General features: G+C 42.3%; 3 protein-coding genes and 1 long non-coding RNA gene across 4 annotated transcripts; 1 reads left to right on the top strand and 3 right to left on the bottom strand.

Moving 5' to 3' along the window:
* Positions 1–3209: 3209 nt before the first annotated feature.
* On the top strand, positions 3210–9575 carry gpr185b (G protein-coupled receptor 185 b). Its single transcript, XM_024374077.2, has 3 exons — positions 3210–3407; positions 3544–3830; positions 4053–9575. Exons 1-3 carry the CDS (start codon positions 3210–3212, stop codon positions 4636–4638), a joined length of 1071 nt encoding a protein of 356 aa, XP_024229845.1. The 3' UTR covers positions 4639–9575.
* A 16452-nt stretch (positions 9576–26027) lies between these two features.
* zgc:109889 (uncharacterized protein LOC553542 homolog) lies at positions 26028–78741 on the bottom strand. Its single transcript, XM_042298182.1, is given in 13 exon segments — positions 26028–26562; positions 28050–28201; positions 28203–28333; positions 28335–28428; positions 28689–28867; positions 28870–28987; positions 34928–35106; positions 35637–35714; positions 39389–39506; positions 40144–40297; positions 52981–53115; positions 54099–54238; positions 78241–78741. Coding segments are annotated over 12 exon segments (1632 nt in total). The 5' UTR covers positions 54232–54238; positions 78241–78741; the 3' UTR covers positions 26028–26401.
* A 5507-nt stretch (positions 78742–84248) lies between these two features.
* On the bottom strand, positions 84249–108001 carry htr2cl1 (5-hydroxytryptamine (serotonin) receptor 2C, G protein-coupled-like 1). The gene is made up of 6 exons (XM_024373279.2): positions 107271–108001; positions 106867–107062; positions 90534–90734; positions 87898–88061; positions 87211–87564; positions 84249–86971 (listed from the first exon to the last, which is right to left on the bottom strand). The coding sequence occupies exons 1-6, from the start codon at positions 107490–107492 to the stop codon at positions 86402–86404; spliced, it is 1707 nt and encodes a 568-aa protein (XP_024229047.1). The 5' UTR covers positions 107493–108001; the 3' UTR covers positions 84249–86401.
* An 11742-nt stretch (positions 108002–119743) lies between these two features.
* Positions 119744–133095, bottom strand: LOC121839356. The gene is made up of 3 exons (XR_006078891.1): positions 133014–133095; positions 131266–131387; positions 119744–120160 (listed from the first exon to the last, which is right to left on the bottom strand). It is a non-coding gene; the product is annotated as an uncharacterized LOC121839356 (long non-coding RNA).
* Positions 133096–144179: the final 11084 nt, after the last annotated feature.

The following is a 144179-nucleotide window of genomic DNA, read 5'->3' as shown; positions in this document are numbered from 1 at the left end:
GCTGTCCGCTCAAGAGAACGTTTCTCAGTGTAATCAGCACCTGTAATCTGGTTCAGGTTATTAATCAACCTACCAGGGTGTTTACAAACACAACAGGAACAAGATCATCCACATGTATTGATCACATTTTGACTAATACGGTAGAGCTTTGTTCTAAAGCTGTACCAATATGCATTGGATGCAGTGATCACAATATAGAGGCTACTCTATATCTAGGAGAACGAAGGTTCCAGAAGCTGGGCCTAAAATAGTATATAAGAGATCATACAAATGTTTTTGCTGTGAATCTTATGTGGGTGATATAAAACATTTTTGCTGGTTTGATGTGATTAATAAGGAGCATCCAACCACTGCACTTGATAATGTCATGAAATTGCTTCTTCCTATTATAGATAAACATGCATCTGTTAATTAAGAAACTGGCTGTTAGAACTCTTAAAGCTCCACCGATTGATGGAATTGAAAAGCTGAATGGTTGAAAGAGATGGGGCAAAATTCGTAGCTAATAATTCTGGCTGCTGATAGCAAATTGAGCAATTATGTGACTAAATTTAAAAATGTATGATGTACTGTATGCTGATGATTCAACCAAATACATGTCAGCAACCACAGCTAATGAATTCACTGAAACCCTTAACAAGGAGTTGTAGTCAGTTTTGGAAAAGGTGGCCAGTAATAAACTGGTCCTAAACATCTCTAAAAGCAAGACCATTGTATTTGGTACAAATTATTCCCCAAGCTCTTGACCTCAGCTAAATCTGGTGATGAATGGTGTGGCTGTTGAACAAGTTGAGGAGACTAAATTACTTGGTGTTATCTTAGATAGTAAACAGTCATGGTCAAAACAAATATTGTGCATTCAGAAAGTATTCAGACACCTTCACTTTTCCACATTTTGCAAGGTTAAAGCCTTATTCTAAAATTGATTAAATGGTTTATTTTTTATTTATTGTCAATCTACACACAATACCCCATAATGACAAAGCCAAAACAGTTTTTTAGAAATGTTTGCACATTTATTAAAAATAAAAAACAGAAATGTCCCATTTACATAAGTTTTCAGACCCTTTCAAATCAAATCAAATCAAATTTTATTTGTCACATACACATGGTTAGCAGATGTTAATGCGAGTGTAGCGAAATTCTTGTACTTCTAGTTCCGACAGTGCAGTAATAACCAACAAGTAATCTAACTAACAATTCCAAAACTACTGTCTTATACACAGTGTAAGGGGATAAATAATATGTACATAAGGATATATGAATGAGTGATGGTACGGAGCAGCATAGGCAAGATACAGTAGATGGTATCGAGTACAGTATATACATATGAGATGAGTATGTAAACAAAGTGGCATAGTTAAAGTGGCTAGTGATACATGTATTACATAAGGATGCAGTCGATGATATAGAGTACAGTATATACGTATGCATATGAGATGAATAATGTAGGGTAAGTAACATTATATAAGGTAGCATTGTTTAAAGTGGCTAGTGATATATTTACATCATTTCCCATCAATTCCCATTATTAAAGTGGCTGGAGTTGAGTCAGTGTCAGTGTCAGTGTGTTGGCAGCAGCCACTCAATGTTAGTGGTGGCTGTTTAACAGTCTGATGGCCTTGAGATAGAAGCTGTTTTTCAGTCTCTCGGTCCCAGCTTTGATGCACCTGTACTGACCTCGCCTTCTGGATGATAGCGGGGTGAACAGGCAGTGGCTCGGGTGGTTGATGTCCTTGATGATCTTTATGGCCCTCCTGTAACATCGGGTGGTGTAGGTGTCCTGGAGGGCAGGTAGTTTGCCCCCGGTGATGTGTTGTGCAGACCTCACTACCCTCTGGAGAGCCTTACGGTTGAGGGCGGAGCAGTTGCCGTACCAGGCGGTGATACAGCCCGCCAGGATGCTCTCGATTGTGCATCTGTAGAAGTTTGTGAGTGCTTTTGGTGACAAGCCGAATTTCTTCAGCCTCCTGAGGTTGAAGAGGCGCTGCTGCGCCTTCTTCACGATGCTGTCTGTGTGAGTGGACCAATTCAGTTTGTCTGTGATGTGTATGCCGAGGAACTTAAAACTTGCTACCCTCTCCACTACTGTTCCATCGATGTGGATAGGGGGGTGTTCCTCGGTATGAGACTCGAAATTGAGCGCAGGTGCATCCTGTTTCCATTAAGATGTTTCTACAACTCGATTGGTGTCTACTTGTGGTAAATTAATTTGATTGGACATGATTTGGAAAGGCACACACCTGTCTCTATAAGGTCCCACAGTTGACAGTGCATGTCAGAGCAAAAACCAAGCCATGAGGTCGAAGGAATTGTCCGAAGAGCTGAGGATTGTGCCGAGGCACAGTTCTGGCGAAGGGTACCAAAAGATCTCTGCAGCATTGAAGAACACAGTGAACACTAAGAACACAGTGGCTTCGATCATTCTTAAATGGAAAAAGTTTGGAACCACCAAGACTCTTCCTAGAGCTGGCCGCCCAGCCAAACTGAGCAATCGGTTCACCTTCCAACAGGACAACAACCTTAAGCACACAACATCTACTCTTTCCAGGACATAGACTGACCAGGTGAAAGCTTTGATCCCTTTTTAAACACCTTTTAAATCCACTTCAAATCAGTGTAGATGAAGGGGAGGACACAGGTTAATAAAATAATACTTGTTAAGCCTTGAGACAATTGAGACATGGATTGTGTCTGTGTGGCAGGACAAAAAGATTGAAGTGCCTTTGAAAGGGGTAAGGTAGTAGGAATACTGTTTGTGGGAGGGGGGGGTCCGAATATTTGTTTTACTTGGTATATATATTATTTGAATCAGGCGCTTTTGTTTCCAATGTTGATTGGATGGATGATCTCTTTGTTTTTATTTGAGAAGTGACTTTATTCCTCTGTAGTAATGGATACCTCTGACTCACTCACTCTCTCCCTCTCCTCCTCAAACTGAATCACTTAATCCTCTTCCCTCATCCATCCTTCCTCTCTGCCCCAACTCTCACCCATCCCGCCACTCTCCCACCTGGACTCCTCTCTCCCTCTCCTCTCCCTCTGTAGAATAATGCACTACAGTAACCATTGTGCTCTGTATTCTCTACCTGGTTTTTATCTTATTAAAGACGTTCCTGAATCTTACACTATGGTGTCCCGTCTCCTTATTAATACAGCCTACTCTCTCCCTTCTTCTTCTTCACCCCCCTTCTTCCCTTCATCCAGTTATGATCCTCTCCCTAGCTGCAGCCATGAGCAGTGGTGGCCTTCCCCAGAACACTACTTCCTCTGCAACCTTTGTTCCCTCATCCCTGGACCCCTGGCTTGACCCTTACCCTGACCTCCCTGGGGTCAACTCCTCCTCCGCAGTCCCCGTCCGCACCTCCACATCTGACCTTGATCTACGACCTCTGACCTCACCCCAGGTTAGTCATGATGTCATCAAGTTCTGTGAACATAAGCGTACTGGTTGACTTTATAGCTTTAAAAAAATGTTGCTGACTATGTTAAGTAACTTTGGGTATTTTTAAAACTTATTACTATTATTGTTGTCACAAACAGGATGTCAGCCCATGGGACGTGGCATTATGTGTCACAGGAACCCTCATCTCCTGTGAGAATGCACTGGTCATTGCTGTCCTGTTCTACACGCCGACCCTTCGAGCTCCTATGTTCATCCTGATTGGTTCGCTGGCGTTCGCCGACCTCCTGGCGGGTCTCGGACTCATCCTAAACTTTGTCTTCATCTATCTGGTCAAGGGAGAGGTCGTGACCTTGGTTTCCACGGGGATACTTATCGTGGCGTTCTCTGCGTCCATTTTGAATATCCTGGCGATCACTGTGGACAGGTATGGTGACATTGTATTTCTCTTTATGTTGTATTTCTGATTGCTATAATTGCAGCGATGCAACTATGTATTGGAATTCTGAGTGCATCAGTTCTCACTAAGATGAAAACATGGACTGGACTAAAGTAATCAGTTATCAGTATGAGTTAAACATGTTTTGAAATAGTGAGTGTGCCAGTGAAAACATGGACTGGACTGACAGTAATGTTCACTCCATTACAGGTACCTGTCGCTGTACAACGCGTTGACCTATCACACCGAACGGACTGTCCTCTTCACGTACCTGGTAATAGGGCTCATCTGGTTGGTGGGTCTGATCCTTGGAGTCCTCCCTGCCCTCGGGTGGAACTGTCTAGACGACGAAACGACTTGTAGCGTATGCCGACCAGTCACGAAATCCAACGCCGTTGCACTCGCCATCTTCTTCCTATTGGTCTTCGCAGTCATGATGCAACTCTACCTGCAGATCTGTAGGATTGCGTTCCGACATGCTCAGCAAATCGCAGTCCAACATCAATTCATCGCCATTTCCACGACCAAAGGAGTCCAGACACTCTCTGTGATTCTCTGCGCTTTCGCTACGTGTTGGTTGCCGTTCGCAATGTATTCTATAGTGGCGGACTCGAGTTATCCTATAATATATACATACGCCACTGTGCTGCCGGCGGCGTGTAATTCAGTTATAAATCCAATTATATACGCTTTCAGGAACCCGGATATACAGAAGGGGTTGTGGTTGGCGTGCTGTGGGTGTGTCCCGTCAAATTTGAGTCTCAGACCGAGGGCGAGGACCTCCAGTGATGTATAGGGAACCTGAACATACAGAAAGTTTGATTAACTGGCCTAGAGCGTGTGGAGGACGTTGCCAGGCCAACGGGGAGATGGGAATGTCGAGCCCCGGAGAAGGGCTTCTGGCTGCGACCCCTCCAATCTCTCCCTCCCACCATACATCCAGTGATGTAGAGGTAGGGGTTTTTGGGTCGTCAGAGGAAGGGGATCCCCCCTCCTCCCCCCTTTCTCTAGTGGTGTGTTGTCGTCAAGGCAAGATGGCACCCCTCCTCGAACCTCTGACGATGTATAGGGTGTGGGGCGTGGTGAGGTCAAGGTTCAAAGGTGACTAACAAGGCAAGGTCGACCTCCTCTTAGGACCTCCAGTCTCCAACAATGTCTAGGTTTGGGGTACGATGACGTCAGAACAGGGTGGCAAGGAGAAATGTGGCCCAGTCCACACCTCACCTGCCTAGGGCTGAGGCCAGTGTTGGGTGGCGGGTGTGGCTCCCCCTAGTCATACGTTGAGGTGGCATGGACTGGACTGAGAAGGTCTGGGATGCATTAGCCTGGGTCTAGCCCTACCCAAGCTCACTGGATAGAGATGGTAGTAGTGGACTGTGACTGTGTGTGGGGCTAAGGTGAAACACTTATAGGCCTCTACAATGCTTCTAGCTCATAAGGTGAGCATGAGTAGTAGAGAGCCTAGTAGGAGTTGGTTGGAAGATGATAAGGAGTCTTCATAAACACAAGATGAGCTAACTCACTTATGATGAGCAAACTAGCCGACCATGGTAATGTGTGTTAGGGGTACTAGAGAAAACCTGAGGTGTCATTTGAGAGATTCTTTAAAGCTAGACTCCTTAGTTGCTACATCCATTTTTGGACTTACAAATGACTGATATATACCCATTGGTTATTGAAAAATATAACTTCTAAATGCCTCATGAGCATGTATCAACTGTCATACATTGTCATTGTTTTATTTAAGGATTCTAGCTTTAAACTATCCTGCTTAAGTTGTCATGCCCCAAGAATCGTGTTGCAAATGATGACTATAACCGGCATTAGAAAACCAATAATAATTGTTATATCCAAGTCACAAAGCTACTCAAACAAACAAACAAACAAACAAAACTAATATGAAGTCTGATTCATGTTTAACCTTAAAGAAAAAACATACATTTGTAGAAAACATTCCCTTGTTTCCCATTGCTATCAACACAAAACAAACCATTAAACAAACCTACATTCAGGAGGTATAAAAATAGAATAAAAGTACTAGAATTCCTAGAATTCTAAATTTTCTATGGTTATCATGATGGCGAGAAATGCATCTAAAACACTCTAAACCTGTTTCAGCACCATGGACTTCGCCTAGCAAATCTAGCCACTATCACCAAGCAACGAGAGCTCATTTCAGCACCATGGATAGCGACCGGGGAGCCAATGCTCATAGTCCCTACTAACCACTGATGTAAGGTCAGTTTTGTGTTTTCCCATTTATTGGTTAAAGTTAGAATTCAGGAAGTGTAATCTGATCCTAAATCCCTGTCTAAGCCAAGGGAAATTCTACCCTTGGAGCCAGCTATTCAGACCGTTGTTTTCACACAGTTCGTATGTTGTAGGGTTTAATAATGTATTATAAAACAGCCGTGGCGTTGAGAGAAAGAGGGAGCACAGGCCCATGATTTTTAGATTAACAGGATCTTCCCAGGCAGACAGAGAGAGAGCGATGACAATATGTGTGTGTCACAGCCGACGACTCGTGTTTGCAGAAGCTTTGGTCGGTGTTCTGTAATGATGTAATGGGTTCTACCTTTCTAAATGTTGCAAAGGGTTCTAAATGATAGCAGATGTAGATGACCGTTGGAGGTATCTGTCATATCTATCAGTTAGCTTATTAGAATAGTGTGACATGCAATCATAACAATTAATATACATCTGAATTAAATGTATTATTTGATATCATTATAATGGAGTTAAATTTGAATTTAAACTAGGCCTATTGAAAACTTAGTATATGTAGGTTTTAAAGCCTTGATTCAGCCAGACAAGTTAAACAATAATGATTGATCAACATCCATCTGTCAACCGACAATGTAAAGAGTATATTGATTATCCATCATGTCAGATGAACAGACATCGATCCAAATAGGGTGTCTATCAATAAGATGGCGATGCATGGACGACACAGCACTAGACAACAACAGAACACCAGAACGTTTCCTGAAACACAAAACCAACATTCCGTTACATAGGCTCTAGGTTCCATATTCATTATGTTATTGGCCTCATTTCCCCTCTTCATATCTAGGTCTCCACACAAGTTTCAAACCACATGCTCCCTCTCGGCTCTGCATCTCTGGATGTCTGCAATAGAGGGAAGCTGACGTGTCATAGCCAGCCTCGGGAAGGCTCAATGGCGCAGCGTGTTAATAACGACCAAGATACACTATACAAGCTGTCACCCGCCTAGCTTCACCCTGATGTGGGTGCTAACAAGCTAGCAAGCATGCTCATTAGTGCTAGGTATCAACAGCCATTGTCACCCAATCCAGTAGGGGCTGGAAGTTACAATGAGCTGGAAGCAGGGTCACTCACGCCGCAATGTGGCGTATAAAGATTAGCTTTGCCCATCTTTAGTCCCACCCTGTGCTCAACAGTCCCCCGTTCACTCTTCTTCTCTTCACTCTCCTTGCATTGAAAATGAATGGGAAGCCGTTGTTGCACCGCACGGTGCTGTCTCTAGTGTATCCAGGTCATAAGGTTTTGATAGGTGAGCCGCCAGGTGCGACGCGGTAGGGTAATGTGACCCGTGTTCACACATTGATAGTTTCACACACATACACACACACATACTGATGAAAGGGTAGATTTTTTTTATCAGCTAACCTGCTGATATACATAGGCCCTTAGTGATGGTGAAAGCGGTGTGGTAAGATTGTAGGATAGTAATACTGTGTCATAATACCTTGAAATGTCTTCCTTTCATTGTCTCCTTTCTTCCACACGCTCGGATAGGTGAAAGTCAATGGATAGGTGGTTAGTAAGGAGAGGAGACGAAGAGAGGAAGCGAATTAAGACTATTAAGATGTAAGCCCAAACTGTAAAGAAAACAGATGTCCTTTTCCCTCCATGACTTCTGATACTGGAGCTTATGTGGAAAGACTTGCTACATTAAGGTGAAGAGACGAGGAGAGGAAGCAAATACTATTAGGATGTAGCCCCTAACTCCAAATTAAACAGAAATTGAGATGACACTTTCTTAAAAAGTCTTTCTGATTAGCAAACATGTTTGTTTGTCATCTCACAACTATGATTTTGCAACTGTATCCACTGTACTGTAAAAACAACAACAATTGTAAAAGACTACTGTGGCCTGTGAGATGTGCCAGCCATTGGGTCTATCTATCGGTCAATGGAGAGCTGGCTGTCTTATGAGGGTAAGAGTTTTGCCTATAGAGCATGGTGTTTAAAAATGACTAAATGAAAGCAAATTGTACAGAAAGATTTGGATATTGTCAATGAGCCATCGTCACTTTTCAAGGTGTATTACACGATTCCACGCTTTTACTGAAGAGAAAACGTATCAAAACAAATAACAAAAAAATATAACAAACAATTCTCAAAATGGCACACATACAGGACTGGAGAACTTCTTTAGAAAATGATAATGGAATTTTTCTAAATTGTAAAGTGGTGTTTTTAAAAAATGGTTTTCTATTCAGCGGGATTGACGACCAAAAACAATCACATGCTTTCGCGGTTAGCCTGTGTCCCAAATGGCACCCGATTCCTTATATAGTGCACTTTTGACCAGAGCTGTATGGGCCCTGCAAAGTAGTGCACTGCTAGCTACAATCGAGAGAGAGTGTTAACTGGACCTAAATGCAGAGAGAATCTATTCAAATCAAACTCTCACTACCTTAAACTTTCAATAATCAAAAACAGACATAAATATTGGTTAGCATATATCAACAAAAAAACATTTTTGACCACCATATGACTGATTATAAATCGAGATATGTATTACCTGCTTGAGTCAGCCTTTAAATGCACAAGACAACATATGTATATTGGGGTCTGCTGTGTACTCCTCTCTCTTGGGGTGTATTAACTAAGACCATTAAACAGAACCAAACGGAAGCAGAAGCAAACGGCAATGGACCAACTTGAATTTGTTTTTGTTGCAAGACATTTTATGTTTGAAGTAAAACATTTCAGTTACAAAGCATTTTGCTACCATTTCTGACTTAATGAATACACCCCTGGTCACTCTCTGATGGAAACGTGCATAACCACTGTGGTGAACACTCAAAACTCTGTGTTCTTATGTGAGGTGCGTCCTCCGATGTCATTGAATCCCATTTGTGAATATACCACTCTGTCATCCCTGTAGAACGGGGGTGGGACTACCTAGCACCGTGTGTGTGTGTGTGTCTGTCACCCCCTGGTTCATATTGCCAATACTGTATTGTTATGTGATGCAACAAAAAACAGACACTGTAAACAGGAGATGGTCAGGCTCCTTTCCTGGAGGGCTGCAGCACACCCGTGGCCTGTTCATTTGGGATTTGGGCACGCAACGGAAGACATTATAAAACCCCTTGCAAAAGTCCAGGTAGTTCCTTCTAGTTTCAGTCCATTTTCTTCCATTTGGTGCCTAATGATCACGACCCAGCTGATCCTCATCATGTCATTATTTACACTTTATAGCTTTGTGAGCACTTTATAGCCAATCATTGACGCTATAATTTGTTAATTGGTCAATTGGTCAATTAACTGAGGAATGAAAACTACAGCAGACACTGTGGCCCTCCAGGATAAAAGCTTCCCTTTCTTATTCATAAACACATCAAGATTGGCCACACATATTGCTGTAGGCATACCTTTATAATCGAATCAAATTGTATTAGTCACATGCGCCCGAATACAACAGGTGTAGACCTTACTGTGAAATTCTTCTTTATGAGTCCCTAACCCCTAACAATGCAGTTTAAAAAAATACAGATACAAATAAGTAAAAGTAAGAAGTAATTAAAGAGCAGCAGTAAAATTACAATAGCGAGACTATATACAGGGGGGTATCGGTACAGAGTCAATGAACTGGGGCACCGGTAGTTAATATAGGTAGAGTTATTAAAATGACTATGCATTGATAGTAACAGAGAACAGCAACAGTGTAAAAGGGGGGGGGGCAATGCAAATAGTCTGGGTAGCCATTTGATTAGATGTTCAGGAGTCTTGGGGGTAGAAGCTGTTTAGTAGCCTCTTGGACCTAGATTTGGCGATCAGAGAGAACAGTCTATGACTAAGGTGGCTGGAGTCTTTGACAATTTTTAGGGCCTTCCTCTGACACCGCCTGGTATAGAGGTCCTGGATGGCAGGAAGCTTGGCCCCATGGATGTACTGGGCCGTTCGCACTACCCTCTGTAGTACCTTTCGGTCGGAGGCCGAGCAGTTGCCATACCAGGCAGTGATGCAACCATTCAGGATACTCTCGATGGTGCAGCTGTAGAACCTGTTGAGGATCTGAGGACCCATGCCAAATCTTTTCAGTCTCCCGAGGGGGAATAGGTTTTGTCGTTCCCTCTTCACGACTGTCTTGGTGTTATTGGACCATGTTAGTTTGTTGTTGATGTGGACACCAAGGAACTTGAATCTCTCAACCTGCTCCACTGCAGCCCCGTCGATGAGAATGGGAGCGTGCTCGGTCCTCTTTTTCCTGTAGTCCATAATCATCTCCTTTTTCTTGATCACGTTGAAGGACAGGTTGTTGTCCTGGCACCACACGGCCAGGTCTCTGACCTCCTCCCTATAGACTGTCTCGTCGTCGTCGGTGATCAGGCCTACCATTGTTGTGTCATCGGCAAACTTAATGGATGGTGTTGGAGTTGTGCCTGGCCGTGCAGACATGAGTGAAATAGATTATATGAATTATCTTTCTATAGGCTCAACACAATCTCTTCAGGAGGGAAAAGGAGTGTGGTTATTTTTCTTATGCACTGTACAGAAACGTATATTTTTTATATTCGTCGTCAGGGCATGAGTTTTAACAAACATGGTTGTTACAGTGTGTGTGACGTGTGTGCGTGTGTGTGTGTGTGTTTGTATTATCAATGGTCAAAATAATTTTCTTGAAACAATGTGTGTTGAATTATGCTAAAAAGTGCCATACTTCTTACCTATTACTGGTGTCTTATTTTGGTTGATGTATTACATGTATTGATCTTGTGTGTGTTTGTCTCATGTATTTCAAGGTAAATGCATTCACGAGCTATGAAAAAAAACACGACAGCCTATCACGAGCTTTGAAATAACATGATAGCCTATCACCAGCCATGAAAAAACGTTACAGCCTATCACGTTTGATCTCGTGTACAGATGATATAAAAAAGACAAGAGCACTAAAACCAAACTGATCTAGGATCAGCTACCCTCCCTGTCTCCCCCCAACAGAAACATAAACCATAGGAGGGAAGAAACAAAACCTGATCTAGGATCTTACCCCACCCCACCCCAATCCCTACCTAACCATAGGATAAGAGAGCACTGAAAAAATACCTTGAAAATATGAGCTAAATATGAGAGTTAAGAAAAACTGCAATCGAGGACCTTTGTGGCAGCAAAAATTGCCAAGAGTATATTTATCGGTGCTCTGTGAACAACAATGTGGAATACAGGAAGTACCTAAACTCATAGGCAATATTCACCAGAGTAGAGCAAACACATTAACTTGCCATTCTGAGAGCACATTGCCAAAAAAGACACATCAATAGGCCTAATTAAGATACAAAATCTTTATTGAGCCATTATACAGAGAACAGAAAAAGCAAGATGGACTTACATAAAAAGAAGAAGGAAGCAGGAATGAACGTCACACTGTCTATCTGGTTACAGGTGACGTCATTGCTGAGAAGAGAAGAGAGGAAAAGGTCATTTCAAAGACACGTTCTGCCTGCATAGGGCTCTAGTCAAAAGTAGTGCACTACATAGGAAATAGGGTGCCAACATAGTGCACTATATAGGGAATAGGGTGCAAAAGTAGTGCAATACATAGGGAATAAGGTGCCATGTCAGACTGTGCTCCTCTCTCTGTAACATTTCACAAATCCTACCCAGAAATAAATCTGTCTCCAAACTATAAATAGCAAGCTGAAAGTGATGTTTACCCCCTGAGCAACTTGAAAATCCTCTCATTGCTCCATTAGACAAGAAGCGTCTCTCTCTCTGTCTCTCTCCCCCCCCCCCTCTCCCCTTCATGCCCAGCCTACCTGCCTTTCTCATCCTCCTCTCTCCTTTCTTTCTCTCTGACAGATCTGAGAATAATGTAAAGCTGGATTCTGTTTCGAATGCTTTTGCTGCTTTACAAAAGAACCCCACTAAACCTAAGCCACCTGCACTCATGAGAAAATGTGTGTGTGTGAAATGCTTTCAGCACTTGGAGAAGCATTATAAGTCCCATTCATGAAAACGTTAGAACATTTTAAAACGTAATGTTGGGCTATTTTCTCTCCCTGTCACCCCTTTCACTAAGATAATGTCTATAGCAGTACCTGAGAGCTAAACTTCACTGGGACCATGTATGGCCTTCACAGATTAAACAGTGATTATGGTGCATTATCATTGTTTCTTGGGGTGAATCCTAACTTCCACAAGTTTTCACTTAGTCATGCATTGCTGTCAACCGGTGACTAAGTGAAAATGCAACATATGTAAATGGAAGTTAGGATTTGTCCCTCATAGACTAAGGAAGTCAGGCCCTGAGCGAAGGATGTGATTGGTTGATGATACTGTGATGTAACAGAGCTAACATCTTGTTGTTGTTCTTACTGGCGATGTCCCAAATGACTCCCTATCTCCAATAGAGAGCAATAGTAAAATGGCGTCTTTTTGTAGGCACTAACTCCGCGAGGGACAAAGCCTATGGGTAAATTAATGGAGTTTTGGATATATGCTGAAAATGTGGTCTGTGGTAAACACAGGCTTATAGATCTTATACCTTTTGTTCTATGAGATAATCATTTTCATCAACTGACGTCACTTTTTGTGAATTTTGAAGCATTAGACTATGTGGGGAATAGGGTGTCATTTGTGACACAGCCCAAATCATGTTTTTATTTTCTTCTTTGTATTGTGAAATATCAATGTGATGCTGACAAAGTACAATGCACTTCATGGTTGTCTTCCAAATGGCACCCTATTCCCTATATACTGCACTACTAATTACCAGAGCCTTATGGGCCCTGGTCAAAAGTAGTGCACTACATAGGTAATAGGGTGCCATTTGGGATGCACTTTATGAGCGAGACAAGTTACACATTGCACTATAAGTGTTGAATGTATAATAATACTAATATTGCCGACAAATGATTTATTTTTCCTATTGCAAATAAATTCAAGAAATCGAACAGAAAATAAAAAAAACAAGTGACAGTAATTTGCCAAATAAACTGATAAAGATGAAAGAAGCAAAATAATTTTGTGTGCTTGTTGCGTCGCTCTCTTGCACGTTTCACTGTCTGTTGGGTCGAGTGCGTGTGTGTGCAGATAGTGTAGAATATCTTGTTTGTGTACGTGTGGGAGAGAGTATGTGTGTGATATGTGCCTCCGTGTCTCTGAGCATGTCCTACGAGTGATGATGATATACATGTGCCTTCAGAAAGTTCACACACCCCTAGAGTTTTTCCACATTTTGTTGTGTTACAGCCTGAATTTAAAATGGATTAAATTTAGATTTTGTGTTACTGGCCTACACACAATAACCCATAATGTCAAAGTGGAATAATGTTTACAAATGAATTAGAAATGAAAAGCTGAAATGTCTTCAGTAAATAAGTATTCAACACCTTTGTTGTGGCAAGCCTAAATACGTTCAGGAGTAAAAAATGTGCTTAACAAGTCACATAATAGGTTGCATGGACTCACTCTGTGTGCAATGATAGTGTTTAACATGATTTTTGAATGACTACATCATCTCTATACCCCACAAATACAATTAATTATCTGTTAGGTCCCTCAGTCGAGCAGTGAATTTCAAACACAGATTCAACCACGAAGACCAGGGAGTTTTCCAATTCCTCGCAAAGGGCACCGATTGGTTGAAAAAAAGCAGACAATAAATATACCTTTGAGCATGGTGAAGTTTTTAATTACACTTTGGATAGTGTATCAATACACCCAGTCACTACAAACATACAGGCGTCCTTCCTAACTCAGTTGCTGGAGAGGAAGGAAACCGCTGAAGGATTTCATCATAAGGCCAATGGTGACTTTAAAGCAGTTACAGAGTTTAATGGCTGTGACAAGAGAAAACTGAGGACGGATCAACAACATTGTAGTTACTCCACAATAATAACCTAAATGACAGAGTGAAATGGAAGCCTGTACAAAATATCCCAAGACATGCATTCCTGTTTGCAATAAGGCACTAAAGTAAAACTTTGAAAAAATGTGTCAAAGAAAGGAACTCTCTGTACTTAGTAGGGCTGTGGCGGTCATGCCATTTTGTCAGCGGGTGATTGTCAAGCAAATAACTACCGGTCTCACGGTAATTAACCGTTTATTAACATAAACACATTTAGCATTTCCTGGCTTGCACGCATTGCCTACAGAGCCATTGACACAGACTTTTGGAACATCTACATATTAAGAAGTTGAATAAATCCATCTAATATAGCCTGCACCATCACAATGAACCCATCATTTATAAACATGAAATTAAGAAAAATGTGTCTATTTAGGAAGAACAGAATACTCGGGGTTGTCCTTATGTTAGGCCCTGACCTGGCTATGCCATATGGCTGCGGGCTACACTTACTCACTTAAGCAGACAAGATTTGCTTAAAATTCAGTGGCACTTTAAAAAATATATATTTTATAGTGTGAAGAATGCAATTGAACATAGATGAATAAAATAGAAAGGATATTTTCTCCAATTGTTTTGAGGGAAAGTCAGAGTGATTAGATGGACAATAGCGTGCGGAGTACCAGGAACTCAGCACGTTTGGCAGACTACTAATGACCATAAGCAGCATCAGAGCTTGGAGAAGCCTAATTACCATGACTAAATGGTCACATGGAATTTGACTGCCATCATGGCTCGTGACCACTGGCGTGGCGATAATATGGTAACCATAACAGCCCTAGTCCTGAATACAAAGAGTTATGTTTGGGGCAAATCCAACACTACACATCACTGAGGACCGTTCTTCATATTTTCAAGCATGGTGCATCATCTTATGGGTATCCTTGTCATCGGCAAGGACTAGGGAGGTTTTTTGGGGTGAAAAGAAACGGAATAGAGCTAAGGACAACAAAATCCTGTGCGTGTATGTGTGTGTGTGTATGTATTGAGTATTAGAAGGTCCGTTGATTAAATAAAACTCTCACTGGTTACATCCCAAATGGCATACTATTCCCTAGTATATAGGGGACCTGGGAAATGTCCCCAAGAGGGAAAATGTTCCTTGTTTTTACTATCCTTGTGGGGAATTTGGGGATTTCCGGTACCCACGCCACAGGAAAAGTTAAATAAGCACACACACATGTTTTGTTTACTATCCTTTTGGGGACCATACAGTTAACCCTAACCCTAACCCTATTCCCATTCAAAATCCTGTTTTACCTAACCCTTAACCCTAACCATAACCCCTAACACTAACCCGAACTGTAACGCTAACACAAAACCTAACCCCTATGCCTAAAATAGCCCTTTTCCTTGTGGGGACTGGCAAAACGACTTGTGGTCCCCACAAAGATAGTAAAACCAAATAAAAACACACACACATACACAAACACTAATGTGTGATAGCAGAGTGGTGCAGCTCTGTCTCACCACAAATTATGACACAGAAGGTTGGGGGAGAGGACCGAGAGAGCACTGTCTGCGAGAACACCTAAAACCAACACACATATACGCACGCACACACACACACACCTCTACCTAGGCGAGGAGCGAGGACATGGGGAGAGAATTCCTATGCTAGCCAGACTCCTTCACTCACATTTGCAGAGGTCTCCTACTGAGAGAAACAGTACACCCCTGTGGCCAGATGAAGGAAATGCAGGTTCAGGCAGGAAGACACGACAGAGCTGGGAAATCCTCAAGCAGGCAGGTCCATCCACCCACAAGGCATAGGCTAAATCCCAAATCACTCCCTTCCCCTCGCCCCTCGCCCCTCCATTTGCACTTTTACTTGCGCCTCCGCCATATTCACAAGTGGCCCAAAACTATAAGGAGTGAAAATGATCGAGGGTGTAGGGGCCAATTAGCAACAAGCTCTCACTGTCTCACTGCAGAATAAGACAATTAATCCATGTTCTCCAAACATAACATTTAGAAGTTGTGCCAAACCTAGAATTTCCAGTGGTGTGTATTCATGGATGCCAAGGGTTGTAGTCATTTTTTATTTTTTAAAACAACTAATAATTTATCTTTCGTCTCTCTATGTTTCATAATTGTCCTTCAATTCACAAGAGGCTGAATGTATCTCACAGGAGAAAGCATCTGAGCAAGCGAAACAGTTCCACCTTGTCTCTTTAGGTGTAGGCCATCTGAAGCTGTCTGGTCCAAACGAATTTGACATTGTTGCCGCCCGTAGCACTCAAGGCAAGAGAAAACAGCGAGCATCTGGCCTCTCTTGACAAAAAAAGTATAAAACATTAACCAATCAGTGTTGAGCTAACTGAGTGAGCTCAACTGTGAATGGTCCTGGCGCACCCCCCCCAAAAAAAGTGTCAAGGGAAGCCAGCTTGGATTTGGCGTCACTCCTATCAAATCCCATTGAGAGCACACATCATTGATAGAAAAACTAGAATTGTTGCATCTCGTTGGGTTGTCCTCAGGTGGATAGCTAGCTAGCTAGCAAAAATGGTCCCTTTCCTAAATTAGCCATGGATAGAGACATCAAATCAAGTAATGTATTTATAAAGCCCTTCTTACATCAGCTGATATCTCAAAGTGCTGTACAGAAACCCAGCCTAAAACCCCAAACGGCAAGCAATACAGGTGTAGAAGGACGGTGGCTAGGAAAAATATGATAGGGATTTGGACGTGGACTTGTGGTTTTACTTAATTCTCCGTACTTTCCAATGTTTATGACAGCGATTCTGATCCAACCATTAATTCATACATTGTTGGGCTGCTGGCTTGAGAGGATGGACGTACAATATGTAGCTACAGTGCCTTGCGAAAGTATTCGGCCCCCTTGAACTTTGCGACCTTTTGCCACATTTCAGGCTTCAAACATAAAGATATAAAACGGTATTTTTTTGTGAAGAATCAACAACAAGTGGGACACAATCATGAAGTGGAATGATATTTATTGGATATTTCAAACTTTTTTAACAAATCAAAAACTGAAAAATTGGGCGTGCAAAATTATTCAGCCCCCTTAAGTTAATACTTTGTAGCGCCACCTTTTGCTGCGATTACAGCTGTAAGTCGCTTGGGGTATGTCTCTATCAGTTTTGCACATCGAGAGACTGACATTTTTTCCCATTCCTCCTTGCAAAACAGCTCGAGCTCAGTGAGGTTGGATGGAGAGCATTTGTGAACAGCAGTTTTAAGTTCTTTCCACAGATTCTCGATTGGATTCAGGTCTGGACTTTGACTTGGCCATTCTAACACCTGGATATGTTTATTTTTGAACCATTCCATTGTAGATTTTGCTTTATGTTTTGGATCATTGTCTTGTTGGAAGACAAATCTCCGTCCCAGTCTCAGGTCTTTTGCAGACTCCATCAGGTTGTTTTCTTCCAGAATGGTCCTGTATTTGGCTCCATCCATCTTCCCATCAATTTTAACCATCTTCCCTGTCCCTGCTGAAGAAAAGCAGGCCCAAACCATGATGCTGCCACCACCATGTTTGACAGTGGGGATGGTGTGTTCAGGGTGATGAGCTGTGTTGCTTGCACAGTGCTCCTTGGGATGTTTAAAGCTTGGGAAATCTTTTTGTATCCAAATCTGGCTTTAAACTTCTTCACAACAGTATCTCGGACCTGCCTGGTGTGTTCCTTGTTCTTTCATGATGCTCTCTGCGCTTTTAACGGACCTCTGAGACTATCACAGTGCAGGTGCATTTAGACTTGATTACACACAGGTGGATTGTATTTATCATCATTAGTCATTTAGGTCAACATTGGATCATTCAGAGATCCTCACTGAACTTCTGGAGAGAGTTTGCTGCACTGAATGTAAAGGGGCTGAATAATTTTGCACGCCCAATTTTTCAGTTTTTGTTAAAAAAGTTTGAAATATCCAATAAATGTCGTTCCACTTCATGGTTGTGTCCCACTTGTTGTTGATTCTTCACAAAAAAATACAGTTTTATATCTTTATGTTTGAAGCCTGAAATGTGGCAAAAGGTCGCAAAGTTCAAGGGGGCCGAATACTTTCGCAAGGCACTGTATATGTAGAAGGCCAATGTTAACTAGCTAACGTTGCCCATGAATGAAAGTTAGGCTAGCGAGCAACCATTTTAGCCAGGAAACCTAGGACAACAAAAAATAAAAGCGTGTACTGTATGACAGAGTGATAGACCGTTTCATCAACATGAAAGAGCGGAGGATGGCATTGGCGTTTCTCTACAAGTAGGTTTAGACAACATGTTTTTTTTACTTGCACAAATGCGCTTGCACACACGCACACACAGAAATCAGAACCATGGACAGCCACATCCTATTTAGCTGACGTTGATTGGACTACATTGTTTTTGGTATCTTTTAGTTGTCACTGTATTAGACGAAGCAGAGGTGATTTGATGATGACGTAATGTTGACGTTGGAATGGTGCTGAAATAGCGGAGGCAGTGTCTGTTTTCGGTAACTCTCTGTGGTTCTAAACCAATATTTATGCAAGACTTTAGTTCTGGGTTAACCGAGATTATTCATAAGGGAAGTGCAGGTACAGGCAGGGAGGCGCCAGAGCTGGGAAATACTGGCTGGGAAATACGCACATCCACTGCCCACAGAATCCGCAAATCCATTCACCTCCACACACTAGCTCTACCTTTGTCAATCTTTCTATGTCCCTCCCTCTTTTTCTCTCTCCCTCTCTCTTGCTCTCTGACAAACCCACAACACATTGGTATTAATTTCAGAGCAACTCAGTAAACTCTCTTTTTCTCTCTTGCAGTCGTCGCCCACACGACCAACACTCTTTCTTTCTTCTCACACTTTCACAGCAGATACCCCGTTCTCTTTCCCTCCTCTCTCCCTGTTCCCCTTTCTCTCACTCCACTTTCTCGAGTGAGTCAGAGAACTAACTCCACCATCTGTAGCAGGGTGCTGTATGTGTTTGAGTATGTGTGCATGTGTGTGGAGCGCCTCTATATGCTAGATAGCACAGGAGGTGATTATATCACTACCTTTGTACCACTGAGTCACGGGCCAAACACACACACACACCTTGTGACCCTTCTGCGATCAACTCAATAACCCTGGAAATGAATAATAAGTGACCCCCCCCTCCTAACCCCTAATCTTAGAATGGACCTGGGTAGACCATCTGAGGCCATCACCTCTCAGACACACCAGCATTTCCTTTAGCGGGTAATTGACAGCTTTTGGACATTTTTTCAATTGATTTATTATTCTCTTTTATGATCCTGGTGGACAGGCTGATGGATAGAGCTATTTTTTATTTGTGCTTGTTGATTCAGTGAGATGTTTGGTTTCCAACTGAGTGAGAACCACCGCGACACAGACGGGGTTAATACAGTGATGCAAGAGACTATTATGACATGACACTAGAGTTAATACAGTGACGCCTGAGTCTTGTCAAAAGTAGTGCACTATGTAAGGGAATAGGGTGCCATTTCGGACACATCCAGTGACATATTTCTCCCTTTTCATGACAAACATAAGGACTATAAAATATAGTGACTCGCTGTTAAAGACGATGTGGACATTTTGGATGAGGAAGCCACTGAACCCTGTTTGAATGAGGGAAGGTATGGTGGAAAACTGCAAGATGATGTTTTAACACTGTATATGCATCAAATAAAACATTTATCTATACTCTCTCGTCTGTGTCTGTGGGACTGAGTTGGGCCTCTGGGGCTTGGCGCTGGCAATTGATTTGTGATGGCTTGGTGATAAAACCAACAGCCTGCATTCCATTGAATGATTTGTGTCTGTGAAATGCTGGCCAATGTCTGCCAGGGCCAGGTGAACCCTCCCTCCAGTTCCTCTCCCACATGCAGATGAACACTGGACTTCAGAAATTGTGATGAGGACCCAGTGTCCCATGTTGCATTAGTATCTGTGTGTTAAGGAGTGCGGAATTGAGAAGATAACCCTGTCTAAACAAGCAGTAAATGACCTAGAGACAGAAACCTGGCGCAATGAAAATATTGCTGTCTGTTGCTCGAAAGCACAAAAAAGGTGGGTTATTGTTTTCACGACAGTGTCATATTTCTCGCTCTTTGTGATGATGAAGATGTGGCCGTGTTTGATGATGAAGCCACTGAATCCTGTCGTAATGTTGGAAAGACATGCCTGCCAAAAAACATCTGGAAATAGGCAGGTTTCCATTTGAACCAGACAAAAGCAATGTCGAAAAAACCCCATTGCTACATGTGTAAAGGCAACGTCAGCTATAAGAGAAATACTCTAAAAGATCAACAAAAATGGTATCTGTTCGACAGAGGTGAATTTATTATCGCGACAAATTATGGAAACAGTGTTTTAAGATTTTTTTAAACGTTTTCACAATTTTGAAGGTAAGTGGAGCATGTGATGTCATCACATAACTATAAATCTCCACTCCACATTCCATTCTAAACGCCTACCGCTGCTGACTAAGTCATCAAGAATATGGTCCTGACCGAGTCCAGAATGCCTGCTTTGCTTTGCCTTGCTTTTCTGGATGCAACTTTCTCCATCCAATTATTTCAGTTCTGCAGGAGTGCAAAAAGTTTCACTATGGCATCGAAAATTGGCTATATCATAAAAATTCGAGAAAACAAAAATGTTGCTTTTTGGTCTTCATTTAAGGTTAATAAAAGTTAGTAGTGTGGTTAAGGTTAGGTTTAAAATCCGATTTTAAGAAGAGAAATGGTAGAAATAGGCGGGTTTATGACTTTGTGGCTGTGGTAGCTAGTTACGACCAGGACCGTGTGGATAGCCTACTTTGGCACATGATAATTATTAAAGTATGGCAAATAGGCCCATCAGTCTGTTATGGCATTCTATCCATGCTGGCTTTTGCGGGCTACCTGAGACATGAAACAGGTGGGAGGGCATACAGTGGTAGCAAGGAAGAAGCCACTGCTCCAAAACTGCCATAAGAAAGCCACACCACGGTTTGCAACTGCACATGGGGATGAAGATCGTACCTTTTTGAGAAATGTCCTCTGGTCTGATGAAACAAAAATAGAACTGTTTGGCCATAATGACCATCGTTGTGTTTGGAGGAAAAAGGGTGAGGCTTGCAAGCTGAAGAACACCGTCCCAACCGTGAAGCACGGGGGTGGCAGCATCATGTTGTGGGGGTGCTTTGCTGCAGGAGGGTCTGGTGCACTTCACAAAATAGATGGCATCATGAGGTAGGAAAAGTATGTGGATATATTGAAGCATCATCTCAAGACACAAGTTAGGAAGTTAAAGCTTGGTCGCAAATGGGTCTTCCAAATGGACAGTGACCCAACCCCAAGCATACTTCCAAAGTTGTGGCAAAATGGCTTAAGGACAACAAAGTCAACGTATTGGAGTGGCCATCACAAAGCACTGACCTCAATCCCATAGAACATTTGTGGGCAGAATTGAAAAAGCGTGTGCGAGCAAGGATGCCTACAAACCTGACTCCTTTACACCAGCTCTGTCAGGAGGAATGGGCAAAAATTCACCCAACTTATTGTGGGGAGCTTGTGGAAGGCTACCCAAAACGTTCGACCCAAGTTAAACAATTTAAAGGCAATGCTACCAAATACTAATTGAGTGTATGTAAACTTCTGACCCACTGGGAATGTGATGAAAGAAATAAAAGCTTAAATAAATCACTCTCTACTATACTTCTGACATTTCACATTCTTATAATAAAGTGGTGATCCTAACTGACCTAAGACAGGGAATTTTTACAAGGATTAAATGTCAGGAATTGTGGAAAAACTGAGTTTAAATGTATTTGGCTAAGGTGTATGTAAACTTCCGACTACAGTTGAAGTCGGTAAGTTTACATACACCTTAGCCAAATACATTTTCCCTCCAAACATAACGATGATCATTATGGCCAAACAGTTCTATTTTTGTTTCATCAGACCAGAGGACATTTCTCCAAAAAGTACAAAAACAAACATAGTCTGGCTTTTTTATGGCGGTTTGGAGTGTGGCTTCTTCCTTGCTGAGCGGCCTTTCAGGTTATGTCGACATCGGACTTGTTTAACTGTGGATATAGATACTTTTGTACCTATTTACTCCAGGATCTACACAAGGTCCTTTGCTGTTGTTCTGGGATTGATTTGCACTTTTTGCACCAATGTACGTTAATCTCTAGGAGACGGAAAGCGTCTCCTTCCTGAGCGGTATGACGGCTGTGTGATCCTATGGTGTTCATACTTGCGTACTATTGTTTGTACAGATCAACGTGGTACCTTCAGGCATTTCGAAATTGCTCCCAAGGATGAACCAGACTTGTGGAGGTCTACAATTCTGAGGTCTTGGCTGATTTGTTCTGATTTTCCCATGATGTCAAACAAAGAGGCACCGAGTTTGAAGGTAGGCCTTGAAATACATCCACAGGTTCACCTCCAATTGACTCAAATGATGTCAATTCGCCTATCAGAAGCTTCTAAAGCCATGACATAATTTTCTGAAATTTCCAAGCTGTTTAAAGGCACATTCAACTTAGTGTATGTAAACTTCTGACTCATTGGAATTGTGATACAGTGAATTTTAAGTGAAATAATCTGTCTGTAAACAATTGTTGGAAAAATTCCTTGTGTCATGCACAAAGTAGATGTCCTAACCGACTTGCCAAAACTAGTTTTTTAACAAGAAATTTGTAGAGTGGTTGAAAAACAAGTTTTAATGACTCCAACATAAGTGTATGTAAACTTCCGACTTACACTGTGTATGTATACATACATTCATATATATATTTATTAATTTCTTCTTTGTCAGAATGCAGGAAGACTTCTTCCCCCACCAAATCCCTCCTCAAATAACTCAATAAGTAGGCTACACAGTCAGAATATTCTTCACATTTATTATTAGCTATTAATACATGCATACTTTGCCTACAGTTTGTTTCGTGTAATACAGAAATTCTCTATCTAGATACCCAAATTCTTTACAAGCAGTTTATTACCAAAATTCTATACAATTTCATTTAAAACACAGAATGTTAGTTATATACAGCTTGAGAGACACTGAGTTAAATTGACTTTGGCTACTAATGACACCCTATTCTCCATATATGCTAGTGCAATACTTTTAGTACAAAGTAGTATTTCATCAAAAGTAGTGCACTCCATGGAGAATATGGTATAATTTGAGGCTGAGCCTTAGAAGTTGTATATTTACCATGTTGGCACTAATAGTTCCAAGACATTCTAGTTTAGAATGCAAATTATAACTTTGTTGTCATGAAACTACAATGTTTGCTGCTATTTGTTTTGTTATCACATTCCAGCTGTTCTTATGTACTGTATATTGAGGATAGAAGTTGTCGATAGTTAAAGATCTAGGATCAGCATAGCCTCCCCAACCCTTACCATTAGGGGTAAACAACAAAACTGACATTAGATCAGTGTTTATGATTCAACTTACTCATACTGTATTTATGTTCAATTGGGATATATTTTGAAGGTGCAATGTCCCTTTTAATTAGCTTCTTATCCTGTGTCACGTTGAAACAACACAAAATAAAGTATTTTCAATGCGTGTCTTTTCTCAATGTCTTTCTTTCTTCATTTTAAAACCTGTACTTATTAAAAGCCTTATGATCAGGGATCATCCCTTTGGTTACAAATTCATTTTGCCCTAGGGTCCACATTAAATCATTTCGGGGGGCACATTTGTCTCGTGGGCCAGGAGTTTGATACCCCTGCACTAAAACCACTGAGCAAATACAGAATTAACAGACAAATAAAGTCTGCAAAGTCTGGTGGTTTGAATGGTTGTTTAAACGTTGTTGAGCCGACGTGAGTAACGTTAGATGAGTTAGCTAGGCAGCTGTACAATGCTACTTCATACAGCAAACACAAAGCGGAGACTTGAGTATAGATATAATGAACCTTGTCTAATATTGAGACTGATTATTACACACAATTCATTACCCACAATTCCACATGCCCTGAAAAAATGTGCTCTTGAAAATACGTCAACTCACTGCATCATACTGAACTAGTATGTCCGTTCACTCCAATACAGAGTAATTGTTGCTGATACAAACCTATATAGTGTTATTATTATCTTAAAACATTCATTTTAAAACTTGTGTGAAAGTGTAAAGCCATATTTAAAAGCACTGCACACTGGTATTTTCTTTTATGAGCTGGGTTTTATTTTATGAGTTTGTTGTTGTTTACAAGTGGAGAAGAGGTGGGTGGTGTTGAGTTGTTAAGAGGGATCCTATGCAGTTTCACACACTATGGTATTCCAGGGTGCATCACACCCACCCCCCTCACGTGTTGCAGTGACAATTCACCAGAACATTGTCTGTCTGTCTTCTAGAATTAGCGTTATCAAGGGCAACTATCTGAACTTTCTGATGCTTAGTATTAGTTGCTGTGGGTACATATTTGCATATTTATGTGCCATATAAAATAAATAACTGAATGAATAACTAAATAAAACATGAACGTGTCACCCACCTTTTATCTCACTTGTGCTCCTCTATGTATTTACAATGAATCCCTTCCCTCCATTTCGGACCATTTCCTTTAGTTGACTTTAAGCAAAGGGAAGTTAAGTTCTAGCTTTTTGTAGTGTTGTACTGTACAGTTATGGCCAAAAGTTTTGAGAATGACAAATAAAAATTTTCACAAAGTCTGCTGCTTCAGTGTCTTTAGATATTTTTGTCAGATGTTACTATTGAATACTGAAGTATAATTACAAGCATTTCATAAGTGTCAAAGGCTTTTATTGACAATTACATGAAGTTGATGCAAAGAGTCAATATTTGCAGGGTTGACCCTCCTTTTTCAAGACCTCTGCAATTCATCCTGGCATGCTGTCAATTAACTTCCGGGCCACATCCTGAATGATGGTAGCCCATTCTTGCATAATCAATGCTTGGAGTTTGTCAGAATTTGTGGGTTTTTGTATGTCCACCCGCCTCTTGAGGATTGACCACAAGTTCTCAAGGGGATTAAGGTCTGGGGATTTTTCTGGCCATGGACCCAAAATATCGATGTTTTGTTCCCTGAGCCACTTAGTTTTCGCTTTTCCCTTATGGCAAGGTGCTCCATCATGCTGGAAAAGGCATTGTTCGTCACCAAACTGTTCCTGGATGGTTGGGAGAAGTTGCTCTCGGAGGATGTGTTGATACCATTCTTTATTCATGGCTGTGTTCTTAGGCAAAATTGTGAGTGAGCCCACTCCTTTGGCTGAGAAGCAACCTCACACATGAATGGTCTCAGGATGCTTTACTGTTGGCATGACACAGGACTGATGGTAGCGCTGATCTTGCCTTCTCTGGACAAGCTTTTTTTCCGGATGCCCCAAACAATCGGAAAGGGGATTCATCAGAGAAAATGACTTTACCCCAGGCCTCAGCAGTCCAATCCCTGTACCTTTTGCAGAATATCAGTCTGTCCCTGATGTTTTTCTAGGAGAGAAGTGGCTTCTTTGCTGCCCTTCTTGACACCAGGCCATCCTCCAAAAGTCCTTGCCCCACTGTGCGTGCAGATGGACTCACACCTGCCTGCTGCCATTCCTGAGCAAGCTCTGTACTGGTGGTGCCCCGATCCTACAGCTGAATCAACTTTAGGAGACGGTCCTGGCGCTTGCTGGACTTTCTTGGGCGCTCTGAAGCCTTCTTCACAACAATTGACCCGCTCTCCTTGAAGTTCCGATAAATGGTTTATTTAGGTGCAATCTTACTGGCAGCAACATCCTTGTCTGTGAAGCCCTTTTTGTGCAAAGCAATGATGACGGCACATGTTTCCTTGCAGGTAACCATGGTTGACAGAGGAAGAACAATGATTCCAAGCACCACCCTCCTTTTGAAGCTTCCAGTCAGTTATTCGAACTCAATCAGCATGACAGGGTGATCTCCAGCCTTGTCCTCATCAACACTCACACCTGTGTTAACGAGAGAGTCACTGACATGATATCAGCTGGTCCTTTTGTGGCAGGGCTGAAATGCAGTGGAAATGTTTTTTGGGGTTTCAGTTCATTTGCATGGCAAAGAGGGACTTTGCAATTAATTGCAAATCATCTGATCACGCTTCATAACATTCTGGAGTATATGCAAATTGCCATCATACAAACTGAGGCAGCAGACTTTGTGAAAATTAATATTTGTGTCATTCCCAAACTTTTGGCCACGACTGCACACGGGTATGTACTGTAGTCCTCTACTATAGCATTGCTTCATTGATTGTGTTATAGTGCTTGAGTAGAAGTAATGTAGTGTGTTTAGCAATACTACTCAAGCACACAACAATGTGCTAGAGTGGGGGAGTTAGGTAGGTTGGTGGTTGGTCTATCCCTTTAAAGTCTATATGTGTGTGGTGGGCAACAGAAATTGAATTCAATAATTTTGAATAAAGTTTTGAAAACCCTTTCCTCACAAGCACCTCGACTTGACCCCTAACACTTGTCCCCTTTAACCTATTGACCCCTGACCCATTTCAGTCGGACCACTCCCCGTTGTCCTCCCCGCCGGAGTCGGAATCTGATTCACTGTACTCAACGGCGATGCGACGTGATAGGATGGTGGCCACGTCGTTTCCAACTGGCTCTCTCTTTGCTTCCTGCTCTCTCTGTTCCTGGACCTTCCTCAACTGGATACCTGGAAGGAGGGAAGGTTTGAAGGAGGGATGGAGGGAGTGAGGGGTTAGATAGATACATACATATGAAGCTCTGTGTGTGTGTGTGTGTGTGTGTGTGTGTGTGTGTGTGTGTGGTGTGTGTGTGTGGAACAGCATTGCTCCCGTCCGTGTCCCTCACTGGGCTTGAACCAGAGATCCTCTGAACACGTCGACAGCGTGTCACCCACAGAAGCAACCTTACCTGTTGCAAAATTCCTGTAACTTTCTGAAAGTTGCCAGGTTCCCCCCTCCCGTCACAATTCTGTGAATCTTTCAACCAGAATTTCTGGAAAACCTGGGAATTTTGCTACCCTACAGTCCACCAAAGCAATGCTTCTAAGGGGAATGATCTCATTCTAGGTCTCATCACAAAAGGGAAGATACAAACACACAGCTAACTAGTGTTGTCACGATACCAGAATTTTGACTTCGATACTGATACCAGGTTAAGTATCACGATACTCAATACCATCATGATACTCGATACAGATAAACAGAAACTCAGCTACTGCTCTGTTCAATTGTTGGTCATCTTTTGAGTTCAATATCATTACATTATACATTTTTTAATGTACACATTAATGCATGTACACATTAATGCACCAATTATACAATTCTGCAATCTATCTTACTACATAACGGTAATTTATTTATTTGAATGGTAAATCTCTATTGATAAAGTGGGTAAATCAAGGGGCTGCAGATGACAAAATCTGTTTCCCATTCATTTGGGACTTATTTTATTGATCAACAACGTTTTCATAGAGGAAGCATTTTCTTATTTCATAAGTGTGCGGTGTCTCTTTAAGACCCAGTGTTGAGGTTATTTAAGAGGCACATGCACTCAAGTCAGTTGGAGGGAGAGAAATGATGCGAGGGAGGCGATGTGAATGAATCAAGTTTTTGGTGACAATCGGCTTTGAAATCAGTATAATTTACATTATGGTTAGCATATTATGACAAACAGAGCTAGCAAGGAAAGTTAGCCTACAACGCTGGAAGCTACCGGTATCTTCTTGCATTGTAAAGTGTTCTTTCCTTTATAGACATTGTTTTGTTCTCTAAATAAGTATACAACGTGACACATTTGACATAAGTACCGAAAGTACCAGAAAATCTAATACTGAACCGGTTTTCATGTTCTAGTATCAACAAAGTACCGAAGTTTCAGTATATCGTGCAACACTACCGAAAACTAGCTAGCCATTTCAAATACGCTAAATGTACTCATTCACAGGTGGATACACATGTATCCATGCACACACGCACACACATACCCTCTATCGGTCTCACCTCTGCGTATGGCTGCCAGCAGTTCACTGCGAGCATTGCTGATCGGAAGCACACCTAAGCACACACACACACACACACACACACACGAAAACAAACTTAAACAAAAAACAAACAAAAACACATTCATAAACACACCCCCACACACACCCCCCCACATCCCCCAAAACTCTCTCACCTCTACGTATGGCAGCCAACAGGTCGCTGCGAGCGTCACTTATCGGAATCATCGGCATCTGGCCCTTCCTGGTGGCAGGAGCTTCTCCACCAATGGCGTGAGCCAGAGGCAGGATATGGGAGGGGGTAGACCAGGTGGGGGAGGAGGGGGGCAGCGGGAGGGGCACCGGAGGGGGTGTGAGAGGGGGAGGGGACATAGTTGGCAGGGGGCGGGGGAGTAGGGGAGGGACTGTAAGGGTGGGACATGACCGCCACGGCCCCGGGGGAGAATGGGGGAGGAGGAGGTGGAGTCGAAGGCAGTCTGGGCGGATGGGATGAGGGGTGGGGGAGGGGGAGGGGCAGGGGGGGTGAAGTACTCGGGGATGGCTGATGGCTGGCCACTAAGGTAGGAGGAAGAGAAAGACAGAAAGAGAGAGAGATAAAAATAACACAATCAATCAGACACGAATTGGCAACAGTGGGCAAATCTGTTGGCTCGAACAAACCTCTTAAAACTAAAATCAAATTAAATGTTATGTCAAATGTCAATGTCAAATATATTATTCTAGAATTACAAAGGCTTCGAGAATTAGAATTCCTAGAATCGACATTCACAGTCAATTTAGTGTTTGGTGATTCTATTTCTATGTGGTGTTCTTACCCATATGCCCTGTAGTCCTTGACAGACTGCTGCCGTGGCCCATTGAGTGCCCCCCCCTCAGAGGAGGCGGGGGGTGCGTGGGGGAGCTGAATGCGCCCCAGAGAGGCGATATGTCTTCCCCCAGCGACTACACCAGAGGGGAGATTAGGTCGGGGGTATCCACCCCTGTCTAAGGACTGGGTCTGTGGTGTCTGGGTGAGGTGGGGGACACCGTCGATGGGGTGGGGGGCGGAGGGGGCTGGGAGGGGTGGTTAGGGCTGGACGGGTAGGAGAGCTCGCCCATGTCTGATGCCACAGACCTAGGAGAGGAGAGAGAGGGTGAGGGAGGGGTCATTTATTTTACCCAGCAGAGGGCAGAAGAGAGCTAGGCTGTGCTTAAGCACACTGAAGACTGGCCAGTCACTGAACAATTCCTGACACATGTACATTGCATTTTGAAATATTCAGACCCATGACATTTTCCACATCTTGTTACGTTACAGCCTTATTAAAAAATGTATTAAATTGTCCCACCCCCCATCAAATCTACCATAATACCCCATAATGACAAAGTAAAAACAGGTTCGGACATTTTTTCTAATTTATTACAAATAATTAAGTGAAATATCATATTTACATAAGTACTCAGACCCTTTACTAAGTAATTTGTTGTAGCACCTTTGGCAGCGATTACAGACTTCAGTCTTCTTGGGGATGACGATACAAGCATGGCACAACTGTGTTTTGGGAGCTTCTCCCATTCTTCTCTGCAGATCTTCTCCAGCTCAATCAGGTTGGATGGGGAGCGTCGCTGCACAGCTATTTTCAGGTCTCTCCAGAGATGTTAATCCGGGTTCAATTCTGGGCCCTGGCTGGGCCTCTAAAGGACATTCCGAGATTTGTCCCGAAGCCACTCCTGCGGTGTATTGGCTGTGTGCTTAGGGTCGTTGTCCTGTTCGAAGATGAGCCTTTGCCCCAGTCAGAGGTCCTGAGTGCTGTGGAGCAGGTTTTCATCAAGAATGTCTCTGTACTTTTCTCTGTTCATCTTTGCCTCAATCCTGACTAGCCTCCCAGTCCCTGCTGCTGAAAAACATCCCCACATCATGATGCTGCCTCCACCTTGCTTCACTGTAGGGATGGTGCCAGGTTTCCTCCAGACGTGATGCTTGGCATTCAGACCAAAGAGTTCAATGTTGGTTTCATCAGACCAGAAAATCTAGTTTCTCATCATCTGATAATCGTTTAGGTGCCTTTTGGCAAACTCTAAGCGGGCTGTCGTGCCTTTTACTGAGGAGTGGCTTCCGTCTGGCCACTCTACCATAAAGGCCTGATTTGGTGATGTGCTGAAGAGATGGTTGTCCTTCTGGAAGGTTCTCCCATCTCTACAGAGGAATTCTGGAGCTCTGCCAGTGACCATCGGGTTCTTGGTCACCTCCCTGACCAAGGCCCTTCTCACCCAATTGCTCAGTTTGGCCGGGCAGCTAGCTCTAGCAAGAGTCTTGGTGGTTTCCACTTATGGAGGCTACTGTGTTCTTGAGGACCTTGAATGCTGCAGACATTTTTGATATACTTCCCCAGATATGTGCCTCGACACAATCCTGTCTCTGAGTTTTATGGACAATTCCTTCAACCTCATGGCTTGGTTTTTGCTCTGACATGCACTGTCAACTGTGGGACCTTATATAGGCAGGTTTGTGCCTTTCCAAATAATGTCCAATCAAATTAATTTACCACTGGTGGACTCCAAGTTGTAGAAACGTCTCAAGGATGATCAATGGAAACAGGATGCACCTGAACACAACGTCAGGTCTGAATACTTATCTAAATAAGGGACATACAGACAGTTTGGGGCCTCTTAGAAATGTCCTTGTTTTTGAAAGAAAAGCTAATTGTACTTATAAATAACATCAAATTGATCAGAAATACAGTGTAGGCATTGTTAATGTTGTAAATGACTATTGTAGCTGGAACCGGCAGTTTTTTATGGACTAGCTACATCGGTGTACAGAGTCCCATTATCAGCAACCATCACTCCTGTGTTCCAGTGGCACGTTGTGTTAGCTAATCCAAGTTTATCATTTTAAAAGGCTCATTGATCATTAGGAAACCCTTTTGTATTTATGTTAGCACAGCTGAAAACTGTTGTTCTGATTAAAGAAGCAATAAAACTGGCCTTCTTTAGACTAGATGAGTATCTGGAGCATCAGCATAGATCTGGTACAACACTGTGTACTACTCCCTTCACAGAACAGCCCAAACTGTCTCTAACCAGAATAGAAAGAGGAGTGGGAGGCCCCGGTGCACAACTGAGCAAGACGCCAAGTACATTAGTGTGTCTACTTTGAGAAACAGTCCTCAACTGGCGGCTTCATTAAATAGGATCTGCAAAACACCATTCTCAACGTCAACAGTGAAGAGGCGACTTCGGGATGCTGGCCTTCTAGACAGAGTTGCAAAGAAAAAGCCATGTTGACTGTCCAATAAACATAAAATATTAAGATGGGCAAAAGAACACAGACACTGGACAGAGGAACAGAGGAACTCTGGACAGAGGAACTCTGCCTAAAAGGCCAGCATCACGGAGTCGCCTCTTCACAAGCAACAAAATCCCCAAGAATCACCGTGAAAGAATTGCAGGCCTTGGTGCGTCTTGGGGTCACCAGGTTTCAAAAAGCACCATCAGACGCCACCTCCACAACCACAGGCACTTTGGAAGGGTTGCCAGAAGAAAGCCCTTTCTGACCTCCAGACACAGAAGCAAGCGCTTGGAGTTTGCCAAATGTAATTTAAATTATGACTGGAAGAAGGCGCTCTGGTCAGATGAGACCAAAATCGAATGTTTTGGTCAGATACAGCATCGGGATGGTTTGGGTCGAAACAGAGATGCATACAAGGAGAGGCACCTCATACACACGGTGAAATATTGAAATATGGTGGTGGGTCAGTGATGTTTTGGGGCTGTTTTAATTCCAGAGGTCCAGGGACTCTGGTCAAGATTGATGGCATAACGAATTATCAGGCAACAACTATCAGGCAATTTTGGCTGACAATCTGGTTGCCTCTCCCAGAAGGCTGGGACTTGACAGTAGGTGGACTTTCCAACAAGACAATGACCCAAAACATAACTCAAAATCCATACACTGGTTCAGTGACAACAAAATTAAATGTTCTGCCATGGCCATCTCAGTCACCGGAACTCAATCCAAAAGAAAACCTGTAGGCTGAGTTGAAGAGGGCAGTTGATAAGCGCAAACCGGAGAATATGAAAAATCTTGAAAGGATCTGCATAGAGGAATGGTCCAAAATCCCTCCAAATGTGTTCCTTAACCTTGTCAAACATGACAGGAAAACCTTGCCGTTATCCTTGCCAGAGGTGGTTGCACTAAGTACTAAGTGATGAGTGCCAATAATTATGAAAACCTTGATTTTGGTGAAATGCATTTTGTACATTATTTCTCACATGTTGGAATTTTGAGTTTCTCTCTATAATTATATTGTTTATATTATTTAAAGTATTGTTTGTGCATTGCCAGTCAGGGGTGCCAGTAATTTTGAAGCCCACAGTATATACAGTACCAGTCAAAAGTTTGGATGATTAGGGTTGGTATACAGAAGATAGCCCTATTTGCTAAAAGACCAAGTCCATATTATGGCAAGAACAGCTCAAAAAAGCAAAAGAGAAACTTGGAAAAATTCAAGCACTTTTGAAAGTTTTTCAAGTGCAGTCGCAAAAACCATCAAGCACTATGATGAAACATGCTCTCACGAGGACCGCCACAGGAAAGGAAGACCCAGAGTTACCTCTGCTGCAGAGGATAAGTTCATTAGAGTTACTAGCCTCAGAAATTGCAGCCCAAACAAATGCTTCAGAGTTCAAACAACGGACACATCTCAACATCACCTGTTCAGAAAAGACTGCATGATTCAGGCCTTCGTGGTAGAATTGCTGCAAAGAAACCACGACTAAAGGAAACCAATAAGAAGAACATACTTTCTTGGGCCAAGAAGCACAAGCAATGGACATTAGACCAATGGCAATCTGTCCTTCGGTCTGATGAGACCAAATTTGAGACTTTTGGTTCCAATTGCCATGTCTTTGTGAGTGACTGGATGATCTCCGCATGTGTGGTTACTACCGTGAAGCATGGAGGAGGAGGTGTGATGGCGTGGGGGTGCTTTGATGGTGACATTGTCAGAAATTTATTTAGAATTCAAGGCACACTTAACCAGCATGGTTACCACAGTATTCTGCAGAAATACGGCATCCCATCTGGTTTGCGCTTAGCGGGACTATCATTTGTTTTTCAACAGGACAATGACCCAACACACCTCCAGGCTGTGTAAGGGCAATTTGGCTAAGAAGTAGAGTGATGGAGTGCTGCATAAGATGACCTGGCCTCCACAATCACCAACCTTCAAACCAATTGAGATGGTTTGGGATGAATTGGACCGCAGAGTGAAGGAGAAGCAGCCAACAAGTGCTCAGCATAATTAGGAACTCCTTAAAGACTGTTGGACAAGCATTCCTTATGAGGCTGGTTGAGAGAATGCCAAGAGTATGCAAAAGCTGTCATCAAGGCAAAGGGTGGCTATTTGAAGAATCTCAAACTTTTTTGGTTACAACATGATTCCATGTGTGTTATATAATAGTTGATGTTTTCACCACTATTCTACAATGTAGAAAATAGTAAAAATAAAGAAAACCCTTGAATGAGTAGGTGTGTCCAAACTTTTGAATGGTACTATACAGTTGAAATCGAAAGTTTACATACACCTCAGCCAAACAGATTTAAACTCAGTATATTACAATTTCTGACATTTAATCCGAGTAAAAATTCCCTTTTTTAGGTCAGTTAGAATCACCACTTAATTTTAAGAATGTGAAATGTCAGAATAATAAGTAGAGAATTATTTATTTAAGCTTTTATTAATTTCATCATATTCCCAGTGGGTCAGAAGTTTGGTAGCATTGCCTTTAAAATGTTTAGCTTGGGTCAAACGTTTTGGGTAGCCTTTCACAAGCTTCCCACAATAAGTTGGGTGCATTTTGGCCCATTCCTCCTGACAGAGCTGGTGTAACCGAGTCAGGTTTGTCGGCCTCCCTGCTCGCATAAGCTTTTTCAGTTCTGCCCACAAATTTTCTATGGGATTGAGGTCAGGGCTTTGTGATGGCCATTCCAATACCTTGACTTTGTTGTCCTGAAGCCATTTTGCCATGACTTTGAAAGTATGCTTGGGGCCATTGTCCATTTGGAAGACCCATTTGCGACCAAGCTTTAACTTCCTGACTGATGTCTTGAGATGTTGCTTCAATATATCCACATAATTTTCCATCCTCATGATGCCATATATTTTGTGAAGTGCACCTGTCCCTCCTGCAGCAAAGCACCCCCACAACATGATGCTTCCATGTGCTTCAGGGTTGGGCTGGTGTTCTTCAGCTTGCAAGCCTCCCCCTTTTTCCTCCAAACATAATGATGGTCATTATGGCCAAACAGTTCTATTTTTGTTTCATCAGACCAGAGGACATTTCTCAAAAAGGTACGATCTTTGTCCCCATGTGCAGTTGCAAACCGTAGTCTGGCTTTTTTATGGCAGTTTTGGAGCGTGGCTTCTTCCTTGCTGAGCGGCCTTTCAGGTTACGTCGATATAGGACTCGTTTTTACTGTGGACAGAAATATATTTCGGGGGTCTTGGCTGATTTCTTTTGATTTTCCCATGATGTCAAACAAAGAGGCACTGAGTTTGAAGGTAGGCCTTGAAATACATCCACAGGTACACCTCCAATTGACTCAAATGATGTCAATTAGCCTTTCATAAGCTTCTTAAGCCATGACAACATTTTCTGGAATTTTCCAAGCTGTTTAAAGGCACAGTCAACTTAGTGTATGTAAACTTCTAACCCACTGGAATTGTGATACAGCGAATTCTATATATATTTATATATATATATATTTTATATCACCCAGTCCCACTATATATATATATATATATATATATATATATATATTATATATTTATATATCACCCAGTCCCATATATATATATATATATATATATATATATATATATATATATATAAATTAAATGTTTGTTATATATATAAATGTGCAAACAATTCCAAAAACCTGGGCTTGATTTGTCATAATGGGGTATTGTCTGTAGATGGACAAGAAAAACACATTATGCTATCCATTTTACAATAAGGCTGTAACGTAACAAAATGTGGAAAAACACAAATTATTTGATTCTGGGCTCACCTGTTATCGGGTGATAGCGACCCCTCGGAGGACATTCCGTGATAGGGTGAGGGGGTTAGTCTGGTTTCGGGGCGGAACTCCTTGTCATAAGCCATCATATTCCACTCCTGTCTGCGATTACGGGCTTTACGAACCTTCTTCACCTCCCTTCCCGGGTCCTCTACCTGTTTGTGCTGCTCCTGATAGAGTGGCGGAGGGGAGTGGAGGAAGGAGAGACAAACAAACAAATACAAAGGGCTACATTTATTATGGATAGTATTCTCTTCACACAGGAACAAACAGAGAGAGCAAGATCCATTCCATCATTTTCACACACCGTCGACCAGCAGAATTCACCCAGTCCCACTATAAGCCAAACTTTTAAGCAATGTTAAGCAATATAAAACATAATCAAAACAACATAAAACATTCCCAAACATAGACGGATGGGTATAAGGGACCAGCTTGGTGGAGGGACAGAGACGGGAGGGGGGACACGCAGACGGAGGGGTCTGGGAGCTGGGAGGAGACCGGAACGTAGAGGTGGCGTCTTACGGAGCAGGATGGAGACATGGACAGGGGACATAGGGAACAGGGATGTAGAAGACATGGAACACACAAGGGACAAGGGACAGTGAGACATAGCAGTGGACAGGGGGAAACCCAGAGGACCCAGGGGGAAACAAGGACTGGGGACAAGGGAACATAGTTGTGGATGTGGTGGTCTTACGGAGCTGGGTAGTGGGCTGCGAGGTGGAGCCTGTCTGCTGTGGGGTCTACCCTGGTCAGAGTGGGTCGGACAGCTGGTCTGGATGGGGAGACGTGGAGATAGAGAGCTCTAACACATTAGATATACTATGGTTATACAAAATGGGAGAGACAGAGTAGGGGAAAAGAGAGGGGGAGAGGAGGAGAGTCTACTGGTGAAAGTCTGGAGGTTTACAGGGGCGATAGTGGCACGGGGGAGTTGAAGCAGAGTGACGGAGAAGATGGGACAGAAGACAGGAGGGGGACAGAAAGGCGGGATATACAGTGCATTTGGAAATTGTTCAGACCACTTGACTTTTTCCACATTTTGTTATGTTACAGTCTTATTCTAAAATGTATTAAATAGATTTTCCCCCTCATGAATCGACATACAATACCTCATAAAGACATCACAAAAATATGTTCAGACATTTTAGCACATTTATTAAAAATACAAAAAATACAAAAACCCTTCACTCAGTACTTTGGCAGCGATTACGGCCAAGAGTCTCTTGGGTATGACGCTACAAGCTTGGCACACCTGTATTTGGGGAGCTTCTCCCACTCTTCTCTGCAGATCCTCTTAAGCTCTGTCAGGTTGGATGGGGAGCGTCTTTGCACAGTTATTTTCAGGTCTCCACAGAGATGTTTGATCGGGTTCAAGTCAGGGCTCTGGCTGGGCCACTTAAAGACATTCAGAGACTTATCCCGAAGCAACTCCTACGTTGTCTTGGCTGTGTGCTTAGGGTTGTTGTCCCTTTGGAAGGTGAACCTTCGCCCCCAGTAAGGGGTCCTGAGCACTCTGGGGCAGATTTTCATCAAGGATCTTGCAATACTCTGCTCCATTCATCTTTCCCTCAATCCTGACTAGTCTCCCAGTCCCTACCGCTGAAAAACATCCCCACAGCGTGATGCTGCCACCACCATGCTTCACTGTAGGGATGGTGCCAGGTTTCCTCCAGACGTGCCGCTTGGCATTCAGGCCAACAAGTTCAAACTTGGTTTCATCAGACCAAAGAGACTTGTTTCTCATGTTGCCTTTTGGTAAAACTCCAAGCGTGCTGTCATGTGCCTTTTACTGAGGAGTGGCTTCCGTCTGGCCACTCTACCATAACAGCCTGATTGTGGCTTGTCCTTCTGGAAGGTTCTCCCATCTCCACAGAGGAACTCTGGAGCTGTGTCAGATTGACCATCGGGTTTTTGGGCACCTCCAGTCAGCTCTTAGGAATAGTCTTGGTGGTTCCAAACTTCTTCCATTTAAGAATGATGGAGGCCAATGTGTTCTTGGGGACCTTAAATGCTGGATAATTTTTGGGGTACCCTTCCCCTGTCTCAGAGCTCTACGAACAATTCCTTCGACCTCACGACTTGGTTTTAGCTCAGACATGTACTGTCAACTGTGGAACCTTATATAGACAGGTGCTGCCTTTCAAAATCATGTCCAATCAATTTAATTTACCACAGGTGGACTCAAATCACGTTGTAGAAACTTCTCAAGGATGATCAGTGGAAAAAGGATGCACCTGAGCTCAATTTCGAGTCTCATAGCATAGTGGTCGTCCAAGACGAAGCTGAGGGTAAAGGCGATGGACTGGCCAAGCATGTCTCCAGACCTAAACCCTATTGAGCATCTGTGGGGCATCCTCAAATGGAAGGTGGAGGAGTGCAAGGTCTCTAACATCCACCAGCTCTGTGATGTCGTCATGGAGGAGTGGAAGAGGACTCCAGTGGCAACCTGTGAAGCTCTGGTGAACTCCATGCCCAAGAGGGTTAAGGCAGTGCTGGAAAATGATGGTGGCCACACAAAATTTTGACACTTTGGGCCCAATTTGGACATTTTCACTTAGGGGTGTACTCACTTTTGTTGCCAGCGGTTTAGACATTAATGGCTGTGTGTTGAGTTATTTTGAGGGGACAGCAAATTTACACTGTTATACAAGCTGTACACTCACTACTTTACATTTTAGCAAAGTGTCATTTCTTCAGTGTTGTCACATGAAAAGATATACTCAAATATTTACAAAAATGTGAGGGGTGTACTCACTTTTGTGATATACTGTACATATACATTTATTAGAGGTCGACCGATTAATCGGAATGGCAAATTAATTAGTGCCGATTTCAAGTTTTCATAACAATCGGTAATGGGCATTTTTGGACACCTTGTGTCACTTCTCTTGCGTTCATTGCACGCAGAGTCAGGGTATATGCAACAGTTTGGGCCGCCTGGCTCGTTGCGAACTAATTTGGCAGAATTTTACATAATTATGATGTAACATTAAAGGTTGTGCAATGTAACAGGAATATTTAGACGTATGGATGCCACCCGTTAGATCAAATACGGAGCGATTACGTATTTCACTGAAAGAATAAACATTTTGTTTTCAAAATTATAGTTTACGGATTTGACCATATTAATGACCTCTAAGGCTCGTATTTCTGTGTGTTATTATATTATAATTAAGTCTATGATTTGATAGAGCAGTCTGACTGAGCGGTGGAAGGCAGCAGCAGGCTCGTAAGCATTCATTCTAACAGCACTTTCCTGCATTTGCCAGCAGCTCTTCGCAATGACTTCAAGCCTATCAACTCCCGAGATTAGGCTGGCAATACTAAAGTACCTAGTAGAACATCCAATAGTCAAAGGTATATGAAATACAAATGGTATAGAGAGAAATAGTCCTATAATAACTACTACCTAAAACTTCTTACCTGGGAATATTGAAGACTCCAACACTTTGTTTTTGCATTATTTAAAACAAATTGAACGTCTCATTATTTATTTGAGACTATATTGATTTTATTGATGTATTATATTAAGTTAAAATAAACATGTTGATTGAGTATTGTTGTAATTGTCATTATTACAAATATATATAAATATAAAAATATATAAATATAAAAATCGTCCGATTAATCGGTTATCGGCATTGAAAAAACATCATAAATTGGTCGAACTCATATATATATATATATCATGACAGTTTACAATCTAAGGTCACACCAAGTAATTTAGTCTCCTAAACTTGTTCAACAGCAACACCATTCATCACCAGATTCAGCTGAGGACAAGAGCTTAGGGAAATGATTTGTACCAAATACAATGCTCTTAGTTTTAGAGATGTTTGACCAGCTTATTAATGGCCACCTTTTTACAAAACTGATTGATGAGGATCTTTTGTTGTTGTTAATGCATTTTACAATAAGGCTGTAACATAACAAAATGTGGAAAAGGTCAAGCGGTCTGAATACTTTCCGAATGCACTTTAGATGTCCGAGAGAGGGGTTATAAACTGAAGTTGTCTTTAGACAGCAAGAGGGGTTGTGTTTCTCAGGGAATGGGAAGTAGAATGGGCGTGAGGGTGTGGTTGAGCTCAACACACACAGTCCGGATTATAACGCAGCAAAGCAAATTGAATGTGAGATAAAGACAGAATGATAAACAGAAGCATGTGGAGATGCAAAGAACATAGCAGTGAAGCAGTAATGGATGACATTCTCTCTTTCCCCATCCAAGCATACAGTATCGTAAAGTTCAGCACACCCTCACACACACTGGAGTGACTCTAGTGACAGAAGTTGACTTGACATGTTTGAACACAATCACTGTCAGCAAGGAGACAACTACCAGAGGCACAGAGCGAAAGAGAGAGAAAGAGGCAGTGACAGAGAGAATGAAGAGACTGAGCACACACGCACCTGCACACTTGCACACACATATATACACACACCCACCTTCTGTCGTCTCTTCTCCTTCCTCTTGTCCTCCGTGGCCTGCAGCATCTTTTCTTTCCACAGCATGAAGAAGTAGGAGGGGTCTGTGTAGAACTTCAACGCATCCTTCTTATCATCCCTGGAGAGAGGGATGGAGAGAGAGAGAGAAGGGAGGAAGAGAGAGATCGAAATGGGTCAGGTGCATTGCACCTTTTGCATTAGTCATTCACAGTGTTGGGTCAGTGACGTGCCTTTCTCAGCATCAGACTGGGATTCACAGCAATGGTGAGGATGATCTTACCTGTATGCTTTCAGCGAGGTGGTGGTTTAACCGACCTACAGGCTGACTATTGGGGCTGAGTATACTGAGGTACTGACCTATAGAGGCTGAGTATGTTGATAGGTGGAGGTTTGTCACAGTGATGGTACATCACCACAGGGTTGGGGACAGAGGTCTAACTAACCAATAGGAGATAAGTTGCCTAAAGTCAAAATGAGGGGCGGTGTACAAAACAAATGAATAAGCCATTGGATAATCCCTAACCAATCAGAGTATCAAAGCCAATGATGTTAGGCCAGGCCGGCTCTGGCCCAACCAATCGGTTTCTGGGACCAATTCAAACGTTCGGAATGTTCTTTGCATTCTACAAGAAGTCAGGGAGGAAAGCAAATCCAGACTCATTGTGGAGAAGAAATGCTGGTGGTTGTGGTGTTCGGCCAGATCGGTGTGGATGGGTAGTCAGGCTAGAAGATGAGTATACTAAAAAGGTACCAACCTATAGGTACTGAGTATGTTGAGCGGTGGAGGTTTGTCACAGCGATGGTACATCTCTACCACAGGGTTGGGGACTGAGGTCCGTGAGACCACCTGTTGGTCTTGGATGGTGCTGCTCTTAAACGCTTTACGCATGTTGATGTCTTGCAGAGAGACTGGAGGAGACAGATAGACACACACAAAACCATCAGCATGTTTATGGTGTATATGAATGAATTACATTTTATTTTCGTGTCATTTGGCATCCCATCCCTTATGGGATTAATTGACACAAACAAACAGAATAATTCACTATGGTAATTAAATGATAATTCTCCTCTCTGGTGTTCTCTGCATTGTGCACCGCATAAACAGTGAAAAAAAGGTAGGGTTAAAAATCAATACATAATAGTTTATTACATCCCTAGAGCAGTAAAATAACATACATACAGTACCAGTCAAAAGTTTGGACACGCCTACTCATTCAAGGGTTTTTCTTTATTTTTACTATTTTCTACATTGTAGAATAATAGTGAAGACATCAAAACTATAAAATAACACATATGGAATCATGTAGTAAGCAAAAAAAAGAGATAAACAGATTATTCAAAGTAGCCACCCTTTGCCTTGATGGCAGCTTTGCACACCTCTTGGCATTCTCTTAACCAGCTTCACCTGGAATGCTACTCCAACAGTCTTTTTTTTGTTGTTGAATTTTACCCCTTTTTTCTCCCCAATTTCGTGGTATCCAATTGTTGTAGTAGCTACTATCTTGTCTCATCGCTACAACTCCCGTACGGGCTCTGGAGAGACGAAGGTTGAAAGTCATGCGTCCTCCGATACACAACCCAACCAGCCGTACTGCTTCTTAACACAGCGCGCATCCAACCCGGAAGCCAGCCGCACCAATGTGTCGGAGGGTACACCGTGCACCTGGCAACCTTGGCTAGCGCTCACTGCGCCCGGCCCGCCACAGGAGGTCCATGTGCGTCGCCCCATGGACCTCCCGGTCACGGCCGGTTACGACAGAGCCTGGGCGCAAACCCAGGGACTCTGATGGCACAGCTGGCGCTGCAGTACAGCGCCCTTAACCACTGCGCCACCTGGGAGGCCTGTACTCCAACGGTCTTGAATGAGTTCCCACATATGCTAAGCACTTGTTGGGTGCTTTTCCTTCACACTGCGTTCCAACTCAACCCAAACCATCTCAATTGGGTTGAGGTCGGGTGATTGTTGAGACCAGGTAATCTGATGCAGCACTCCATCACTCTCCTTCTTGGCAAAATAGCCCTTAGACAGCCTGGAGGTGTGTTGGGTCATTGTCCTGTTGAAAAGCAAATGATAGTCCCACTAAGCACAAACCAGATGGGATGGCATATCTCTGCAGAATGATGTGGCAGCCATGCTGATTAAGTAAATCTTGAATTATTTAAAAAATCACGGACAGTGTCACCAGCAAAGCACACCCACAGCATCACACCATCACCTCATTCATGCTTCACAGTGTGAACCACACATGCGGAGATCATCCGTTCACCTACTCTGAGTCTCAAAGACACGGCAGTTGGAACAAAAAACTCAAATTTGGACAAATCAGACCACAGGACAAATTTCCACTGGTCTAATGTCCATTGGTCATGTTTCTTGGCCCAAGCAAGTCTCTTCTTCTCATTGGTGTCCTTTAGTAGTGGTTTCTTTTCAGCAATTCGACCATGAAGACCTGATTCACACAGTCTCCTCTGAACAGTTGATGTTGAGATGTCTGTTACTTGAACTCTGTGAAGCATTTATTTGGGCTGCAATTTCTGAGGCTGGTAACTCTCAGGGATGCAAACTGGTGAGGGCCCAAAAAGGTGACACTTATTTTCTAATCCCTGCTTGGGAGAAATGCAGGTTTTAACTAATTAAACAAAGAATATGATCTACATGATCAGTCTCAGTGTGTAAAATAAAAAGTGGTTAATGTGAACCTAACTCGCAGCTAAAAAATGTAAAGAAAGCAATTCAATGTTATTTGTTGCCTAGACTTTACTGCAAATGACTCAGGTCTTGAGAAAAAAAACAATACACTAATATTGCAGTTAGCCATGACAGCCTTTGTAATAGAATGCTTGTGACCACACACATAAATATTGCACTTGTTTCCCCCCCCCCCATCTTAACCAGTTAACCAGTAAAAGTCTCATTTTCACTCAATTCTCTCATTCTGAAAATTAACCATATACTGTAGAGGGAAAACATTAGTTAACAGATAGGGGTTAGTTCGTTAGCTAATTAATATTTCACACTGATTGCCAGGGTCCATTAAGCAACTAACGCGTTATAACTTGAACGGCAAGGAGTTGTATACCAGTTAACATCAATACTATAGCGAACTGGTTAGGTTACTAAAGTGTTATCTCATCTGATGTTGTAATGTTAGGTAGCTAAAGTTTGCTGTCTGACTTTTTTAGCAAGCGAATTTTGACACCATAAACTCAATTATTTGATCAGATGAGTTGGCTAATGTTTCTCAACATTTCTCTGGCTAGCTAACGGAGAATTCGATCCAGATAAAAAGACAACTAACAATGCTAATACTTGTTCCACCACACTTTCTCCCTCAGGCCTCACCTCAAACTTTCCAAATGCCTGTTGTTTTTCGGTTACAGCTCATGAAGTACGCTTCATCACCTTCTTACCCCCGTCTCACCTAGATCACCTATTTTGGTTTCAAAACGGCGAATTTCACCAAAAGGTGACTAGTTTGCATCCCTGAACTCTAATGAACTTATCCTCTGCAGAAGAGGTAACTCTGGGTCTTCCTTAACTGTGGGTCCTCATGAGAGCCAGTTTCATCATAGCACTTGATGGTTTTGGAGACTGCACTTGAAGAAACGTTTAGAAGTTCTTGACATTTTCTGCATTGACTGACATTCATGTCTTAAAATAATGATGGACTGTCGTTTCTCTATGCTTATTTGATCTGTCTTCTGTATACCACCCCTACCTTTTCACAACATGACTGATTGGCTCAAACGCATTAAGGAAAGAAATTCCACAAATTAACTTTTAACAAGGCACACCTGTTAATTGAAATGCATTCCAGGTGACTACCTAATGGAGCTGGTTGAGAGAATGCCAAGAGTATTCTGTCATCAAGGCAAAGGGTGGCTATTTGAAGAATCTCAATATAAAATATTTTGATTTGTTTAACACTTTTTTGGTTACCACATGATTCCATATGTGTTATTTCATAGTTCTGATGTCTTCACTATTATTGTACAATGTAGAAAATAGTACAAATAAAGAAACACCCTTGAATTGAGTGTGGTGTGTCCAAACTTTTGACTGGTACTGCATATATTGAGGAGCGGTGTCCTGGACACAGGTTAATTAAGCCTAGTCCTGGACTAAAAAGCTACATCAATGGAGCATGCTCTTAAATCCAGCACCAGGCTTAATCTTTGTCCTGATCGTATCAGCAAAAAAAAACATACTGGTAACTAACATAACGGAAAAGAGGGATACAATACATATACAGAATAATTTCTCCAGTCGTCAAGTTCAGGGCAGTGAACAATACATTACAACATATACAGTAACAAGCCACAGGAACCTTTATTGTCAGCTTAGTGTGGCTTAAATCACCCCTGGCATGACCCTACACCTTTAAACCAACAAAGTCATGCTCAGGGAGGAATGCTCTAAATGGGCTACAGTGTGTGGTGGCCTCCCAGCTCTGAAAGAAGGGATTATGACAATAACAAAAGACCCAAGCCATGGAACCACCCCCAAATCCATCCATCTAATCATGCCCAGGGAGCAGTGCTCTCCTTAGACTACAGTGTGGCCAGTGACACCCCATGCCATGGCAGAACGGATAATGGGGAACAATAGAAGGATCAGCATTAAGATCACAGCACATTAAGGGTTACATATAGCATGTCCTAACATGATCCATATATCTCCAAAAGGTAAAGATGTGTTAGTAGCAGATATTATATTGACACGGCTTTATCTGTAGAACTGGTACAATAGTCTGCCAGGGTGTGTGTGTGTGTGTTACAGCACCATCTGAGAGATCCTGGATCCCTGCACAGTGGTGTGAAATCCCCACAGGGTTTAAGGGATTAACAAAACACACACAGTTGAAGTCGGAAGTTTGAAATACACCTTAGCCAAGTACTTTTATACACAGTTTTTCACAATTCCTGACCTTTAATCCAAGTAAAAAGTCCCTGTCTTAGGTCAGTTAGGATCACCACTTCATTTTAAGAATGTAAAAATGTCAGAATAATAGTAGAGTAATTTATTTAAACTTTTATTTCTTTCATCACATTCCCAGTGGGTGAGAAGTTTACATAAAACGTTAAAATGTTTTGGGTAGCCTTCCACAAGCTTCCCACAATATGTTGGGTGAATTTTGGCCCATTCCTCCTGAGTCAGGTTTGTAGGCCTCCTTGCTCGCACACACTTTTTCACTTCTGCCCACACATTTTCTATAGGATTGCGGTCAGGGCTTTGCGATAGCCACTCCAATACCTTGACTTTGCTGTCCTTAAGCCATTTTGCCATAACTTCGGAAGTATGCTTGTGGTCATTGTCCATTTGGAAGACCCATTTGCGACCAAGCTTTAACTTCCTGACTGATGTCTTTAGATGTTGCTTCAATATATCCACGTAATTTTCTCACGGGGACATTATTTTGTGACGTGCACCAGTCCCTCCTGCAGCAAAGCACCCCCACAACATGATGCTGCCACCCCCGTGCTTCACGGTTGGGATGGTGTTCTTCAGCTTGCTAGCCTCCCCCTTTTTCCTCCAAACATAACGATGGTCATTATGGCCAAACAGTTATATTTTTGTTTCATCAGACCAGAGGACATTTCTCCAAAAAGTATGATCTGTACTGTGCAGTTGCAAACCGTAGTCTGGCTTTTTTATGGAGGTTTTGGAGCAGTAGCTTCTTCCTTGCTGAGCGACCTTTCAGGTTATGTCGATATAGGACTCGTTTTACTGTGGATATCAATACTTCTGTACCTGTTTCCTCCAGCATCTTCACAAGGTCCTTTGCTGTTGTTCTGGGATTGATTTGCACTTTTCGCACCAAAGTATGTTAATCTCTAGGAGACAGAACGCGTCTCCTTCCTGAGTGGTATGAAGGCTGCGTGGTACCATGGAGTTTATACTTGCGTACTATTGTTTGTACAGATGAACGAGGTACCCTCAGGTGTTTGGAAATTGCTCCAAAAGGATGAACCAGACTTGTGGAGGTCTACAATTTTTTTCTGAGGTCTTGGCTGATTTCTTTAGATTTTCCCATGATGTCAAGCAAAGAGGCACTGAGTTTGAAGGTAGGCCTTGAAATACATCCACAGGTACACCTCCAATTGACTCAAATTATGTCAATTAGCCTATCAGAAGCTTCTAAAGCCATGACATTTTCTGGAATTTTCCAAGCTGTTGAAAGGCACAGTCAACTTAGTGTACGTAAACTTCTGACCCACTGGAATTGTGATAATTTACAGATTAAATAATCTGTAAACAATCGATGGAAAAATTACTTGTGTCCTTGCATAAAGTAGATGTCCTAACTGACTTGCAAAAACTATAGTTTGTTAAAAACTTCTTACGGATCATTGGGACGCTAGCATCCCACCTCGACAGCATCCGGTGAAATTGCAGAGCGCCAAATTCAAATTACAGAAATCGTAATATTAAACGTTCATGAAAATACAATTGTCATACATCATTTAAAAACGTAACTTCTTGTTAATCCAGACGCTTTGTCAGATTTCAAAAAGGCTTTACGGCGAAAGCACTCCATGTGATTATCTGAGGACAGCGCCCCGCACACACAAGATTTACATACATTTTCCAACCAAAAAGTCAGAAATAGCGATAAAATAAATCACTTACTTTTGAAGATCTTCATCTGATTGCAAACACAAGGGTCCCAAGCTACATAACAAATGGCCTTTTTGTTTGATAAAGTCCTTCTTTATATCCCAAAAAAGTAAGTTTCGTTGGCGCGCTTGACTCAGTAATTCACCGGTTTCGCTCGTTCAAAATGCATTCAAATGAATCGCTTAAGTTACCAATACACTTCCTCCAAACATATCAAACAACGTTCCTAATCAATCCTCAGGTACCCTAATATGTAAATAAATGATCAAATGTAAGACTGAGAATACCGGAGACCATTACCAATAACAAAGTGCATGCCCTTACCGGAACGCGCAACAAACACTATAGCCAAAATGGGAGCCACTTAGAAAAACTACAAATTCTAGCTCATTTTTCCAAAAACAAGCCTGAAACGCTTTCTAAAGACTGGTGACATCTAGTGGAATCGCTAGGAACTGCAATATGGGAGGTCTTCCTTTTTTATTCCCATTCCCAGCCATTGGAATCAGTGGTGAGCTGAAATAAAAATTCTGGATGGATTGTCCTTGGGTTTTTGCCTGCCATATCAGTTCTGTTATACACACAGACATTATGTTAACAGTTTTGGAAACGTTAGAGTGTTTTGCTACCAATTATATGCATATCAAAGCTACTGGGCCTGAGTAACGGGCAGTTTACTATGGGCACCTCATTCATCCAAACTTCCGAATACTGCCCCCTAGCCCTAAGAAGTTAATATTAGACATTGCGCACCAGCTGTTATTGACAAATAGACACACACCCCCACCCCTCGTCTTACCAGACGTAACTTCTCTGTTCTGCCGGTGTATGGAAAATCCTGCCAGCTCTATATTATCCGTGTCGTTGTTCAGCCACGACTCAGTGAAACATAAGATATTACAGTTTTTAATGTCCCGTTGGTAGGATTATTTTATTTTCCAATGACTGCACGTTGGCCAATAGAACGGCTGGCAGTGGGAGTTTACTCTCTTGCCTACAAATTTTCCAGAAGGTAGCCCGACCTCCACCCCCTTTTTCTCCATCTTTTCTTCAAGCAAATGTCGGGGATTGGGCCTGTTACCGGGAGAGCAGTATATCCTTTCCATCGAAATCGTTAAGGAAGAAAAAAATTATTCTTCTAGTTCAAGGTGAGTAATCGCTATTCTGATGAACAGAAGTTATTTTCAGTCATAAGAGATGGTAGCAGCAACATTATGTACAAAATAAGTAAATAAAGAAGTTACGAACAATGCGAAAAAACAAACAAATGGCACAGTTTGTTAGGAGCACATAAAACATCAGCCATCCCCGCCAGCGCCATTATACATCTTTGTAGTGACTGGGTGTATTGATACACCATCAAAAGTGTAATTAAAAACTTAACCTTGCTCTAAGGGATAGTCAATGTCTGCTTTTTTTATACCCATCTACCAATAGGTGTCTTTCATTGCGATGCATTGGAAAACCTGCCTTGTCTTTGTGGTTGAATCTGTGTTTGAAATTCACTGCTCGACTGAGGGACCTTACAGATAATTGTATATGTGGGGTACAGAGATGAGGAAGTCATTCAAAAATCATGTAAACACTATTATTGTCCATTTGTCTTATTATGTGACTTGAACAGCACATTTTTACATGAGGTTTGCCATAACAAAAGGGTTCAAATAAGTTCAAATATGTATTGACTCCAGACTCCAATTCAGCTTTACATTTTTTTTAATTTGTAAAATGTTATAAACACAATTTCAGTTTGACATTGTGTGTGTGTGTGTGTGTGTGTGTGTCTGTGTGTGTGTAGGCCAGTGACCCAAAATATTAATTGAATTAATCAGTTTAAAATTCAGTTTAACACAAAATGTAACACTTCTTTCTGAAGTGCATGAATTGGACAATATTGCTGTCCTGCCTGAGCATTCAAAATGTAACGAGTACTTTCAGGTGTCTGGGAAAATGTATGGGAGTAAAAAGTATATATTTTCTTTAGGAATGTAGTGGCGTAAAAGTTAACATTGTCAAAAATATAAATAGTAAAGTATATATACAGTTGAAGTTGGAAGTTTACATACACTTATGTTGGAGTCACTGAAACTCGTTTTCAACCACTCCACACATTTATTGTTATTACTGGCAAACTTAAATTGGTTTTACCTCATTTTTACCAGTATGTCACATACATTGCAAGTTGGGGGATTTTTGTTTTGTTACTTATCTAGTGGAAGTAAAAGTCGTAACAAGGTTTCCGTAGGTGAACCTGCGGAAGAATTATTCTATGGCCCCAGCTATTCTTTTGTAAAGGTTGAAGAGTCTATTGTCCTGCTAATAGCCCATCATAGAAAGGTTGTTTGCATGTTTTAGGACTGCAGTAGGTCCTAAAATCCATGCCTTCAGGGAATGTTTAAAAAAGTTTAAAAAAATGATGGGTGGAGTTAGAATTTTGGCTGTCACAAGTTTTAAAATCAACCAATGCTTTATTATCCAAATGTTTAAAATGTGTGTGTGTGGGTGACAAAGAGAACACAGATTGTCAATAAACATTTCTTGACAAAAGTGACCCAAAACTTTTGAACAGCAGTATATACAGTGGGGAGAACAAGTATTTGATACACTGCCGATTTCGCAGGTTTTCCTACTTACAAAGCATGTAGAGGTCTGTAATTTTTATCATAGGTACACTTCAACTGTGAGAGACGGAATCTAAAACAAAAATCCAGAAAATCATATTGTATGATTTTTAAGTAATTCATTTGCATTTTTTTGCATGACATAAGTATTTGATACATCAGAAAAGCAAAACTTAATATTTGGTACAGAAACCTTTGTTTGCAATTACAGAGATCATACCTTTCCTGTAGTTCTTGACCAGGTTTGCACACACTGCAGCAGGGATTTTTGCCCACATCTCTATACAGACCTTTTCCAGATCCTTCAGGTTTCGGGGCTGTCGCTGGGCAATACGGACTTTCAGCTCCCTCCAAAGATTTTCTATTGGGTTCAGGTCTGGAGACTGGCTAGGCCACTCCAGGACCTTGAGATGCTTCTTAGGGAGCCAATCCTTAGTTGCCCTGGCTGTGTGTTTCGGGTCATTGTCATGCTGGAAGACCCAGCCACGACCCATCTTCAATGCTCTTACTGAGGGAAGGAGGTTGTTGGCCAAGATCTCGCGATACATGGCCCCATCCATCCTCCCCTCAATACGGTGCAGTCGTCCTGTCCCCTTTGCAGAAAAGCATCCCCAAAGAATGATGTTTCCACCTCCATGCTTCACGGTTGGGATGGTGTTCTTGGGGTTGTACTTCTCCTTCTTCTTCCTCCTCCAAACACGGCGAGTGGAGTTTAGACCAAAAAGCTCTATTTTTGTCTCATCAGACCACATGACCTTCTCCCATTCCTCCTCTGGATCATCCAGATGGTCATTGGCAAACTTCAGACGGGCCTGGACATACGCTGGCTTGAGCAGGGGGACCTTGCATGCACTGCAGGATTTTAATCCATGACGGCGTAGTGTGTTACTAATGGTTTTCTTTGAGACTGTGGTCCCAGCTCTCTTCAGGTCATTGACCAGGTAGTTCTGGGCTGATCCCTCACCTTCCTCATGATCATTGACGCCGCACGAGGTGAGATCTTGCATGGAGCCCCAGACCGAGGGTGATTGACCGTCACCTTGAACTTCTTCCATTTTCTAATAATTGCCCCAACAGTTGTTGCCTTCTCACCAAGATGCTTGCCTATTGTCCTGTAGCCCATCTCAGCCTTGTGCAGGTCTACAATTGTATCTCTGATGTCCTTACACAGCTCGCTGGTCTTGGCCATTGTGGAGAGGTTGGAGTCTGTTTGATTGAGTGTGTGGACAGGTGTCTTTTATACAGGTAACGAGCTCAAATAGGTGCAGTTAATACAGGTAATGAGTGGAGAACAGGAGGGATTCTTAAAGAAAAACTAACAGGTCTGTGAGAGCCAGAATTCTTACTGGTTGGTAGGTGATCAAATACTTATGTCATGCAGTGCCAACTTTTGAAAGCCAGTCAGCCCCCCTCCCCCACTCATGTAAACAAAACTTTCTCATATTTTCTTCTTGCTAAATTAAAAAGGTACTGTAGTTTCCCAGATACTTTCCACCTTTCCCTTCGCTATACATCCATGGCACTTCCTATAACCTCTGCCTCAATCTAATCCTTGTTAAATGTTACTGAATCAGGCGCTATGTCAGATGTATCATTTTTCATTTCTCAATGAACAAAACAAAAAAAGGACATGGGGAGAGAATTCCTATGTTGCCACAAAGTTGGAAGCACAGAATTGTCTATAATGTCATTGATTTCTGTAGCGGTAAGAATTCCCTTCAGTGGAACTAAGGGAACTAGCCTGAACCATGAAACAGCCAAAGACATTATTCCTCCTCCACCAAACTTTACAGTTGGAACTATGCATTCGGGCAGGTAGCGCTCTCTTGCCATCCGCCAAATCCAGGTTCGTCCTTTGGACTGCCAGATGGTGAAGCGTGATTCATCACTCCAGAGAACGCATTTCCATTGCTCCAGAGTCCAAAGGCGGCGAGCTTTACACCACTCCATTGCACATGGTGATTTTAGGCTTGTGTGCGACTGCTTATCCATGGAAATCCATTTCATGAAGCTCCCGACAAACAGTTCTTGTGCGGATGTTGCTTCCAGAGGCAGTTTGGAACTCGGTAATGAGCTGAGGACAGACGATTTTTACACAGTATGTGCTTCAGGTAGTCCTTTTTCTGTGAGCTTGTGTGGCCTACCACTTTGAGGCTCAGCAGTTGTTGCTCCTAGATGTTTCCACATTACAATAACAGCACTTACAGCTGACCGGGGCAGCTCTAGCAGGGCAGAAATTTGACGAGCTGACTTGTTGGAAAGGTGGAGACCTATGACGGTGCCACGTTGAAAGCCACTGAGCTCTTCAGTAAGGCCATTCTACTGCCAATGTTAGTTTATGGAGATTGCAGAGCAGTGTGCTTGATTTTCTACACCTCTCAGCAACAGGTGTGGCTGAAATGGCAGAATCCACTCATTTTAAGTGGTGTCTACATACTTTTGTATAGTGTATGTAGCGGTGTAATAATGCTGTATGGATGTACCGTTTTATCTTTTTTTAAATGTTTGATGTAAGTGCCTTACTGTGTTTGGACCCCTGCCTTGGTAGCAGATAATGTGGATCCCTAATAAATACAAATACCTCCCTCCCATGTTACCACATGTATCACTGCAGACATCTTTCCCTTTAGCTTCACATCTGTCAGCAGGACTCAGACACACACGATACACAAAGAAACCACACACACAGCACGAGGCTCATCGATTAGTAATCATCTATTAAAGATATACTCAGGCTATTCTGGAGGAGGAAAGCCACTGACACACACACCAAAATATTCAAGCAGACAAACCACAAAGCCAGAGTCAAAAACCAAATATCCACAGGAACAACAACCACAACCCAAATCATGCACCCATGTACGCATAAACAAACATACACACGTGCGCACACTCACACACTTTAAAAAGCAACTCACCCCTATCCGTTGAGTCTGACACCTCTACAGGCTAGAAAAAGGTCAGCAGACACACAACCGCACGTGGCTGGTTCGTTTGAAGGTCAGACAGTCGAGAGTTTATAATGCACGCACACAACACACACACACAAAAAGAGTGCTTAGCCATCACACTGACAATGCAACTCCCTGTGCGTTGCCAATACAGTGCTGCTCTATGTGGCTGAAGAGACAATGCATTCCTATGGGGACTGAAAGAGAGAGATACTACTCTAACAGCACACAGTGTGTAAGGTATGGATGGAATGGCTGAGTAGGAGACAGGAGAGAAGAGGAAAGCAGATTAAAAAACTAGAAGAGAGAAGCGGGAAGAAATATGATATGAAAGGGAAGAAGGACAAAAGAGGAGGGGCCAGAGAGAAGGGGGGAAACGGGGAATAGAAAGGTGGAGAACACGTGTAGGAGAAAAGAGGAGTGGAGGATATGATAGAGGCAAGGTTATTATTAGTCGTGTAATACAGTGCTTCTCTCTCAGGTGGTCAGCTCATCCCTCCTGAATCCAGTGTGTGTGTGTGTGTGTGTCTGTGTTTGTGTTCATCCCTCCTGAATCTCTAATAAAAGCTGGGTCACTTCACTACTCCACTGCAGCTAAGGCACAGTACAGCTCACACCACTGTAGCAGGCCACATGAAATAAAATACTATAGTCCCCTGTAGTATTACTATATTTATATACTATAGTATTCACTATAGTGTTTTGAGGAAAGCTTAGTGATGAGCTTGGAGGGCACTATAGTGATCCTCTTATCCAGGTGGGAGAGGGCATTGTGTAGTATAGTATTCTACAGTATACTAAAATAATACTATAGTAAGCACTACACAATCAAGGGATACTACAGTGTGGAGTATAATATTCTAGAGTATACTACAAAATGATGTAGTAAGCACAACACGATTGAGGAATACTACAGTGTGTAGTATAATATTCCACAGTATACTCCACAATAACAGAACATTTTATACTAAGTAATTTAGTATTTTATATTAAATTGTAGTCTTTTTTTATGTGGGACTGCACAATACACACTCAATCAAGAGTGTATAGATCATATGCTCAGTGGGATCCTGTGGGATCCTTGGGACGACCCTGCCCTAAACCCTAACCTTAACCATAACCCTTACTTTAACATTTTAACTTCAATGGGGTGACGTCAGAGTTGAGTCGTCACAAGCATCCCACTTAGCATTTACCAATGATATGCACATTCCAAATTCCACCAAAGACAGAGTGGCTGCATTCAATCACACCACTGGGGAAAACCTCACTGCTGCAAAACAGATAGAGAGCTGCATTCACTCAGTGAAGCGGCTGTAGGTGAAATGTTGCTGCTGCTATGCTTTATCCCATGTACCAACACACTTTGTCAGGTGACAAACTAAGATGAAAACACACCTTCTTCCACGGTGGAGTCTAGCTGTGTGACTTTGACAGCCAGTATGTCTACTCTCTCCTGTAGGTTGTTCATTCTCATGTAGAAGCTGTTGGCTTCATTGAACAGCTCTCCAAAGATGTCCTCCGCATGACGACCTGCAGGAGGAAGAGACACATTAGTACACAGGATAACACTCACTGCAGGGTGTTGTGCCCCCTCCTCCTGTCTGACATCCAGCAGAGAACAATGCATTATAGTCTGCCTGCTCCACAGTGTGTACACACACCTTATCAAGGGACCCTGCATATCTCTCTCTCAATGTAGATATATAACAATATAAATTAAAACAGCACCTACTGTAACATCGCTGGGTGCCATGTCAGGTTATTGACTAGATATAAGGACTTATCATTGTTATAGCACTGATACATATTGTACCACACATAAATAATGTAGTCTAACACTGAGTGAAGATGGTTTTCAAAGCACACTCAAGTGCACTTCAGTCATTGTCTCTAGGGTGGAGAGGTGGAAGTCGGAGTTGTCTTTTAGTCTAATGAAGCTTCCCTGTCAAAGGAATACCATTAGACCACAATAACAAGGTGTACTTACTTTACTACGCAAGGGATTCTACCCCAAAGTGGACACATTAGCAACCACTGGTGTAGAGGCTACTGGCATGACTAACAGACTATTATTCCAATGTATTAAATAAATAATACACCCTTAGACACAAAGTCCTTAGATATGGCTGCTATTCCATAGAAGCCATAGGGCAAAGCTGGGTGAATGTAGAGCCACAAATACTGGCAATTTGTATTAGCTTCAACAGTCAGCCTACTGGTAAGTGTCCATTATTATTATCTGCAGGTGTCTGGGTCAGAAAGTCAAGCTAATCTATTCCCATCTCAACCTCTACAGCAGACCCGATCAGCATACAGGATAAGTCTATAGGAGATCAGGATAAGCCTAGGAGGCACAGACCAGTGAGGAGATGGATGGATTTCCAATAGGCGCACGGATCATGGCCTCACATGTTTAAACCATGCTCCTATCTCTCTCTCCTGCCCTTCACTGATGTGTTTGTTTCACACAAATAACAACCCCGCCCCCGGTGCGCGTGCACACACACACTTACTGAGGCTACCAAGCTGTTTGATGATGGCAGCGAGGGTGCTATTGGTAACACACTCCAGTTCACTGGTGACTCCATCAGGTACTGCACCTCGACACAGGTGTCTCGGCTCTATACTGCGTTTTACCAATGGCATGGTTTACCTATGGGGAGAGAGATGGAAGAAAGTGCAAGAAAGAGTGAGAAATGGACAAAAAAGTGAGGGAGGGAGAGAGAGAGGTGTCTGGGCTCTATACTGCGCTTTACCAATGGCATGGTGATTCACCTGGGGGAAGAGATGGAGAGAGAGCTGTAGGTAGTGGTAGAGAGAGAGGCAGTAGGAAAGACAGGGTGACAAAAGAGGAAGAGTAGAAGGAGAGTTAGACAAAGGGAAGAAAGAAGTAGGGAGGGAGAAAAGAAGCACAGGAAAAGGATAAATCAAAAGTGAACATCACAGAAGACATTACACAAATCAACTCAGACAGTCAGATCAGATATCCACAGCGATGAACTAAATACAAACTGCCTTCTGATCAGCCTGTAGGCCACAGAGATAACTATCTCCACTGACTTAGAGACAGTGACCTGATCTGGGTGACTGGCTCTGTTAATATTGGGCTGGTGTCAGGCCCCCGGGGACCAGTTGCCTGCTAAGCTGCTTTGTGTCAGTGCGACTGGGATCTGTGCAGGGTCCAATGAGGTGGAATGGTTGGTTCAGTGTTAACTGTTAACTGCCACAGCTTGTGCTGCTCCTGCTGGGCTGTCTTACCACTGGTGAGAGGACAGAATAAGGAGAGCCCCTGAACGCGTAACAAATGGTATCCTGTTCCCTAATATAGTGCACTACTTTTGACCAAATCCACATGGACCCTGGTCAAAGGTAGTGCCCTATAAAAGGGAAGAGTATGCCATTTGTGATGCACACCTATCATGATAGGGGAGCACAATGTCTTTGTAGAAAAAGACGGAAAAACTCTGCTGCGAAGAACGCTCTCTCCCTCTCCAAGGAAGCTACACGTGAGATGGAACTGTAGCTCCTCTCTCTCTCTCTTCTGAATTTGGTCCATGGCCTCTTCTGCCCTTGGATTTTAACTGTGTGATGTGTGTCAGACCAGTGTGTGTGTTTGATATACGCATGCACACACACACACACACACACACACACACACACACACACACACACACACACACACCCACACCCACAGCATGATGCGTGTGTGAAGTATTTATGTCAGTTCTCTATGTGATAGTAATTGTGACGGTGATTATCTTGGAAGTGTGGGAGTGTGTGTGGAATGGCTGACTTCCACAGCACTGACTGGGAAAACACACAGAGACACACACCGCCTTCCAACTGAGATGGAAAAAGGGAACCAGGGCACAAATGAAAAGTGATGATGAGCGCAATTTATGTGTGTGTGTGTGTGTGTTGGTTGTTTGGTTTGTCCCAATTGAGCTCTGCCTGTCATCCTAACAGATAGTGTCTGTCCTCTCTCCATCTCACATAGGGTTGCAAAGGGTCGGAAACTTTCCGGTAAATTTCCGGAATTGTTCCATGGGAAGTTAAGCCAGGGAATTTTGCTTACATTTATCAAAAAAAGTTAGCCTATAAACAGTAAACTTTTTTTTGTGGGATACACATTAGGCAATTCTAGGTCTTGTGGCACATTTTGGTTAAACTGTCCCCAATTCAATGGAATTGCAACCCTCTGCATGCACAGTGCATTCTTCCATCAGATGTACAGCTGATTCTCAAGATCTTGCACACTATTGAGCCAATACTACTACACTGTCTGAGCCAAGGACTACATGCTTTCTGGTAAGTTTTGATTACAATACTGGGTAGGGTGAATATATTTTATACGACATACATATTTTTTTGTTAACTAGTAAATAGTAGCCACCAGCAAAGTGTGTTTAAATAATTTCTAACTTGTTAACAATTTCTGCTTAGTTAGTTTTTGCTACCATGTGGGTTTTAGCTTGCTTGAGCCTGCTAACTGAGGAGTGTTAATTCACCTGTTTCCATACATGTTTCATTTTAAAACATTTATCTTACAAAAAGGAGTTGTTTAATTTAACTGCTTAACTATGTGTACATGGAATTGTATTTTGTTTCCCTAATCTTTACAGGAAAATTCCATGGCACTATCTGATGTGTGGAGACATTTCACTGCAGCTAATGTAGAAGGAAAAGATGTGTACATTTGCAAATACTGTGCCAAAACATATGTGAAGAATGCAACAATGATGCAGAATCATCTGGCCAAGTCCATAAAGTTCCCTCAGACTCACAACAAACAACCTCTGACAAAGGACCCTCTATTTCTATTCGAGGTGAAAATGATGAATCAGACACCTTATCAATAGCAACAGCTCATGGTCCTACCTGAATCAGAATATTTTTTTTTACTCAAAATTTTGACTGAAATTTAATAATGTGTCGGGGTGGTGAAAATCAAAAGTAAGAGTCAGTTTGAGGTTTGTCTGCCTCCTTGCGTGCACACGCCTTTTCAGTTCTGTCCACAATTGATGAAAAACTACTTAGTAGATGTAGATGTCCTAACCGACTTGCCAAAACTATAGTTTGTTCACAAGAAATTTGTGGAGTGGTTGAAAAACGAGTTTTAATGACTCCAACCTAAGTGTATGTAAACTTCCGACTTCAACTGCATGCATGCATGCATGTATGTATGTTTGTAAGCATTAGGCTTTCCCTGTAAACACAATTCCATTACAACTGAATAACCTAACACCCCACTACCACCCCCACCCCATATTGCCCTTGAGTGGGTATATCCCCATTACCTAGAGGGTTGGAGCCTGTGTGTGTGAATAAGATAGAGGGATATCTTTACTCGACATGAGTAATGCCGCAGGTGTGTGTGCCTGGAGTGTGAGTAATGTGTAGAGGCAGTATCGAGGTCACTCAGAAGAGTAGATCACACACACACACACACACCCTCTAGTCTAGTCATCCCTTTAACCTTGAGGCCTGTCTGGCTGTCCGTCCACTTTAGGATCCACCCATCAGTCTATCCGTTACCCTTTATCTCACTTTCTCTCTCTCTCTTTCTCTCTCTATACCTCTCTGTATCCATCTGACAAATTCTCTCCTTATTCTGAGAAAAGGATCGTAAGCATTCTCTTTCTCTCTCCCTTTATTCCCCTGCCTCTTTCTCGGTCTTCCTCCCTCTTCCCTTACCCCATAAGGGAAGAGACAGCCATCACCTTTGTCTTGAGATGTCTCAAGGTGAATTCATCTCCTGGTGTTTGGTGGAAAGCAGACTGTACCAGGTTTTCGACGTCTCTTAGCTCCTATTCCATTTATTTATTTTTCATCCTGAAAAACTCCCATCCCTAACGATTACAGGCATACAAATAACATGATGCAGCCACCACTATGCTTGAACATATGGAGTTATACTCAGTAATGGGTTGTATTGGATTTGCCCCAAACACTTTGTATTCAGGACAAGAAGTTAAATTGCTTTTCCACATTTTTTGCACTAATCATTTGATGCTTTGTTGCAAACAGGATGCATGTTTGGGAATATTTGTATTCTGTACAGACTTCCTTCTTTTCACTCTGTCAATTAGGGTTAGTATTGTGGAGTAACTACAATGTTGTTGATCCATCCTCAGTTTAATGGCTGTGATAGAATACTAACTATTTTAAAGTCACCATTGGCCTCATGGTGAAATCCATGAGTGGTTTTCTTCCTCTCCAGCCACTGAGTTAGGAAGGACACCTCAAATCAAATCAAATGTATTTATATAGCCCTTCGTACATCAGCTGATATCTCAAAGTGCTGTACAGAAACCCAGCCTAAAACCCCAAGGTTTCATCCAGTGTTTTCCCCTTACTGTCACAATAACATGCAGATCATTATGCATGTACTATATATTCATTCCTCCACACTGATCCAGCGAAATCACAAGTAGGCGTTTGTAAATATTAACAAATTAGCCATTCTATGCAGCATTATACACCAAGTATACAAAGCATTAAGGACTCTTGCGCTTTCTATTATACAAATTTCTTGTGAACTGACCAGCTGAAAGCTATGATCCCTTGTCAATGTCACCTGTTAAATCCACTTTAAAATCACGATTTCCCGGTAGGCCGTCATTATAAATAAGAATTTGTTCTTATTTTCAATGACGGCCTAGGAACAGTAGGTTAACTGCCTTGTTCAGGGGCAGAACGACAGCTCGGGGATTTGTCAGCTCAGGGATTTGAACTTGCAACCTAGTCCAACGCTCTAACAACTAGGCTACGCTGCCGCTGCCTTGAAGTTGACTGAGAACCCATTCTCATTTACAGCAACAACCTGGGGAATAGTTACAGGGGAGAGAAAGGGGGATGAATGAGCCAATTGGAAGCTGGGGATGATTAGGTGGCCATGATGGTATGAGGCCAGATTGTGGCTTAAATACCCCTACTTGCAATAAGTGACCTTTAGTGACCACAGAGAGTCAGGTCACCCATTTAATGTTCCATCTGAAAGATAGCACCCTACACAGGACAATTTCCCCAACCACTGTCCTGGGGCATTGGCATATTTTAGACCAGAGAAAAAGAATGCCTCTTACTGGCCCTCTAACACCACTTCCAGCAGCATCTGGTCTCTCATCCAGGGACCAATAAGGACCAATCCTGCTTAGCTTCAGAGGCAAGCCAGCAGTGGGATGCATAGCTTGTGTTGCTACAGTAGTGGTTTTTGTTTAAAACTACATAGCAGGATAGAGCAGCAGGTCAGTAGAGGCTAGTAAAAGGGAGGAGAGTGGTGCCAAGGGGGCTGTTGCTATAGCAACATGCTGAGATACCTGCTCTAGACGTGTGCAGCAGTGGAACCCAATGTGACATTGCAATAGTGATGGAGCGAGAGAAAAGGGAAAGACCGAAAGATTGTCTAAACTACATCTAGATCTAACGCACTAATACAGTACATAATGCCTATGCCGTGTGCCTTGGCTAGGTTTTGTGTGACCCAGTGCGTAATTAACAAACTTAACACTCTTCCTGGAGTCAGCCGTGTGATGATTCTAACCTGGATTACTTTCAGACAGGTGAGTGTGATTGTCATCTGGTCATAATACAGTAACTGCCCTGGAAGGCGGTCCTTAACTAAATTCCATGGCTGCCCTGGATGGCTCGCTGGCCTAACTAAGCACAATTATCCTTATCTCACTTGACCTACAGACACCGCCACTCTCCAGATGGAAGAAGGTGGAAGGGGGAGGGTGAGACGAGAGCAGGGTCAACAGGGATGAAGTCGAGTGAGGAGAGGGAGAAGGGTGAGGCCATGAGGGAAAGCAGGGAGGGGGAGGGATGAACAGAAGGCTGACTAAGTGGTATCTCTGTCCCTGCCTGGCCTCCCTGTAGGAATGCGTGTTAAAGTCCCAGAGCTAATGCTATCAACATAATCATCCTTTAACCACCCACTGTGACACCAGTCTGCTACAGTCTAGAGGTCGCTAGGCTAACATTATGGCTAATTAGTTAGCTGTGACACCAGTCTGCTATAGCTAGGTCTTATGGATATACATGGGCTCCTGAGTGGTGCAGTGGTCTAAGGCACTGCAGCTCAGTGCTAGACGTATCACTACAGACCCTGGTTCGATTCCAGGCTGAATCACAACCGTCCGTGATTGGGAGTCCCATAGGGTTTGGCCGGGGTAGGCCGTCAACGTAAATAAGAATTTGTTCTTAACATTTATTTTAACTAGGAAAGACAGTTATACAAAATAGGAAGTAAGTCTGTTATACCCAGACCTCTGATTGTGAGAGACATTGGCTAGCAGTCTGCTACAGTCTTAGAGGTTGCTGGGCTAACACAAGCTTAGCTTCATGCTAAATAGCTAGCTACCCTATATGTATCCAGCTAGATGCTAATACAGAGAAAGACAGGGCAAAAGTCTGCTAAATATATGCTAACCACCCACTAATACACCAGTCTGCTACAGTCTCGTTGCTAGGCAAACGTTACAGGTTAATTAGCTAGCCTCTGCAAATATAGCTATGAACACATAGAGAGAGAGAGACAGGGCATGAGTCTGTTAGCTATCTACTCCCCACTTTCTGAGAGAGACATGGTCTGGCTAACACAGGGGTTGATTAGTCAGACAGCTTAACAGAAATATTTAGATAGGCAGGGTTAAAACATTGAATGAAATAAATCCAAAGATTGTGTCACTACATAAAATTATATTCATATCGAAAATGTATTTCTATCATTTCAATTGCTACCACAAGAAGAGAGAGAGAGCGTTGACTGCCTTTGAACTGCCCCGATTCCACAGTTTCAAGTAGTCCCAACTCTTTGATGCGTGTGTTTGTTGACGCTCACAGGAGAGTTCCATTGTATGGGTCATTATCCTGAGATGGAATTACGACTGCACTTCAAGCCACTAATACTAAACCAAAATTATGCAAAATACTATCCGTCCCCCCATTGACTCGTGCAAGTTCCATGGTATGAGTCATTACACAGAAATGAAATTACGACTGCACTTCAAGCCGCTAATCCTAAACCCAAATTACTGTATGCACACTACCACCCTCCCTCCCCCTTTTTTGGAAGATGGGTTTGGTGGAGGCGTTGCCATGGTTTCCTTTGAAGTCCTCCAACTTTGGCTTCAAATAAAAAGTGAGGGGCAGCAGAGAGCGAGAGAAAGGGAAAAAGGAGGGTGGGAGAAAGAGGGGGTAGAATGAGATAAAGTACAGAACGAGAGAGAGAGGTAGGTAGAGAAAGAGAGAGCGTGAGAGAGCTTGCACAAGGCAAGGAGAACAAGGCCGTGTCCTGTCGTTGTGTTACGACACAGAGGGAGACACAGGTCAGGTGAGGGATTACCAAACAGTCACTGTAAAAGTACTGTGAATAAAACATGGCCATAGGAACACACTACAGCATCTGATGTCATACTGTAGGTTCATAACATGGAGAGGAGATGCAGAGGGCTGCCCTGGAAGACACACACATACAAAATAGCTTTTGTCCTCATGGGCATATATACAGTTGAAGTCGGAAGGTTACATAGGCCTTAGACAAATACTTTTAAACCAGTGGTTCTTAACCTTGTTGGAGGTACTGAACCCCACCAGTTTCATATTCGCATTCACCGAACCCTTCTTAATTGGAAAAATAAAATATGATTTTTTCAAATTCAAAACATAGGTATATATTTTACTGGTGCACAAAATGAACCGTGCATCAACATCACTGTGTTCAAAGAACAAAATCATCAAAACATGATTTTCACACAAAAACAAAAACATAATAATTCATATTTACTGCAAATCAGTGTGACTTCTGCTGTTGCCTTTCAGAGACCAGTTCAGAAATGCGCGGCTTCACCTTGGCAAGTGCCACTCTCATGTCATTTTCGCAACAAAGTCTGTTCCTTTTCTTGGTTTTTATGTCCAGCATCCTCAAAGGATTGCTCGCAAAGATATGTTGTAACAAATGGTATGAAAATCTCCAGAGCTTTCTTAGCAATAACAGGGTACGTTACCATTTGTTGACACCAAAACGTTGAAAGCGTTGTTGTTCTGAAGAGTTGCTGTTGAACCTGGCTCTGCTGAATTTCAATGATTTCATCGAGGTACTCATCATTGACATCTGTTGTTTCAACACTAAACGTGAACGGCTGTCTCACCCATGCTGGATATGACTCTCTTGTAGGGAAGTATCCGTCGAGAGACTTTGCAAGCTCATCTAAGGGCGTGGCAATTGCTTGCTTCAGTTCCGCGGGTACAGAAATGTCTCCGATTCCAGATACATCTTCGATCTTACTTACACAGTCGTCCAGCAGGGGAAAGTTTCAGAAGTTATCGTTCTCTGTTCATCGTTTCCATAACGGTAGCTTTTTTTGAAAAGCCTTCAGGTTTTCCTCCGCTTCGATGATGTTGACTCCACCGCCCTGCATCTTTTGATTGAGATGATTGAGAGCTTCGAAGATATCAGCCATGTACGCTAAAATGAGAATGAACTCAGAATTTTTGAAGCAATCTGCATGGCAATGTTGGTACTCTTGCAAAAACAGGGCTAATTCCACACACATGGCAAAAACACGATTCAGCACCTGTCCCCGGGATAACCACAGAATGTTAGAATGGTACAGAAGTACCTCGAATTCAGAGCCCATTTCTTTACACAGCTCACTGAAGATGCGGTGCCTCAGAGCACTAGTTCACACATAGTTCACGCATTCCACTACAATTTTTAATACTTCTGCCAGTTTTGAGGCAAGGTTTTTGTTGCCAACGCATGCCTGTGCAGAATACAATGCGTAACAATGATGTGTGGTGCATCGGCTTTCACTAGCGCACCAAAACCAGACTTTCTTCCCAGCATGACTGGAGCTCCATCCGAACAAACTGCAGAAACCATATCCCACGAAAGATTGTTGTCTTTGAAGAAGTCATCCACAAGTTTCTTCACATCGGCTGCCTTAGTTGTTGTTGTAAGAGGCTTACAAAATAAAATAAAATCTTCCTTTATCACGTCGTCTTTCACATAGCGCACGAATACAGCAAGCTGGCTTAGATTGGAAACGTCTGTGGTCTCCTCGAGTTGAAGGCTGAATTTTGCCGGGCTTGAAATCAGATCTGCAACTACTTGAGCCAAGATGTCTTTGCTCATGTCCTCTATTCTGTCGCTGATGGTGTCATTTGAAAGAGGAATTTGGGATAACTTAACTTCAGCCTCTTTTCCCAGCATGATATTCGCCATCTTCAACACACCTGGTTTTATGAGTGTTTCACCAATGGTGTGTGGCTTGCCCTGCTTTGCGATCAGGTAAGCAAGTTTGTACGATGCTGTGAGGATCGGTTTGTTGATGGGTACAAAGCCGAGAACAGGCAGAGTAGCCTTTTAATCGAATCTGGCTCTCTTCACCATGGGTTCAGCGAGCGTTGTGTTCTTGTATTTTCCATCTCCATGCAGCTTAAGGAAGTGTTCTCTTAGTTTTGCCGGTGCTAGACTAGAATTGCTCAACTTGGCATTGCAAATCATGTAGTTAGGACGCTGACTCCCATCACGTTCCGTTATACATGTGAATCCATATTGTACATATTTGTTCGACCACTTTCTTTTTTTGCTCGACATAGTACGTCTGAAGGGATTAAAATATTAAGAAAGAAATCACAAGACGTACCATCACGACAGTCACAAGTCGACTACTGAGTGCACCAAATTCCCTGCAGCACAGATAGGCCAAGCGATGTAGCGTGATCACCTGCAGCCAATGATGGCCAAGCGGGGCGTGTTATCACGAATCATATGAGTCGGATGTGTGTCTTGACCTCCGCCGAACCCCTGAGACTGACTCACCGAACCCCTGGGGTTCGATCGAACCCAGGTTAAGAACGACAGTTTTAAACTCAGTTTTTCACAATTCCTGACATTTAATCCTGGTAAAAATTCCCTGTCTTAGGTCAGTTAGGATCACCACTTTATTTTAAGAATGTGAAATGTCAGAATAATAGCAGAGGAAGATTTATTTCAGCTTTTTATTTCTTTCATCACATTCCCAGTGGGTCAGAAGTTTACATACACCCAATTAGTATTTGGTAGCGTTGCCTTTAAATTGTTTCACTTGGGTCAAACGTTCCGGGCAGCCTTCCACAAGCTTCCACAATAAGTTGGGTGAATTTTGGCCCATTCCTCCTGACAGAGCTGGTGTAACGGAGTCAGGTTTGTAGGCCTCCTTGCTCGCACACTTTTTTTCAGTTCTGCCAAAACTATAGTTTGTTAACAAGAAATTTGTGGAGTGGTCGAAAAACTAGTTTTAATGACCCCAACCTAAGTGTGTAAAGTTCCGACTTCAACTGTATGGAAAATGTCCCCACAAGGGATAATTTTCCTTGTTTTACACTCCTTGTGGGGACTTTAGAGTACACACAAAATCTCTCAATACCAGTATACAAGGGAATAGTGACCACAGTCAATAGGCCTAGTGAGAGAGAGATGAACAGAGAGAGTGTTTGTTAACAAGAAATTTGTGTGTAACATGCTGACCCCAATGGTTGTTGTGTGTGTAGTTCCTTGTTTTACAATCCCTCCCTTTCTGACCCCGGCCCGTCAGAGATGGTTGTGTGTGTGTAGTTCCCCTCCCTTTCTGACCCCGGCCGTCAGAGACTATTAAATGTGTTGCCCTCAACACAATCGCAAAAAGTCATCCATACCCATGTGACACTCTTTCCAATCCACCTAAAAACAGACACTCTCTGGGACCAGGGCAGAAACTCTCCACACACACACACGCACACGATGCAAAGAGTTAAACAATATCAGAGAGAGTTAGGCAAACTGAATTTAAGATGTTGTAATGGGTGCCATGTTGGCACCTGATAGGACATTGAGTTTCTCACCGTAATGATTAAAGTTAAGGCGGGAAAAGGGTCAACTGATCCTAGATCAGCCATATTAGTAATGTGGACTAATGAAGTCATTGTTAGATCATTGTCTAAGGCCAGTTTTTCTCCATAACTGTACAAGTTAAGATTGCCTGTGGATCAGCTTAACAGATGCTAAGCACATATGGATAGAGATAGATGACATGGATCTGCAGTAGATCAATAACTTGATTGCTCATTCCATAATCACTTCATTGACTCCACATTTGAATGCTAACACAGCCCTTAGCAATGATCACCCGGGCAATGCACAGCCTGATCGAGGACGCGAGTGAGAATATCGCTGAGTTAGCGTGACTGCCCCAAGCATCTGTGTGTGTGAGCATGCATGTGTGCATGACAGCAGACTGCATGTGTGTATAAAGTTAACAAAAACCTGTTTATTTCACGACAGATCCAGTAATGCTTTTCCCCTCCCCTCCATAAGGCTTTCTGACCTGTGTGTTGAACTCTGTATAACTCTGACTCTTTTGTTGTGACATTCTTTGTCAGTCGGGGGATGCAAAGTGCAAGCCAGGCCACTCTATTGAATAGTGGCTTTAGTACAGTGGCTGATACATGATACAATAACACAGCAATCAGCCAGCTACATACCAGCCATAGTGAGGTACTAATACAATCACTAAGTTGGCCCGTCTCGTTGTATAGTTGCTGAGTACAGTGGCATCTGGGATGAATGAGTTAATGGATCACTAGTCTGTAGTAGAGGTCGGCCGATTAATCGGAATGGCTGATTAATTAGGGCCGACTTCAAGATTTCATAACAATCGGAAATCGGTATTTTGCGGTGCCGATTTTGCAGATGTATTATTTTTATTTTTTTAACCTTTATTTAACTAGGCAAGTCAGTTAAGAACACATTCTTATCTTCAATGCCGGCCTAGGAATGGTGGGTGAACTGCCTTGTTCAGGGGCAGAACGAAAGATTTTCACATTGTCAGTTCGGGGGATCCAATCTTGCAGCCTAACAGTTAACTAGTCCACCGCTATAACCACCTGCCTCTCGTTGCGCTCCACAAGGAGACTGCCTGTTACGCGAATGCAGTAGAAGCCAAGGTAAGTTGCTAGCTAGCATTAAACTTATCTTATAAAAAACAATCAATCAATCATAATCACTAGTTATAACTACACATGGTTGATGATATTACTAGTTTATCTAGCGTGTCCTGCGTTGCATATAATCGATGCGGTGCGTATTGTTGCTCCAACGTGTACCTAACCATAAACACCAATGCCTTTCTTAAAATCAATACACAGAAGTACAGTGGGGCAAAAAAGTATTTAGTCAGCCACCAATTGTGCAAGTTCCCCCACTTAAAAAGATGAGAGAGGCCTGTAATTTTCATCATAGGTACACTTCAACTATGACAGACAAAATGAGAAAAAAAATCCAGAAAATCACACTGTAGGATTTTTATGAATTTATTTGCAAATTATGGTGGAAAATAAATCACCTACAAACAAGCAAGATTTCTGGCTCTCACAGACCTGTAACTTCTTCTTTAAGAGGCTCCTTGTCATGCCCTGGTCTAAGTATTTTGTGTTTTTCTTCATGTATTGGGTCAGGCCAGGGTGTGGCATGGGGTTTTTGTATTGTGGTGTGTTTTGTCTTGGGGTTTTGGTGTGTATGTATTTGGATTGTAGCTAGTGGGGTTATCTAGCAAAGTCTATGGCTGTCTGGAGTGGTTCTCAATCAGAGGCAGGTGTTTATCGTTGTCTCTGATTGGGAACCATATTTAGGCAGCCATATTCTTTGAGTTTGTCGTGGGTGATTGTCCTTAGTGTCCTTGTTCCTATCTTTGTTAGTTTTCACAAGTATAGGCTGTTTCGGTTTTCGTTTCGTTATTTACATTCTTTGTTTTGTAGAGTTTGTGTTACTTCGTGTTTACGTTATTCATTAAACATGGATCGCAATCTACACGCTGCATTTTGGTCCGACTCTCCTTCACACCTAGAAAACCGTAACACTCCTCTGTCCTCCACTCATTACCTGTATTAATGGCACCTGTTTGAACTTGTTATCAGTACAAAAGACACCTGTCCACAACCTCAAACAGTCACACTCCAAACTCCACTATGGCCAAGACCAAAGAGCTGTCAAAGGACACCAGAAACAAAATTATAGACCTGCACCAGGCTGGAAAGACAATCTGCAATAGGTAAGCAGCTTGGTTTGAAGAAATCAACTGTGGGAGCAATTATTAGGAAATGGAAGACATACAAGACCACAGATAATCTCCCTCGATCTGGGGCTCCACGCAAGATCTCACCCTGTGGAGTCAAAATGATTACAAGAACGGTGAGCAAAAATCCCAGAACCACACGGGGGGACCTAGTGAATGACCTGCAGAGAGCTGGGACCAAAGTAACAAAACCTACCATCAGTAACACACTACGCCGCCAGGGACTCAAATCCTGCAGTGCCAGACGTGTCCCCCTGCTTAAGCCAGTACATGTCCAGGCCAGTCTGAAGTTTGCTAGAGAGCATTTGGATGATCCAGAAGAAGATTGGGAGAATGTCATGAAACGTGGCTGGGTCTTTCAGCATGAAAATGATCCCAAACACACCGCCCGGGCAACGAAGGAGTGGCCTCGTAAGAAGCATTTCAAGGTCCTGGAGTGGCCTAGCCAGTCTCCAGATCTCAACCCCATAGAAAATCTTTGGAGGGAGTTGAATGTCCGTGTTGCCCAGCAACAGCCCCAAAACATCACTGCTCTAGAGGATATCTGCATGGAGGAATGGGCCAAAATACCAGCAACAGTGTGTGAAAACCTTGTGAAGACTATCAAAAAACATTTGACCTCTGTCATTGCCAACAAAGGGTAGATAACAAAGTATTGAGATAAACTTTTGTTATTGACCAAATACTTATTTTCCACCATAATTTGCAAATAAATTCATTCAAAATCCTACAATGTGATTTTCTGGATTTTTTTTCTCATTTTGTCTGTCATAGTTGAAGTGTACCTATGATGAAAATTACAAGCCTCTCTCATCTTTTTAAGTGGGAGAACTTGCACAATTGGTGGCTGACTAAATACTTTTTTGCCCCACTATATATTTTTAAACCTGCATATTCAGCTAAAAGAAATCCAGGTTAGCAGGCAATATTAACCAGGTGAAATTGTGTCTCTTCTCTTGCGTTCACTGCACGCAGAGTCAGGGTATATGCAACATTCTGGGCAGCCTGGCTCATTGTGAACTAATTTGCCAGAATTGTACATAATTATGACATAACATTGAAGGTTGTGCAATACAAGAATATTTAGACTTAGGGACGTCACCCGTTAAAATACCGAACGGTTCCGTATTTCACTGAAATAACTGTTTTGTTTCAAAATGATAGTTTCCAGATTTGACCATATTAATGACCAAAGGTTCGTATTTCTCTGTGTTATGTTATAATTAAGTCTATGATTTGATATTTGATAGAGCAGTCTGACTGAGCGGTGGTAGGCAGCAGCAGGCTCATAAGCATTCATTCAAACTGCACTTTCGTGCGTTTTGCCAGCAGCTCTTCGCAAGCACAGCACTGTTTATGACTTCAAGCCTATCAGCCTAACGGCTGGTGTAACCGATGTGAAATGGCTAGCTAGTTAGCAGGGTGTGCGCTAATAGCGTTTCAAACGTCACTCGCTCTGAGACTTGGAGTAGTTATTCCCCTTGCTCTGCTTTTGTGGAGTGATGGGTAACGCTGCTTCGAGGGTGGCTGTTGTCGATGTGTTACTGGTTCAAGCCCAGGTAGGGGTGAGGAGAGGGACGGAAGCTATACTGTTACACTGGCAATACTATAGTGCCTATAAGAACATCCAATAGTCAAAGGTATATGAAATACAAATGGTATAGAGAAAAATAGTCCTATAAATACTATATTAACTACAACCTAAAACCTCTTACCTTGGAATATTGAAGTCGCATGTTAAAAGGAACCACCAACTTTCATATGTTCTCATGTTCTGAGCAAGGAATTCAAACGTTAGCTTTTATACACGGCAAATATTGCACTTTTACTTCTCCAACACTTTGTTTTTGCATTATTTAAACATGTTTCATTATTTAGTTGAGGCTAAATAGATTTTTATTGATGTATTATATTAAGTTACAATAAGTGTTCATTCAGTATTGTTGTAATTGTCATTATTACAAATGAATAAAAGTACATTTAAAAAATAAATAAAAAATAGGCCGATTAATCTGTATCGTTTTTTTTTGGTCCTCCAATAATCGGCATTGGCGGTGAAAAATCATTATCGATCGACCTCTAGTCCGTCGTGAGATAAAACAGGTTATTATTTCAATTTGCACACTGTTACCTAACATGCACAAATACACTACTGCCTAGCAAAACCGTATCATATCGTACAGTAGCTAATGGATTCAACAGGAGAAGAGTAAAATACTCCTCAAAAGAACTGGCCATGTTTCTTTTCAATTGCCAGGACTCTTGAAAAATAGTTTCAAATCTCAACATACTTCCTGGTTAAACAAAGGTAAAGTACTCCCATTGCCTGTGAGGATACAGTAGCCCACCTATCAGTGTGTCTGGAAAAAACGTTAGCTTTCTAGACCAGAGTTGAGAGTTCTAGGGTGTTCTAGTCAAAAAGTACTAAACTACACAGGATTAGCCCTGGTAAAATGTAGCACACTAAATAGGGAATAATAGGGTACAATTTGTACAACTAAAGAAACAGATCAGTTACGGAACACAATACTACAGAGAGCACTTCTGGAATTCTCATCACAGACATTCTTATTCTAACAGACTGGGCCTAAGACCACAACACACAGGTTAAACATTCTCTCTGCTGCTGCTAAGTTCTGCAGGGGTACAACAGAGTGGTCGGTTCACAAACCAATCTACTCAACAATGCACAACGTTTGGTTAGATACAAGTAGATGATGTAGCCTATGATATTATGCAGTGTATTTACCTGACTCACTGTTGAGAGAAATTAGGGGTGTGTGAAATGCTAAAATGTGGTGTCCTAATACAAGATTACTAGAGTATGCGAAATAGTTACAGATAGAAAGAGCAAGAGGGAGAGTGAGAGAACGAGAGAGCATTAGTAGGCAGTCTGATAGGAACATTGCTGACGGATGAGGGAAAAGGAACAAAAAACTGACTGTCCAACTCTGACCTCACCTGATCTCCATCCCAGAAATATTGGATCACACACACACACGTTTTTCCCTATCCTCGTGGGGACCTAAAATGTATTTCCATTCAAAATCCAATTTTCCCTATCCCCTAAACCTAACAAGTAAACCTAGCCCAAACCTAACTCCTAACCCTTAACCTAACCAACTTTAAAATAGCCTTTGTCCTCATGGGGGCGTGGGAAATGTCCCCACAAGGGAGAATTTTCCATGTTTTACTGTCCTTGTGGAGACTTTTGGGGGATTTTATGCACCCACAAGGATAGAAGAACAAGACCACACACACTCACTCTAATTCCCTCTTTTTCTGCCCGTATCAGTGTGTTGATTGGCCTCTTTAGAACTGTAGTAGGCCTAACAACACTATAAAACACACTAGCTGTCTATATCTGAACTGCCATATTTCCTAAGTCACAGGCTACATTGAGCTTGCATTAGTACTGGCTTGGTATTTTATTCTGCTGCTAAATGAACTTCCATAAAATACCACAAAAAAGACAGAATGGCTACCACCAAACTAGGGTTGCAAAGGGTTAGAAAGTTTCTGGGAAATTTCTGGAAATTTTCCATGGGAGGTTAAGCCCGGGATTTTTGCTCAAAACTCATCAAAGAAAGTTAGCTTATAACAGTGAACCTTGTTTGTGGGATACACATAAGGCAATTCTAGGTCTTGTGGCATATTTTGGTTAAACTATCCCAAATTCAATGGAATTGCAAACCTCTGCATGCACAGTGCATTCTTCCATCACATGTACAGCTGATTTTCAAGATGTTGCACACTAATGTGATTCTATTGAGCCCACACTACTACACTGTCTGAGCCAAGGACTACATGCTTTCTGGTAAGTTTTGATTACAATACTGGGTGGGGTGATTTTATATGACATACAGTGGGGCAAAAAAGTATTTAGTCAGCCACCAATTGTGCAAGTTCTCCCACTTAAAAAGATGAGAGGCCTGTAATTTTCATCATAGGTACACTTCAACTATGACAGACAAAATGAGAAGAAAAAAAATACAGAAAATCACATTGTAGGATTTTTAATTAATTTATTTGCAAATTATGGTGGAAAATAAGTATTTGGTCACCTACAAACAAGCAAGATTTCTGGCTCTCACAGACCTGTAACTTCTTCTTTAAGAGGCTCCTATGTCCTCAACTCGTTACCTGTATTAATGGCACCTGTTTGAACTTGTTATCAGTATAAAAGACACCTGTCCACAACCTCAAACAGTCACACTCCAAACTCCACTATGGCAAAGACCAAAGAGCTGTCAAAGGACACCAGAAACAAAATTGTAGACCTGCACCAGGCTGGGAAGATCTCCCCCCATGCGGTCAAAATGATCACAAGAACTGTGAGCAAAAATCCCAGAACCACACAGGGGGACCTATTGAATGACCTGCAGAGAGCTGGGACCAAAGTAACAAAGCCTACAATCAGTAACACACTACGCTGCCAGGAACTCAAATCCTGCAGTGCCAGACGTGTCCCCCTGCTTAAGCCAGTACATGTCCAGGCCCGTCTGTAGTTTGCTAGAGAGCATTTGGATGATCCAGAAGAAGATTGGGAGAATGACATATGGTCAGATGAAACCAAAATATAACTTTTTGGTAAAAACTCAACTCGTCGTGTCTGGAGGACAAAGAATGCTGAGTTGCATCCAAAGAACACCATACCTACTGTGAAGCATGGGGGTGGAAACATCATGCTTTGGGGCTGTTTTTCTGCAAAGGGACCAGGATGACTGATTTGTGTAAAGGAAAGAATGAATGGGGCCATGTATCGTGAGATTTTGAGTGAAAACCTCCTTCCAGCAGCAAGGGCATTGAAGATGAAACGTGGCTGGGTCTTTCAGCAGGACAATGATCCCAAACACACCGCCCGGGCAACGACGGAGTGGCTTCGTAAGAAGCATTTCAAGGTCCTGGAGTGGCCTAGCCAGTCTCCAGATCTCAACCCCATAGAAAATCTTTGGAGGGAGTTGAAAGTCTGTGTTGCCCAGCAACAGCCCCAAAACATCACTGCTCTAGAGGAGATCTGCATGGAGGAATGGGCCAAAATACCAGCAACAGTGTGTGAAAACCTTGTGAAGACTTACAGAAAACGTTTGACCTCTGTCATTGCCAACAAAGGGTAAATAAAAGTATTGAGATAAACTTTTGTTATTGACCAAATACTTATTTTCCACCATAATTTGCAAATAAATTCATAAAAAATCTTACAAATGTGATTTTCTGGATTTTTTTTCTCATTTTGTCTGTCATAGTTGAAGTGTACCTATGATATAAATTACAGGCCTCTCTCATCTTTTTAAGTGGGAGAACTTGCACAATTGGTGGCTGACTAAATACTTTTTTGCCCCACTGTACATACATTTTTGTTAACTAATAAATAGTAGCCTACAGCAAAGTGTGTTTAAATCATTTCCAACTTGTTAATAATTTCTGCAAGTTAGCAAAAACTAACACGTGGGTTTTAGCTGGCTTGAGCCTGCTAACTGAGGAGTGTTAATTCACCTGTTCCAAATATGTTTAATTTTAAAACATGTATCTTACAAAGGAGTTGTTTAATCTTACTGCTTAACTATTTATCTGTACATGGAATTGTATTTGTTTTTACTCAGTGGTTTTCCTAATCTTTACAGGAAAATGCCACGGGCACTATCTGCTGTGTGGAGACATTTCACTGCAGCTAATGCAGAAGGAAAAGCTGTGTACATTTCTAAATAGTGTGCCAAATCATATGTGAAGAATGCAACAAAGATGTAGAATCCTCTGGCCAAGTGCCTACATTTCCCTCAGGTTGCTTGTTGTGAGCCTCTGACAAAAGTCCCTCTACTTCTATTCGAGGTGAAAAGTATGAATCAGACACCTTATCAGTAGCAACAGCTCATGGTTTTTTGACACAATGGAGGAACATAGTCAGAGAAATGCTGATGAATGACTTGCTCGAGCTGTGTATGCAACTGGTTCACCTCTGATGCTCACAGGCAGTGTATAGGAAGAGATTTCTGAATGTTCTTCCCCCAGCATACACTCCTCCAACCAGACATGCTTTATCTACTCATTTGCTGGATGCATAGTTCAACATAGTTCAAGTGAAGGTCAAGCAAATGATAGAGAAAGCAGACTGTATTACAATCATCTCTGATGGGTGGTTGAATGTGCGTGGGCAAGGAATAATTAACTACATCATCTCCACCCCTCAACCAGTGTTCTACAAGAGCACAGGCACAAGGGACAACAGACACACTTGTCTCTACATTGCAGATGAGCTGAAGGCAGTCATCAATGACCTTAGACCACTGAAGGTATTTGCACTGGTGACAGAGAATGCTGCGAACATGAAGGCTGCTTGGTCTAAAGTAGAGTCCTGCCCTCACATCACACCCATTGGTTGCGCTGCTCATGCACTGAATCTGCTCATCAAATACATCATGGCACTGAAAACATTGGATACACTCTACAAGAGAGCCAAGGAAATGGTATGTGAAGGGTCATCAAGTTATAGCAGCAATCTACCTCACCAAGTAAAGTGAGAAGAATAATAGCACCACATTGAAGCTGCCCAACAGCACCCGTTGGGGTGGTGTTGTCATCATGTTTGACAGTCCTCTGAAGGGGAAGGAGTCTCTCCAAGAAATGGCCATATGACAGTCTGCCGATATGGACAGCTCCATCAAGAGGATCCTCCTAGATGTATTTTGGCCGAGAGTGGTAAGTTGCCTGAAACCTATAGAAGTAGCCATTGCACGGATTGAGGGAGACAATGCCATTCTGTCTGATGTTCAGACTCTGCTTGCAGATGTAAGAGAAGAAATCTGTACTGCCCTTCCCACTTCACTGTTGCTCCAAAGCAGAGGAAACTGCAGTTCTGAAATACATCAAAAAGCATGAAGACCTCTGCCTGAAGCCCATACACACCGCAGCGTACATGCTGGACTCCAAATATGCTGGCAAGAGCATCCGGTCTGCTGCAGAGATCAATGGTGTCATCACTACAGTGTCTCACCACCTTGGCCTGGATGAGGGCAAGGTTCTTGGCAGTCTGGCGAAGTATGCTTCCAAGCAAGGATGTTGGGATGGAGATGCAATATGGCAGTCAACATATCTCATCAGCCATCTGGTAAAAGGGACTTTGTGGATCTGAGGCTCTTTCCCCTGTTGCCTCCATCATCCTCCAAATCCAACCAACATCAGCCGCCTCAGTGCGCTACTGGTCCTTGTTTGGGAACACACACACCAAAGCAAGCAACAGGCTGACCAATACAAGGGTTGAAAAATTGGTGACCATCTGGGCAAATTTGAGGCTTTTTCAACAAGGTTAGAAGGTGAGTGGGGATGAGGCCTCAGAGTCTGATGTTCAATAGGTGGACATTGAGGAAGCCTGAGAGGAAGACAGTCTAGAAACTAAAGCTTTGGTTATCATTTCACAGATGTGTTGAAAACGTTTTGGGGAGATGCGATGGATCACTGGGGATCATTCCATGTTCCCTTTCTTTTGTTGTTCAGTGAAATCATCCCATGTGAAGAGTCACCTCATTTAATTGAAGTTCAATTCATAACTAAATTATTTATGTTTTATGTCTATTGGAAGGATTGAATCATTTGCAATAATGTAGAAGGTTTGTGTCTCCATATGATATGGTAAATATATTAAATGCAAAAAACATCTACATGGCATTATTATTAATTTGCATATGTTTCCATTAATTACAATGTATTCCCATGGAAAGTTTCCACCTCTGAATATTCCCGAAAATGTGAAACCCTACACCCAACACTACTAAGTTGTTTTCAACTTACTGTAGCTGGGAAACCCAGTCCCCAGAAAATGGGCCTCTTGACCATATGTGCACCCTGTGCTAACATGTACCCCCTACTGAAAATGCATCGACCCCCCCATTTTAAATGCATTGACTATGAACTTCAGAGTACAATACCTGAGCTGATCCACATAATACGACATTTTACTATAGAATACTACAGTACTTACTATAGAATTCTGTAGTAAATTAAAGTATATACTATACACTGTAGTATCCCTCGATCATATGTAGTACTTAGTATAGAATGTTATAGTATACTGTAGAACACTGAACGAAATACAGAAATGTCCAAAAAAAAAACCTCTACAGTTCACAAAAAAAATGTTACTTATAGTAAATACTACAGTATTTAATTTGCATATGCCCTGCCCATTCCCCTCCCCCATATACCAATTTGTGGCACTCATAAGAAACCTACATGCCAAGTATAGACCATATATTGTGTTCTATACAGGTTATAGTAAAAAAGCAATTGCTCTAAACTCTCCATTCATAACCTTTAGGTTATGGAAAATGTGCTATTTTTGCATTTCTCTATTAGGTTTCCTCAAAGTAAAAGTCCCCAATTTTATTGTCAAATACAACACACACACACAAAAAAAGAAAAAAACAGAATACTACATTCTGAAAAATCGCTACAGTAATTTATATAATATATACACGAGTCTTTTTTACTACAGTATTAGTACTATAGTAAACTGTAAATACTACAGTATATGTAGTCCACAAAAACATAGTGAATACTACAGTAAAGTCAGCAAAAACAGGGGCAGTTCCTCTTGCTGCTCCGTAGGCGCGTACCATGGTCTTGTAGTGGTTGCGAGCCTCGACTGGAAACCAGTAGAATGTGCAGAGGAGCGCAGTGACATTGCAGAACTTGGGACGGTTGAACAACAGGCTACAGTGTTCTGGAGAAGTTGCAGGGGTTTGATGGCACAAGCGGGGGGCCCAGCCAACAGTGAGTTGCAGTAGTCCAGACGGGAGATGACAAGTGCCTGGGTTAGGAATTGCGCCACTTCCTATGTGAGCGAGACACTGCTTTGATTTTTGCAGAGTGTCATGCCAAGGTTCTTTGCACTCAGGGAAGGGGACACTGGAGTTGTCAACCATGATGGAGAGGTCTTGGAGAGGGCAGGCCTTCCTCGGGAGGAAGAACAGCGCCGTCTTGTTGAGGTCAAGCTTGAGGTGGTGGGCCGACATCCAAGCTGAGATATCTGCCAGGCACGCAGAGATGCGTGTCGCCACCTGGGTGTCAGAAGGGGGGGGGGAGGAGAAATGTAGTTGAGTGTCATCCGCATAGCAATGATAGGAGAGACCATGTGAGGATATGACAGAGCCGAGTGACTTGGTTTATACAGAGAAGAGGACCTCACTAGAACCGAGATCTGGGGGACACCAGTAGTGAGAGTACGTGGTACAGACACAGATCCTCTCCACAACACCTGGTAGGACTCGTTTGCCAGGTAGGATGCAATCAAAAAGTGTGCAGAGCCTGAGAAGCCCAGCCCTGAGAAGGTGCAGAGGAGGATCTGATGGTTCATGGTGTCGAAGGCAGTTGATAGAGCTAGGAGGATAAGAACAGAGGAGAGAGAGTCAGCTTAGGCAGTGTGGAGAGCCTTCGTGACACAGAGGAGAGGAGTCTCGGTTGAGTGACCCGTCTTGAAGCCTGACTGGTTAGGGTCAAGAAGATTGTTCTGAGGGAGATAGCGAGAGTTGTTCAGAGACATCACGTTTTGGAAAACAAAGAAGAGATACTGGTCTGTCATTTTTTATATCAGAGGGGTGCATTGGTTTCTTGAGGATGGGAACGACTCTGGCAATTCTAAAGTCAGAGGGGATGAGTTGATGAGGGAAGTGAGGTCTCCAGAGATGGTCTGGAGAAGGGAGGAGGGGATGGGGTCAAGCGGGAAAGTTGTCGGGCTGCTGGACCTCACTAGTTGCAGAATTTCATCTGGAGAGAGAGGGGAGATATATGTCAAGGCGTAGGGTAGTTCTGAGTGAGTAGGACCAGTGGACTCAATAGGCTGTGTGAATGAGTAGTGGATGTCGTCAACTTGTTTGACAAAGTCGCTGGCAACGAGGAGGTGGAGGATTAACAAGGTGGAAGAGAGATTCCTAGGGTTAGAGGCAGAAGCGTGAAATTTAGAGTGATCGAAAGTTGCTTTAGCAGGGAATACAGAGGAAGATAATGTAGAGGAGGGAGTGAAAGGAAGAGTGTTTCCAATTCACAATCCAACAACAAAAACCCTAGTCATTGCACAGCTGAAAAGGGAAGCTATCTATAATAATAAACTTTTGTCATAGCCTACGAATAGGACCAAGAGTTTCACCTGACCAGGTCATGAGATCTGGGGCCTGGAGTTTTTCCTTGAAAGACATGAACTTTGCCACACCATTTTTGAACCTGTTGTTCCACCTCTGCTGAGGTGTCGGACTAGACGATAGTTGCTATCCCTTTGAGAGCTGCGATTGGTTTCCCGAAATTCTGGGGTAGGGCTTAGCAAAGGGTCAATTGTTTAATAACTGTCTTCAACTGTTACAAGGCTAATACTGTAACCAAAGATAACCTAGTGAGCACCAGACATTGAAAATAAGCCTTTTCAAAATATTTTGAAACAAAAAGGTGTATTTTCAACACCTTGTGCTCATAGTGAAGGATATCCTCTAACAATTCAGATATTTGAGTTCCAGTTCAAGCGTTCTCTCTGCAGGTTTACAAAATGTCTACCAATTTAATGAGATAATATCAAGCCGTTTTGAAGCCCTTTCACTCACACAAATGTCATAATCATGAACCTATAATTACACAAATCAGGCGTCCGTTTACACTAAATAAGCTTTAACTCCCTAATCTCTTGAAAAGGTTATTCAAGCTGTGCTCAGGAGAAGCCGCCGGCAAAACAGTGGTTAAATGTTACAAAGCACTAGTTAGTCTACACAACAATAAAAACATTAATAAAACAAGGTACCCACAAAAACAACATTCTACAACAGAATGTTTGACACATTGTTAAACTTTATTTGGACAGCATGCGATAACAACAGCAGCGGTCGGTCTGGTAAAGGTTGTTGACAGTGAGTCAGGCTCTACCGAGAATAATCTGTTACACTAAACCCTTGAACCAAGCTGGTGATACACTACTAGTGTAGCCTATGCCCCTACTGGCACCTTCTCCCCGAACCAGTACCTGTGCTTGAATACTTATTCAGGGCATACAAGTCTAGTCTGTTCTAGACTTCAACGATGGCCAGTTGTTTTGGACAGGAGTGCGGGCAGGACGGCAGGCTGTCAAATCCACTGTACTACTGTAGTAGCCTAAACTAAAGTCTATATCTTAGGATATCGGCCTGTATAACGTCAATATTTGTTACCACGCACAATAATATATCAATTCAGAAAGAAAGAATCTGAACAGTTCCGTGTCATGAACTGTAACGGTAAAATAACAATCAATGCAATAGGGAAACAGAACATGTCTGCCAATCAAATGATTGTCGGTTTCGGATTCCGATCTTCTTTTTTGAATTCATTGCATGATGAATCGGCCACAAATGTTAACATTTTCTCACGGATAAATACTTGCAGCGCAATACTGTTGCAAGGCAGGCAATCTGAATGACACACCCATGTTACGAATGCATGTCGACAAAACGTGCTATTTCCCTATTGTTGCTAATTTACCGTTAGACCACTGCTACACCGTCTGCTACGACAAGCAAAGCGGATTTTAAATCACCAGGTTTTAGCCTACCTGCCCTGTGCGCAGCTTCAAGTTATTTTCTACTCTGTCTTTTTCAGCCTTGTCTGCATTTCCGCAGGTCCATATCAGTGGTGACACAGCCGCCCAGTTGACTGCTGATGGGAGGAATGGATGGAGGAGAAGAGTGGAGGAAGAAGCCTCTGAAATCTGGGTCCCCAGTTCGTGCTCCGCATGTGTGGCGTTTCCAAGGCAGCGACTCAGCCTGTACTGCGAGCTGCATCAGATTCCAGAGACCTGTTAGTGCGCATGCGTGTCACTGAAAACCAAGATGAGCGGAGACTTGACGGACCTCGAGCGAGTTAACAGAGATGAGCAAGCGCTCCCTGCTTCTCTCGCGGTTACGTTTTACTGTACCGCGAGGTGCAATAAATATATTTGTGTTACTCCCTTCCTCTTTAGGCCTATTTACGAGGAATGTAAAGCAAGCCGAATACTCAAACTATAGCAGGGGAAGGCAACCTTGTTCCTGGAGTACTTCAGGATTTTGTTCAAACTAGGCACCACACCTGACCAACTGAGCTAATTGACCAGTTCAACGATTGCCTAAATTTAACACACCTGGTCTTCCAGGTCGGTTAGATAAAAAAACACGAAGTGCTTGCAGCACTCCACGACCAGGGTTGCCAACCCCTGCACTATTTTGATTTATTCCACCAGGTAGGCTAGTTGAGAACAAGTACTCATTTGCAACTGCGACCTGGCCAAGATAAAGCAAAGCAGTTCGACACATACAACAACACAGAGTTACACATGGAATAAGCAAACATATAATCAATAATACAGTAGGAAAAATATATATACAGCATGTGCAAATGAAGTAGGATAAGAGCGGTAAGGCAATAAATAGGCCATGGTGGTGAAGTAATTACAATATAGCAATTAAACACTGTAATGGTAGAATGTGCAGATGATGAATGTGCAAGTAGAGATACTGGGGTGCAAAGGAGCAGATAAATAAATAAATACAGTATGAGGTAGATTGGATGGGCTATTTACAGATGAGCTATGTACAGGTGTAGTGATCTGTGAGTTGCTCTGACAACTAGCTAGTGAGGGAGGTAAGAGTCTCCAGCTTTGGTGATTTTTGCAGTTTGTTCCAGTCATTGGCAGCAGAGAACTGGAAGGAGAGGTGGCCAAAGGAAGAATTGGCTTTGGGGGTGACCAGTGAGATATACCTGCTGGAGCGCGTGCTATGGGTGGGTGCTGCTAGGGTCACCAGTGAGCTGAGATAAGGCAGGGCTTTAACTAGCAAAGACTTGTAGATGACCTGGAGCCAGTGGGTTTGGCGACGAGTATGAAGCGAGGGCCAGCCAACGAGAGCATACAGGTCGCAGTGGTGGGTAGTATATGGGGCTTTGGTGACAAAACGGATGGCACTGTGATAGACTGCATCCAATTTGTTGAGTATTATCCTACCATTTCTACCGATCTGCTTGCACATTATCAGTTTCATTTAAATAATAATGTTTTAGTTTCTCAAAATAATTGTCATGAAAATCTGAATTAAAATGATAAAATCTAAAAGTACAAATTCAGCTAATGCAAGAGCACCAGCCTCTGCCATATGGACACATTGATACACTGGGATCCATTGGCGGCTAAATAAATGAGTGCGTGGAATTCAGTGATAGCCTATAGGCCAATGCAGCAGTAGGCCTATAACTTCCGTTGTCAACTAAGTAAAATGCATAGGCCTAAAACAGGCAAATAAAAAAAAGAAGGCCTAGAAAATATCCTGCTGAAAATGTAGGTTCTTTCAATGGCATTCATCTCTCTACTCTGCTGGTCTGCCTCCCTTTCTACAGTAGTATCTGGCATGAATTGAGCTATCACTAATGAAGTGCAATACTGTATCAAATCAATCAACTGGGTCTGACCTGAAGCTGTTGCTAGCTAACTTGCAACATTGTGTCAACTAGCCTATTCCAGGCCCTAAGTTTCTGGACAGACAGCTGTTTTTGTGCAAGGGAAAAATGGTAATGTATTTCACAACGTCTCCACAGGACATATGGAACAATCAGATCATGATATTTTGCTCTTTCACACCGAGGCGTGGTGATTATCGAGGCTGGGAGAGTGTTGGAAAGATTTTTTTCAAATATTGTGAGGAACTATTATAATTTGCAATGGATGTTTAAAAAAAATACTTTGTTGACTTACTGTGTGAGGTGAAGAAAAAATGACTGAAAAGCTCAGCTTATTAGTGATGGATGTGGTGAGCCAACACAATCAGAAATAAGACATTACCAAATAGGCACTTTCCTACATTTGCTTGCAGCAGGCCAGGTAGGTAGGCTTACTTCTATTATGCGTGCTCAGGCGTTCATGCACCCTCAACATTATCAGGATAGAGAAACCAGACATGCTCATTGCTCACAGGGAGCACTCCAAACAAAAGACCATGAAACATTTTACACATTTCAAAAATTATGGTTATGAAATATAACAAAACTTGTTTCTCACAAGTGTAGCAGGTTGTGAACTCTGCAAACATCACTTGAATATAATTGCTTTAAATCAGCCTGCACATGAGGGCTCTCTCACGGTCTTTCTCTCTAAATCAATTCCATTCAAATTGCGTCCAAAATTGATTGGCCTACACCTGTTCAAGATTTAAAGTATTTAGGCACCTCGACTTTTTTCACATTTTGTTATGTTACAGCCTTATTCTAAAACATATTTCTTTTAAAATTCCCTTATCAATCTACACACAATACCCCATATTGACAAAGCAAAAAAAAAAATGAATTAATTTTTGCTCATAACAAAACAAAATATAACATTTACTTAAGTACTCAGACCCTTTACTCAGTACTTTGTTGAAGCACATTTGGCAGCGATAACAGCCTTGATTCTTCTTGGGTATGACACTACAAACTTGGCACCCCTGTATTTGGGGAGTTTCTCCCAGTCTTCTCTGCAGATCCTCTCAAGCTCTGTCAGGTTGGATGGGGAAAGTTGCTGCACAGGTATTTTCAGATCTCACCAGAGATGTTCAATCGGGTTCAAGTCCGGGCTCTGGCTGGGCCATTCAAGGACATTCAGAGACTTGTCCCGAGCCCACTCCTGCGTTGTCTTGGCTGTGTGCTCAGGGTGGTTGTCCTGTTGGAAGGTGAACTTTCGCCCCAGTTGGAGGTCCTGAGCGCACTGGAGCAGATTTTCATTAAGAATCTCTCTGTACTTTGCGCCGTTCATCTTTGCCTCTATCCTGACTAGTTTTCCTGCCACTGAAAAACATCCCCACGGCATGATGCTGCCACCACCATGCTTCACCGTAGGGATGGTGCCAGGTTTCTTCCAGATGTGATGCTTGGCATTCAGGCCAAAGAGTTCAATCTTGGTTTCATCAGAACAAAGAATCTTGTTTCTCATGGTCTGAGAGTCTTTAGGTGTCTTTTGGCAAACTCCAAATGGACTGTAATGTGCCTTTTACTGAGGAGTGGCTTCCGTCTGGCAACTCTACCATAACGGCCTGATTGGTGGAGTGCTGCAGAGATGGTTGTCCTTGTTGGAAGGTTCTCCCATCTCCAGAGGATCTCTGGAGCTCTGCCAGAGTAACCATCGGGTTTTGGTCACCTCCCTGACCAATGCCCTTCTTCCCCGATTGCTCAGTTTGGCCGGGCAGCCAGCTCTAGGAAGAGTCTTGGTGGTTCCAAACTTCTTCCATTTAAAAGTGATGGAGGCCCCTGTGTTCTTGGGGACCTTCAATGCTGCATTTTTGTTTTGGTGCCCTTCCCCAGATCTGTGCCTCAACACAATTCTCTCTCAGAGCTCTACACACAAGTCCTTCGGCCTCATGGCTTTGTTTTTGCTCTGACATGCACTATCAACTGTGGGTATTTATGCTGCAGTATTTATGCTGCAGTAGTTTATGTGTGGGGGGATAGGGTCAGTTTGTTATATCTGGAGTACTTCTCCTATCCTATCCGGTGTCCTGTGTGAATTTAAGTATGCTCTCTCTAATTTTCTCTTTCTCTCTTTCTTTCTCTCTCTCGGAGGACCTGAGCCCTCGGACCATGCCTCAGGACTACCTGACATGATGACTCCTTGCTGTCCCCAGTCCACCTGGCCGTGCTGCTGCTCCAGTTTCAACTGTTCTGCCTGTGATTATTATTATTTGACCATGCTGGTCATTTATGAACATTTTAACATCTTGGCCATGTTCTGTTATAATCTCCACCCGGCACAGCCAGAAGAGGACTGGCCACCCCACATAGCCTGGTTCCTCTAGGTTTCTTCCTAGATTTTGGCCTTTCTAGGGAGTTTTTCTTAGCCACCGTGCTTCTACACCTGCATTGCTTGCTGTTTGGAGTTTTAGGCTGGGTTTCTGTACAGCACTTTGAGATATCAGCTGATGTACGAAGGCCTATATAAATACATTTGATTTGATTTGATATAGACAGGTGTGTGCCTTTCCAAATCATGTCCAATCAATTGAACTTACCACAGGTGGACACCAATCAAGTTACAAGATACATCTCAAGGGTGATCAATGGAAACAGGATGCACCTAAGCTCAATTTCGATTCTCATAGCAAAGGGTCTGAATACTTCTGTAAAGGTATTTCAGTTTTTTTTTTTTTTTAATAAATGTGAAAATATTTCTAAAAACCTATTTTTGCTGTGTCATTTTGGGGTAGATTGCTGAGGATTAAAAAAATAATGTAATCCATTTTAGAATAAGGCTGTAACGTAACAACATGAGGAAAAGGTCAAGGGGTCTGAATAATTTCTGAAGGCACTGTATATCATAGGCTATGTAGGCCTGTTGGATAACAGCACCATCATTTTGGATTTTGGGGGTTTGGGATCATAAAATGTCTTTAATGTAGGGCTCATCAGGCTCATGTAGCATCAGGCTTGAATTTTCACGCTGATCAAAGCTCTAATCAAATCCAGACATATTTATATGCTTTATATGCTTCAGAATGACAATCTGATTTTGGCGGGAATTAGAGGGTTACCTGGGAGAAAAGTGATTTATTCTGGGGATGGAGGGTTCTAAAATACTGGGAAAATATTGAACCCTATTAGTCACACCCCCTTCCCTACTTCTAGTCTCATCTTGTTAAATTCACTGACAGATGCAACTCAATAATCACTATGCCTATTGCCACATGCACTCTCCAAATTGTGGGCTTCCCGAATAGGGAAAAAAAATAAAGAAGCTAATGATCCTCGGTGGCTAAGACATTCTCTCTGGTGAATTATTTTGAACAATTTTATTTAGACATGAGTAATTAGTATGACAATCCATACTCTATTTTTTCAGACAGCATCAGACACATTGTCTAAACATACTGAGAAATAGTGTTTCGCTCACTTCTTTCTGTCGGGGCGCTTCTTTGTCAAGTAAATCAATATTTAAATATTTTATTTGGAGGGGCAAGGAGGTAAAGTAGGGCGGGCCAGGCCCCCTAAGTCCCGCCCATAAATGCCTGCCCTTGCTTTAGTATGCCGTTGTTCCTTTACATCGCCACAAAGTGGAGCTAATGCTTCATATTTGGAACATAGGGCTGGACTGTAAAGGATTGGAATTGGAACAATGCTGCTCTCTTCGGGCTCTTCAAGCGAAGTTCAGAGGCCTCCTCTGTTCCTAGCCCATTGTCACATCGATAATGAATCATTGCATGAACATTTTTCTCCTATATGAAAACACGCACTGCCTATATTGTGGGACCCACATACAATAAACACACTGTAACTAACTTTCAAAGGCACTAACAAGTTTAGTCTGGCGTCAATCAAACAAACAATAATTCAAAAGGGAGACTTCACTCAATGACACTACACATTTTATAATGGCATTCACATGGTCTATAATTATCCTTTAACTAATGTTCAAAGCCACAAACAGTTGTTTAAGCTTAGATTTATCTGAAATATGTCTGTTGCTGTCCTTGATGCTGACATAAGGAAAGCTTAACAGTAGGCTCCATCCATCCTTCATCTATCCATCCATCCACCCATCCATCAAGCAGAAGGGAGACTGTGCACAGATTAGAATTACGTTTTAATAATAAATAAATAGCAGCATCACACAGAAAAAAACAACACTGTCTTGTGGATGATTGAAATAGTCAAAACATGAGAAGTGTCATTGAGAAATATTCACAAGTAAATGGTATGAAAACCGGTGATTGATTGATTGATTGTAATGGAATGGAATAATAATACAAAATATCTTTAGCTATGGACCAGGGCATTATGCTGCGTTTATGACAAGTGGGAAACTTGGAAAATACAACTTGCACTGTAAACTGGGAGCAACAAGTTGTGTGCATTTACATGCTTTGAACTCATTGAGAATGCCGATTGGTGAATGGTAAACAATCTGCGTCAACCATAAACTAAAAGTACAGCTATCATGCTCGTAAACAAATGACAGTGATAAAAAAACCATATAAATAGAATACATTATGTTTTCTATTTGCATTTAACTGCTACAAATGCTGTTATCAAGGTCATTTTCTTAGTAGGTGACAATAGAGCTCAGCATGTGGGAGATGTCGTGGGCACAGGGATGATAGATGAGTATCCCACTAGTAATTACGAGTTGGAGGGGGGTTCAATTGGACTTTTCCCAGTTGTATGCTCATAGTTAAGAGATGTCATAAACCCAGCATTAGCATGGCTTGCTAACGCTGACAAGGGAAAGCTCAGTGCTAGCAAGAAGCACTAATGCCCTGGACCAGAAACAGCTATATTTTACACACACACAGTTATGGCTAACATATACAGCTTAAAATGAATAGTTTAGGATACCTCTTGACTTCGCTCCTCGATCGGAACGCAAACTGATTTCGGATCAGGCGCCCGTCCTCTCTGCAGTACTTTTCATTCTTTTGGTTTAATGTTTTTGTCAGACTTTATGTCAAACACGTCAATGGGCCTGTAGCAACCCACCTTTTCAACCCAAAATACTTATTTTCAACGTCTTTTCAACGTTATATTTTTTGTCTGATAAAAGCTCCAAAATTACTAGCGACGATCGCTTAGACCTTCTGTTCAAGAAAGAACTTGACATCATAGTGAATGAATTGATACGTTTTTGACCTTTGAAATTTGACCTGTGTAGAGGGGTCAGAGGTTGTCATATATACATTCATTCAGGTGCTCTGGTGTTTTGGTTGTGGTTGTTGCAGCGTTTGATTATGGGTGGTAGGAATCATTTGGGTTGTAGGTTAGAGTGGGATATACTGTATAGGTCTGAAGGATTACTAACATACTGTACATTTGGTTTGTTCTATGATAGGGTTATAGACTATGGTTATGGTTGAGTTATGGTCATAGCTATGGTTGTAAAGATGACAGAAGGGGGATTATCTTCTTGTGAAGTTAGATTGGCTGTGTGAGACAAAAGCATGCGCACACTGCAGCCCGTCGGGACCTGCACTGCTGTTCATCCTTAACTTGACTGTTTCTGATCTTCTCAAAGAATGCTGTGTAAATCTGAGTGAGGTGATACATTATGATGTGTGAGAGAGATCCACTGTACACAGTGTTTCCAACCCCTTCATTCACCGACCCTCTTGAAAATGATTTATTTCATCCATTCATACAGACACCACAAGGTGGAGCAGTATTGTGTTCAGTTACATTCCTCTCTCCATTCAACATTACTTGTCTACCTATTAACCATTATTGGCCTTTTTATACACACCTGCAGAGCTCAATTCAGACCTGTTATATTCTTATGTAGTGTCCTAACCAGTTATAACATGGTGCTGAACTGTTACTAAAATCCATAATACAGTTGAGTTTGGGTATATTTTAAGTCTTGAGTCTCTCTCTGTTCAGCCTTGTTCATGGCTTCTTCTTCTGTGGGTTTCTAGATTGAAGCAGTACTTTTCTATTACATCCAGGTCAAGATGAGTCCATCCCATAGAGTTGGATAGAAGGCTCTTATGCCACCTTTAACATGGACAGAGTCACTGAGGGCTTCCCATTCTACAGATAAGAGATGGGCTTTCTAGTATCTCTATGGTCCTTCCTTGGCCCTGTGCTCTGTGGATGTGTCCACTATCTCTCTATAAGACAAACCCAGTATCGTCCCCCTCTCTTGCACGCATCACAATAGATGTCCATTCCGTCCATCTATCGTCACCCAATGAGACGCGGCGCTGTCATAATTCAATTAACCAATCAACCAATCAGACGCTGCTGGTGCGCTCCACCTGGGCGTGGCAGAAGCTGTCGACGGAAAGCTTCAGCTCCGACATTCCGGGTTTTAATCCCGACATTATCCCGGGACATTCCATCTCCATCCCCATCCTGCCATCTGTGGGGTTGACAGGTTCCATCCCTCTGATCATCCCATTCCCATCTGCCCGGTCCCCTCCACCACCATTCCGACAGTTACTATTCCGGTCCACACTTCCCATCTTCCCATTCCCACCATTATGTCCAAATATGGGCACGATGGCATGTGACGGACACGGCATCATCGTAACTGCAAGCGACTTACTACCAACTCCGGCGTTTGGCCCTGTGTTATACTGACAACGTATATAGCTGGAAAACGCCCTTCTATATGTCTTATTAAACAAGGTATATACTAAAGGGTTAACTCCGGAGGATATATATCCCACCCATACGAAGACGTTGAGGAGCTCGGCTAATAGCGGCTCATTGCATGAACCCTGGCAGAGGACGTATGTGACATTGGTGATGAAGAAAGGACACCACATGATCAGGAAGAGGAAGAACACAATCCCCAGCACCTAGAGAATAGGACAGAGAACATAGAACACATTAGAACAGATTGGATTAGACAACACAATCCTCACAACGTAGAACATAGAACAGAGTAGAATATACAACATAGAACAAGATTAATGTGGAGTATAAACGGTTATGGAATGCAATAGAACAGAATGGAAAATAATGAAATGGAAGAGACAAGAAGCAAAGGAGACGAGAACAGAAAAGAAGATCATAGTTGTGTAAATGTGGTCCTCACCTTGGAGGCTCGCCTCTCGTTCTTGATGGCCTGCATCATCCCCCGTCTCCCAATACTGTCCCGTGGATCATGCCCCGCCGGCGAGCTCAGCTGGGATGCCACCTCGGAACTTGGAATTATGCTGATGTCCTCTGAGGGGGAGGTGTTTAGGAGGCTGGTCTGCTGGACATGCTCTGCTCCTTTCTGGCAGCTCAGACTCCCTTGTCTGCTAGGAGGAGCCTCAATGTTTATGGGTGGGACTTGGAAGTTTGGGGCCGGGGATCTGGGGTATGAGGGCGTGGGCGGCGGGTGTAGTGGCTGATGGGAGGTAGTCTTCCCCTCGTAGAGGAAGACGGTTGCCTGGCGCTGGAGGACCTGGCAAAAGACAGACAGGATGTGATATTACAGCGGTCTTATTTTGTCCTACTGTTCTTATGTCTTACGTCTGTGTTTGCTATGTGTATGAGCCACATGCCTTTTAAGCCAAAGACACATTTCCATTCCTATCAAAAAGGGAGCAAATCAAAACATGCTAACGCCATCTTAGTGCTTGTAGCCGACAAAGTTGGGCCTGTGTTATATTTCCTCTCTGACAGACCAATGAGATTAAATCAGAGAGATTAAATCAGAGGCAAGAGGGAAAAATACATGGCTAGCCAATCAAAAGACATAACGTCATAACGCCAATTAAAACATTCTCTGACAGACCTGTACGGTTAGGTAGTAGGACACCACCATGATGACCAATGGGATGAAGAAGGCCACGAACGAGCCAATCAGCATGAAGTGCTCCTCGTTGAGGACACAGCTTCCGTCAACAAACACCTTGTCCTTGTTATGGAGGCCGATGACCGGGATAGGCATTGACACTCCTAGTAGAAGGAGAGAGAGAAAGAGAGATTTGATTAGAGAAGAAAAGAGAGAGATTAGAGAGAGACAGTTAAAGACATTGTCCTTGTAAAGGCTGATGACCGGGATAGGGAGAGAAAGAAAGAGAGGGATGAGAAAGTAGGGAAGGAGGGAGGGGAGAGAAAGAAGATAGGGATAAGAGAAAGAAAAGGAGAGGCAGATGAAGATGTTGTCCTTGTTGTGGATGCTGATTACTGTTATAGGCATGGACACTCCTTAGAGAAGGATGTGGCGAGAGATGAATAGAAGGATGTGGCGAGGAGAGACATGAAGAAATGGTCCTTGTTGTGGAGGCCGATGACTAGGAAAGGTATGGATGAAAAAATAGAAAGAGAGAGGAAATAGGGATGAGAGAAGGAAATAAAGAGAGGAGTGGGACAGAGGAGAGGGATCAAGACTGTTTTTGTTGTGCAGACCTAATAAGCTTGAATGAAATGTAGAGAGAAGGATGAAAGAAGAATACAGAGGGTTGAGAGAGAGAAAAGTGAGAGAAAGAGAAAAAACAAAAAGGTAAAGAGAGAGTGAGAAAGAGAGAGACGGAGAGAGACTAACAGATAGACAAAGACAGATAAAAGAGTAATTCCATGCATCCCTCTAATCCAGGGGTGTCAAACTTATTTTTCCCCTTGGGGCTGTATTTAGTCTTCAATGAGGTCTGTCAATATGTGCAAAAAATTGTATATTTTAGCTTTCATTTCTGTGATTATTAATGAGTTTGACACAGTCAAGAAACTGCATGAATTTTGAAAGTACTCAGACCCCTTGACTTTTCCCGCATTTTGTTCTGTTATAAAAACCAACCCATGAGGTTGAAGGAATTGTCTGTAGAGCTCCGAGACAGGATTGGGTTGAGGCACAGATCTGGGGAAGTGTACCAAAAATGTTCTGCAGCATTGAAGGTCCCCAAGATCACAATGACCAAATTTTTCAATGGAATAGGTCTAGAACGACCAAGACTCTTCCTAGAGATGGCCGCCCTGCCAAACTGAGCAATCGGACCTTGGTCAGGGAGGTGACCAAGAGCCTGATGGTCACTCTGACAGAGCTCATGAGTTCCTCAGTGGACATGGGAGAACCTTCCAGAAGGACAACCATCTCTGCAGCACTCCAGCAATCAGGCCATTATGGTAGAGTGGCCAGACGGAAGCCACTCCTCGCATAAGGCGCATGACAGCCCGCTTGGAATTAGCCAAAAGGCACCTAAAGGACTCTCGGACCATGAGAAACAAGATTCTCAGGTCTGATGAAACCAAGATTGAACTATTTGGCCTGAATGCCAAGCAACACGTCTGGAAGAAACCTGGCACCATCCCTACGGAGAAGCAAGGTGGTGGCAGCATTATGCTGTGGGGATGTTTTTCATCAGCAGGGTCTGGGAAACTAGTCAGGATCAAGGGAAATATGAACAGAGCAGAGTACGACGAGATCCTTGATGAAAACCTGCTCCAGTGCACTCAGGACCTCAGACTGCCGCGAAGGGTCACCTTCAAACAGGACAATGACCCTAAGCACACAGCCAAGAAAACGTAGGAGTGGCTTCGGAACAAGTCTCTGAATGTAACCCAGCCAGAACCCGGACTTGAACCCGATTGAACTTCTCTGGAGAGACCTGAAAATAGCTGTGCATCGACGCTCCCCATCCAACCTGACAGAGCTTGAGAGGATCAGCAGAGAAGAATGGGAGAACCTTCCCAAATACAGGTGTGCCAAGCTTGTAGCATCATATCGAAGAAGACTCGAGGCAGTAATCGCTGCCAACCACAGTTCACAATTCCCTGGCAAGCCATGAGAATACTTGATGGATGATGGAAGCAGCGTGTTGTTTTTATTTATTTTGTTTTAAGCCTTGCCCAAACCATAGCTCCAACCTTAACCACTCAGAATTAATGCCTGAACTGTTAACCTTTGAGTTGTTTCTGTTTTAAGCCTGTAACCACGCGGAATTAACCCTGTAACCACGCGGAATTATAGCATCAAAAAATAGACGTTCATCCATCATACTTCGAATTTCGCGATTGGACTACCTCAGACCATGTCATCTGTTTAACACACATGCACGCACACACGCAAGCACACACAGAGACAGAGATACTGAGGCACACACACAACCTGACCTTTCACCCTGCCATCTGGCTGTCTACCAGACCCATTGACGTTACTTATCTATCCATCCTTAAATAGCGAAAGAGAGAGAGACAGATGGAGAGAGAATCATGTCTGTGTTAGTCTCACACAGTTTTGGTATACCACCATGCTTCACAACGAGAGAGGGAGGGAGAGAGAGATGGAGGGATAAACAGCCAGGAGGTCTAGATGAGTAGGCAGAAAAAGAGGAAATAAAAAGGTCTCCTTCTGCCTCTATTCATCAACATTTCCTAAAGGAGTAGTCTGTGCGTGTTGGTGTGAGGCATGCACCCATATATCCCCACACCTACCTATAGATATAGTCCATACAGCTGCTATCTTCATCATAGCTTTAGTTCTGGAGTTGAAACGGCTGTGCTCTATAGGATTTCTTATGGCCACGTATCGATCCAGAGATATAGCACACAAGTGCATTATACTGGCTGTAGAGAAGAGAACATCCAGGTAGATCCAGATAGGACACAATGCACTGGGCAGGGGCCAAGCATAGTCTGGAAGAGGAGAGGGGGAGAGTCAGGTTAGATACAGTGCCTTCGGAAAATATTCAGACCCTTTGACTTTTTCCACATTTGTTTTTACTTTACGGCCTTATTCTGAAATGGATTAAAACAAAAACAAATTTCTCAGCAACCTAAACACAATACCCCATAACGACAAAGCGAAAACAGGTTTTAGAAATGTTTGCAAATTTATTAAAAATAAAAAAACAGAAATACCTTATTTACTTAAGTATTCAGACACTTTGCTATGAGACTCGAAATTGAGCTCAGTTGCATCCTGTTTCCATTGATCTCACTTGAGATATTTTTACAACTTGATTGGAGTTCACCTGTTGATAAATTCAATTGATTGGACATGATTTGGAAATAAATACACCTGTCTATATAAGGACCAACAGTTGACAGTACATGTCAGAGCAAAAACCAAGCCATGAGGTCGAAGAAATTGTCCTTGGAGCTCCGAGACAAGATTGGTTTGAGGCACAGATCTGGGGAATGGTACGAAAACATTTCTGCAGCATTGAAGGTCACCAAGAACATAGTGGACTCCATCATTCTTAAATTGAAGAAGTTTGGAACCAACAAGACTCTTCCTAGAGCTTGCCGCCCAGCTAAAATTAGCAATCGGAGAGAAGAGCCTTGGTCAGGGAGGTGAACAAGAACCCAGGGAGGAACCCAAGAACCCAAGAGTTCCTCTGTGGAGATGGGAGAACCTTCCAGAAAGACAACCATCTCTGTAGCACCACCATTCAGGCCTTTATGGTAAAGTGACCAGATGGAAGGCACTCCTCAGTAAAAGGCACATGACAGCCCACTTGGAGTTTGCCAAAAGGAACATAAAGACTCTCAGAACATGAGAAACAAGATTCTCTCGCCTGATGAAACCAAGATTGAACATTGGCCTGAATGCCAAGCATCACGTCTGGAGGAAACCTGGCACGGTGAAGCAAGGTGGTGGCAGCATCATGCTGTGGGGATGTTTTTCAGCAGCAGGGACTGGGAGACTAGTCAGGATCGAGGCAAAGATGAACGGCGCAAAGTACAGAGAGATCCTTGGTAAAAATCTGAATATAGCTGTGCAGCAACACTCCCAATCCAACCTGACCAAGCTTGAGAGGATCTGCAGAGAAGAATGAGAGAAACTCCCCAAATGCAGGTGTGCCAAGCTTGTATACATACCCAAGAAGACTCAAGGCTGTAATCGCTGCCAAAATGTGCTTCATCAAAGTACTGAGTAAAGGGTCTGAATACTTTATATTAATTAGCCCAAAATTCTGAACCTGTTTTTGCTTTGTCATTATAGGTTATTGTGTGTAGATTAATGAGGGAAAAAAATGATTTATTCCATTTTAGAATAAGGCTGTAACCTATCAAAATGTGGAAAAAGGGGTCTGAAAACATTCCGAAGGCACTGAAGATATGACATTTTCAGGGCTGATGTGGAACACAGATATTATTCAAATTAAAGTAGTATGAAATTAATATGCAATATTATGCAAAGTATGCACTTAATATGCAAATGAGGCACGCATACATAGTAACTTAAATCCATAAGTAACTTAAACTCATAATTTATGGTAATGTGATGTTATTAACACATCTTCAAGTTTTATGTAAAAATGAGAGTTTGTAAAAATGTGAAACAGTTAATGATTTAGAAGACATTGTTGTATACTATTTTATGCTAATTAAATACATCATAATATGCTAATTAGTCTGTGCAGAATTAAAAACTACAGCATGTTAAACCAATATAGTTAAAAGCAGAGGGTCATATTGTCAACATAATTGATGTTTTATGCAGAACTGGGAGTCACACACACACCAGGGGTGGTAAGAATAATTGGGATTACATGATAATGAACAAAAAGCAGGGTTACTATTCAATAGCCCAACTGATTAGGCCTAGAGTGCCAAATAATATGCCCAAGCCTGTGCCCATGCACGCACGCACACACACACACACACACACACACACACACACACACACGACACACATAGAATGCGTATACCAAACATTAGGAACACCTTCCTAATATTGAGTTGCACCCCCCTCTTTTGCATCAATTCGTTAGGGCATGGACTCTACAAGGTGTCTAATGCATTTCACAGGACTGCTGCTTTTAGTGTCTGTGTGTCCTTGTGTGGTTTTATTGTGTATTTGTTGTGATGCATGTATTGGCTGGTGCATTTTCCTTTTGGGGAGTTACTAAGTACTATCTTATCTTAGCCTACTAAATGGGTTATCAGGTTTTACTGTCATCCCATAGCTATCTTTTACATTAAGTGGTCACTTTCTGCAGTTTCTCCCCAGCTAGTAGTTTAATAGTCGTAGGATTACTGTTCTTGGGTCATTCCAGATTGCCCGTTACATGATAAAACATGCATTCTTACAGTTATCTATGAATGAGTTCTGTCATCTTTCATTCTCGCTGTAACATAAGTTAAAATCTTTTTGGGATAGGGGGCAGCATTTTCACTTTTGGATGAAAAGCGTACCCAGAGTAAACTGCCTGCTACTCAGGCCCAGTTGCTAATATATCCATGTTATTAGTAGATTTGGATAGAAAACACTCTGAAGATTCTAAAACTGCTTGAATGATGTCTGTGAGTATAATAGAACTCACATGGCAGGCGAAAACCTAAGAAAAATCCAACCAGGAAGTGGGAAATCTGAGGTTTGTAGTTTTTCAACTCACTGCCTATCCAATATACAGTGTCTATGGGGTCATATTGCACTTCCTAAAGGTTACACTAGATGTCAAGGGTCTTTAGAACCTTGTTTGATGCTTCTACTGTGAAGGAGGGGGGAATGGGAGCTGAATGAGTCAGAGGTCTGCCAGAGTGGCATGAGCTGATCACACGCACTCACGTAAGAGTTAGCTTGCGTTCCATTGCATTTCTAAAGACAAAGGAATTCTCCGGTTGGAACATTATTGAAGATTAATGATAAAAACATCCTAAAAACATCCTACATCCTAAAAACATTTATTGTGGAACTGGGATTCCTGGGAGTGCATTCTGATGAAGATCATCAAAGGTTAGTGAATATTTATAACGCTATTTCTGACTTCTGTTGACTACACAACATGGCTGAAATCTGTATGGCTTGTTTTGTTGTCTGAGCACTGTACTCAGATTATTGCATGGTTTGCTTTTTCCGTAAAGTTTTTTGAAATCTGACACAGAGGTTGCATTCAGGAGAAGTATATCTCTAATTCTGTGCATAACACATGTATCTTATATTAAAGTTTATGATGACTATTTCTGTAAATTGATGTGGCTCTCTGCAAATTCGCCGGATGTTTTCGAGGCACAACATTACTGAACAATAACGCGCCAATGTAAACTGAGATTTTTGGATATAAATATGAACTTTATCGAACAAAACATACATGTATTGTGTAACATGAAGTCCTATGAGTGCCATCTGATGAAGATCATAAAAGGTTAGTGATTAATTTTATCTCTATTTCTGCTTTTTGTGACTCCTCTCTTTGGCTGGAAAATGGATGTATGTGTTTTTGTGACCAGGCTCTGACCTAACATAATCACATGTTGTGCTTTTGCTGTAAAGCCTTTTTGAAATTGGACACGATGGGTCGATTAATTAACAAGAAGTTAAGCTTTAATTTGGTGTATTGCACATGTGAATGTATGAAAGTTACATATTTCTAAAACATATTTTGAATTTCGCTGCCCTTTCAGTGGAATGTTGTCGAGGGGTTCCACTAGTGGAACTAGCCATAAGAAGTTAATTAAGGTTAGGCAATATTTTAAGAGCATTCTATGCATTTGGATAGTAGTAATCAAGTTAATGTGCGTTACAATGTAGCTTGTACATTGTGTGTTTGCAAAGCATCTCTGCTAGTCATTTTATCTGAGCGTGACTCATCTAACACCATCGTGCTTGGCCCAAATTCTGTTGGCCGCTTCATGTGCTGTCCAGCAGTCGAGCAGCCCGATAACTTTTTCTACTCGGATGGCATTTGTCGTCGGCTAAACATTAAGTGGGCATTGCGTCAAGAAGCAGTGCAGCTTGGCTGGGTTGTGTTTCGGAGGACGCACGGCGTCCTCTCGATCTTCACCTCTCCCGAGTCCGTACGGGAGTTGCAGCGATGAGACAAGACTGTAATTACTAGTTGGATACCATGAAATTGAGGAGAAAAATATATATATTTATAGCTACAGTGGCGCAAAAAAATATTTAGTCAGCCACCAATTGTGCAAGTTCTCCCATTTACAAAGATGAGAGTAGCCTGTAATTTTCATCATAGGTACACTTCAACTATGACAGAAAAAATGAGAAGAAAAAAATCCAGAAAATCAAATTGTAGGATTTTTAATGAATTTATTTTCAAATTATGGTGGAAAATAAGTATTTGGTCAATAACAAAGGTTTATCTCAATACTTTGTTATCCTCTAGCGTCGAGCAATCCCGTATCCGGGAACGTAATCATAGCCTCAAGCTCATCACCATAACGCAACGTTTCCAATTCATGAAAATCGCAAATGAAATGAAATAAATATATTCAAACACAAGCTTAGCCTTTTGTTAACAACACTGTCATCTCAGATTTTCAAAATATGCTTTTCAACCAAAGCTACACAAGCATTTGTGTAAGAGTATTGATAGCTAGCATAGCATTAAGCCTAGCATTCAGCAGGCAACATTTTCACAAAAACAAGAAAAGCATTCAAATAAAATCATTTACCTTTGAAGAACTTCGGATGTTTTCAATGACGAGACTCTTAGTTAGATAGCAAATGTTCATTTTTTCCAAAAAGATTATTTGTGTAGACGAAATAGCTCCGTTTTGTTCATCATGTTTTGCTAAGAAAAAGACCGGAAAATGCAGTCACTTACAACGCCAATTTTTTTTCAGAATTAGCTCCATAATATCGACAGAAACATGGCAAACGTTATTTAGAATCAATCCTCAAGGTGTTTTTCACATATCTATTCGATAATCTATCAGTGGTGGCAGTTGGCTTCTCATCAGAAGCAAACGGAAAAATACTGCAGCTGGAGATTACGCAATAATTGCGACGGAGGACACCAAGCGACCACCTGGTAGATGTAGTCTCTTATGGTCAATCTTCCAATGATATGCCTACAAATACGTCACAATGCTGCAGACACCTTGGGGAAAACGTGGAAAGCTGAAAACGTAATCTGACTCCTAGCTCCTTCACAGCCATATAAGTCATTGCATCCAAGTCATTGCCATGAGGCGGTTTCAAAAAATGCGGCACTTCCTGATTGGATTTTTATCTGGGTTTTTTCTGTAACATCACAGGCACTCACAGACAATATATTTAGCAGTTTTGGAAACGTCAGAGTGTTTTCTTTCCAAAGCTGTCAATTATAGTCTTTTCGTGACAAAATATCTTGTTTAAAACGGGAACGTTTTTCATCCAAAAATTAAAATAGCGCCCCCTATATCCAAGAAGTTATAAACCCTTTGTTGGCAATGACAGAGGTCAAACGTTTTCTGTAAGTCTTCACAAGGTTTTCACACACTGTTGCTGGTATTTTGGCCCATTCCTCCATGCAGATCTAGAGCAGTGATGTTTTGGGGCTGTTGGGGCCAGCCACGTTTCATCTTCAATGCCCTTGCTGCTGGAAGGAGGTTTTCACTCAAAATCTCACGATACATGGCCCCATTCATTCTTTTCTTTACACGGATCAGTCGTCCTGGTCCCTTTGCAGAAAAACAGCCCCAAAGCATTATGTTTCCACCCCCATGCTTCACAGTAGGTATGGTGTTCTTTGGATGCAACTCAGCATTCTTTGTCCTCCAAACACGACGAGTTGAGTTTTTACCAAAAAGTTATATTTTGGTTTCATCTGACCATATAACATTCTCCCAATCTTCTTTTGGATCATCCAAATGCTCTCTAGCAAACTTCAGACGGGCCTGGACATGTACTGTCTTAAGCAGGGGGACATGTCTGGCACTGCAGGATTTGAGTCCCTGGCGGCGTAGTGTGTTACTGATGGTAGGCTATGTTACTTTGGTCCCAGCTCTCTGCAGGTCATTCACTAGGTCCCCCCGTGTGGTTCTGGGATTTTTGCTCACCGTTCTTGTGATCATTTTGACGAGGTGAGATCTTGCGTGGAGCCCCAGATTGAGGGAGATTATCAGTGGTCTTGTATGTCTTCCATTTCCTAATAATTACTCCCACAGTTGATTTTTTCAAACGAAGCTGCTTACCTATTGCAGATTCAGTCTTCCCAGCCTGGTGCAGGTCTACAATTGTGATTCTGTTGTCCTTTTACAGCTCTTTGGTCTTGACCATCGTGGAGTTTGGAGTGTGACTGTTTGAGGATCCTGAAAAGGTTCTACAACTGCACCATTGAGAGCATCCTTACTGGTTTCATCACTGCCTGGTATGGTAAATGCTCGGCCTCCGACCGCAAGGCACTACAGAGGGTAGTGTTTACGGCTCATTACATCACTGGGACCAAGCTTCCTGCCATCCAGGACCTCTATACCAGGAGGTGTCAGAGGATGGCCCTAAAAATTGTCAAAGACTCCAGCCACCCTAGTCATAGACTGTTCAGCAAGCTGTACAAGACCGCCAAGTCTAGGTCCAAGAGGTTTCTAAACAGCTTTTACCCCCAAACCATAATCTTCCTGAACATCTAATCAAATGGCTACCCAGACTATTCACATTGTCCCCCCTCCCCCCATATTTTACACTGCTGCTACTCTCTGTTATTATCAATGCATAGTCACTTTAATAACTATACCTACATGTACATACTATTACCTCAATTACCTCGACTAACCGGTGTCCCCGTAAATTGACTCTGTACCGGTACCCCCTGTATATATCCTCGCTATTGTGATTTTACTGCTGCTGCTTATTTATTTGTTACTTTTATTTATTTTTCATTTTTTTAAAGTATGTTTAATTTTATGTATTTAAAAAAAACTGCATTGTTAGTAAGTAAGCGTTTGACTGTAAGATCTACACCTGTTGTATTTGGAGCATGTGACAAATAAAATGCGATTTTTTTTCATGTTTGTGTCAGCCCTGTGGTCCTGTAGCTATGTTGCATAGGTAGAATATCCTCATTTTCCAAGATGACAGCTCTTCCTGCGTCAGCAAGGCCACCTGGCTATGCTAATTAGATAGGTTGCATATTTCCCATGTACCAAGATGACAGCTCATTTTGCCTCATCGAATGTCCTTTGCTGTGCATCATATGAGAAATACACATAGTGCTACATTAGATCATGCTACACATAATTAGTATTCCCACATAGGCCTAGAAGACAATAATTTAATGGTAAAATTACCTTAGCTGGTCTATTGAGAGCTCCTAAATGGCAATGAGTTTCACTGCCAGTACCATGCCTCATTAAGTTGGCTTTGATGGACTCAGGCGTGGTCAATAGCATAGATGTTGCCGTCGTGGATTCTTCATATAAAGCACATTGCATATACAGTGGGGTACAAAATGATTGACATCCCCGATAAAGATGAGCAATAATGACAGAATAAAATAAATAAATCATAACTATATTGTATGCTAAAAAAATATATATTTATTTTTATTTTATACTAATAGAATTGCTCAGAGAAATATTTTGTTGAACAATATATATATTTTTTTAAATGTACAGGTCAAAATTATTGACACCCCTAAAGATTCTAATAAATAAAGTAGTCACATTTTAGTATTTGGTCCCGTCTTCCTAGCATGCAATGACTACATCAAGCTTGTGCAGTTTTGTCACACAACAGAATGTCACAGATGTCTTTTTTGAGGGAGACTACGCAAGCTCAGGACCTGCACATCTGGCTTCTTCACCTGCGGGATTGACTAAGACCAGCCACATGTACAGCTGATGAAACTGGGGAGTATTTCTGTCTGTAATAAAGCCCTTTTTTGAGGTGAAAAACATATTCTGATTGGCTGGGACTGGCTCCCAGTGGATGGGCCTATGCCCTCCCAGGCCCACCCATGGCTTCGCCCCTGCCCGGTCATATGAAGTCCATAGATTAGAGCCTAATTCATTTATTTCAATTGACTCATTTCCTTATATGAACTGTAACTCAGTTAAATTGTTGAAATTCTTGCATGTTGCGTTTATATTTTTGTTCAGTATAGGATGATATGTCATGTTTAGGATGGTTACATAAGACAGATGGTTAATTAAGGCAAAAACCAAAGTAAGATGGTTGGTCGGAGGCTTAACGCAAACTTCTAGCAAACCAAAGGTTGCGAGTTTGAATCTCATCACAGACAACTTTAGCATTTTAGCTAATTAGCAACTTTTCAACTACTTACTATATTTTAACTACTTAGCATGTTAGCTAACCCTTCCCCTCATCCTTCCCATAACCCTAACCCTTTTATTTGATTTTTTATTTAACTAGACAAGCCAGTAAAGAACAAATTCTTATTCACAATGACGTCCTACCCCGTACGACGCTGGGCCAATTGGGTGCCGCCTATGGAACTCCCAATCACAGCTGGTTGTGAATTGAACCAGGGTCGGTAGTAACTCCTTTAGCACTAGGGATGCAGTGCCTTAGACTGCTGTGCCACTCCTATACTTAACCCTAACCTTAACAAGCATGCTAGCATTAGCCATCTAGCTAGAATTTGTAACATATTGTACATTTTACAACTTCATAACATATAATACGAATTGTAATTTGTAACATATCATATGAAATGGGTGATAGACATCCACAAATTAATACATACCATACGAAATGAGGTGACTCGGCTAACGTACAGAATAATACGAATTGCCCTGAGATCAGGTTGAGTAGAATGGTTTGGATTTCTCCCTGAACACAATGGCTGCCATTTTCAGACCATTCTGGAACTTTGAGGGTTCATGACAGCCCTTCTTGTAATTTAATAGGATCTCTCTGCAGAAGAGTATCTACAGTGGTTATTCCTTTAAAAGTTGTCATACCTGCAGCAGAGCTTTGCCAGGTACTGCAGAATGGTATGGCATTTTGGAGTGGATGAAGTCATAGTATTTTACCATTGTTGCCATTAACTTCTTGGTGACAGGGGGTTAACTGCCTGCTACTCTGTCCCAGAAGCTAATATATGCATATAAGTATTAGTATTGGATAGAAAACACTCTGAAGTTTCTAAAACTGTTTGAATGATGTCTGTGAGTATAACAGAACTCATATGGCAGTCGAAAACCTGAGACAAATCCAACCAGGAAGTGGGAGGTTTATAGTTTTTCAACTCTTTGCCATTCAGTGTACAGTGTAATGAGGTCATATTGCACTTCCTACGGATTCCACTAGATGTCAACCGTCTTTAGAACTTTGTTTGAGGCTTCTACTGTGAAGTGGGGTGAATGAGAGCTGATTGAGCCAGGTGTCTGGCAGAGTGCTACAGGCTCTGAGGCTCGGTCACGAGAGAGTTAGCTCTCGTTCCATTGCTTTTCTACAGACATAGGAATTCTCCGGTTGGAACATTATTGAATATTTATGATAAAAACATCCTAAAGATGGATTCTATACTTAGTTTGACAAGTTTTTACAGCTGTAATATAACTTTTCGTCCGACGTTCGGCTGGACCTGAACACGCGTTTGGATTTGTTTACCAAACCCGCTAACAAAAGAAGCTATTTGAACATAAATGTTTCCTCAAATGACAGGAGATAGAGGAGGTAGATTAAAATTTGTTTTCTTGGTTTTAGAACTTTATTTTTGTGTCCAGTTAAGTGCAATTTATTTCAATTTTCCTTGCTATCTTCAGTAGCAAGTAGCAGTAGGTAACTAGCTACCAGTGCGAGCATGCAGTTTTCAGCAACAGAAGTGCAGAATGGCCAACGCTACCAAAAATGTTGTGGACCTTTTGTTGAAGAACACCTTTCTCTGGGGTACATGGAAAAGACGTGAATTTAAGCCGAGGGTCGACTTCTGCCTGAAATCAGTTTCATGATAAAGGATGAAGTATTGAACGCCATCAATTTCAATTGGTATAAAAAAGTATAGCTGGTTTATAGGGAGCCATTCATCAAGCCACCTGTATTGCTGGCCTCGCCTGCTTTTTGGAAAGTCTGAGCCTTGGGCGAAAGGAAGGTAGGTACAGTGACCTGAAGAACATCAATCGTTCTGCTAAACGGCATAACAAAAGCAGGGAGCATATCAGTGGAGGCTCTTCAGGGGAGGAAGGGGAGGACCATCCTCCTCAATGGATTTCAGAACATGATTTTTTATAGTGAAACATGAAAGTTATTTTTAGATAAAACTATACTAAAGAGATTCACATGTAACCAAATAATTGATCAAGACACACTCTTTTGCAATAAAGGAATACACTGGCCTCAGTGGCACTTTGTAGGGTAGCACCATGTTGTACCTGGAGGACAGCTAGCTTCCATCTTCCTCTGGGTACATTGATGTCAATATAAAACCTAGGAGGTTAATGGTTCTCACCCACTTCCATAGAGTTCCACAGTAATTATGACAACTTCCAAAGGACGTCTTCCAACCTATCAGAGCTAGTACTGAAAGCATAAGCTACAGCTAGCTAGCAATGCAGTGCATGAAATGTTCTACGTAGTTAAAGGCAATAGTTGAACAGTTTTGAACAAATAAGTTCTTACAAAATTAAGGAGAAGCAAGAGAGAGAGAGCTACTGTAGCTATATGTCCTAGTATTTTCTTTCTTCACTTTCATTTACTTAGCTAGCTTCAAATGTAGCTAGCTAGTTTAGCCTACTCAAACACACGTTAGTTCTAGTAGCTATGTTGACTATGATGTGACAAGGATGTAGGCTGTGTGTAGCGGGGGGTTTTAGCCTGGTGACAGACATCTGAATTGTTGTGAACTGAAATCCACAAGCAAAGGGAAAAGGTGAGAGGAGGAGAGCACATAGATAGATGCGAGAAGGAATTATATACACTATACAACAAGCTGGTTGTATGTGGCTGCTATGAAAGTAAACTGTGTTTGCTTGTGATCAGGGGTGTATTCATTGCGCCGATTCTGTTGAAAAACTTGAACTGAAGCAAAGCAAACAGTATGAAATGGGAATAAACATACCTGGAATAGGTCCAATAGAAACTCTTGTTTGCAACTGTTGGACTAATGATTACACCCTAGATCAGTTAGATGTAGGCAAGAGTGTGCAAAGCGGTATTGATTGTGTCACTGTCTGTCACCTTGATTACTAAGAATTCTCTCGACCTGTGCACCTACGTTCGAAACTTTCATTCAGGTAGGCTAGGTAGAACCAATCTCATGGTGGGTACAGGGAAATTTGAGTATCACGTAGTAGCCTAAACCTATCGATGTTACATTGAGCTGGGTGAATGGAATATGAATGACAGCTATAAAATATCCAGTAATAGAAATACGCCCATGTTAACAAAAAAAAAGATAATCCTCCCTCATATTAAAAAGAAACGTCCTCTCACTGTCAACTGCGTTAATTCTAGGCAAACTTAACTTGGGTAAGATTCAACAACTGAGACATAAACTGAACAAGTTCCACAGACATGTGACTAACAGAAATTGAATAATGTGTCCCTGAACAAAGGTGGGGGGTCAAAATAAAACAGTCAGTATCTGGTGTGGCCACCAGTTGCGTTAAGTACTGCAGTGCATCTCCTCCTCATGGACTGTACCAGATTGGCCAGTTCTTGCTGTGAAATGTTACCCCACTCTTCCACCAAGGCACCTGCAAGTTCCCGGACATTTCTGGGGGGAATGGCCCTAGCCTTCACCCTCCGATCCAGCAGGTCCCAGACGTCCTCAATGGGATTGAGATCCAGGTTCTTTGCTGGCCATGACAGAACACTGACATTCCTGTCTTGCAGGAAATCACGCACAGAATGAGCAGTATGGCTGGTGACATTGTCATACTGGAGTGTCATGTCAGGATGACCCTGCAGGAAGGGTACCACATGAGGGAAGAGGATGACTTCCCTGTAACGCACAGGATTGAGATTTCCTGCAATGACAACAAGCTCAGTCCAATGATGCTGTGACACTCTGCCCCAGGCCATGACGGACCCTCCACCTCTGAATCGAACCCGCTCCAGAGTACAGGCCTCGGTGTAAATGCTCATTCCTTCGACGATAAACTTGAAACTGACCATCACCCCTGGTGAAACAAAACCATATCTTGTCAGTTAAAAGCACTTTTTGCCAGTCCTGTCTGGTCCAGCAACGGTAGGTTTGTGCCCATAGGCAACGTTGTTGACGGTGGTGTCTTGTGAGGAGCTGCCTTACAACAGACCTACAAGCCCTCAGTCCAGCCTCTCTCAGCCTATTGCGGACAGTCTGAGCACTGATCGAGGGATTGTGCGTTCCTGGTGTAACTCAGGCAGTTGTTGTTGCCATCCTGTACCTGTCCCGCAGGTGTGATGTTCAGATGTACCGATCCTGTGCAGGTGTTGTTACATGTGGTCTGCCACTGCGGGGATGATCAGCTGTCCGCCCTGTAGCGCTGTCTTAGGCGTCTCACAGTACGGACATTGTAATTTATTGCCCTGGCCACATCTGCAGTCCTCATGCCTCGTTGCAGCATGCCTAAGTCACTTTCATGCAGATGAGCAGGGACCCTGGGCATCTTTCTTTTGGGGGTTTTCAGAGTCAGTAGAAAGGCCTCTTTAGTGTCCTACGTTTTTATAACTGTGACCTTAATTGCCTACCATCTGTAAGCTGTTAAGGTCTTAACGAGTGTTCCACAGGTGCATGTTCATTAATAGTTTATGGCTCATTGAACAAGCATGGGAAACAGTGTTTAAAAACTCTTTGGGATAGGGGGCAGCATTTTCACTTTTGGATAAATAGCGTGCCCAATTTCAACTTCCTGCTACTCATGCCAGGAATATAAGATATGCATATTATTAGTATATTTGGATAGACAACACTCTGAAGTTTCTAAAACTGTTTGAATCATGTCTGTGTGTATAACAGGACTTATGTAGCAGGCAAAACCCAGAGGACTAACCATTCAGAATTATTTATTTTTGAGGTCGCTGTCTGTTCAATGAGTTCTCATGGGGAAACGATATTTCCCAGGCACTTGTTTGCAGTTCCTACCGCTTCCACTGGATGTCACCAGTCTTTGGAATTTGGTTGAGGTTATTCCTTTGTGCAATGAAGAAGTAAGGCCATCCTGGAAAAGGGTAACGCTGTTGAGAGTTGGCCAAGACTTGAAAAGTAGCGTTAGTTTCCTCTCGTCCTCTATTGAAAACAGATAGACAATTTGATCGATTATTAACGTTTAAAAATACCTAAAGTTGTATTACAACAGTATTTTGAAACGTTTTGGCAAAGTTTACAGGCAACTTTTGAGATATTTTGTAGTGACTTTGCGCAAATTGGAAGCTGTTTTTTTCTGGATCAAACGCGCCAAATAAATGGACATTTTAGATATCTATGGACGGAATTAATCGAACAAAAGGACCGTTTGTGATGTTTATGGGACATATTGGAGTGCCAACAAAATAAGCTCATCAAAGGTAAGGCATGTTTTATATTTTATTTATTTCTTTTGTATAGCACCTGCAGGGTGTATGCTACTCTCTTTGTTTACTGCTGTGCTATCATCAGATAATAGCTTCTTATGCTTTCGCCGAAAAGCCTTTTTAAAATCTGACATGTTGGCTGGATTCACAACGAGTGTAGCTTTAATTTGCTATCTTGCATGTGTGATTTAATGAAAGTTTGAATTTAATAGTATTTTATTTGAATCTGGCAATTGGCTAAGTGGGACATTTGCATCCCCCTATCCCTTTACAATGAAGATCTGTGAAGTTATTTGGATTTTCACGAATTATCTTTGAAAGACAGGGTCCTGAAAAGGGACATTTTTTGTTTTTGTTTAAATGTCCACATCAGATTCAAGCTTCTTGGGAAAAGCCGCATCGATCATGTAATGGCCGAATGTCTGCGTATTCAAACCGTGCAACACAAAGAGAAAGTAAGAAACAGGGATGTTCTCAAACAGCTTATCGACATCACTGCATTTTTGAGTGTGCAAGACTTGGCTTTTAGAGGACACGATGAGAAGGAAAGTTCCGCTACCAAGGGCAACTATAAGGAGCTTGCAGAGGTAATTGCACTTTACGGTGCTTTACTTGATGAACATATGGAACTTTCGACTGGCTTTTCTGGAATGTAGAAATGAATTCCGAATTATTTTATAGCTTCCATCGCATCATACATTAAAAGTTTGATTAAAGCGAGAGGTTGACGCACCTACATTTTTTCAAGCGTGCTCAAGTATGCTTTCCACTTTCCGTCTGTATTAATTTAGCAAAGGAAATAACACATAATCAATTCGGACAGACACAAGCAAAAACTGATTACATGAATGTCGCCTAAACACACCTAAACATTAGAGATCGGACATGCTGTATGGGATGAAAATGAGACGATTTTTCAGTCTGAACTGTAGGCTACCAATAATAGCAGTTGCATACAGCCTATGCGCCCTGTCCATCTGGTCAGGGTAAGCAAATTGGTAAAGTTATGTATTTATAGTACATTTTTGTGTCAGGAGAAAATGTGAATGTGATCAAATGGGGTTTATATTCAAACTTGGGCTGACTAGGCTGCCTATACTTTTAACTAGATTTAATCAATCAACATAATAGTGATGATAGATGTGAGTTAATGTTTTATTGGGCCTACAGTTGCATTGGCCTGCATGACCCAAATATGCATAAAGCAAGCTCAGCCCTGTGAGTTCTGTTGTCTATTAGTTGTTGTCTCTGGGTCTGGGTAAAGGAAAATCCCACTCTTAATTTTGTCTAAATATAATTCATATGAACAAGTGTACGGTTGGGTTTTCTTTTTAAAACCATGTAACCTGATTAGGAAAAACTGGTCCAGTCATAGCCCATGTAAAATCTTTTTACAACGGATTAATCACTGTCATACCTTATATGGTCCAGAGTTTTCCTGGTCAGGTTAACAGATAAGGAAAAACTTGGCCCACCACTCTGGGACCTATGGTGCCACCAGTCTCCTTGCAGTTGTCAGTTATTGTCAGGTATGTGGATGATCAGGGCTTTATTGAGGAACGTTTCTTTGGCTACTTTGATGTGTCAAATGGGAGAGATGCTCAGACTGTTTGACTTTGTGAATTCTGAGATGTCTGAGTTTAACCTACGATAGCGCAGCTGCTAAGGAATGCATCTGCTATTTGTATTTACAGCTACTGTAAGTCCCTTCCTATTCCCTGATTTAGAGGTGATAACCACTCCACTGAAGCCACGTCTCATGTGCCCACTCATCCACTGTTTCCTCTCCAAGCCGTATCAATTTTCTCTCATTACTGTATGTAGAGTCAATCACACACACACAAACGATTTTACTTCTTGCTTGGACTAACTCATTCTTAGCTCTTTTATCTAGCTATATTGTGTATTGTGTTGTTATTTTTTGTCTTCCCAGTCAAATCCTGTCTTTCCTTCAGTGGAAGAGTTTAGCTCTTCCCCAACACCATCCATCCATGATGAACCTGTACTGCACTGAAGTCAAGCCTCTGAACACCTCAAATCATGCCTCATATCCCCATTCAATCACTGTTGTGATCCATTCCCAACACTGTGTAAGTAGCCCTTTCATTCCCATTCCCTATAACATTGTAATATAAATGTCTTCATTAAATGCTTTAGGTTAAAACACATCTCTGTGTGTTCCGCGCCTATATTGTGGGTCTCTAATCCTCCTAAAATGTTCAAGTCACCAGCCTCCACTCCTAACTAAGATACACTATTGTACTCTAAGACAGAGATTCAGTTTACACAGACCACTAACACAGCCCACTAACGGTTCTCAATGCACTCATACTCTCACAGAGAAAGAGACAGAGCTAGAGACACAGAGAGAGAGAGAGAGAGAGAGAGAGAGAGAGAGAGAGAGAGAGAGAGAGAGACAGATGCAGAGAGCGTTTACACAGACCACATAGCACCAACAATCCTAGATACACAGATACAGTTTAAACAGACCACACAGAGCACTAACCACAAAAAAATACACTCCCTGTCTAAGAAACAGACCACAGAGCCAACTTCAAGACTGTTTACACATACCACACGGTATGGCCAGTATCCCCACCAGCCACGGCCAGGGGGAGTTATGCACAGTGTAGTTCTACTCACCATAGAGTATGTTGATGAGGGATACAGGCATCACTAGTATCCCCACCAGAATGTCGGCCACGGCCAGAGACCTCAGGAAGAAGTTGGTGGCATTCTGAAGCTTTTTCTCCATTGAGACAGCTAGGATGACCAGGATGTTTCCACACACCGTCAGCACGATGATGACCAGGATGAGGAGTGCCGGCCAGTTCTTCTCCTTCAAATACAACCAAACTTTATTTATATAGCACCATAGATAGAGAATGACTAGAACAGCCATAGAATATAACACATGGGTACACTCAAAATGGCTAACCTGGTACTGTAGTGATTGTTGCTCTATATATAGCACATTCGGTAGCAACATCAATAAAATCCATAAAAATAAATAATAATAATAATAGAGATAAATAAAACACACTAACCTTCATGGTCGGTGCTCGAATCACCACATCTGCCTGCGACGACCCCAATGACAGGTTACCGTCTACTCCTCCAGCCCCAACCCCCCAGGGTAGACTCTGGTTGAGTCCAAGGTAGGTGGAGTTGTTCCCCCCTGGAAAGACCATCCAGCCCCCTACCTCCAGAGAGTCCCTGGCGGAGGATCCGAACCCGCTCAGCAGGGCTACCCCTCCTGGACTTCCCATACTGGGAGGGTCTCCTGAGGCCTGGAGGTCCTGGCTGGACCTGCACTACTCCCCTGTCACCACTAGAGGGACCAACCCAGAGGACCATGCGACATCAACAGACTTGGGATTGGTTTGGTTAGGGATAAAAACGTGTTGTCTTGTAATGGGTAGTCCAAGTTTAGGTCCACTTAGAAAGTCTAGAGACTTGGAATTGATTTAGTCTGGGTTCTGGGTGAAAATAGTGTTAGAGTGGGATCTAGTTACAGTTTAGTTAAGTTCACAAAATGGATAGTTAAGACTCCAGGTTTAGGTCCACTTGAAAGTAAAGGAAGAGTTGATTGGTGGTTATGTTTCCTCTTATACAGTGGAAAAGGAGAACGCCCCAGGATAAGCTCTTCTTCAGAAGTCCCATGTGAAGGACAAGCTGAGCTGGTCAGTGTTGCCCATTGTTTCATGTTTTTGGTAACTTTAGAGTAGAAGACCCAATGTTTCTATGTGTAGAAAGCTCTAGAGAAAGGGAATACAAAAACATTGAGTTTTACTCTCTCTCTTTCAATCTCTCATTGTATGTACATGAGTGTGTGCACAGATCTATGTGTATTTGAGTGTATGTGTGTGTATGTTTGTTTGTGTATTTATGTGTGTGTGTGTATCTACTTGTATATTGTCCATACTGTCTATATACACCACATATTTATATTCCGACATTACTCTTTCTGATATTGCATGTTGTGATATTGTAGTAATCTCTAGTTTCTTCTTTTTTACATTTTTCTCGTGGGATGATTTGTGTATTATCATTGTACTGTTAGACATTTACTGAACTGCTGGAGCTGGAAACAAAAGCAATTCAATGCACCTGCTTTAACATCTACTAATCTGTGTACAAATAAACTTTGATTTGATTTGATTTTTTAAAAGATAAACAGCCTACAGCCTCAAATACTATAATCCCACATATAAAACTAATGCAGTTTGTGAGGCTTAGAATAATGAAATGGCTACATTAATGGGATACAGTTTGTTTATATAACACGGTTCAGATGATACATCCCAGACCAAGAGAGCGCTACAGGCAATGCAGTTAACCAGGGCTATAAAACAGCAATACATAAAACATAAAATAGATAAGATTTGGTACGGGTCCCCAGGTCTTCAAAAAATTATACAGCTGCACTGTAGAGAGCATCCTGACCAGTTGCATCACCGCCTGGTATGGCAATTGCTTGGCATCTGACCGTAAGGCACTATAGAGGGTAATGCGCATGGCCCAGTACATCACTTGGGCCAAGCTTCCTGACATCCAGGATCTATATAACAGGCGGTGTCAGAGGAAGGCCCAAAAAAGTGTCAAGGACTCCAGTTACCCAAGTCATAGACTGTTCTCACTACTACCGCATGGCAAGCAGTACCGGAGCGCCAAGTCTAGGACCAAAAGGCTCCTTAATAGCTTCTACCACCAAGCCATAAGACTGCTGAACAATTAATCAAATGGCCACCCGGACTACTTACATTGAGCCCCCAAATGGCCACCCGTACTACTGCTACTCGCTGTTTATTATCTATGCATTGTCACTTTAGAAATTGCCTCGGCTAACCTGTACCCCCGCACATTGACTCGGTACCGGTACCCCCTGTATAGTCTCGTCATTGTTATGTAATTATCTTGTGTTACTTTAGTACACATTTTCTTAACTGCATTGTTGGTTAAAGGCTTGTATGTAAGCCTTTCACTGTAAGGTCTACACTTGTTGTATTCGTGTGACAAATTAAATTTGGTTTGATTTGAAGAGAACAAAACTAAACAGGAAGAGACAAGGAAAGGGGGGAAGATACAGAGAAAGGGGGAGAGAGAGGGAGATAGACAGGGAGACAGACAGAGCCAACCTTGGGGGTGTAACTCCACGATGATCACTTATGTCTCGTGGGTTTCATAACCATGTCTTTATAACAATTCAATAATGAAAGGTGACAGGAATTCAGTTCATCCATTTATATGAACGTGCTAATCTCAACACATACAACTCATGATGCCCTGCGGCACAACCCTAATACACCACATCTCCTTCCCACCTACTTAAATTTCCCCATTATGAACAACAGTCCTGAGAATGTGACTGTGAGTCCCTAGGTGACGACTAGTGGACCAGGGTGTCACCCAGTAACAGTTACAGACCACTCACGACTGGTGGTTGTCAATGGTGCTTTACTCAACAATAACTGATCTGTGTGCCTTTTCCAGATGACGTCCTCTGCAGTCTGAACAGTGTAGTGCACAGGACCAGTCTGAGCAAAGACTGTTGCAGGAACCCGCTTTGGTCCGTTGAGTTAGATCCTAGCTAACACATTTTCTCCAGGATTGAAAGCTCTGTCATTTGCTCACAGTTCACGACATTTGACTTGATTCTCCTGGCATTTTCGCATTTAGAGGTTTGAGTACTGCAGGTCGAAGCTTGTGCATAGCTCTCTCTCTTCATATATCATGGCGCAAGAGAAGATGGCTGACGTTTTACATGCTCCTAACCGAATGTGTTTTTTTGTTAGTTTTTTTGCATTGTTTGTAACTTATATTTTTACTTATTCTGTACATAATGTTGCTGCAACCATCTCTTATGACTGAAAATAACTTCTGGACCTCAGAACATCATTTACTCACCACAAACTGGCAGAAGCTTTTTTCTTTTAAGAGTCTGACAAGCCCGACGTGAAAGACATGCTGCTTTCCCGGGAACAGGCCCAAATCCCCATCATTTGCGTGAAGAGAAGACGGAGAAAATGAGGACAGAGGTTGGGCTGCCTTCTGAGAATTAGTAGGCAATCGAATAAATCTACACTGCCTTAAGTTGACTGTGCCTTTAAAAAAATAATTGTAGAGCTTCACAAGTTTGGGAGCAATTTCCAAATGCCTGAAGGTACCACGTTCATCTGTATAAACAATAGTACGCAAATATAAACACCATGTGACCACGCAGCTGTCATACAGCTCACAAAGGAGACTCGTTCTGTCTCTTAGAGATGAATGTACATTGGTGCAAAAAGTGCAAATCAATCCCAGAACAACAGCAAAGGACCTTGTGAAGATGCTGGAGGAAACATGTACAAAAGTATCCACAGTAAAACGAGTCCTATATCGACATAACCTGAAAGGCCGCTCAGCAAGGAAGAAGCCACTGCTCCAAAACTGCCATAAGAAAGCCACACCACGGTTTGCAACTGCACATGGGGATGAAGATTGTACCTTTTTGAGAAATGTCCTCTGGTCTGATGAAACAAAAATAGAATTGTTTGGCCATAATGACCATCGTTGTGTTTGGAGGAAAAAGGGGGAAGCTTGCAAACTGAAGAACACCATCCCAACCGTGAAGCATGGGGGTGGCAGCATCATGTTGTAGGGGTGCTTTGCTGCAGGAGGGACTGGTGCACTTCACAAAATAGATGGCATCATGAGGTAGGAAAATTATGTGGATATATTGAAGCATCATCTCAAGATATCAGTCAGGAAGTTAAAGCTTGGTCGCAAATGGGTCTTCCAAATGGCCAATGACCCCAAGCATACTTCCAAACTTGGTAAAATGGCTTCAGGACAACAAAGTCAAGGTATTGGAGTGGCCATCACAAAGCCCTGACCTCAATTCCTATAGAATATTTTTGGGCAGAACTGAAAAAGCATGTGTGAGCAAGGAGGCCTACAAACCTGACTCAGTTACACCAGATCTGTCAGGAGGAATGGGCCAAAATTCACCCAACTGATTGTGGGAAGCTTGTGGAAGGCTACCCAAAAAGTTTGACCCAAGTTAAACAATTTAAAGGCAATGCTACCAAATTCTAATTGAGTGTATGTAAACTTCTGACCCTCTGGGATTGTGATGAAAGAAGTAAAAGCTGAAATAAATCATTCTCTCAACTATTATTCTGACATTTCACATTCTGAAAATAAAGTGTTGATCCTAACTAACCTAAAACAGGGAATCTTTACTGAAAGATCAGATAATTTCCTGAAATGTCAGGAATTGTGATAAACTCAGTTTAAATGTATTTGGCTAAGATGTATGTAAACTTCCGACCTCAACTGTATATGTCATACATTGCCATAACAGTTCCTGCATACTGTGGGGTAAACTCACCTCGGTCTCCAGAGAAAGTAAACTGTTTATTTTGAACATGTTTACTTGCCAACAAATTAGTTTAAATGATACACCAACTCCCTGCATAATTTGTTTTCGCAGTAAGACTGAAGCTAGTTTATCAAAATACATTTAATGAATATCACAATGAATTGATCAGGAAGTTGAAGTCAACTCTTTATTTTGGCATTCTGATGAAGTTTTCCCTGTTTTTTTTTGCCCAAGTGGGACGCAACCGTCCCCTATACCATAAGAAGTTAAGAAGCCTCTTGGACCTAGACTTGGCGCTCCGGTACCGCTTGCCATGCGGTATCAGAGAGCACAGTCTATGACACGGGTGGCTGGAGTCTGAGTGTACCCCACAGCCAGGTGGACAAGCCTCTCGTACACTTTCTTCACCACCCACTGCTTTGACCTCTTTGCAGAAGATTTGTTGGTACTGCAAGTCTTCTGGAAAGACAAACTGATCATGAGGATGTGTAACCATACATTAAACCATGTTCATCTATCAACAAAAAAGGTTACAATAGACTGGTGTGTATTCAGAGTCAATAATGGGGTATTGAGCTGGGCTGTTAGCAAAGATGTGAAACGTTTTAGGGAGGCTTTACTTGTAGACAGTCTAGTCGTGTATTGATGTGTATGAGTGTTTGTATTGTTGTGTATGAGTGTAGGCTCTGCCTTAATGTATGTGCTCTCTGTCACCTAGATCTGTACGACTAAAGGCCCAGGAACACAAGGAAAGAACAAAGGAGAATGCCCAAGGACTAGTCAGCCCTTCCACCTCTGAGGGGCCGAAATGTATCTCTCTGTTGCAGTATTCAGAGTACTGACTATTGTCTGTGTAGTAGAATAATACTATAGTATCCATGTCTGGTATCTATCTGAAACTTGTTCACTGAGGATAAATCTGATGTTATCTATATGTACAGTACCAATCAAACGTTTGGACACACATTCATTCCAGGGTTTTTCTTTATTTGTTACTCTGTTCTACATTGTAGAATAATAGAGAAGACATCAAAACTATGAAATAACGCATATTGAATCATGTAGTAACCAAAAAAGTGTTAAACAAATCAAAATATATTTTCTACTTTAGATTCTTCAAAGAAGCCACCCTTTGCCTTGATGACAGCTTTGTGGAATAGGGCCAAGAGTGTGCAAAGCTGTCATCGGGCAAAGGGTGGCTACTTTGAAGAATCACATTTATATATATATATATATTAGCTACACACTGAATTATTATTATTATTATCAAATTATTAACATCCCCTCTTGACCTGGCCTATTCGAACTGGTCCTTGTGTGCAACTTGGTGCATAATCTAGGGGAACAACATCACACTGCTACATTCACCCCCACTGTTTTACACTAGATTATAGGCACAAATCAAAACACATTATCTCGAAGGTAACAAAGCAAAGAAAGAAAAAAAACATTTCACACCCCCAGGGCGACAGAGTAACCCAGTGTAGTCCCTTAATTCTAGACCCACAAATGGTCGACCAGTTGAAAAGCTATCCCGTGAAGGATTAGGAAAAATTCAACCGTATACAACAAATGGCATATACATTTTATGTTGATGGACTACACACAAAGTTACATGAATTGTCAAATATATTAGACAAACCCACAAATCATTCTAAGACACGCTTAGATTACTACATATATATATAAAAAAAGAAAAGGTAAGCAATATCCTAACGTCACTGAAAAAACAAGAACTGCTTCATTTCCTGTGTAGACATACGATTGTACTAGTGCAGACCTAAAGGAGAGGAAAGGGCCGTGTACTTCTTATCCTCTTCATGCAGTGACACATTGTAGTACCCTGACGTCAAGTCCATTGTGCTGAAGACGGCATTACCTCCCAGTGCAGCAATGAGGATGAGCATCCTTGACTGTGCGGGCATTTAACCACCTAAAGTCAATACATAGACACAAGTCCCCATTATTTTTCCATACAAGCACCAATGGTGAGGCATACTCACTGCTGGATTTTCTGACGATTTCCTTTTCCTCCATACCTTCCAGTGTTTCCCTGAGTTTTTGGTAATGAGCTGGGGATAGCCTACGATAAGGTCATCGAAATGGGCGGTCATCAGTCAGCCGTATGCGATGGCAGAACTCTTTTGCCTCTCCACAATCCAGGCTATGTCTAGAGAACACGGTGTCATACTTCTCAATTAAACTGACAAGTTTTCCTTTCCAGAACTGTGAAACTGGACACTCTTCAACAGACAGGCCTTGAAGTCCAAGATTGCTCAGTGTACTGTTGCCATTAACTACACTGCCACCAACTGAACTCTTAGCTATAAGACTGCCATGTGAGCTGTCACATTGTACTTTTGCCACGTTCTGGTAAGCTGCTTGCTGCTTGACATCATCAAAATCCTCCAATGCAATGCAAGGGTACACATCCGCCACTTTAGCATTTCGTCTCAGGGTAACTGGCAAAGCTGTTGGATTCACAATCTTCACAGGGAACCATCCACCCCCCCACAGAGGCGTAACTACTCTCCCTACTAATATGTGTCGGTTCAAACAACGAGACATGCTGGGCTCGACAACAACAGTACTGCCAACAGAGAGTTTTGTCTTTGGGGTAGGCGGCCCCACACCAGACTCTCTTCAACTTAATGGTGCCCACTTTATCTGGGATGGAGTCTCCTCTCCATCTCTCCAGATTTGATAGGAGACGCAGGAAGTGGCTGTCATCACACTGGCCAGAAGGACCTGGCGTACCCACCACCCGCCAGTAGCTGTCATTCGATTTGATCTGTCAAATCAGAGACTTCAACACGTTAGTACCCACAATGAGTTCATCAACCTGCCCATCTACAATAAGCTCTGGGAGTACATAACTGAAGCCATAAAGCTGTATTTTTAAGTCACACATGCCCACTGGGTTAGTTTGGATCCCACCACAACCCACCAGGATGATGTCTGAAGGAGCTAGAAAGTTCCCCTCTACCACTCCTGCCTCCCTCAACCAAGGTATCTGCGCGCAGAGTAGTAGCCATGGACCCACTATCTAACATCCCCCTCAGCTCAACTTTATCCTGTACAAGCACGGTGGTGTAAAACAAACTGTCATTCCGAGTAATTCTCATTGTGTTCTGAAAAATTACTGTGTTGTTCTTGGGTACCGACTCACAAAAATAAGAATAAACAGATTGGATATCATCATCAGTGGAGGAAAATTAGACTGCTCCACATTGCCCTCCTCAGAATGGAGACTTTGTAGTTTTCCTGAGACCTGCCAGTCTGTCCACATCCAGGGCTCTGTCGCTGCCCAGTCTCACTACAGTCAAAGCTCATGTGGCCAGGAGAGAAGCACTTAAAACACAGCTGGTGCATCTGACAGTGAGCTTTGGTCCAGTGATTAGTGCATCCACAGACAGCGCACTCACGCTGACATTTGTTTACAGGGCCCTCTGTTCACAGACTGAGTATTGCTGACAAGAGCCTTCTCTAACATACTCAAAATGTTCTCTCAGATACAGGTGGGGCCTGTTCTGGTTCACGGCCACATCAAGGAAAAAGATGACACATTAGGTCTGCTCACAGGATCCACTTCCTCCAGGGGGGAGTCAAAGACGGCAGCCACCTGCTGTGAAAGTTGTGTTGTACATGCTTTATGCTCCCTTAACAGTTCATCCAAACAATCCTGTACCTCACTGGCTGTCCAGTCACGAAGGGGTTTGCTTTTGAACACTTGGGGCCAACTCTTTATCAGGACAGTTGCGTACAAACATGACTTCCAACTCTGAGCACTGATTGGGCAAGGTTCTACCCTCACTTACAAGGTACTGCTCAGCTGCCTCTAAAGCTTTGTTAAGACTAATCCAGAAATCTAGTGGACCCTCATTAGCGTATGGTTTGATTGAGTAGAAGTCAGCTAATGGTATTCCTGAGCAGACAGTATCCCCAAAGTGTTGCTTGAGAACACTGAACACTGCCTTAACATCTGTGTCAACAGGGTTGTTACACATCCAGACTTTGGTCACATCCCGTGCCCTCCCCATGAGCCTAGACATCCCCTCCCCAACATGCACAGACCCAGTGTAACCCCTTTTCTCTAGGTAGACTCCCATTAGCTCCTCCCACTCCAGGACAGAGTACTTATCTGAGCCATCACCCCTAAAGAAAGGTGGAGCACTACCAAATGTATTTGTCACATACACATGGTTAGCATATGTTAATGCAAGTGTAGCGAAATGCTTGTGCTTCTAGTGCCGACCATGCAGTAATATCTAACAAGTAATATAACGTAACAATTTCACAACAAGTACCTTATACACACAAGTGTAAAGGAATGAATACGAATATGTACATAAAAATATATGAATGAGTGATGCCCGAAAGGCATAGGCAAGATGCAGTAGATGTATAGAGTACAGTATATACATATGAGATGAGTAATGTAGGGTATGAAAACATTATTAAAGTGGCATTGTTTAAAGTGGCTAGTGATACATTTAATTACATCAAGATGCAGTAGATGGTATAGCGTGCAGTATATACATATGAGATGAGTAATGTAGGGTATGTAAGCATTATATAAAGTGGTTAGAGATAAATTGATTACATAAATTTTTCCATTATTAAAGTGGCAGTATGTTGGCTGCAGCCACTCAATGTTAGTGATGGCTGTTCAACAGTCTGATGGCCTTGAGATAGAAGCTGTTTTTCAGACTCTCGGTCCCCGCTTTGATACACCTGTACTGACCTCGCCTTCTGGATTATAGCGGGTGAACAGGCAGTGGCTCGGGTGGTTGTTGTCCTTGATGATCTTTTTGGCCTTCCTGTGACATCGGGTGGTGTAGCTGTCCTGAAGGGCAGGTAGTTTGCACCTGGTGACGCGTTGTGCAGACCTCACTACCCTCTGGAGAGCCTTACGGTTATGGGCAGAGCAGCTGCCGTACCTGGCGGTGATACAGCCCGACAGGAAGCTCTCGATTGTGCATCTGTAAAAGTTTGTGTTTTTGGTGACAAGCCAAATCTCTTCAGCCTCCTGCTACGCCTTCTTCACCACGCTGTCTGTGTGGGTGGACCATTTCAGTTTGTCCGTGATGTGTACGCCGAGGAACTTAAAACTTCCACCCTCTCCACTACTGTCCCGTCAATGTAGATAGGGGGCTGCTCCCTCTGCTGTTTCCTGAAGTCCACGATCATCTCCTTTGTTTTGTTGACATTGAGTGTGAGGTTATTTTCCTGACACCACACTCCGAGGGCCCTCACCTCCTCCCTGGAGGCCGTCTCGTCGTTGTTGGTAATCAAGCCTACCACAAAGATCATCAAGGACAACAACCACCCGAGCCACTGCCTGTCGTCTGCAAACTTGATGATTGAGTTGGAGGCATGCATGGCCACGCAGTAGTGGGTGAACGGAGTACAGGAGAGGGCTGAGAACGCACCCTTGTGGAGATCCCAGTGTTGAGGATCAGCGGAGTGGAGATGTTGTTACCTACCCTCACCACCTGTGGGCGGCCCGTCAGGAAGTCCACGACCCAGTTGCACAGTGCGGGGTCGAGGTTAATGACGAGTTTGGAGGGTACTATGGTGTTAAATGCTGAGCTGTAATCGATGAACAGCATTCTCACATAGGTATTCCTCTTGTCCAGATGGGTTAGGGCAGTGTGCAGTGTGATGGCGATTGCATCGTCTGTGGACCTATTGGGGTGGTAAGCAAATTGGAGTGGGTCTAGGGTGTCAGGTAGGGTGGAGGTGATATGATCCTTGACTAGTTTCTCAAAGCACTTCATGATGACGGAAGTGAGTGCTATAGGGCGGTAGTCATTTAGCTCAGTTACCTTAGCTTAGCAGGTTTTGGTAGCGGGCCGTGTCAGTGACACACTCCCAGTGCCTCAAAGCGAGCAAAAAAGTTGTTTAGTCTGTCTGGGAGCAAGGCATCGTGGTCCGCGACGGGGACGGTTTTCTTTTGTAATCCGTGATTGACTGTAGACCCTGCCACATATGTCTCGTGTCTGAGCCGTTGAATTGTGATTCCACTTTGTCTCTATACTGACACTTAAGCTTGTTTGATTGCCTTGTGGAGGGACTAGCTACACTGTTTGTATTCGGTCATGTTTCCGGTCACCTTGCCCTGATTAAAAGCAGTGGTTCGCGCTTTCAGTTTTGCGCGAATGCTGCCATCAATCCACGGTTTCTAGTTGGGGAATGTTTTAATAGATGCTGTGGGTACAACATCACTGATGCACTTGCTAATAAACTCGCTCACCGAATCAGCGTATTCGTCAATGTTGTTGTTCGACGTTATGCAGAACATATCCCAGTCCACGTGATCGAAGCGTGGAATCTGATTGGTCGGACCAGCGTTGAACAGACCTGAGCGCAGGTGCTTCCTGTTTTAGTTTCTGTCTATAGGCTGGGAGCAACATAATGGAGTCGTGGTCAGCTTTTCCGAAGGGAGGGAGGGGGAGGGCCTTATATGTGTTGTGGAAGTTAGAATAATAGTATTCTAGGGATTTGCCAGCCCTGGTAGCACAATCGATATGCTGATAGAATTTGGGGAGCCTTGTTTTCAAATTAGCCTTATTAAAATCCCCAGCTACAATAAATGCAGCCTCAAGATATGTGGTTTCCAGTTTACTTTGAGTCAAATGAAGTTCTTTCAGGGCCGTCAATGTGTCTGCTTGGGGGGGAATATACACTAATGTGATTATCATTGAAGATAATTCTCTTGGTAGATAATGCAGTCTGCATTTGATTGTGAGGAATTCTAAGTCAGGTGAACAGAAGGACTTGAGTTCCTGTATGTTGTTATGATCACACCACGTCTCGTTAATCATAAGGCATACACCCCCGCTCTTCTCCTTACCAGAGAGATGCTTGTTTTCGTCGGCGTGATGCGTGAAGAAACCAGGTGGCTGTACCGACTCAGATAGTGTGCCTCGGGTGAACCATGTTTCCGTGAAACAAAGAACGTTACAGTCTCTGATGTCTCTCTGGAATGCTACCCTTGCTCAGATTTCGCTTACCTTGTTGTCATGAGACTGGACATTGGCGAATTAAAGCTCGGGAGCATTGCGCGATGTGCCCATCTACAGAGCCTGATCAGAAGACCGCGCCGTCTGCCCCTTCTACGGCGCCGGCTGGGATCCGATCCATTGTCCTGGGTGGTAGGCCAAACAGAGGATCCGCTTCGGGAAAGTCGTATTCCTGGTCGTAATGTTGGTGAGTTGACATTGCTCTTATATCTAATAGTTCCTCCCGACTGTATGTAATAAAACCTAAGATTTTCTGGGGTAACATTGTAAGAAATAACATGTAAAAAAAAAAAAAAATACTGCATAGTTTCCTCGGAACGCGAAGCGAGGCGGCCATCTCTGTCGGAGCTGGAAGTAACATCTGACTTCGCAACCAGATTCAACGCGGACACAGCAATAAAAGTTGACCCAAATTGCTCAGGCAGAGGAAACTGCTGGGGTTGGTGAGGGGGATGGGCAGGCGAAAGACTTGAAGCCCCAGGCTGCATGCAGTAAACTCGCTCTGATAGATTCTCCTATCTCTGAACCAATCTGCTTAATAAGGTCACTAAGCTGACTCAGAGGTGTCCCATTATTACTGAGGACTGGGGAAGATGGTACATCAAAAGACAGAGGTGGGATACCCTGGTCAGGAGGAGTAAACAGCCTACCTCTCCCAGTGCTTGTAAACTCAGGACTAGCAAATACTCTACTCCCAGGAGCTGACTGTACAATTGGTATAAATGCAAGGACACCCCTCCCTCTTCCCAAACTAAAATCCCCAGCATAACTCATCTTATGGACTTGAGAGTCTTCCATGGCTCAATAGAGCACTAAAATACAATGTAATTTACTGCATTCAAATACAAAAAAAATTGCAATAAACAAATTCCTTCAAAATATGGAAATAAACACAAATACAAATCTAGTGAACATGCTGAAGCATGTTGAAGGCCAGGCATAAGAGAACAATAAGGGGGTACAGAAATACAGATAGCCCGCGATGGACCAAACCAAAATATGCAAAACTTTTACAATCACATGTATGTACAATATAGATATGAAAAAGTGTTTGTACACCAAAACATAACATTAGCTGTAAAATAAAAAACACACTAAATTATTATTATTATTATTAACATCCCCTCTTGACCTGGTCTATTCGAACTGGTTCTTGTGTGCAACTTGGTGCACAATCTAGGGGAACAACATCACACTGCTACACATACATATAACATATTACTTCACTACATGAGCACCTACAGCTGTGCTGTTGAGTAGACAAGCACTGCCAACAATAGAGTGAATAGGCTAGAAGAGTATACTAACAGCCCCTCTCCCCCATGCCATTTGTCTTGTTGACGGTTCAGTTTAGTGTTCTGTGATTTTGTTTTCTCAAGAGGGTATTGTGCTTTTCCAAATACCTTTGGTTGTCCTGGCTTGTTTCAAAGTCAGATGATGTTGAGATTGAGCACATTCCAGGCTGAAAGCTTTCATCCATTGGGTCTACAGGCTCTGTACTACTAAAGCTGCTGCCAAGGTCATCTTCATCAGCAGCAGGATTAGACTGTAGGACACACAGTAGTCAGTGATTAGCCAACATTTTACTACTTTGTCCCCATCAATACACACTCAAATAATGTACTATATCCACCCACCCACCACCCTCATGTCAATAGATCATGCATACTAACCTTCACACACACTACCCACCACCAACAGACACCAGTCAGTCACCCACACTATCCCCTCCTTACTAATACCTCCTTTTCTCCAATTTAGACTTTAAGCCTTGCATGATTAATCAACTAAGCCACCATAATACAGAGAAAACTACACTAGAAGTTGTAGCCTACTTGTAAACACACCAACTATGACAACAAGACACAGACCATGTTTATGCCTAGCTCCAGTATTTGCTCATCATGGAAAGATTTAGTCAATTTTAGAAGGTGACTTACATTAGTTCCTGGTGCTGAGCTTGATGTTGATGCCTCTGCAGATGTTAATGGGATCGGACTCTAAATAGAACACTGTCAAGTCAGCCTCTGTGGTAGTTAGTTAGCTAGCAAACGGTTAACTATCATAACCTAACGAAGCTGACGTTAGCTTGCAAAGTTACAAATCACATCGCCAGATAGCAGCTACCGATATGCTTCGGAATGTCGAGCCAGCATATTCTGAAAGCTAGCTAACTAGATTTTGGTTTAGATAAACAAATGTAGTTTGCTAGCTAGCTAGTTAGCTAGTTAGCATTAGCTACATAACCGCAGCCTGACTTGTTTTCCACTGCGCTGATCGTTTAGCTCCCTCTTTGAAGTGAAAAAAAAAATCGATAGACTAACAGAATTTTCAATGTTCGACGACATGGAAACCGCATCAATTGAGACTTTTGAAATCATCTGTCTGAAAGTGCTGGCTACAAACACAGACATAGTTTTTTTAAATATATTTTTTTACCCCCTTTTTTCAGCCCAATTTCGTGGTATCCAATTGTTAGTAGTTACAGTCTTGACTCATCGCTGCAACTCCCGTACGGACTCGGGAGAGGCGAAGGTCGAGAACCATGCGTCCTCCGAAACACAACCAAACCTAGCTGCACTGCTTTTTAACACAATGCCCATCCAACTCGGAAGCCAGCCGCACCAATGTGTCGGAGGAAACACCGTACACCTGTTAACCTGTTCAGCGTGCACTGCGCCCGGCCCGCCACAGGAGTCGCGAGTGCGCGATGAGACAAGGATATCCTTGCCGGCCAAACCCTCCCTAACCCGGACGATGCTGGGCCAATTGTGCGGCGCCCCATGGGCCTCCCGGTCGTGGCCGGCTGCGACAGAGCCTGGAATCTCTGGTGGCACAGCTAGCACACAGACATTTTGATAGTGATCATACCTCCACGGGGTGGTCCTCCACATCCTTAAACCGCTATGAATTCTGGACATTGTGGTTTGCTTACAACCAGGAAATGTAGCTGGCCCGTTTCCACCGGTGAGATGCAGAAACGCTGGTATTTGTGTGTCGTGAGGAAATTATCGATTTTTATGACACATATGATACAGTATGTTAATAGAGCATCACTCCATGGTGCTGGAGATCAGAAGTGTCCGAAAAGAGAAAGGTAGGTTGAGGTTGCCAGAATCAGAGTAGTACATAAGGTGTCATATGCTGAGGCAGTGAAGAAAGTAGTAGAAGAAGATGGGTACAGGGCAAGGGATCCTAAAATGATCCCTGTGAGGAGGCCTAGGCCAATAGAGTGTGATAGGATTTAATGTGCTTCAGTAAGGTTGGCAAAATTGAACTTCAGAAGAGTTAGAAGTTGTGTTGAACAATAGTGTCCCATACTCCCAGGCTGTCAAAGTGAAATCTAGACTTGGTTTCCTCTATCGTAATCGCTCCTCTTCCACCCCAGCTGCCAAACTAACCCTGATTCAGATGACCATCCTACCCATGCTAGATTAGGGAGACATAATTTATAGATCGGCAGGTACGGGTGCTCTCGAGCGACTAGATATTCTTTACCATTCGGCCATCAGATTTTCCACCAATGCTCCTTAAAGGACACATCACTGCACTCTACTGTATACTCCTCTGTAAACTGGTCATCTCTGTATACCCGTCGGAAGACCCACTAGTTGATGCTTATTTATTAAGGCCTCACTCCCCCCTATCTGAGATATCTACTGCAGCCGTCATCCTTCACATACAACACCCGTTCTGCCAGTCACATTCTGTTAAAGGTCCCCAAAGCACACGCATCCTTGGGTCACTCGTCTTTTAAGTTCGCTGTAGCTAGTGACCGGAACGAGCTGCAACAAACACTCAAACTGGACATTTTTATCTCAATCTCTTCATTCAAAGACTCAATCGTGGACAGTTGTGGCTGCTTTGCATGATGTATTGTTGTCTCTACCTTCTTGCCCTTTGTGCTGTTGTCTGTGCCCAATTATGTTTGTACCATGTTTTGTGCTGCTACCATGTTGTGCTGCTGCATGTTGTGTTGCTACCATGCGGTGTTGTCATGTTGTGTTGCTACCATGCTGTGTTGTCATGTGTTGCTGCCATGCTATTTTGTTGTCTTAGGTCTCGAGTGTTGTGTTTTCTCTCTTGTTGTGATGTGTGTTATGTCCTATATTTAAATTTATTTGTATTTTTAATCCCAGCCCCTGTCCCCACAGGAGGCCTTTTGGCAGGCCGTCATTGTAAATAAGAATTTGTTCTTAACTGACTTGCCTAGTTAAATAAATAAATACAAATAAAAAGGTGATGGATGCACCTTTCAGTTGGTTGAGATCCGCCAAGACAAATTTAGAAAAGAAGAAGTGGAAGATCCATTGGGCTTCGCACTGGAGAAGATATCATCCGTATCTCGGCATTTGCGGCTTGAGAAAACAGTCAATGGAACAGAACTTAAGATCAGTCACAGCATGATTAGCCTCATGAAAATGTCTAGCAACGGGTGATTTCAGGTCCTTTCTTCGGATGGCACTGCGGTACTCGTTGATGCGTAACAGTAGTTGCCTGCGCGTAATGCCAGTACATTGCAAGCCACATGGACACGATAGTAGATAGACTTTCATTGTTAGATCCACGGGTATGGTTTGTCCTTGGACAAAACAATTGTAAGTTTTGGTGTTCCTCAAGGTTCCGTTTTAGGACCACTGTGGTTTTCACTAAATATTATATTTCTTGGTGATGTCATTCGGAAACACAATGTCAACTTTCAATGATATGCGGACGACACACAGCTGTACATTTTAATGAAACATGGTGAAGCCCCAAAACTTCCTACCCTGGAAGCCTGTGTTTCAGACATAAAGAAGTGGATGGTTGCAAATGTTTTACTTTTAAATGTGGACAAACCAGCGATGCTAGTTCTAGGTCCCAACAAACAAAGAGATCTGCTGTTTGATCTGACAATTCATCTTGATGGTTGTACAGTTGTCTCAAATAAAACTGTGAAGTATCTCGTCATTACTCCGGATCCTGATCTCCCTTTTGACAAACATATCAAGAATATTTCAAAGGCAAATGTTTTCCATTGTAATATTGCACAAATCATGCTCTTTTTTGTACAAAAAGGATGCATAAAAGCTAAGCTATGCTTTTGTCACTTCTAGATTAGACTACTGCAATGCTCTACTCTCCGGCTACCCGGATAAAGCACTAAATAACTGCTATTTAGTGCGAGAATCTTGACAGAATCTTGACTAGAACCAAAATTATTTTCTAATATTACTCCACTGCTAGCCTGTCTACACTTGCTTCCTGTTAAGGCTAGGGCTGATTTTGAGGTTTTACTGCTAACCTACCTGTGCTTTGTCAAAGTGGGTGGGGTTATAGCCTGCCTGGTTGGCCCTGTCCGGGGGTAACGTCAGATGGGACCATAGTGTCCCCCGACCCCCCCCCCACTCCCCACATCAGCCTCCAGTCTTTTTTGCAATAGTCTATGTTCCAGGGGGCTATGGTCAGTCTGTCTTATCTGAACTTTAGTATTCTCTCCATCTCTCTCTCTCTTTGCTATCTCGACCTCTGAATCCTCAGCTATGAAAAGCCAACTGACATTTCCTCCTGAGGTGCTGACCTGTTGCACCATCTACAACCACTGCAATTATAATTTGACACTGCTGGTCATCTATGAGCATTTGAACATCGTGTAGAATGATCTTGCCTTAATGACCATGTGCTCTTGTAATCTCCACCCGCTACAGCCAGAAGAGAACTGGCCACCTCTCAGAGCCTGGTTCCTCTCTAGGTTTCTTCCTAGGTCCCTGCCTTTTTAGGGAGTTATTCCTAGCCACTGTGCTTCTACATCTGAGTTGCTTGCTGTTTGGTGTTTTAGGCTGGGTTTCTGTATAAGCACTCTGTAACATCTGCTGATGTAAAAAGGGGTTTATAAACACATTTGATTTGAGGTAATTCTTCTGTTGATAGTGTATTCCTTATGTGAAGAAAGATCTGAACATGTTGCACATTTTAATACCTCTCTCTACAAGCCGCACAGTTGTGGCAGGGGAAGAAACCACGGGCATCATCCAGACGTTCCTTAGGAGATTTCGATGCGTCATAAGTGTCTGTGTGCACCAGCATCTCCCTAAGGCTGTGGGATCTGGAGTAAGTGAACAGGGGAACATCATGAAACACATCTGAGCCCAAAGTTTGCGTTACATGCCAGTGCTATCTAATAATGTTTTTTAATGTCAGCGCTGTATGGAGTGCATGCGGTGCAGCACACCACAGAGATGTATTTTCTTTTTTGTTATGTTTAACTTTTGTTACATTTAACCTTTTTGTTACGTTTAGTTTAACCAATAATGTGTCACGTCTGTCGATATCCCAGACTTTATTGATAGCAGAGTCCAAACTTTCTGTAGAGTTTCAATTTTTTGGGTTCAATGAGAAATCCCGATTTCGAGGGCTGATGCATCTGATTGGTAAGAATTGGCTGTATGGCAAGACCCTCTTTTTCCCTACAATATTGGACTATAACCTGACATGCAACATTTTTTATCATTTGTATCCAATGGCAGGTTGTGAACATGTTGAGAAATATGTCAGTCTTACAGTTTAATTATCCTTATACAGTACATATGTGGTACAAATCATCAGAAATAGGGGTATTGTAAAGCAGTTGGCTACTGTAAAAGCAGTATGGTGTTGTATACCATTTCTGCCCCATGCAACATTGTACAATAAACTTTTGTTTTACGTGCCTTGTTAACTGATAAAGTATCACCTGTCTCTCTGCTTACAGCATATCAGTAAAATTCAGGCAAGGAGGGGAATATACAGTATTTAACCAATGTGTCACGTTCGTCATAAGAATTATCGGACCAAGGTGCAGCGTGATATGGTTTCCACATGTTTATTAACGGAAACGCACAAAAACAATAAAGAATGACCGAAACGTGAAGACAATGGAGTGCTCACAGGCAACTAAACATAAACAAGATCCCACAAACACAGGTGGGAAAAATAACTACTTAATAAATATGATCTCCAATTAGAGACAACGATTAGAGACAACGACCAGCTGCCTCTAATTGGGAATCATACAAAATACCAACATTGAAAAGAAACAAGAACACAACATAGACATCGATATACTAGATCACCCCCTAGTCACGCCCTGACCTACTACAACATAGACTTTCCTTCACTGCAGCCGACGTGAGGAAAACATTTAAACGTGTCAAGCCTCTTAAAGAAGAAGTTACAGGTCTGTGAGAGCCAGAAATCTTGCTTGTTTGTAGGTAACCAAATACTTATTTTCCACCATAATTTGCAAATAAATTAATTAAAAATCCTACAATGTGATTTTCTGGATATCTTTTCTAATTTAGTCTGTCATAGTTGAAGTGTACCTATGATAAATTACAGGCCTCTCTCATCTTTTTAAGTGGGAGAACTTGCACAATTGGTGGCTGACTAAATACTTTTTTGCCCCACTGTATATGTCGATATATACATATATTACACTGAGTGCACAAAACATTAGGAACAGCTGCTGTTTCCATGAAATAGACCAGGTGAATCCAGGTGAAAGCTATGATCCCAGGTGAAAGCTATTGATGTCAGCCGTTAAATCGACTTCAATCAGTGTCGATGAAAGGTAGGAAACAGGTTAAAGAATAATTTAAGCCTTTAGACAATTGAGACATGGATTGTGTGTATGCCATTCAGAGGGTGAATTGGCAAGACAAAAGCTTTTAAGTGCCTTTCAATGGTAGTAGGTGACAGGCGCACCAGTGACAGGTGACAGGCGCACCGGTTTGTTAAGAACTGCAATGCTGCTGGGTTCTTCAAGCAAGAATGGTCCACCACCCAAAGGACATCTGGCCAACTTGCCACCGGTGGTAAGTATGAGTCAACATGAGTCACATCAACATTCAAAGAAATTCTCAAAGCTGCTGAGAGAACCTTGACAATCTCGTACCTAGCTGGTGGGAATTCCGGTGGAGTACCACCACTCAGGTAGTGGCACAGCTGGCAACACTGGCTGCAGTAACCCATGGGGGGAGGGTCGCACTCAGACAATCAGAGAGGGGGCAGAATACTGTGGGGGGAAGGGAGCTCCATCAACCAGGAATATATATTGGGTAATCAAATAATCCCATCCCTGCTCAATTTGACACTCCTCTTGAACAGCTATAATGGTATACGCATTCACACAGCTAATCTACTCTTGAGCTGGTCTCGGTGATGGAACAGCTGATGAACAACTGAGATTGTAGTCAGATGCTTGTGGATGTGTGTGTATGGGTGTGTGTGTGTAGTTGGGTGAATGGGGAGAGGTCTAGATGTATGGGTGTGTGAGTGAGTGTATGCATCCCATAGTCGATATGGGGTAATGATGTTAGGGACCATATAGGATGGAATCACAAGCTGTAATATAAATAAATAATATCTGCTTGCCACAATGTCGATTTTCTACTGATGGTCCTTGTTAAAGGTGACAATCCTTCGTAGGATGTGCCTACACTATTACCCATACACTATTACCCATATACTTACTTGGTTTTGTCCTGTATTCATCATGATTAGAAGGGATTCTTAATAAAGGGAAGCTATATTGGAGACAAGATCAGCCAACTAATAGAAATAATTGAAAACTGCAAGAATGCAGGGAAACCAGGTTTAACCTTTATAGAAGATTTTTGGAGAAAGCCTTCTAGTGCCAGTTTAAAAAAAAAATTTTTACTTTGGAGAATCTTTCATAAAATAGGTAAAAGTCATGTACAACAATAAATTATGGTTTCTTCTCTGAGAGAGTAAAACAAGGTTACCTTCTGTCACCATACTGACTTATTATGGGCATTGAACTGTTAGATATCAAAATCTAAGGATAACATTAAGGAAAAATGGATGTATTAATGTATCAATGTAAGCCAGTAATTCAAGTTCTATCTTGAATACTCAATCTTAAACCTTGAAGGGCCTTATATAGGAACTGGATCATTTCTCTAGTTTATCTGGACTAAGGGCTCTATTCAATCTGTAAAGCTAAAAAGTTACAGATTCCGGAATAGAAATGTAATGGTTGTTTCCGACTGAGCCAACACAATATGCAGTGTTTACCGTGAATTTAGTCTCTGCTAAAGAAGGAACATTGCCTTTAAAATAAAATTCTATGATGTGGATTGAAGATAGCCCTAAAAACCCAACTTTACGGATTGGATCTCCAAAAGATACAAACTTTAAATTGCCATGTGGTTTCCCAATGAAATGGACGGATGGTGAAGTTGAGGTGCTTGGTGTACATATCCTGGTTGAGTGATCTTGCAACTATTAACTTTGATAGACAACGTAGAAAAATAGATAGGATCTTGAAACTGTGGAGAGGGAAACACCTGTCCATCTACGGGAAAGTTACAGTACACTGATTCATTCTCTAGTGGTATCACAGTTTTACATATGGCTAAACTCCAATGTACTGATGTACTGTAATTTACAAAGGTGCACGGAGATGTATGCTCAATACAAAAGTACAGCTAACTCATCGCATCTCTGCCACAAAAAATGGATAGGCATTGACCCAAAAGGGAAAGGAATGAATTGGTTTGTCTGCCTCCAATGAAAAACCATGCATGACTTAAAATGACTAGTATACATTGGAAAATATATCAGTTTCAGTTGAGGTCGAGAGGTTTGACAACTACAGTATTCACCATACAATAATAAAAAAAAGATTTTGTTATCCCCCAATGGCATCGGGCTTATGAACTGATATGCAAAACGACAACTGTCGCATCAATCCGTTTTTTTCAATTGAAACTATATATACAATTCTTGTCAAAAAAAGAATGCTCAATATATGGGGCACAGGGCTGGCTGTTCACAGCCCTGTGCAGACTCTGCCACAAGGAAACAGAATCTACGGACTATGTATTTTGATATTGTCCAAGACCCTCGTAAGACATCAACAGTAACATAGTAAAATGGTACTGTACTGGGAAAGATGGGTTAGTCTGTAGACATCTGAGGGTTTCAATTAAGATCAGAGTGTACTGTTTACAGTATGTGAGTAAAAATAGCTGTAAGTAGCAGTAGAATACATATTGTTGTCAATTAGTTTACTCCAAACAATTAGTTTGATGGAACCCCGAACCCCAAATCTGAAATATCTTCACTGTACACACTGATGGCCAGTCCAGTGTGATTTTCTCCAGCCACGAACGTCCCAGTAGCGATGGATAGCCTCTTTTCATGACGTAGAGTGGCAGTATTTAAGTTTGTTTGTTTAATTGAACTTTGGCCTCAGTGATGCCTCTCATGGCGACAGATTCACCTGTGTAAGTCTTTAACAAAATGTGCACTGACTGACGTGGAAGGTATTTCAGTGTATTTTTGTAGACTGTGCCCTTATTAACTCAGGCTCGGCAATCCATATCCTTACACCAGCATGTATATCCATGATGTCCGCTTTGGTGCAGTGAAAGCATGTGCCTTGATTTCTTTATTTGATTTTCAGTTGCAACTCATCCTGATGAACTCAACTGCTGAGCCTCTTTAGCAGCAAGTTTCATGGACACAATGACTTCAATGGCCTTTGTCAAGGTCAGATTACTTTCAGTCAATAGTCTCTTTTGTGTAGCTTCACTCCGTAGCCCACATTACTAGTCTGTCTCTCATGGTGTTATGTAGAACATCATTAAACTAACAGTGCTCTGATAGTTTATTTAATGCAGCAAGAAACATTGTCGCTCCATCTTCCTGATTTCTTCCGTGGAACCTAAACCTTTCAGCAATAACTAATGGTTTTGGTGAAAAGTGTCCTTTCAGTATTTCCACAATATCCGTACATGTCTTATTACCTGGCTTGATTGGCTGTAGCAGGTTGCGTAGAAAATTCAATTATTTGGCCCCATTACACAAAAAAATGTAGGCCCAATATTGTCCTTATCAATGTCATTTGCAAGAACAAAATATTCAAACCGTTCTGTATGAGCTCCACTGCTCAACACTTTCATCAAACTGAACCATGTTTCCAACAATTCCAGCCATTTCTCATTTCTCGACAGGCACCTGATTGTCAATCACTTCATTATTTCCCTTAACCAATGCATCGTTCTCTTCAGCAACAGCAATATTTTTCTCAGTCACGTGATCTTCATTCACTCCACTCACTGACGTAACATCCTCAAGTTCGCTCATTTAGCAGTTTTTTTATTTCCTAGTTTGTCTACACAGTTGAATACATTTCCTTTCTTTTTATTACTGTATATTCCTCCCTTTTTAATCACATTGTTTTTCTGCTCCGACGTCCGTGTCAAATAATTTTCTGCCGTCCACAACAATGCTAACTTTCTTTCTTAGCTAAGAAAGAATGTTAGCCTGTACCACGGAAAATAACAGTTTTTCCAGACAGAATAGTTTCTGTAGGTTCAGACTTACTCATTGCCAACATTTTGTTACGTTTCATGGGTTTCATAACCATGTCTTTATAACAATTCAATAATGAAAGGTGACAGGAATTCAGTTCAACCATTTATATGAACATGCGCATATCAACACTCCCATGATGCTCTGCGGCACAACCTCAATACACCTGTTATAGTATCTGTTTTTACATCATTGATCACTGGATATCAATTACCCAGTGTTTAACACAGCCCCCTCTCTCTCTCCAAGCATGACTCCAACACCATCATTAAGCTTGCTGACGGCACAACAATGGTAGGCCTGATCACCGACAACGATGAGACAGCCTATATATAGGGAGGAGGTCAGAGTCCTGGCAGTGTGGTGCCAGGACAACAACCTCTCCCTCAATGTGAGCAAGAAAAAGGAGATGATCGTGGACTACAGGAAAAGGAGGGCCGAACAAGCCCCCATTAACATTGACAGGCTGAACTGGAGCGGGTCGAGAGTTTCAAGTTCTCTGGTTTCCACATCACCAATAAAATATCATGGTCCAAACACACCAAGACAGTCGTAAAGAGGGCAAGACAACACCTTTTCCCCCATCAGGAGACTTAAATGATTTGGCATTGCTCCCCAGATCTTCAAAACATTCTACAGCTGCACCATCAAGAGCATCCTGACTGTTTGCATCACCGCCTGGTATGGCAAGTGCTTGGCAGTTGGTTAAGGGCTTGTAAGTAAGCATTTCACGGTAAGGTCTACACCTGTTCTAGCCGGCGTATGTGACAAGTACATGTTTGATTTGATCTACATATCAAGTGAGTACCTAGAGATGGGCCTCAGCTACACTGAATAGACACAAGTTGCCCCCTTCAAATCAATCAATCAATCATCAAATGTATTTTATAAAGCCCTTTTTACATCAGCAGTTGTCACAATTTGCTTTACAGATACCCAGACTAAAACCCTGAAGAGCAAGCAATGCAGATGCACAGTGGCTCGGAAAAACTCAGAGAGTCTCTGAGGGGTGGCCAGTCCTTTTCTGACTGTACAGGGTGGTGATTTAATAGTACATGTGGCCATTAAGGCAATATCCTTTTTCAAGACATTTCCTCATCTAACCATTCATACAGGGTTAGAAATATATTACATCTCCCTAATGGTCAAGGTTATATTAAGTGGCAGGTCCTACTTACGTCATTTCCACATCCGTATCACTAGCACGCACGTGCACTCTCACACCTGCATGCACACACACACACACACACACTTACGTTGTTTCCACCACATCCGGATTGATGATGCACTGACCTCCGGTCTTGTCCTGTTGCAGATAGCAACGACCCTTCCTCCTCCATTATCTCTCTCCTCTTCTGTGTCCCTTGTTCATTAACCGCCGCTACTCACCTCCGATGAGAGAGATCAAAATCCATCTGCTTAGAGGGAGGGAGAGAGGGGGGAGAGCGAAACAGAGATAAAAACAAGACCGACAAAGAATTATGTGGAGATAAATGGACAAAGAGAAATATATAACAGAGAGAGAGAGAGCGAGAGAGACAGAGAGACCAATGAGTGGCAGACAGAGAGAAAGTGAGAGAAAGAGAAAGCATGAGGTAAATGGACAAAGAGAACAAGGGATAAAAAAAGAGGGGGTTAGTCCAGGGAGGCAGACATCAACAGAAAAATCTGACCCTAAACCTTAATGACACTGATGTGACGCGTCTTTCTGTCCATAGTATCAGGTCAAAGCATTATCATATCAGCATAAAGCCTTAACATAGCCAGGACACATACAGATCAAATATTATAATATCAGTATTACCATCGCTGCATCATAAACCACCAACTCTACAGTATGTTAATACTATGGATGAAACCTTGTCATAATGCCTTACACACATCTCTTCATTAGTCAGACTCAAAATATATTGGTGTTGATAGCGGATACCAGTGTCGGTCACTAGGTCCACACACCCACCCAAATGCATACAGACACAGACATACACAATGGTATGTTAATACTATGGATGAAACTCGTCATAATGCTCACATCTACACACTGGGCTTAATGTAATGGCTAGCACCAGATGGCTCAACATTACAGGAATTAAAGATATGGAGAGGGAGAGAGAGAAGAAGAGAGTGAGGGATAGGGGGTGAGAGAGAGTATGGAGTGGTGGGGTGGGTGAGCAGTCAGGTCATCCGTGACACACTGTCTGAGGAGATCGGGAGATGACGTGGAAAGCGTCCACTAGGGGCAACAGTGAGCGCTGTTACCTTTAATAAGGTTTCGGTTTAGCTAGGGTGTAGTTAGCATCTGCCTCGGATTCCAAGGGTTGCAAGTTTGAATTATATTTTGGTTTTAAGCCTATGTTAAACCTTAACCCTTACCTTAAACATTCTGAGTTAATTCCTATCCTTAAGAATTAGCCTTAAGAATTAATGCATGAACCTAACCCTAAGCTTAAAACTTCTGAGTTAATACCTAAACTTAACCTCAAACACTTGAAATTTGACATTTGTAACAACTTCGAAATTTGAGAAACATGGATCAGCGTCTAATTCTAAAGTAAGACTTTGAGAGCTGGTTGGGGTGAGATGGAGAGAGGCACAGAGAGAGAGAGAGAGAATGGGACAGAACAAGACCTATTAGATAGATAAGAGTAAACGACTCCCACCACTACCAGATAATGGAGAGAGAGAGCAAGAGAAGGAGAGAGATGGTGATGGAGAGACCATTAACGTTGGTGACCTCAGGGAGATGATATAGTTTCGTAAACCCAATACATGCACCACATACTCGCACACACAGTCATATATACACACACACACTTATTTCGCTGGAATATCATGTAGTATGGTGGTCCTGAAAACAACTGAAATGGAGCGTAATAAATTAGTTTCTCGGTTGCTGTGTGTGTGTGGTTGTGTGTCGGCGAAAGGTCGGCCTCCCTTTGCCAATGACTCAGGATGTGAAACAAAAAAGAGGAAGAGAAAAAGTAAAAAAGAAAAAAGAGAGGAAAATAATGACATTTACAACAGACATTCTACCTACCCACCTGTTGGCAGCTGAGACTTCACTTCTTTAACTTCGCTTAACTTTTTGGGTTATGAGCAAAGATGCACATTTCCATTGTCTGCAAGATAAGAAGATAGTCTTCTTTTAGCTTAACTTTATTTACATTTACATAATTGTACTGCCTATGCTTCTCATACTGTTAATCTAACTTTGCTTCACATACATGTTCCTCACTCTCTGCATACCACCTCACCTCAAAGGTTTCCTATAGCTATCTCCTAATTGCCTTTATCTAAAAGAGTGTAACAGTTCTGGCCCCATGTCCAAAGTCTGTATCTGACCTCTCAGTTCTCATTTTCAAAAGTTTGTCCCTTAACTTTTGATTTGGTTTGACACCTACACATTCACTTTGTCTTTGTCGTGGAGACGTGACGACAGTGAGGTGAGATCTGAATAGAAAGTGATTACAGGGAGAGGGAGCGTCAGGTATGTGTGTGTGTAAGATCTGGAGAACAGATTGACTCAGATAGAAAGGTAAAGTGAGGTCCAAGGGCATCGGTCTGGACAGAATCTTCGAGGGAGGAAGAGGGCTGCCTCCCCCAATTAACTTCTGTTAGGGTCAGAGACGAGACAGGGTGAGGAGAGGGGAGATGAGAGAGAGGGGGCGGGGAACATAGAGGCGAGGGGAAGAGAGATGGGACTGGGTGAGGGGTCATACCCACTTTTAAAGGCATACGTACCAAATGGCATCCCATTCCCTATAGAGTGCACTACTATTGGCAAACACCCTATGTGTTTGTCAAGAAGTGCACTTAATAGTGAACAGGACACCATTTGGGACACAACATATGCTATAGATTTTCACTCACAATGAGTTATGGCAGACTGAATAGCGTGGGTTTTCATTTAAACTGCCTCTATTCTGCTGTGTGTCTCTGTGTGTGTGTACAATCCCATCTGTATTGTGTGTCAGAAATTCCATTAGAGAGGAACAGGTGTAGCAGACACGACTCTACACTTATACAGAAGGGTTCCAAAATGGTTCTTTGGCTGTCCCCATAGGTAGAACCCTTTTGGTTCCATGTAGAACGCTCTGTGGAAAGGGCTTTAAGTGGAACCCAAAAGCGTTGTACCTGGAACCAAAAATGGTTATTCAAAGGGTTCTCTCTCCTATGGGGACAGCCAAAGAACCCTTTTAGGTTCTAGATAGCATTTTTTTTCTAAGAGTGTATGTAGCCCGTCTTAGAGACACACACACACACACACACACACACACACACACACACACACACACACACACACACACACACTACAAACACACAGCAATCACCAGTAAAATAAACCATATTGCATAGAACACTGCTATAGTACCGAGATACCGTATCAGACACAACATTGTACAACACAGAGCCCATAGGAATTGTTGTAAACAAATGACATAGTTTCACACAGGAAATTACCTACAAATCTCCTCATTAATAGGGGGCAGTAACGTTCCCGTAGTAAACGGGATATTTTGTCAGGACAAGATGCTAGAATATGCATATAATTGACAGCTTAGGATAGAAAACACTCTAAAGTTTCTAAAACTGTAATATTGTCTGTGAGTATAACAGAACTGATATTGCAGGCGAAAGCCTGAGAAAAATCCAATCCGGAAGTGCCTCATGTTTTGAAAGTGCTGCGTTCCAATGTGTCCCTATTGAGCAGTGAATGGGCTATCAACCAGATTACTTTTTCTCTGTATTCCCCAAGGTGTCTACAGCATTGTGACGTAGTTTTACGCATTTATGTTGAAGAATACCCGTAAGCGGCTACATTGCGCAACTGGTCACCTGATGGCTCCCAGAGTGATTCTCAAGTAAAATACAGAGGTAGCCATTATTCCAATCGGTCATACTGAATAGATATTTGAAAAACACCTCGAGGATTGATTATAAACAACGTTTGTCTTGTTTCTGTCGATATTATGGAGCTAATTTGGAATATTTTTTGGCGTTTTCGTGACCGCAATTTCGGGGCGATTTCTCAGCCAAACGTGAAGAACAAACGAAGCTATTTCACCTACAATAATAATATTTTTGGAAAAAAGGAAGATTGGCTATCTAACTGGGAGTCTCGTGAGTGAAAACATCCGAAGCTCATCAAAGGTAAACGATTTAATTTGATTGCTTTTCTGATTTCCGTAACCAAGTTAACTGCTGCTAGCTGGACAAAATGCTATGCTAGGCTATCGATAAACTTACACAAATGCTTGTCTAGCTTTGGCTGTAAAGCATATTTTGAAAATCTGAGATGACAGGGTGATTAACAAAAGGCTAAGCTGTGTGTCAAGATATTTCACTTGTGATTTTCATGAATAGGAATATTTTCTAGGAATATTTATGTCCGTTGCGTTATGCTAATTAGTGTCAGTCGATGATTACGCTCCCTCATGCGGGATGGGGAGTCGCTAGAGGTTTTAAATAAGGCTCAATATACAGTGTAATGTTCATGCTGTTTAATCAGCATCTTTATATGCCACAACTGTCAGGTGGATGGATTATCTTGGCAAAGGAGAAATTCTTACCAATAGGGAACCAAAGCCATTTGTGCACAACATTATTTTGTTGGTATGGAACATTTCTGGGATCTTTTATTTCAGCTCATGAAACGTGGGACCAACACTTTACACGTTTCATTTCTATATTTGTGTTCAGTGTAGTGTAGTAACCAAAAAAGTGTTGAACAAATCAAAATATATTTTATATTTGAGATTCTTCAAAGTAGCCACACTTTGCCTTGATGACATCTTTGCACACTCTTGGCATTCGCTCAACCAGCTTCATTAGGTAATCACCTGGAATGCATTTCAATGAACAGGTGTGCCTTGTTAAAAGTACATTTTTGGAATTTCTTTCCTTCTTAATGTGTTTTAGCCAATCAGTTGTGTTGTGACAAGGTAGGGCTAGTATACAGAAGATATCCCTATTTGGTAAAAGACCAAGTCCATATTATGGCAGTTCAAATAAGCAAAGAGCAATGACAGCATCACTACTTTAAGACATGAAGGTCAGTCAATACGGAAAAATTCAAGAACTTTTAAAGATTCTTCAAGTGCAGTCGCAAAAATCATCAAGCGCTATGATGAAACTGGCTCTCATGAGGACCGCCACAGGAACGGAAGACCCATAGTAACTCTGCTGCAGAGGATACGTTCATTACAGTCACAGTTTGCACCCCAAATAAACGCTTCACAGATTATAAGTACAATTTCAGAGGCTGAGCAACACTGATCTGAAGTCAATTTCACAACACACACAGCAGAGCGTGCTATTCAGTTGAAGGGAAATTTCACCTCTGCTACATTTCACTGCATATGTCATATGTCCATTAATATGTTATTAACATATCACATCTGTCATAAACATTTACAATTACCTCACTACATGGAAATATGAGAGTTTATGCATCTCACCAGAAGAAACGAGCCAGCTACACTACATGGCCAAAAGTAGATGACACCCCTTTAAATTAGTGGATTTGGCTATTTCAGCTACATCCGTTGCTGACAGGTGTATAAAATCGAGCACACAGCCATGCAATCTCCATAGACAAACATTGGAAGTAGAATGGCCTGAAGAGCTCAGTGACTTTCAACGTGGCACTGTCATAGGATGCCACCTTTCCAACAAGTCAGTTTGTCAAATTTCTGCCCTGCTAGAGCTGCACCGGTCAACTGTAAGTGGTGTTATTGTGAAGTGGAAACGTCTAGGAGCAACAACGGCTTAGCCGCGAAGTGGTAGGCCACACAAGCTCACAGAACGGAACCGCCGATTTCTACACTGCCATTGGAAGCAATGTCAGCACAAGAACTGTTCGTCGGGAGCTTCATGAAATGGGTTTCCACGGTCGAGCAGCCGCACACAAACCTAAGATCACCATGCCAAGCGTCGGCTGGAGTGGTGTAAAGCTCGCCACCATTGACTCTGGAGCAGTAGAAACGTGTTCTGTGGAGTGATGAATCACGCTTCACAATCTGGCAATCCGATGGACAAATCTTGGTTTGGCGGGTGTCAGGAGAACGCTACCTGCCCGAATGCATAGTGTCAACTGTAAAGTTTGGTGGAGGAGGAATAATGATCAGGGGATTATTTTCATGGTTCGGGCTAGGCCTCTTAGTTCCACTGAATGTTGGCTAATCACTGACTACTGTGTGTCCTACAGACTAATCGTGCTGCTGATGAAGATGACCTTGGCAGCAGCTTTAGTAGTACAGAGCCTGTAGACCCATTGAGAGTAACAAAACAGTCTACTGTACCCTTTTTTGTTTACAGATGAACATGGTTTATTGTATGGTTACACATCCTCATGATCAGTCTTCTTGTGTTTCCAGGAGATTTGCAGTACAAACTAATCTTCTGCAAGAGGTCAGAGCAGTGGGTGGTGAGGAAAGTGTATGAGAGGCTTGTTCACTAGGCTGTGGAGTGCAGAATGGGCCAGACAGTTGTCAACAAGGTGCCAGAGTCACAGCCCCTCAAACCAACATCCCTGCAAAGATCGCCACAGCTCCAAAGCTTGCTAAACCAGCTGCCATTACCCAATACAAGAACAGTTTCAACAGCTGAAGAACATTCTGGAACCTGCCTGGAAAACATTCAAACAACACAACATACATATTCAGTTTGACTATTGTTGTAGTATCATGTAGAATGCCTAGTATGCTCACTACTGCATTGTGGTATAAATATTGCTAGCTGTTGTACATATGCATGTCATGTTATATATCATATTTTTACAAGTGTACTGACAAGTGACTAAATGATTTTCATAAGAAACCAATAAAATTCATTGTGATATTCATGAAATGTATTGGGATAAAATAGCTTCAGTCTTACTGCTAAAACAAATGATACAGGGAGTAATTTCTTGGCAAGTAAACATGTTTTAATAAAATAGTAGATTAGTCTGACGACATAGCAAATATGTGGACATGGCTTGTATTGAAGACAACGTTTATTTGCTCTGGAGACCGAGATGAGTTCACACAGCAGTATGCAGGAACAGTTATGGCAATGTATGATACAGAAAAATATACAACTAACGGCTACTACAGTTCTACGAAGGGAATACTTGCATATGGTGTGTTTGGGTGGTGCAATGAGGTGTTCAGAGTCACTTTGATACAAGGGGAGTTTGTTGTTTTCAGACCTTTCACCTCCTCTTGAGAGTCATCAACTTTATATCCTAGCTGTATTGTCTGTGAGAGAAAGACGAAAATGCTATTACACATTCATTGTTACACTCAGAGAACTTTAGTCACTGTCACCAGCCGGCTACTACCCGATTACTCAACCCTACACCTTAGACATGGAACATGGCCACTTTAAAAAGGTTACACTGGCCACTTAAATAATGTTTACATACTGTTTTACCCACTTCATATGTAAATACTGTATTCTAGTCAAGGCCTACACTATTGAACTATTGATGTACATATACTATTCTATCCTATGTATTCTTCAGACATACTACAAATTCTATCCATATACTGTTCATAATGTCAATACATCCTATATACAGTACCAGTCAAACGTTTGGACACACCTACTCATTCAAGGGTTTTTCTTTATTTTTACTATTTTCTACATTGTAGAAAAATATGAAATATTATTCAAAACTATGAAATAACACATATGGAATCATGTAGTAACCAAAAAAGTGTTAAACAAAGATTCTTCAAAGTAGCCACCCTTTGCCTTGATGACAGCTTTGCACAGTGTTGGCATTCTCTCAACCAGCTTCACCTGGAATGCTTTTCCCACATATGCTTTTTTGGTTACTACATGATTCCTTGTGTTATTCATAATTGTGATGTCTTCACTATTGTTCTACAATGTAGAAAATAGTAAAAATGAAGAATAACCCTTGAATGAGTAGGTGTGTCCAAACTTTTGACTTGTACCGGATATACAAACGTATGTGGACACCCCTTCAAAATAGTGGATTTAGCTATTTCAGCCACACCGGTTGCTGACAGGTGTATAAAATCAAACACACAGCCATGCACCATATGACGGTTGGAACCAAAAATCTCAAATTTGGACTCAGATCAGATCAAAAGGACAGATTTGCACCAGTCTAATGTCCATTGGTCGTGTTTCTTGGCCCAAGCAAGTCTCTTCTTCTCATTGGTGTCCTTTAGTAGTGGTTTCTTTGCAGCAATTCGACCATGAAGACCTGATTCATGCAGTCTCCTCTGAACAGTTGATGTTGAGATGTGTCTGTTACTTGAACTGTGAAGCATTTATTTGGGCTGCATTTTCTGATGCTGGTAACTCCAATGAACTTATCCTCTGCAGCAGAGGTAACTCTGGTTCTTCCTTTCCTGTGGCGGGCCTCATGAGAGCCGGTTTCATCATAGCGCTTGATGGTTTTGCGACTGCACTTGAAGAAACTTTAAAAGTTCTTGACATTTTGGTCCTCCTCTTCTTCCACCAACAATGCCCATTACAGTAGCCTTCCACAAGCTTCCCACAATAAGTTGGGTGAATGTTGGCCCATTCTTCCTAACAGAGCTGGTATAACTGAATGAGGTTTGTAGGCCTCCTTACTCGCACACGCCTTTTCAGTTCTGCTCACAAATTTTCTATAGGGTTGAGGTCAGGGCTTTGTGATGGCCATTCCAATACCTTAACATTTTGCCACTACTTTGGAAGTATGCTTGGGGTCATTGTCCATTTGGAAGACCATTTGGGACCAAGGTTTAACTTCCTGAATGATGTATCTTTCCACATACTTTTCCATCCTCATTATGCCATCTATTTTGTGAAGTGCACCAGTCCCTCCTGCAGCAAAGCACCCCCACAACATGATGCTGCTACCCCCATGCTTCACGGTTGAGATGGTGTTCTTCAGCTTGCAAGCCTACCCCTTTTTCCTTCAAACATAACGATGGTCATTATAACATAACAATGGTCATTATGACCAAACAGTTCTATTTTTATTTCATCAGACCAGAGGACATTTTTCCAGAAAGTACAAACTTTGTCCCCATGTGCAGTTACAGACCATCATCTGCCTTTTTTTATGGTGGTTTTGGAGCAGTGGCTTCTTCCTTACTGAGCTGCCATTCAGGTTATTTCGATATAGGACTTGTTTTACTGTAGATACAGATAATTTTGTACCGGTTTCCTCCAGCATCTTCACAAAGTCCTTTGCTGTTGTTTTTTGGCGGCAGGGTAGCCTAGTGGTTAGAGCGTTGGACTAGTAACCGAAGTTCGAATCCCCAAGCTGACAAGGTACAAATTCGTTGTTCTGCCCCTGAACAGGCAGTTAACCCACTGTTCCTAGGCCATCATTGAAAGTAAGAATCTGTTCTTAACTGACTTGCCTAGTAAAATACATTTTAAAAATTGCATGGCTGCGTGGTCCCATGGTGTTTATACTTGAGTACTATTCTTTGTACAGATGAACGTGGTACCTTCAGGTGTTTGGAAATTGCTCCCAAGGATGAACCAGACTTGTGGAGGTCTACAATTTTTGTCTGAGGTCTTTGCTGTTTTCTTTTGATTTTCCCATAATGTCAAGCAAAGAGGCACTGAGATTGAAGGTAGGCCTTGAAATACGTCCACTATTAGCCTATCAGAAGCTTCTAAAGCCATAATTTTCTGGAATTTTCCAAGCTGTTTAAAGGCACAGTCAATTTAGTGTATGTAAACTTCTGACCCCCTGGAATTGTGATACAGTGAATTTAATGTGAAATAATCTGTCTGTAAACAATTTTTCGAAAAATGACTTGTCATGCACATAGTAGATGTCCTAACCGACTTGCCAAAATTATAGTTTGTGAACAATACATTTGTGGAGTGGTTGAAAATCAAGTTTTAATGACTCCAACCTAGGTGTATGTGAACTTCCGACTTCAACTGTATATATTTTATTACTTTACTAGTGTATCATGTAGGCTAGCGTAATGTTAAATCAATGAGCCTCCACACAGTCAGTCAGTGCGGGAATGGGATCATTGCACCCAAGATTGAGCTACAACTGGCTAGGCAATTGGTAGCCTAAATCCTGCCTGATGTTCCTAAAACAAGGTTGGGTGATTGTGGTTGGGCGATTGTGTACAAGCCTACATCGCCCGATTACGCCCCATAGCGATCCTCGATAGTCGACCGGGGGGGTATTACATTTGGTGAAGAGCACATTATGACTTGTTTAGAACTCAACTCCATCCCACTCCCTTCCTCCATTGACCCCTCCCTCCCTCACTTCCCCATCTCTCTACCCATTTCTGTCTCACACTCCACCTCTCTTATTCTCTCTAACCCTCTCTCCTTCTCCCTCCATCTTGCACTCTTTCTTCATCATAATCAAATGGCACTTCAAAAGGCATGTACTGTCCTATGTATACATAATGAATGAACACAATGTAGTTAGGTTGGTCTGCTGTATATCAGTGCCAACTCATCATCTGTCTGTAGTTAGGTTGGTCTGCTCTGTCAGTGCCACCTCATCATCTGTCTGTAGTTAGGTTGGTCTGCTCCGTCAGTGCCACCTCGTCATCTGTCTGTAGTTAGGTTGGTTAACTCTATATCAGCGCCACATCATATGTCTGTAGTTAGGTTGGTTCACTCTATATCAGTGCCACATCATATGTCTGTAGTTAGGTTGGTCTGCTGTATATCAGTGCCACATCATATGTCTGTAGTTAGGTTGGTCTGCTGTATATCAGTGCCACATCATCTGTCTGTAGTTAGGTTGGTCTGCTGTATATCAGTGCCACATCATATGTCTGTAGTTAGGTTGGTCTGCTGTATATCAGTGCCACATCATCTGTCTGTAGTTAGGTTGGTCTGCTCTATGTCAGTGCCACCTCGTCATCTGTCTGTAGTTAGGTTGGTCCGCTGTATATCAGTGCCACATCATATGTCTGTAGTTAGGTTGGTCCGCTGTATATCAGTGCCACCTCGTCATCTGGCTGTAGTTAGGTTGGTCCGCTGTATATCAGTGCCACATCATCGGTCTGTAGTTCGGTTGGTCTGCTGTATATCAGTGCCACCTCGTCATCTGGCTGTAGTTAGGTTGGTCCGCTGTATATCAGTGCCACATCATCTGTCTGTAGTTCGGTTGGTCTGCTGTATATCAGTGCCACCTCGTCATCTGGCTGTAGTTAGGTTGGTCTGCTGTATATCAGTGCCACCTCGTCATCTGTCTGTAGTTAGGTTGGTCCGCTGTATATCAGTGCCACATCATCTGTCTGTAGTTCGGTTGGTCTGCTGTATATCAGTGCCACCTCGTCATCTGGCTGTAGTTAGGTTGGTCCGCTGTATATCAGTGCCACATCATCTGTCTGTAGTTCGGTTGGTCTGCTGTATATCAGTGCCACCTCGTCATCTGGCAGTGGTTAGGTTGGTCTGCTGTATATCAGAGCCACCTCGTCATCTGTCTATAGTTAGGTTGGTCCGCTGTATATTAGTGCCACATCATCTGTCTGTAGTTCGGTTGGTCTGCTGTATATCAGTGCCACCTCGTCATCTGGCTGTAGTTAGGTTGGTCTGCTGTATATCAGTGCCACCTCGTCATCTACATTACATTTGGTGAAGAGCACATTATAACTTGTTTAGGACTCGAAACGCAGTTAAAGACTTGAGACTTGACGGTCTTGACTTGAGACTTGACTCGGACTTGCCTGTCTTGACTTGGGACTTGACTTAGGACTTGAGTGCTAAGACTTGAGACTTACTTGTGACTTGTAAAACAATGACTTGGTACCACCTCTGGTTATTTCATAGTTGTGATGTCTTCACTATTATTCTACAATGTAGAAAATGGTAAAAATTAAGAAAAACCCTTGAATGAGTAGGTGTGTCCAAACTTTTGACTGTTACTGTAGATATAGTTAACAAAAATATAAACGCAACATGCAACAATTTCCAAGATTTTACTGAGTTACAGTTCATATAAGGAAATCAATTAAATTAAATTAAATCATTAGGCCCTAATCTATGGATTTCACATGACTGGGCAGGGGTGCCTACATGCCCTCCCAGGCCCACCCACTTGGCAACCAGGCCCACACAATGGGCGGCCAGGGCCAGTCAATCAGAATTTGTTTTTCCCCACAAAAGGGCTTGGTACAGAAGAAAAACACCCCCGCTCAGATGATCCCACAGGTGAGAAGCCGGATGTGGAGGTCCTGGGCTGGCGTGGTTACACGTGGACTGCGGTTGTGAGGCTGGTTGGACGTACTGTCAAATTCTCTAAAACGCAGTTGGTAGAGAAATGAACATTCAATTCTCTGGCAAAATCTCTGGTGGACATTCCTGCAGTCAGCGTGTCAATTGCACTCTTCCTCAAAACTTGAGACATCTGTGGCATTGTGTTCTGTGACAAAACTGCACACTTTAAAGTGCCCTTCTGTCACCAGCACAAGTCGCACCTGTGTAATGATCATGCTGATTAATCAGCTTCTTGATATGCCACACCTGTCAGGTGGATGGATTATCTTGACAAAGTAGAAATGCTCACGAACAGGGATCTAAACATATTTGTGCATTACATTTGAGAGAAATAAGCTTTTGTGTGTAAGGAAAATTTCTGGGATTGTTTTATTTCAGCTCATGAAACCAACACTTTAAATGTTGTGTCTTTATTTTTTTCAGTATAAACACACACACATTCCAGACTAAAATGTATATATTTCTTAATTCCATTCTTTTACTTTTTAGATTTGTGGGTAGTGTTAGATATTACTGCACTGTTGGAGCTAGGAACACAAGCATTTCCTTACACCCGTGATAACATCTGCTAAATATTTATATGTGACCAATAACATATGATTCAATTAATGAGCAATTGTTGTTTACTGTCTGTATTCCTACTGTAACAGTATAGCTTCCGTCCCTACCTCGCCCCTACCTGGGTTCAAACCAGGGACTTTCTGCACACATCGACTGCCTCCCACTAAGCACTGTAACATGCTGACCAGACCGGACACGTTGCGTGCGCGAGCGTCGCAAAATGAATTTAGAAAGCCATATTATTCAATTATTGCACCCACCCTGATCGTGCGCGCCAACGAGAGTCTGCGACGCCAAGGGCTAAAATAGAAGTCGTTCCTATTTCTGACGCAGATCGCGCTGAATGTCGTGCTGAAAGTAGTTACTCCAAGACTAATATAAGTCATTAAGCCATTCCTTTACTCTCCGCTATGAAAAACATT

Source organism: Oncorhynchus tshawytscha, linkage group LG15 (assembly GCF_018296145.1).
Source record: "Oncorhynchus tshawytscha isolate Ot180627B linkage group LG15, Otsh_v2.0, whole genome shotgun sequence".
NCBI classification, from domain to species: Eukaryota; Metazoa; Chordata; class Actinopteri; order Salmoniformes; family Salmonidae; genus Oncorhynchus; species Oncorhynchus tshawytscha.
The sequence above is the reverse complement of the archived record's forward strand: the minus strand, read 5'-3'. Positions and strand labels throughout refer to the sequence as shown.

Excerpts from the sequence above, each read along its gene's own strand:
- gpr185b (XM_024374077.2), top strand. The coding sequence starts at position 3,210 with ATGATCCTCTCCCTAGCTGCAGCCATGAGCAGTGGTGGCCTTCCCCAG. Across the intron at positions 3,408-3,543 it reads GACCTCTGACCTCACCCCAG|GATGTCAGCCCATGGGACGT; the intron begins GTTAGTCATGAT and ends TGTCACAAACAG. Across the intron at positions 3,831-4,052 it reads CTGGCGATCACTGTGGACAG|GTACCTGTCGCTGTACAACG; the intron begins GTATGGTGACAT and ends ACTCCATTACAG.
- htr2cl1 (XM_024373279.2), bottom strand. The coding sequence starts at position 107,492 with ATGGGAAGTCCAGGAGGGGTAGCCCTGCTGAGCGGGTTCGGATCCTCC. Across the intron at positions 90,735-106,866 it reads CCTCATCAACATACTCTATG|ACTATGCTTGGCCCCTGCCC; the intron begins GTGAGTAGAACT and ends CTCCTCTTCCAG. Across the intron at positions 88,062-90,533 it reads TGTATGGACTATATCTATAG|GAGTGTCAATGCCTATCCCG; the intron begins GTAGGTGTGGGG and ends TCCTTCTACTAG.